The sequence below is a fragment of the Lethenteron reissneri genome, chromosome 2, assembly GCF_015708825.2.
Source record: "Lethenteron reissneri isolate LAM-NWPU_2019-01 chromosome 2, ASM1570882v1, whole genome shotgun sequence".
Lineage (NCBI taxonomy): Eukaryota > Metazoa > Chordata > Hyperoartia > Petromyzontiformes > Petromyzontidae > Lethenteron > Lethenteron reissneri.
In genome coordinates this window covers 3719986-3834692 of record NC_083780.1, presented here as the reverse complement: position 1 = coordinate 3834692, position 114707 = coordinate 3719986, and the positions used below count along the sequence as shown (strand labels likewise).

The following is a 114707-nucleotide window of genomic DNA, read 5'->3' as shown; positions in this document are numbered from 1 at the left end:
TCACCCTCCCCCTCCCCCCCCCCGCCCCTCACCCTCTCCCCCTCCACCTCCCCCCGCCCCCCCCCCTCCCCCCCCCCCTCACCTCTCCCCCCCCGCCCCTCACCCTCTCCCCCCTCCACCCCACCCCCCCCCGCCCCTCACCTCCCCCCCCCCGCCCCTCACCTCCCCCCCCCCCGCCCCTCACCCTCTCCCCCCTCCACCTCTCCCCCCCCCGCCTCTCACCCCCTCCACCCCGCCCCTCACCCTTGAGGCCGTGCTTGAGGCAGTGCTCCATGATGACGAAGAACTGCTGCAGGGGCGCGTAGTCCGAGTCGAGGCTGCGGCCCAGGTTGAGCGCCGACTCGATGAGCCCCTTGATGCTCAGCTTAGCCATGTCCATGAGGCTCACGCGCTCCTGGCTCACGGCGTCGCGCGGCTCTGGGACGAGCAGCAGCAGCGGGGAGCCATCACCACCACCCGCGTCAACCCCGGCGCTCGCTCACCCGGTCGCCCGCTCGCTCGCCCGCTCGCCCGTTCACACGCACACGGGCGCGCTAGTCGCCCCTAAGTAACGACAGTCGCGCTGCATAACGAAAGTCACCCTGAGTAGTCGCCCTGCGTAGCGATAGCCGCACCTGCGGGTGAGCGAGCGTGAAGGTGCGCGGGGTGAGCAAGGGTGAGCGAGGGTGAGTGAGGGTGAGTGGGGGGTGGGTGAGCTAGAGTGGGGAGGGGGGCAGTGAGCGAGTGTGAACTAGGGTGAGTGGGGGGGGGTGAGCTAGGGTGAGCGAGTGTCAGTAAGAGTGAGCAAGGGTGGGCGAGTGTGAGTGAAGGTGAGTGGGGGGGGGGGGGTGAGCTGAGTGGTGGGGGGGGGGTGAGCTAGGGTGAGTGGGGGGTGAGCGAGGGTGAGTGAGGGTGAGCGGAGGAGGGGCCTCACCGTCACAGTAGCGGTATCGCGATCCCGAAGCATTCGGCTCCTCTGGGTCTGAGGGCACACACACACAGACACACACACAGACACACACACAGACACACACAGACACACACATACACACACACAGACACACACACAGACACACACACAGACACACACAGACACACACACAGACACACACAGACACACACACAGACACACACACAGACACACACACAGACACACACACAGACACACACACAGACACACACACAGACACACACAGACACACACACAGACACACACAGACACACACATACACAGACACACACACAGACAAAGGTCCCCCGTGTAGTCCACACAGACCGTTAGGGAAAGTGCTGTTACCGAGCAGCACCTATGAGGGCCGGCACAGCAGCTGCGATGGGGGGAGTAAGGCCAGCTCCACGCGTACCCAGCCGCCACTGTGCTGTCCCTCTAGTTCAGTCTGTGGGTCTCTGTGTGAGTCTGTGGGACTCTCTGGGTCTCTGTGTGAGTCTGTGGGTCTCTGTGTGAGTCTGTGGGTCTCTGTGTGAGTCTGTGGGTCTCTGTGTGAGTCTGTGGGTCTCTGTGTGAGTCTGTGGGTCTCTGTGTGAGTCTGTGGGTCTCTGTGCGAGTCTGTGGGTCTCTGTGCGAGTCTGTGGGTCTCTGTGCGAGTCTGTGGGTCTCTGTGCGAGTCTGTGGGTCTCTGTGCGAGTCTGTGGGTCTCTGTGCGAGTCTGTGGGTCTCTGTGCGAATCTGTGCGTCTCTGTGCGAGTCTGTGGGTCTCTGTGCGAGTCTGTGCGTCTCTGTGCGAGTCTTTGGGTCTCTGTGTGAGTCTGTGGGTCTCTGTGTGAGTCTGTGCGTCTGTGTGAGTCCATCAGGCATGCTTCGTCCACTAGGGGTGTTGGGGGCTGCCACACCAAGCAGCTGGAGATGAAAAAAAAAATTCTCATAAAAATAACTTTTCTATTAAATATTTGTCCTGTTAAAAAAAAGATTACTTCAACGTGAATTGCCTAATGAAGATAATATTTTAAGTTGTTCATATTAAAAACCGCCGCAACACAGTCTGATTTGTGCCTCTAGAAGGTCTAGGGACGGCTGTGAAGGACGTCCAAGTGAGAGATTTTCCTTCATTCGTTGTGATCAGCTTCTAGCATTTTAGCCACGACGTTTGAGAACCATTCAGGGCGGTGAGAAAGGCACCCACGGCTGTAATGAGACGGTGTCCCAACGCGAGGTGGCACGGTGTAAAAATAGCAGGTCACGGCCTACACACTCTGGGATTTTTGCAGTGTCAAAGGGTTTGTGTAGTGTGGACTTGAGGGTCATGGGGACAGCATTTGAGTGTCTTCTTGGTTCTTTCGGTAAAGTCATGTAGAAGGGAAATAATAAAATAATAAAAATAAAACATAATAAAATACAATTCTCACGACGTTTTGGCCACAACGCAAGCAGCCGTCCTCAGGTGAAGAACAGGTCTGTCGGAAAGACAGCGTCTGAATGAGCTACCACCAGGCTTGGCAGCGTATATTTAAGCTGGGTTGGAGGGGGGAGGGGCGCCTTGACAAAGGAATTTGCATATCAAGAGGGATTTAGCATTTGAGTGCTTTGTTGTTCTGTTTTGTATTGTTTATGAATGCCTAATGTTGGTAGATAAGACAGTGATATCACTTTCACGGGAAGGCCAATAGCATGACGAGGTTTGTCTTAATGACAACACTCACAACAGCCCCACCTAGTGGCAATGTTACGAGCTGCCACTGGAGTCTATGGGTCTCTGTGCGAGTCTGTAGGTCTCTGTGCGAGTCTGTGGTCTCTGTGCGAGTCTGTGGGTCTCTGTGTGAGTCTGTGGGTCTCTGTGCGAGTCTGTGGGTCTCTGTGCGAGTCTGTGGGTCTCTGTGCGCGTCTGTGGGTCTCTGTGCGAGTCAGTGGGTCACTGTGTGAGCCTGTGGGTCACTGTGTGAGTCTGTGGGTCTCTGTGCGAGCCTGTGGGTCACTGTGTGAGCCTGTGGGTCAGTGTGAGTCTGTGGGTCACTGTGTGAGTCTGTGGGTCTCTGTGCGAGTCTGTGGGTCTCTGTGCGAGCCTGTGGGTCTCTGTGTGAGTCTGTGGGTCTCTGTGTGAATCAGTGGGTCTCTGTGCGAGTCTGTGGGTCTCTGTGCGAGTCTGTGGGTCTCTGTGCGAGTCTGTGGGTCTCTGTGCGAGTCAGTGGGTCTCTATGCGAGCCTGTGGGTCTCTGTGCGAGTCTGTGGGTCACTGTGTGAGTCTGTAGGTCTCTGTGTGAAACTGTGGGTCTCTGTATGGGCCTGTGGGTCTCTGTGCGAGTCTGTAGGTCACTGTGCGAGTCTGTAGGTCAGTGTGAGTCTGTGGGTCTATGTGCGAGTCTGTAGGTCACTGTGTCAGTCTATGGGTATCTGTGTCAGTCTATGGGTCTATGTGCGAGTCTGTGGGTCTCTGTGTGAGTCTGTGGGTCTCTGTGTGAGTCTGTGGGTCTCTGTGTGAGTCTGTGGGTCTCTGTGTGAGCCTGTAGGCCTCTGTGCGAGTCTATGGGTCTCTGTGTGAGTCTATGGGTCTCTGTGTGAGCCTGTGGGTCTCTGTGTGAGCCTGTGGGTCTGTGTGAGCCTGTAGGCCTCTGTGCGAGTCTATGGGTCTCTGTGTGAGTCTATGGGTCTCTGTGTGAGCCTGTGTGTCTCTGTGTGAGTCTGTGGGTCTCTGTGTGAGTCTGTGGGTCTCTGTGTGAGTCTGTGGGTCTCTGTGTGAGTCTGTGGGTCTCTGCGGGAGTCTATAGGTCTCTGTATGAGTCTACGGGTCTCTGTGCGAGGGGTTTATGGGTCTCGTTCAGTAAGCCAATGCTGGTAGAATTGCCAGTCGACCTAGGGGAGGCCCAGGACCGGTTAAAATAATCGCTGCCACTGGTGGTAGTGGTGGTCGTGAGCAGGAATCGAACTCGGGTCTCTCGTTCGTAACGCAGTGCTAACCACTGCGCCACCGCTCCCCACACACACGCGTGGCAGAGCAGGGGAGAGCAGCGAGGACAGGAGGAGGAGAGAGAGGGGCACTGCAGGAGCGAGATGTTAACTCCCTCGCCTGGTATGCAGGAGGTCGTGGGTTCGATCACCGACCCTGACGCCTGCTGCTGTATTTATAGAGTTTGGGGTGTCTCCTTCCCTGTGGTGGTCACGTACCCTACCCGATACCCGGCTACCCGTACCCGGCCCGGGTATCGGGTAGGGTATGGGTATCGGCTACCCGATTGCGACCTCTGGGATGAAGCCATGTTGCAGGCGCGGGTGGGTTGATTCTAGGAACTTGAATTGTGAGAAGAGACAAGACGTTGGGAAATGAGTGACAATCACGGTTACTCACCAGTGACTCACGGCCTACCCGTACCCGTACCTGGCCGCACCAGGGTCGCAAACGGGTATCGGGTAGGGTACGGGTATCGGGTACCCGATTGCGACCTCTGAGCATAAACCATCACACAAGCTCCGGTCATCCTCACAACAACGGCTTTTGGCTTCTGCGGCATTCTGGAAAGCTCTTCCTTCCGATGTTCGGAAGCCACTGGGGCTGTGCACTTTTAAATCATCATCTACATGGACAAACGAATTTCTTTAGAACTGCGTTTCTGTGTTTGGTTTGTTGTCCTTCCCCCGCACCTGGGGTTAGCATCATGGTCGGCTATGTACGGCGCGAAAGAAGTTCAACGCAATTTATATAGCGCCTTGACCAACGCGCTTGACAGAGAATTACGAGTGGTACATGTGAATGTAGCCGAGCTGAATAAGATAGATGAAAGGAAGGATATACATTAACAAAAAATTGTTGTGGATTTAGTTTGGAGAGGAGATGGGGGGGGGGGGGGCTATAGTGGGGGGCAGGGGGGGGGGCGTTGGCGGGCAGCTGGGCAGGTGCCGGCCTCCCCGGAGCGACGGGGAGGGAGGGGGGCAGCGGCCGAGGTCGCTCCACTCCCCTCACCCACCTGGGCCGCCGGCAGTCCCCCCCGTCGCCCCGGTGATGGCCCCCCCAGCGCCGGTGCCCCCGGCCCCCGCGGCGGAGGGGGTCCTGGCGCCGTCGGGCGCCAGCGAGATGTCGTTGAGCTCGCGCAGGCAGAGCCACTCGCCATCCACCGACACGCGGAAGTTGCACAGGTAGATGGTCTCGCGCGCCGACGCGGCCATCTTGTCCTGCAGCGGCGTGGGCAGCTCGGAGCCGGGGGGCGGGGGAGACGCGCCGCTCGCCATCACGCCTGCCGCACCATCACCGCCATCAACATCATCATCATCAACATGAGCATCGCCATCACGCCTGCCGCACCATCACCGCCATCAACATCATCATCATCAACATGAGCATCGCCATCACGCCTGCCGCACCATCACCGCCATCAACATCATCATCATCAACATGAGCTCGCCATCACGCCTGCCGCACCATCACCGCCATCAACATCATCATCATCAACATGAGCATCGCCATCACGCCTGCCGCACCATCACCGCCGTCAACATCAACATCAACATGAGCATCGCCATCACGCCTGCCGCACCATCACCGCCGTCAACATCGTCATCAACATCAACATCGCCATCACGCCTGCCGCACCATCACCGCCGTCAACATCGTCATCAACATCAACATGAGCATCGCCATCACGCCTGCCGCACCATCACGGCCGTCAACATCGTCGCCATCATCATCAACATCAACATGAGCATCACCATCACGCCTGCTGCACCATCACCGCCGTCAACATCGTCATCAACATCAACATGAGCATCGCCATCACGCGTGCCTCACCCATCACCGCTGTCAACATCATCGCCATCATCAACATCAACATGAGCATCGCCATCACGCTCAGCTACATCTTCAACGCCATCGACATCATCAACATCTTCGCCATCGTCTTCATCATTGTCATCATCAAAATCATCGTCAACATCATCACCATCGTCATCTTCAACACCAGCTTCACCATCACCGTCATCGTCAACAACATCATCAACATCAACACCAGCCTCATCATCAACATCAGCTCCAACATCACCACTAGCTTCACCATCAACACCATCAATACCAGCTTTACCATCACTATCACCACCAGCTTTACCATCACCACCAGCTTCACCATCAACACCATCTTCACCATCAGCTTCACCATCACCACCAATTTCACCATCAACACCATCAATACCAGCTTCACCATCACCAACAACTTCACCATCACCACCAGCTTCACCATCAGCTTCACCATCACCACCAATTTCACCATCAACACCATCAACACCATCAATACCAGCTTCACCATCACCACCAGCTTCACCATCAACACCATCTTCACCATCAGCTTCACCATCACCACCAATTTCACCATCAACACCATCAATACCAGCTTCACCATCACCAACAACTTCACCATCACCACCAGCTTCACCATCAACACCATCGACACCATCTTCACCATCAACACCATCTTCACCATCAACATCATCTTCACCATCACCACCAGCTTCACCATCACCACCATCTTCACCATCAACACCATCTTCACCATCAACACCATCAACACCATCTTCACCATCAACACCATCTTCACCATCACCACCAGCTTCACCATCAACACCATCAACACCATCTTCACCATCAACAGCATCAATACCATCAATACCAGCTTCACCATCACCATCACCACCAGCTTCACCATCTTCACCATCTTCACCATCAACACCATCAACACCATCTTCACCATCAACACCAGCTTCACCATCACCATCACCACCAGCTTCACCATCACCACCAGCTTCACCATCACCACCATCACCACCATCACCACCATCAACACCATCAACACCATCTTTACCATCACCACCAGCTTCACCATCAACATCATCTTCACCATCAGCAGCATCAATACCATCAATACCAGCTTCACCTTCACCATCACCACCAGCTTCACCATCACCACCAGCTTCACCATCAACACCATCAATACCATCTTCACCATCACCACCAGCTTCACCATCAACACCATCAACACCATCTTCACCATCACCACCATCTTCACCATCAACACCATCAACACCATCTTCACCATCACCACCATCAACACCATCTTCACCATCAACACCAGCTCAGGGCTTGGGGTGGACGTGATGCGCCATCACGCCTGCTACCTCATCGCCACCACCATCAACACCGTGAACACCATCAACACCATCAACACTATCAACATCAGTAACACCATCAACACTATCAACATCAGTAACACCATCAACACCATTACATTCATCACCAGCAACATCATCGTCATCACCACCATCACCACCACCATCAACATCATCATAAGCACCAAAGACGAAGATCCCCCGTATAGCCTTCACAGACTGTTGGGGCAAGTGCTGTTAGCCCGCACGGCACACGAGGGGGTGGGAGGCCAGCACCACGCCCGGCCGCGTTTACATCCCCAGTGGCGATGTTTACACACCGCACCAGAAACTCATTTGAAGCTGAGTCGACCTAGGGGAGGCCCAGAAACCGGTTCACATAATCGTCACTGGTGTCAGTGGTGAGCAGGAATCGAACTCGGGTCGCCGGGTTCGTAAGGCAGTGCGCTGGCCACTACACTACAGCTCCCCATCACCACGCAGTGATGGTGAGGGAGGGAGTGAACGTGATGGTGATGGAGGGAGTGAACGAGATGATGAGACGGAGTGAAGCTGAAGTGATGGAATAAAGGTGATGGAGGGAGTGAATGAAGTGATGGCTGCGAGTGAAGAGGTGATGGAGGTATGGAGAGAAGGAGGCAGGGGAGGAGTGAAGAGGTGATGGAGGGAGGGGGGTGATTGAGGAAGAGAGTGAAGGAGGTGATGGGAGTGAGGGGATGGAAGGGAGTGATGGGGTTAGAAGGGGATGGGAGGGAGTGGAGTGATGGAGGTGAGGGAGGGAATTCGGCTGCGGATCCCAGTCTGGCCTTGATGATGATCGTGGTGATGATGATAATCGTGGTGGTGGTGGTGTTGATGATGCTCATGGTGGTGATGATCGTGGTGATGGTGATCGTGGTGATGATGATGATCGTGGTGTTGATGGTGATCGTGGTGATGATGATGATGATCGTGGTGTTGATGGTGATCGTGGTGGTGGTGGTGTTGATGATGATCGTGGTGATGATGATAATCGTGGTGGTGTTGATGATGCTCGTGGTGGTGATGATCGTGGTGATGGTGATCGTGGTGATGATGATGATCGTGGTGATGATGATGATCGTGGTGTTGATGGTGATCGTGGTGGTGGTGATAATCGTGGTGGTGGTGGTGGTGGTGATGATCGTGGTGTTGATGGTGATCGTGGTGGTGGTGATAATCGTGGTGATGATGATGATGATGATCGTGGTGGTGATGATGATCGTGGTGGTGATGATGATGATGATGATCGTGGTGTTGATGATGATCGTGGTGATGATGATGATCGTGGTGATGATGATGCTCGTGGTGATGATGATGATCGTGGTGATGATGATCGTGGTGATGATGATGATCGTGATGATGATCGTGGTGATGATGATCGTGGTGATGATGATGATCGTGATGATGATCGTGGTGATGATGATGATCGTGATGATGATCGTGGTGATGATGATCGTGGTGATGATGATGATCGTGATGGTGATGATCGTGATGATGATGATCGTGGTGATGATGATGATCGTGATGATGATCGTGGTGATAATGATGATCGTGATGGTGATGATCGTGATGATGATGATCGTGGTGATGATGATGCTCGTGGTGGTGATGATGATCGTGATGATGATCGTGGTGGTGATGATGATCGTGATGGTGATGATCGTGATGATGATGATCGTGGTGATGATGATGTTCGTGGGGGTGGTGATGATCGTGGTGATGATGATGATGGTGATCGTGGTGGTGGTGATGCTCGTGGTGGTGGTGATGATCGTGGTGATGATGATGATCGTGATGGTGATGATCGTGATGATGATGATCGTGGTGTTGATGATCGTGGTGATGATGATGGTGATCGTGGTGGTGGTGATGATCGTGGTGATGATGATGATCGTGGTGATGATGATGATCGTGGTGATGGTGATGATCGTGGTGATGGTGATGATCGTGGTGATGGTGATGCTCGTGGTGGTGATGGTGATGCTCGTGTCGTTGATGATGATCGTGGTGATGAGGAAGGTGGCGTTGATGATGATCGTGATGATGATAATGATGGTCGTGGTGTTGATGACGATAGTGGTGATGATGATCGTGGCATTGATGATGATCGTGGCATTGATGATAATGATTGTTGTGTTGTTGATGATGATCGTGGTGGTGATGATGATCCTGGTGATGATGATCGTGATGATGATCGTGGTGGTGATGGTGATCGTGGTGGTGATGGTGATCGTGGTGGTGATGATGGTGATCGTGGTGTTGATGATGGTGATCGTGGTGGTGATGATGGTGATCGTGGTGATGATGGTGATCGTGGTGGTGATGGTGATCGTGGTGGTGATGGTGGTCGTGGTGATGATGATGATCGTGGTGGTGATGGTGATCGTGGTGGTGATGGTGATCGTGGTGGTGATGGTGATCGTGGTGATGATGGTGATCGTGGTGATGATGGTGATCGTGGTGGTGATGGTGATCGTGGTGATGATGATGATCGTGGTGATGATGGTGATCGTGGTGGTGATGGTGATCGTGGTGATGATGATGATCGTGGTGATGATGATGATCGTGGTGGTGATGGTGATCGTGGTGGTGATGGTGATCGTGGTGATGATGATGGTGATCGTGGTGATGATGATGGTGATCGTGGTGATGATGATGATGATCGTGGTGATGATGGTGATCGTGGTGGTGGTGGTGATCGTGGTGTTGATGATGGTGATCGTGGTGTTGATGATGGTGATCGTGGTGGTGATGGTGATCGTGGTGATGATGATGATCGTGGTGATGATGGTGATCGTGGTGGTGATGGTGATCGTGGTGATGATGATGATCGTGGTGATGATGGTGATCGTGGTGGTGATGGTGATCGTGGTGGTGATGGTGATCGTGGTGGTGATGGTGATCGTGGTGGTGATGGTGATCGTGGTGATGATGATGGTGATCGTGGTGATGATGATGGTGATCGTGGTGATGATGATGGTGATCGTGGTGATGATGATGGTGATCGTGGTGATGATGATGATGATCGTGGTGATGATGGTGATCGTGGTGGTGATGGTGATCGTGGTGTTGATGATGGTGATCGTGGTGGTGATGGTGATCGTGGTGATGGTGATCGTGGAGTTGATGATGATCGTGGTGTTGATGATGATGATCGTGTTGGTGATGATCGTGGTGATGATGATGATGCTCGTGTCGGTGATGATGATCGTGGAGTTGATGATGATCATGGTGATGAGGTCGAACCTATCCCGAATGCAAACAAAACGATGTGACGACAGCGATGGCGCCGATTATGCTGATGCTGTAATGGTCAATTATTTGATGATACAGTAAATATGTATTGATGATGCGGATGACCGTGCTGGTGTTGACTCAGTTGATGCTGCTGCTGATGCAATTCTAGATGATGACGATGCTGCTGCTGCTGATTATACATGGTAATGCATATACGATGATTTTACATCACGATGATGATATTGGTGATTGTGCTCAAAAGGTGCTGCTAATGAATCAGCAATATTAACATCAGCAACAACACCCCCATCATCAGCAGCAGCAACATACACATCGTCATGATCAATCAACATTAGCACATCATCATCAGCAGCAGCAGCAATAACATACACATCGGTGGTGCTGATAACATTATTTACGTGTTGCCATTGCTGATAAGGCTGATGATAGTATTTATAATGACGCCACAGCTGCTGATGATGATAATGTATCTCCGGCTGTCATTTATTGATGCTACTGCTGTTAATTCTTCAGCTGATGACGCTGCTATTGCTGATGACGCTGTTAGAGGTAATGCTGTTTCTGATCATATTGCTGATGCTGCTACAGCTGCTGGCAATTATATTGCTGCTGCTGCTGCTGATGTTATTATAGGTAATGATACCGCTGATGCTAGTATCCTTTGTTATTGCTGCTGCTACTGCTGCCATTACCGATGATGATGGTGATGCTGCTGATGATGCTGCTGCTAATGATGCGGCCGATGATATTGTTGTTCGATGCTGCTGATGTTTATAATCCTTTTGTTTAAATGCTGCTATGCGTATGATGATGTTGCTGCTGCTGCTGTTAATGGTGGTGATATACGCCGCTATTAATGACGCTGTTATTGTAATGCGACGTTATGGTGTTGATGAGGAGGATGATGTTGCGACTGAGGATGTTGATGAGGATGATGTTGCTGATGTTGCTGATGATGTTGCTGATGATGATGTTGCTGATGTTGCTGATGATGATGTTGCTGATGATGGTGCTGAGGATGATGTTACTGATGATGATGTTGCTGATGTTGATGAGGATGATGTTGCTGATGATGATGTTGCTGATGATGATGTTGCTGATGATGGTGCTGAGGCTGATGTTACTGATAATGATGTTGCTGATGATAATGAGGATGATGTTGATGAGGATGATGCTGATGGTGATGTTGATGAGGATGATGTTGCTGATGATGATGTTGCTGAGGAAGATGCTGATGAGGATGATGTTGCTGATGGTGATGTTGCTGATGATGTTGCTGATGATGTTGCTGATGATGTTGCTGATGATGTTGCCGATGATGATGTTGCCGAGGATGATGTTGCTGATGATGATGATGTTGCTGATGATGATGATGTTGCTGATGTTGCTGCTGCTGCTGATGATGATGTTGCTGATGACGATGTTGCTGATGACGATGTTGCTGATGACGATGTTGCTGATGACGATGTTGCTGATGACGATGTTGCTGATGACGATGTTGCTGATGACGATGTTGCTGATGACGATGTTGCTGATGACGATGTTGCTGATGACGATGTTGCTGATGACGATGTTGCTGATGACGATGTTGCTGATGACGATGTTGCTGATGACGATGTTGCTGATGACGATGTTGCTGATGATAATGTTGCTGATGATAATGTTGCTGATGATAATGTTGCTGATGATAATGTTGCTGATGATAATGTTGCTGATGCCGATGTTGCTGATGACGATGTTGCTGATGATTATGTTGCTGATGACGATGTTGCTGATGACGATGTTGATGATGACGTTGCTGATGATGATGTTGCTGATGATGATGTTGCTGATGATGATGTTGCTGATGATGATGTTGCTGATGATGATGTTGCTGATGATGATGTTGCTGATGACGATGTTGCTGATGATGATGTTGCTTACTCTCGCTCGTATTCGGGCAGTCTCCGCTCCCAGCACGACCCACCGCCCCTCCTCAGTCGCCCGGAGATTATCAACCAATTTCACAACAACGACAACAACAACAATCTAATTGTTAGCGATGCGCACTCCTTCTGCAATACGAGTATTATTGTGATGATTATTTTTTGACGATGGTACGGTTTGTTTAAATCTCGACTGTTATAATAGCAACGAGTGCAATGCGATTGTTAATATTCTCTCTGGCTCTCTGTCTGGCTCTGTGTGTGTCTCTGTGTGTGTGTGGCCTCAGCTGTCTCTCTCCCTCCGCAGTGGGCGTGGCCCCAGCTTCCGGCCACGCCCTACCCCCCCGCCCAGGCTGCAACCCCCACCTCCCACCCCCCTGGACCCCCCCCCCCACCCCCTATTGTTCTCGAGTCTGATCACGTGACGCCACCACGTGCGCCACGCGGTCTATCCAAACTCGACGCCCAACAGTAAAGCAAATATTCTTAGGTTTTTTTCGGTAAAGTCACGTAGGTAAAAAATTAAATTAATCAAAGTAAAATAATAAAAATTAAATAATAAAAAATCACGACGTTTCGGAGGCAACACAAGCTTCCGTCTTCAGGTGGAACCGTCACAGCACGATAGCTGTATCAAGTGATTTTACCGAAAAAAACCTAAGAATATGAATCCTTGCAGTCACGAAAGCTTCAAATCTAGAAGTAAAGCAAATATCTATATTAGAGTTTTTTTTAGGGGTTAGATCACGTACATATATTAATGTGTCGTTAGAGCCGCCACCACCCGACACAGACAATTAGTAAGGTTTGTTACGTAAACAAAACATGCCAATTCGTTACTCTGCTGCAGGGTTTTGGTAGTACATGTTGTTTATGTCGTTTATTGTGAAAATTGGTTTCACCTGAGGACGGCTGCTTGCGTTGTGGCCGAAACGTCGTGAGAATTATTTTATTATGTTTTATTTTTTTTATTTTATTACTTCCCTTCTACGTGACTTTACCGAAATAACCAAGAAGATGAATTCCATCATAGTTCCTATGATCACTGTTTCATTGCTTTCATGGCTTTATTTTGGTGATTTCGAAAAGTTTTTTGGTTTGGCCATGTTTGTTGTAGTACGGAGTTAGACTGATGGCCTTAATCTAAGTTGTCTTGTGGTTGTTGTTGTTGTTGTTTGACTTGCTTCCCACTGGGATTTTTGCACACAGCGTTGGTGTACGGTGCTTTTTCTGCAATATTTTGCTGTCTTTTCTTGGATTTTCTGTTTGCACTTAGTCACATATTCACTTTAAGATGTTATCTTGTTCATGTTTTTGTTTTTTGTTTGTTGCGGTTGCACCAAATTCAAGAGCCGAATGGCTCACAGGGCTATACCTAATACATGAACTTGAACTTGAACTCGATCAGCACACTGGTGTGTTGGAGAATAAACCCACAACATTTACAATTCGAGTACGACGTTTCGCGAGTAACTACAACCAGCATCATCAGGGGACAGCTTGATGGTGCTAGGTGTAATTGGTCGTGAAAGCCTACGAGTAATTTTTTTTTATATATATTACACTTCTTTTATATTCTTGGTTCTTTCGGTAAAGTCATGTAGAAGGGAAATAAAAAAAATAAAGCAATAAAATTCTCACGATGTTTTATATTTTTATTATTTTATTGTTTCCCTTCTACGTGCCTTTACCGAAAGAACCAAGAGTATGAATCCTTGCAGTCACGAAAGCTTTAAATCGAAATAAAAATTACAATTATTTTGTTTGCTTACGGTGGGAAGATTCCACATTATCGTGACAGGGTCAGGTTCATCTTCACCCCAATCAGCCCTGGAGCCTGGCCGTGCACTGTGTCAGTACTTACATTTCGAAGGGTGAATTTATGATATAACATTCATTTATGTTCATGCAGAATTATTGATTTCTCATCACACAGTTGTTTTTTGTTGACTTAATTCCCGCACCTCCGATTGGCACGGTTGGCTACGTACGGTGCGAAAGAAGATCAACGTATGTGCGTACTTTTTAATGTTTTATTGTTTTTTGTCACTTTGGTAACCCAAAGTCACTTTTGCGAAAGAGACTCCTCTATCCTGGTATCTCCGAGCTCTCATCTGCAGGTCACACAAAATCAACTCGATAGTTTAGTTTGAACGTGCGATTTTATCGAGGGACTGTGTGTTGTCTTGGTTTGGTCTGCGACTGTTTATTTGCTGTTGTTTTACTGGCTTTTTCAAGCGTGAAAATTGATATACTAATGCAAATTTAACCTATTTTTTTTATAGTGGTAGGAACCACCTGGTTCCACCAGCCCACAGGGGATTATTGTGTCCGTCCGTCCGTCGTGAATTCAAAAATGGGAGGGGTGCGGCTGGGTGGAGAGGGGAGGGTGGGGAGGGGCTGGGTGGGGCTGGGTGGGGCTGGGTGGGGGGTGGGAGGAGTGGGGCTGGGTGGGGAGGGGCTGGTCACCCCGTGGTGCCCTTATAAAGCTCAACGTTTAACCTACTCACGCCGGCTTGTGCCCGCCCTCACAGTCGGCCATATTTGCGGAAAACACCACGCCGCCGTTGACCCTGCAGGCCATTGACCGAGCAACCCAACGTTACTACCAGCTCCCTCCGCAGGAGGGATGTGTTCACGTGCGATTTTATTGAGGGACTGTGTGTTGTCTTGGTGTGGTCTGGGACTGTTTTTTTTGCTGTTGCTTTACTGGCTTTTTCAAGCGTGGAAATTGATGTACTAATGCAAATTGAACCTATTTTTTTTTATTTAAGGGGCACCATGGTGGTGTGATGTTATATTCATCGGCTGGTATGCAGGAGGTCGTGGGTTCGATCCCAACACTGGAGTTTGCATGTTCTCCCTGTGGTCCCGTGGATTTATTTTCATCTGGGTCCTCTGATTCCCCCCCTAGATTTAGAAACGTGCGTTTGGATTACAAAATTGAGATGATTTGACTGCTATAAATGTGTACATACGCCATGTCGTTGAGCTATCATTTGTGGCCAGGTCACTTCTGAAAAAGCTCAAATACTCCGTGGCCTTTACCTGATTAAACAAAAGGGAAAATGTCAAAACTGGGTGGTTTTTAACTTTTGCCGACAAAACTGGATCCCAAATGTCAAAACTGGGTGGTCTTGGAAAACGACAGGCAAAACAGGGTGGTGCTTTTTGATATGACAAAACTGGGTGATGTTCAATGTGGACAAATGTCAAAACTGGGTGAAGAAGGTGTACGATTTAATGTATCATTTTGTACACGTTTAGGTCCTTGCGTTATTCATTCATATGTCGCCACAGATTTAGAGCGTTCCAAATGATGTTTCTCGTGGCTCATGTTCCATACCTTGCACCACAACTTCCCGTTTGCATACTGGCACAGTGTGCCAGCTCGCTACTACAGTAACACTTACTTGCCATATGTATACTGGCACAGTGTGCCAGTATACAAATACCAAGTGTTTGGATGAAAGGGGTGCTGGCACACTGTGCTAGTATACAATTATCAAGTGTATTTGACAAATGTCAAAACTGGGTGCACCCTGAGTGTCCAAAACTCAAGTTTTTGGCCACCCAGGGTGCACCCAGTTTTGACATTTGGGATCCAGTTTTGTCGGCAAAAGTTAAAAACCACCCAGTTTTGACATTTTCCCTTAAACAAAATAGTAAGATTTTATTTGTTTACATTTCCGATACTTGTATCGTTTGTTCTCACATTTTGACCCACCCCTACTGGAGATTTGTGAAAAATGAGCTTCATAGCTCATCGGATTCCTGCTGCTGTCGAAATAAAGATTCTGATTTTGAACGAGAACTCTTGAAGGGACTCATCACATAGTCAAATAGTACCGTGGCCTGAAAAGGAACATAACGTGTAATAGGTAACGTTTCGGGAAATCATAAGGTATAGATCTTCAGCTGCAGTTCACTGAATATTCTTATTTAAACACAGTTGCCGAGCACGGGTCCCATAGGCCTGATACGCCAAGGGCCAGCAACAAACAGCACGATCGGAGTGGTAATAGATAACGAGTGTAGCAACGTTTCTGTAATTGAGCGAGGTTATTAACTTGGTTTTACAGAGACGGTGGTGGGAGGAGAGAATTCTGAAGTGGAGCAGTACGAGAGGCGTAGAAAGCGAGGTGAGTGGATGGGTGAGTGTGTGCGTGTGTTGTTGTGACCTGCAATGTGGCGAGTGGGTGGGTGACTGGGTGGATGAGTGGGTGTGTGCGTGTGTTGTTGTGACCTGCAGTGTGGCGAGTGTGTGCGTGTGTCGTTGTGACCTGCAGTGTGGCGAGTGAGTGTGTGAGTTGTTGTGACTTGCAGTGTGGTGAGTCGGTGGGTGAGTGGGTGAGAGCGTGTGTTGTTGTGACCTGCAATGTGGTGAGTCGGTGGGTGAGTGGGTGGGTGAGTGTGTGTTGTTGTGACCTGCAGTGTGACGAATGGGTGGGTTAGTGGGTGTGTGTCTTGTTGTGACCTACAGTGTGGTGAGTGGGCGAGTGGATGGGTGAGTGTGTGCGTGTGTTGTGACCTGCAGTGCGGTGGTTGAACAGCGTTGTGGATGAGACGAAAGAGTCAGTGTCTGGTAGACTCAATCCTCAACACGCTAGTAGCGACACGAGTGATTAGGAGGTGAGTGTCGCAAGCCTGCCAGGAATTTCACAATCATGATGATCTGAAACGCGTAAAACATACATGATGGCCAGGTCATCACGTGGCCTCAGCCACCAATCAATGATGAATCAAACTCACAACAACAGTCCAGCCTGCCTCTGACGATGACGCGGGGGAAGACGCATGTTGAACGTATAACTGGCTTTTTATTTGGAACTTTCATGTACTGTCTTCGTTATTTAATACATATTAAATAAAACAAAACAATGAGCAACGATGTTTAGCAGAATGCGGACGACACGATTATCGTGGTTCTTGCATCTTATGTTGCACGCGGCACAATACATCGTCGCATATCCGACTGCGGTACGGGCGGATTTGTGAACGTCCATTGGAGACGACCGTAACGCCAGCACAGTCAATAACACTGCACCGAGGTGCAGGGAGGTTAATTGGTCAGGGCGGTTAATTGGTCAGGGCGGTTACGCGACGGTCGTATGACTGAACATTCTAGATCCGAAGCTTTTGTGACTGCAAGGATTCATACCCTTGGTTTTTTTTCGGTAAAGTCACGTAGGTTAAAAAAACTCAATTAAATGCAACACAAACATCCTTCTTCAGGTGGGGACGACGTAGCGAAAGCACAAACGCTGAAGTGTGTCTCTCTCCACGCCCCGCGACTATATAATCCCTCGTCACAGCCATCTCTGAGACACACTTCAGCGTTTGTGCTTCCGCTACGTTGTGTTGCGCCCGAAACGTCGTGATTTAATTGAGTTTTCACTTTATTTTTTTTATTTTTACCTACGCGACTTTACCGGAAAAACCAAAGCATATGACTGAACATCTTTGGAACATTCTTTGTTGCACCGCGTGCGGATACTGCACTGGGCCGATTGGCCCGTGGGGCATTCAATCGGTCAGGGAGGACAAGCTACGGTCGGATATGCGACGTTGTGTGACTCCGGTAAAGCCCACGGAGGGGACACACACACACACAGATCCTCCCATGTAAAACAAGATACACACACGCGATACACACATGCACCGCGTGCACACACACGTGCCAGTCTCAATAAATACATTGCATATATATAAAACACGTGCGCTGGCACAGTAACGTGGAGTGTCGCGACGGAGTACGTGAGTACACGGACTCTGAGAGTACGCAGAGTACAATTGTTTGGCACCGTATTCAAAACACAACACAGAGATGACGACATCAACATGATGTGACGATGTTGACAATGTGACCATGGTGACGATGTAACCATGGTGACGATGTAACCATGGTGACGATGTAACCATGGTGACGACGATGATGTGACCAGAGAGACGATGTAAACGAGGTGACGATGATGTCGGAATGGCGATGATGTCATCACGGGGACAATGATGTAACCATGGCAACGATGCTAGGACTACAAAGACAATTATGTAACCAGGGTAGAGATGTTACCATAGCAATGATGATGATTGGACCACAGACGTTGATACGACCACAAAAACGATGACATAACCATGGCGATGACAATATTACCATAGTGATGATGATGATAATAAGACGACGAATACATTAGAGAGACCTCAAAGACAGCCGGACCATAGAAACAACAATGTAACCAAAATGACGATGATAAAAACACAGCAACAGCAGAGACGCCTTGGTCACCATGGTAACGATATGGTCACCATGGTAACGATATGGTCACCATGGTGATGACATGGTCGTCAAGATGATAATTATTAGAGCGGCGACGCCTTCATGATGACCAGATAACCATGGTAATGATACGGTTGTCACGGTGGCGGCAATTAGCCCATGGCAACGGCAGCAATCCCCTTCATAGAGACGCATCCACCATGGTGACGACACGGTCACCACGACGACAATAATTTGACGATAGCAACAGCAGCGACGCCTTGGTGACGACACGTTCACCATGACGATCACCACAGTGATGGTGCGGTCGCCATGGAAGCAGCAGCGATGTTCCAGACCAGCTCGGCCGCCTTGGCTCGAGTCTCTGCTTTCCCAGAATGACCCTGGGTAGTGTCACCCTGAGGTCAGCACCACAGAGGTCCAGAGAGTTCCAAAGGGGCCCAAAGATCCACGAGTCGACACGACGATGAAACAGGGAACACCGGGGGTGGAACCAGGGCGGGCAGCCTCGGCCACCGCAATCCGGTGGTGATGGCAGCAGCAGCAGCAGTAGCAGTAGCAGCAGCAGCAGCAGTAGCGGCAGTAGCAGCAGCAGCAGTAGCAGCAGTAGCGGTAGCAGCAGCAGTAGCGGCGGTGTTGATAGTATTGAAGGCAGCAGTAGCAGCAGTGCTGGTACCGGTAGAAGCGGTAGTGTGTGATCGTGATGGTGGTGATAGTGGTGATGGTGGTGATGATGGTGGTGGTAGCGGTGATGGCAGCAGCAGTATTGATGGTAGCGGTGGTGGTAGCGGTGATGGTGGTGGAGAATGACGGTTATGATGATGATGACGATGAGTGGCAAGAGAGGCGATGTCAATAAACAAGAGCCTTCTGGGCTGCGAGCAGCGTGTTCCTCATCAGCATGGCCACCGTCATCGGCCCCACGCCGCCCGGGACGGGAGTGATGTGGCCTGCCACACGGCGCACACCTGCGGGCGGGGGGAGCACGGAGAGGCAGGGTCAAGTCCTGTGGTTGTGTGTCAGAGGTCGCAACCGGGTACTCGATACCCGTACCCTACCCGATACCCGGCTACCCGTACCTGGCTGGGTACGGGTATCCGTTTGCGACCCTGGTGCGGCCGGGTAGGCCGTGAGTCACTGGTGAGTAACCGTTTGTCACTCATTTCCCAACGTCTTGTCTCTTCTCACAATTAAAGTTCCTAGAATCAACCCACCCGCGCCTGCAACATGGCTTCATCCCAGAGGTCGCAATCGGGTACCCGATACCCATACCCTATCTGTACCCAGCCGGGTACGGGTAGGGTACGGGTACGGGTACCCGTTTGCGACCCTGATGTGGCCGGGTACGGGTACGGGTAAGGAATCAAAACCCGTTTGCGACCTCTGTTCTGTGTGTGCATGTGTACACGTGCGCGTGTAGGGAGCGGTAGTGCAGCGGTTAGCGCACTGCGCTACAAACCCGGCAACCCGAAATCGATTCCTGCTCATGGTCAACACCAGTGAAGATTATCTGAACTTGGTCCAGAGGCCTCCCCTAGATCGACTTGGCCTCAAATGAGTACCTGGTGCAGTCTGTAAACATCGCCACTGGGTTGACAAAGGCGGTCGGGCGTGGTGCTGGCCAACCGCCCCCCCATCTCGTGTGCCATGCCAGCATGCAAGGTGGGGGAGGGGGCTACCTGGTTACCTTTTCATCTAGGTCTACTTGGCATTAAAGAAATTCGCGACGCGGTGTGCATTGACCATCCGCACTGCAGGAGACAGTAAGCACCGTGCCGGCATTCTTAGGCACTGCTACTCGCTAACAGGACTTGCTCCGGCAGGCCGTGCAGCCTACACGGGGGAGCTTTGCCTGCATCTCGGCAGGCTCACCCTCAAAGTCGACGTCACCCACGAGCCGTGCCCGGCCCGTGCGCGGGTCCACCACGCGGTTGATGCCGACGTCGATGACGCAGGCACCGGGGCGCACCATGTCCGCCGTGAGCAGCCCCGGCACACCTGGGTGTGCGGCACACACACACGCACACACACGTTACTCATAACACACGCACATGGCACACACACATGTTACTCATAACACACGCACACACACACACACACGTTACTCATAACACACGCACATGGCACACACAAGTTCCTCATAATATACGAGCGTGTGGCGCACACACGCATGACGCACACACACACACGTCACTCATAACACGCATGCATGGTGCACACACATGGCACACACATACACGTTAATCATAACACAGATGCGCGGAACACACACACGTTACTCATAACACACGCACATGGCATACACACACATTCCTCATAATATACGAGCGTGTGGCACACACACGTCACTCATAACCCGCATGCACGTGGCATGCGCACACACACACTTTACTCATAACACACACGCATGGTGCACACACGACACACACACACGTTAATCATAACACTGACACGTGGCACACATATGCACACGTTGCTCACAACACATTTGCCACTCACACACATGTTACTCTTAACACACATTGCACACACACGTTACTCATAAGACGGTACACACACACGTGGTACACGCACACGTGGCACACATGGTACATGTGATACACAGGTGGCACAAACAGTGTACTAACACACGCACGCGATACACATACGGCACATGTTAGACATATTCCTGGAAATTGCCGGGGTATATACACCTTACACGCAATAAAACACACGTGCGTGCGTCCGCGCGTCCGCGCGTGCCTGTGGGTGCGCGTGCGTGTGCATGTGGGTGCGCGTACGTGGGTGCGTGTGCATGTGGGTGCGCGTGCGTGTGCATGTGTGCGCGTATCACCAGCAGCCATGATGACGATGTCGGCCATGAGCGTGAAGTCTTTGAGCTGCTCCTTGGGCGTGTAGCGGTGCGTGATGGTCACTGTCGCATCACCTGGGTCAGCAGGGGGAGGAGAGGGACAAGGGAGGGGGGGTGAGGAGAGGGTGAGGAGAGGATGTGGGTGACGGTGAGAAGGTGTGTAATCAGTGGGGGAGAGGGTGAGGGAGGGTGAGGAAGGGGGCAATGGGTGAACAGTGAGCGCTGTGGTGATGTCACCATAAATTAGTGGCGAATGGCGGCTGTTCTTGTTGTTGTACACACATGTGGGACTGCAGCGGTTAGCGCGCTGCGCTACGAACCCGGCGATCAGAGTTCGATTCCAGCTCACGGCCAACAACAACAGTGACGATGATTTGAACCGCTTCTGGGCCTCCGCTAGGTCGACTCAGCCTCAAATGAGTACCTTGTGTGATGTGTAAACATCACCACTGGCGAGACAAAGCCGGCCGGGCGTGGTGTTGTTCGCTCACCCCTTCGTGTGCCGCTCCCGCCTTCATAGGTGCTCGCTAACTGTATTTTCCCGAACAGCCTGTTAAAGGCTATAAGGGGAATCTTTGTGTTTGTATGTACGTGTTTGTATGTACGTGTGCACACGTGTATGTGTGCATACACGTGTGTACACGTGTGTATGTGTGTGTACAAGTGTGTACACGTGTGTATGTGTGTGTACACGTGTGTACACGTGTGTACACGTGTGTATGTGTGTGTACACGTGCACGCACCTCCGGCGCGCTCGTGCGAGCCATCCGTGTGCAGCAGCATGGCGATGGGCATCCCCACGTTCTTGCTCCTCCCAGCCACGACCACGCGCTTCCCAAACGTGGAGATCCCTGCACGTGGGCACAGAGAACTCAGCACCGCACGCGCAGCCAGCCACTCGCCCAGCCTCACACCTACCCAGCCACACACCTACCCAGCCAGTCACCCAGCCAGTCACCCAGCCAGCCGCCCAGCCACACACCCACCCAGCCACTTACCCAGCCACATACCCATCCACAAATCCAGCCACTCACCCACCCAGTTGTCCAGCCACACACCTACCCAGCCACACACCTACCCAACCACACACCTACCCAGCCACACACCTATCCAGCCACACACCTACCCAGCCACACACCTACCCAGCCACACACCTACCCAGCTACACACCTACCCAGACACACACCTACCCAGCCACACACCTACCCAGCCACACACCTACCCAGCCACACACCTACCCAGCCACACACCTACCCAGCCACACACCTACCCAGCCACACACCTACCCAGCCACACACCTACCCAGCCACACACCTACCCAGCCACACACCTACCCAACCACACACCTACCCAGCCACACACCTACCCAGCCACACACCTACCCAGCCAGTCACCTACCCAGCCACACACCTACCCAGCCACACACCTACCCAGCCACACACCTACCCAGCCACACACCTACCCAGCCACACACCTACCCAGCCACACACCTACCCAACCACACACCTACCCAGCCACACACCTACCCAACCACACACCTACCCAGCCACACACCTACCCAGCCACACACCTACCCAGCCACACACCTACCCAGCCACACACCTACCCAACCACACACCTACCCAGCCACACACCTACCCAACCACACACCTACCCAGCCACACACCTATCCAGCCACACACCTATCCAGCCACACACCTACCCAGCCACACACCTACCCAGCCACACACCTACCCAGCCAAACACCTACCCAGCCAGCCGCCCAGCCACACACCTACCCAGCCACACACCTACCCAGCCACACACCTACCCAGCCACACACCTACCCAGCCAGTCACCCAGCCACACACCTACCCAACCACACACCTACCCAGCCACACACCTACCCAGCCAGTCACCCAGCCAGTCACCAAACCAGCCGCCCAGCCACACACCTACCCAGCCACACACCTACCCAGCCACACACCTACCCAGCCACACACCTACCCAGCCACACACCTACCTAACCACACACCTACCCAGCCACACACCTACCCAACCACTTACCCAGCCACACACCTACCCAGCCGCACACCTACCCAGCCACACACCTACACAGCCACACACCTACCCAGCCACACACCTACCCAGCCAGCCGCCCAGCCACACACCTACCCAGCCACACACCTACCCAGCCAGCCGCCCAGCCACACACCTACCCAGCCACACACCTACCCAGCCACACACCTACCCAGCCACACACCTGCTCAGCAACTCACCCAGCCACCCACCCAGCTACCTGCCCAGCCACACACCCACCCAGCCACTTACCCAGCCACATACCCATCCACAAATCTAGCCACTCACCCACCCAGTTGTCCAGCCACACACCTACCCAGCCACACACCTACCCAACCACACACCTACCCAGCCACACACCTATCCAGCCACACACCTACCCAGCCACACACCTACCCAGCCACACACCTACCCAGCCACACACCTACCCAGCCACACACCTACCCAGCCACACACCTACCCAGCCACACACCTACCCAACCACACACCTACCCAGCCACACACCTACCCAGCCAGTCACCTACCCAGCCACACACCTACCCAGCCACACACCTACCCAGCCACACACCTACCCAGCCACACACCTACCCAGCCACACACCTACCCAGCCACACACCTACCCAGCCACACACCTACCCAACCACCACACACCTACCCAACCACACACCTACCCAGCCACACACCTACCCAGCCAGTCACCTACCCAGCCACACACCTACCCAGCCACACACCTACCCAGCCACACACCTACCCAGCCACACACCTACCCAGCCACACACCTACCCAACCACACACCTACCCAGCCACACACCTACCCAACCACACACCTACCCAGCCACACACCTACCCAGCCACACACCTACCCAGCCACACACCTACCCAGCCACACACCTACCCAGCCACACACCTACCCAACCACACACCTACCCAGCCACACACCTACCCAGCCACACACCTACCCAGCCAGTCACCTACCCAGCCACACACCTACCCAGCCACACACCTACCCAGCCACACACCTACCCAGCCACACACCTACCCAACCACACACCTACCCAGCCACACACCTACCCAACCACACACCTACCCAGCCACACACCTACCCAGCCACACACCTACCCAGCCACACACCTACCCAGCCACACACCTACCCAACCACACACCTACCCAGCCACACACCTACCCAACCACACACCTACCCAGCCACACACCTATCCAGCCACACACCTATCCAGCCACACACCTACCCAGCCACACACCTACCCAGCCACACACCTACCCAACCACACACCTACCCAGCCACACACCTACCCAGCCACACACCTACCCAACCACACACCTACCCAGCCACACACCTACCCAGCCACACACCTACCCAACCACACACCTACCCAACCACACACCTACCCAGCCACACACCTACCCAGCCACACACCTACCCAGCCACACACCTACCCAACCACACACCTACCCAGCCACACACCTACCCAACCACACACCTACCCAGCCACACACCTATCCAGCCACACACCTATCCAGCCACACACCTACCCAGCCACACACCTATCCAGCCACACACCTATCCAACCACACACCTACCCAGCCACACACCTACCCAGCCACACACCTACCCAGCCACACACCTACCCAGCCACACACCTACCCAACCACACACCTACCCAGCCACACACCTACCCAACCACACACCTACCCAGCCACACACCTACCCAGCCACACACCTACCCAGCCACACACCTACCCAGCCACACACCTACCCAACCACACACCTACCCAGCCACACACCTACCCAACCACACACCTACCCAGCCACACACCTATCCAGCCACACACCTATCCAGCCACACACCTACCCAGCCACACACCTACCCAGCCACACACCTACCCAGCCAAACACCTACCCAGCCAGCCGCCCAGCCACACACCTACCCAGCCACACACCTACCCAGCCACACACCTACCCAGCCACACACCTACCCAGCCACACACCTACCCAGCCAGTCACCCAGCCACACACCTACCCAACCACACACCTACCCAGCCACACACCTACCCAGCCAGTCACCCAGCCAGTCACCAAACCAGCCGCCCAGCCACACACCTACCCAGCCACACACCTACCCAGCCACACACCTACCCAGCCACACACCTACCTAACCACACACCTACCCAGCCACACACCTACCCAACCACTTACCCAGCCACACACCTACCCAGCCGCACACCTACCCAGCCACACACCTACCCAGCCACACACCTACCCAGCCACACACCTACCCAGCCAGCCGCCCAGCCACACACCTACCCAGCCACACACCTACCCAGCCAGCCGCCCAGCCACACACCTACCCAGCCACACACCTACCCAGCCACACACCTACCCAGCCACACACCTACCCAGCCACACACCTGCTCAGCAACTCACCCAGCCACCCACCCAGCTACCTGCCCAGCCACACACCTACCCAACCACACACCCAGTCACACACCAAACCACACACCCAGTCACACACCCAGTCATGCCGCCGCGAAAACGTGGTGGCTGTGGTTGTGGCTTGGTGGCGGTCATGTTGCGGGTGTTACCGGCTCTCTGCAGGATCTCCCACACCCCGGCCGGCGTGGCTGGAAGCATGGCACGCTGGTCCAGGCACAGCCGCCCCACGTTGAGCACATGGAACCCATCCACGTCCTTCTCCGGGCACACGGCGTCGCACACGGCCCGCTCGTCCACGTGGTCTGTGCACACCAGCACGCACGGCGTCACACCAACATGCGCCGCGTCACACCAACACGTCCCTGTTGCCGCGTGAATACGTGTGTGTGTATCCACATGTATCTGTATTTGGAAACCTCACTGGGTGTATCTATGCATCTATATCCTGGGTTTAACCAGGCTGGATTGTGTGAGGAGCTCACAAATCCTTGAAAAATCTGGGCAAAGTCCCATCGGTGAGCTCCTCCGGCAGGCAAGGCTGCTTTGGCTGGGTCATGTAGCCCGCATGCCCAGCCACCGCATGCCTAAACAGCTTTTGTTCGGCCGGATCGAGGGGGCTAAACGGGCGCGGCACGGGCTAGAGAAGAGATGGAGTGATGTGGTACAGGAGGACGTGGAGCTGAGTGGACTTGCCGATGACTGGTACCAGCGGTGTCAAGATCGGCCTCTGTGGAGGAGGCTCGTGAAGGACGCTACTGGGCAGTTGGAAGCAGTCGCCCTCCAACCACAACGGAGGGCGGAGGAGTGACGCTCACAACAACGAGCGGAGCGCCGGGTGGCTAAAGCATAGCAAGTTGGCACAGTGGGGGGCACAGGTGGTGCATCAGCCAGTCATCTCGGTGATCTCAGTCAGTCGACCCGTGGCACCTGCTGGGTCTGCACCGTGACCCCCTGCCAGCGGGCGTTCGACACTTCACGTGGCCTCAAGGTGCACATGGCCTGGCACAAGTGTCGTGGTGATGTCACCGCCACTTAGTGGCGAATGGTGGTTGTTGTTGTTGTATCTGTGTGTATGTGTGTACCCATGAAGGGAGTGGTGGTGCTGCGGTTAGCGCACTGCATCTCTGAACCCGGCGGCCCAACTTCGATTCCCGCTCATGACCAACATCGGTGACAATGATCTAAACCGGTTCTGGGTATGCCCCAGGATAACCCAGCCTTAATTGAGCACCCGGTGCTGTGAATGTTAAACAACAGCACTCGGGAGACAAAGGCGGCTGGATGTGGTACAGGCCACCCCACCCCCTAGTGGTGCCGTGCTGGATTTCAAAGATTGCTCGCTAACAGCAATTGCCCCCAAAGTCTGTTAAGGCTACATGGGAGCTCTTTGTGTGTATCCCATGCGTACACGTGAATGAGCGAGCGTGCGGGCGAGCGTGCGGGCGAGCGAGCGAGCGTGCGGACGACTCACCGGGCACGGGCAGCTGCACCAGCAGACCGTCGGTGCCAGGGTCGGCGTTGAGCCGGTGAATGAGCGCCAGCAGCTCCTCCTGGGAGACGGAGGCGGGGCGCGTCTCGGCGGTGCTCGTGATGCCCACGAGCTCGGCGGCGCGCGTCTTGTTGCGCACGTAGGTGCGGCTGGGCGCGTCGTCGCCCACCAGCACCACGGCGAGGTGCGGCGGACGGTGGCCCGCAGACACCCATGCCCGCACGCCGTCGCTCACCTCGGCGCGCACCCCCCGCGCCAGCTCCACGCCCGAGATCACCACGGCCTCGCACCTGCGGACCACGCCACTGTCGCGTTTACTCACGCGCACGGGCAAGGCGCCACGTCACTCGTGCGGCGTGCACACTACACAATCACCACACTGCCGCACCACGTCACTCACACACACCCACACCCACCGAACCACACTGCTGCACCATTTGACTCACAGACACACGCAACAAATTACACACACCGCACTATGCTAATCGCACACACACCCAGCACCGTACCACCCAGACCATCTTCGTATATAAGTTCAATCACTACTGAATCACGGCTGCAAGATGAGGGGCCATCCATTTAGTACGTAGGCAAAAATCTGTCAAAATTTGACCCTTACCCCCCTCCCTGTACACCCCCCCCTCCGCCTGCGTATGTACGTTTGACCCCCCCCCGCCCCGAATCCTATAGAATGGCCGATATTTAAATCATTAGACCTCCTTTTCCAGTACCAAAATATAAGAATAGAGTGTTTTCCCCTTTTTTCTGGTAACAAAACTGAAACCTTTTTACTAGGAATCATGTCTGCAAATTCTTTTGTCAAGGTGCACTTCCCCCCTTCCAACCCAGCTTAAATATACGCTCCAAGCGTGGTGGTGTTTCATTCAGACGCTGTCTCCCCGACAGACCTGGTCTTCACCTGAGGACGGCTGCTTGCGTTGTGGCCGAAACGTTGTGAGAATTATTTTATTATGTTTTATTTTTATTATTTTATTACTTCCCTTCTACGTGACTTTACCGAAAGAACCATGAAGATGAATCCCTGCAGTCACGAAACCTTTAAATCGAAATTTAACTTCATTTTGTTTTTGCCATTTCGGTAACCCAAGTCATCACCCTTGCAAATTGAACTCCTATTCCTGGTCTCTTGCGTTATCACCTTGTTACACAAAAACAACTTGGACTCCTCACATGGAGATACGTAGACTTGTGGAGTACCCACTGACTCATACAGAGACTCATAGACTCACACATAGACGTAGAGACCCATAGACTTACATAGAGACCCACAGACTCACACAGACACTCATAGACTCACACAGAGACCCATAGCAGGGGCGGTTTCTTCATTAGGGCGATTGGGCGACGCACCACCAATGTCATTCAACCAGAGTCACGCTAGCCGTCACTGCAGCCTCTGGATATAGTCCAATCAGCGTCATACTACGTTCTGTGGAGTACCGCCTCTTTTTGGGCGATTTCCCTCCAGCTGAGAATCGCCCCGAGTGGCCCCATAGACTTACATTCAGAGATGTTTTTTTTCGAACGGGGGCGCTGCAATGCATTCTCTATGGCTTCCGGGAGGGCTCGCCCTAACGTGCTTACGTCATCATACGTGCTTACGTCATCATACGTAAGCACGTTTCATCCAACAATATATGTTGCCACCTAGTGGAATCTTTAATAAAATAAACTTGAGTGGTTTGTTTTAATAGTGAGTATAGAAACAAACAAGATGTATTGTAAGAGTCACTTTATTTTTCATTAATATTAAAGAAGTGAAGTTGCCTTTACATGCTTAAGCTGTTAATTTATCTATTGCATGGGTGGACCTTATCCTTATCAATCATCCAGACATTTGCCCCCCCTGAGAGATTTTGCAGGAGCCGCCACTGACCCATAGACTCTCAGAGACCCATAGACTCACACAGAGACCCATAGACGTAGAGACCCATAGACTTACATAGAGACCCACAGACTCACACAGACACTCATAGACTCACACAGGGACCCATAAACTCTCAGAGACCCATAGACTCTCAGAGACCCTTACACATCCATAGAGCCCCAAGATGAATGATGTAGTTTACCATTCACCTTGGGGTCTCCGAGTGATGATCGCTTGGGATCAGTGACTGTGAGATATTCTTATAGTACACAAGCTTCACTACCCGGCTTCGCCCGGGACTTGGATTCACCACGTCCGGCCGCCTTTGTCTCCCCACTGGCGATGTTCACACACCACAGCAGTTACTCGTTTGAGGCTGAGTCGACCTAGGGGAGGTCCAGGAGCGGTTCAAATAATCGTCACCGGTGGTGGCCGTGAGCGGGAATCGAACTCGGGTCGCCGGGTTCGTAGCGCAGCACGCTAACCACGACACTACAATGCGTGACACTTCCACATGCGCGGGTCACATGTCAGATTTGATGTCACAGCTCACTTGCCGTGCAAAAAATATTTGCATTATTGAGCCCCCCAAACCCCCCCAAAAAATACTAAAGTGTATTTTTATAATGTTTGCATGGTGTACAGTCTGGAAAGTACCCACATGGTAAATTTCAAGTTTGTTGCATGTCGGGAAGTACGTTAAACATTTAGAACAGACACACACAATCACAACTTTGCCTTTTATATACATGGAGATGAGACGTGTCAATTATCGGGGGGGGGGGGGGGGGGAGACGGCGAAGGAAAAGCGACCAATGTACGAGGAAAAGGGCACCTAATCATGAAACCAGGCAAAGTCGCCCGCACACATAAACACCCAAGTATTTTATTCACACATCCCATCAGCCCCACAGCCTTCTGGGAGCGCACAATTCCAGCAGCGTGATTTCAACCCAAGCAAAACTCTAAACGCGCGTAGACATTCAGCAGCAGAGTTCCACACTCAAAACTCATACTCTTAGGTGTTTTGGGTAAAGTCACGTAGGTAAAAAATTGAAATTAATAAAAGTAAAATAAAACAAATTAAAAAATTCACGACACTTTTTTAATTTGTAATTTTTTTTATTTTACTTTTATTAATTTCAATTTTTTACCTACGTGACTTTACCGAAAAAACCTAAGAGTATGAATCCTTGCAGTCACGAAAACTTCAAATCTAGACTAAAAACTCACTTACGTCCCTCAATATCCTCCTCATGACCACCACCGCTACTGTTCCGTCTTCATATTCTCATCACTCATTAATCCCATTCATTCAATTCATTCATCATCATCATTTAATGTCATCAATGTTGCTTTCACTGAATTGACACATCACAGATTTGCTCATTGCTTCCTCTCATCTATTTTCATTCACCTCATCTCCCCCATCACATCCATATGTACCGTTGTTAATTCTTTGTAAATCGCCTTGGTTAAGGCGCTATATAAATTCCGTTAAGAGTCAGGCTCACTTGAACCAATGCTGGTGACCTGCCAGATGTTTAAAGACAAGATATGGGTTCTAGTTCCAAGTCTATAATGCACACTACAGAATAATAGAATCATTCTGTTCGCTGTGGAGAACACGCATTTATAGAGATGTGGCTTTTAAAATTACATACTCTCACTAAGGCCGTGGGGGCTGATGGGTTTTGTACAAAAAATAAATACTTGTGTATATTTTTGTTGCGTGTGGAAGGGATAGATTACGTTGAAGAGACGCATTGTAAGCTTATTTGGAACGTAGCGTGTCATCTTGTAAGTTCGTCTCGGCCTCTGTGGTCACCCCGCATGTGTTATGTAACGCGCCACGTGGCTGGGAGGGAAGCTGCCACTGCCCAACGCACCGCGGCTGTGAGAAGTCACCGCTCTCGGCCACCACGTGGCAGCCTACCAACACAATGCAGTCATAACACTGGTCAACAAAATGTTTTTTTCTGGCCTGGATTTTTGGGTGCTGATTCCAAATCTGATCTCAGATTTGCTCTATCACATCTCATTTTTATGCTATCGGCATACCCCATTTTCATTGATTTTACCCGAAATTAACTGTCACTTATGATTGCAAGTTGTTGCGAGTCAATGACTGCTTTAGTGTTAAAATATGGTGCTGTATTTTTAGGATAGTGTGTTTATAATATCATTTTATGTAGATATCCACATTTATTTAATATTTTTCTTCTGCAGTTTTTATTGAAAATGCAATATTTGATAGACAAAAACTGATGCCAGATTTGGAATCAGCACCCCAACATTACCTTAAAACCGTTGGAATACCTTATGCCAGAAAAATTGTGTTGACCAGTGTAATCGAACAACCATCGGTTAAAAGGCAGAGAGATAACTCCACGTGTATTTCGATTTAAAGCTTTCGTGACTGCAGGGATTCATCTTCTTGGTTCTTTTGGTAAAGTCACGTAGAAGGAAAATAATAAAATAACAAAAACAAAACATAATAAAATGAGGAAAATTTATAAAATTATTTAACGATGTTTTATTTTTATTATTTTCCTTCTACGTGACTTTACCGAAAGAACAAAGAAGATGAATCCACGTGTATTGTTGCTGTGCCATTGTGCTTCCGCTTGTGTGGGTACGCAGGTAAGCGTCATCGAGTCTCAAGACTATTTTCAGGAGGGTCCTGCCAAGTTTTTTTAATTTGCAGCAGCAGCGGCAGTGGAGGGGGCGATGATTGCTGCTGCTGAAACTGTGATCGCAATTGAGTGATTTGCAGATCATTTTGTTTCGGCATTGAGGATGAGCTTTTGGCCGATAGCAGTTCCACCGTGTGTGTGTTCAGCTATGGGAGGCGGACACCGCGAAATTCAGAGGAAACCCACGCAGAACAGGGGTAGAATACACGGCCTCCATACACACACACTGGGAGAATATACAACCTCCATTCACACTCGTACACACTGTGATAATATTCACACTCCATCCACACACTCACACACACTGTGATAATATTCACACTCCATCCACACACTCACACACACTGTGATAATATTCACACTCCATTCACACACTCACACACACTGTGATAGTACTCACACTCCATTCACACACTCACACACACTGTGATAGCATTCACACACTCACACACACTGTGATAGTATTCACACTCCATCCACACACTCACACACACTCCATTCACACTCCATCCACACACTCACACACACTGTGATAATAGACACACTCCATCCACACACTCACACACACTGTGATAGTACTCACACTCCATCCACACACTCACACACACTCCATCCACACACTCACACACACTGTGATAATATTCACACTCTATTCACACACTCACACACACTGTGATAATATTCACACTCCATCCATCCACACACTCACACACACTGTGATAGTACTCACACTCCATCCACACACTCACACACACTGTGATAATAGACACACTCTATTCACACACTCACACACACTGTGATAATATTCACACTCCATCCACACACTCACACACACTGTGATAGTATTCACACTCCATCCACACACTCACACACACTGTGATTGTATTCACACACTCCATACACACACTGTGATAATATTCACACTCTATTCACACACTCACACACACTGTGATAGTATTCACACTCCATCCACACTCACACACACTTGGATAGTATTCACACTCCATCCACACTCACACAGTGATTGTATTCACACACTCCATACACACACTGTGATAATTCACACTCCATCCACACACACACACACTGTGATAATATTCACACTCTATTCACACACTCACACACACTGTGATAATATTCACACTCTATTCACACACACACACACACACTGTGATAGTACTCACACTCCATCCACACACTCACACACACTGTGATAATAGACACACTCTATTCACATACTCACACACACTGTGATAATATTCACACTCCATTCACACACTCACACACACTGTGATAATATTCACTCTATTCACACACTCACACACACTGTGATAGTATTCACACTCCATCCACACACTCACACACACTGATAGTATTCACACTCCATCCACACACTCACACACACTGTGATAATATTCACACTCCATCCACACACTCACACACACTGTGATAGTACTCACACTCCATCCACACACTCACACACACTGTGATAATAGACACACTCTATTCACATACTCACACACACTGTGATAATATTCACACTCCATTCACACACTCACACACACTGTGATAATATTCACTCTATTCACACACTCACACACACTGTGATAGTATTCACACTCCATCCACACACTCACACACACTGTGATAATAGACACACTCTATTCACATACTCACACACACTGTGATAGTATTCACACTCCATCCACACACTCACACACACTGATAGTATTCACACTCCATCCACACACTCACACACACCGTGATAATATTCACACTCCATCCACACACTCACACACACTGTGATAGTACTCACACTCCATTCACACACTCGCACAACACTCGCTCTGCAGAACAAGGGGAGAATACCGTACACACAACCTCCAGTCAACCCGCTCGCTAATGAACTCACACGCGCTCTGCAGGACAGGGGGTTGAACGTAGAGAACAAGAAGACCCCACGCAGAAAGGCGCCCGCGTCGGGAATCGAACCCAGGGGGCTTCGCACTGCTGGGTGGCGGCACCGTGCCGGCTCTGCAGTGGTCGCCGCGATCACCGCGGGCGCGTGAAGCGACGGGGCGAGTTTGTGGGTGACCTGTGAGTGACCTGTGAGTGATTGAGTGACCTGTGAGTGACCTGGGAGTGAGTGACCTGTAAGTGACCTGTGACCTGAGTGACCTGTGAGTGACCTGTGACCTGAGTGACCTGTGAGTGACCTGTGACTTGTGAGTGAGTGACCTGAGTGAGTGACCTGTGAGTGACATGTGAGTGAGTGACCTGTGAGTGACCTGTGAGTGAGTGACCTGTGAGTGACCTGTGACCTTTGAGTGAGTGACCTGTGAGTGAGTGACCTGTGGGTGACCTGTGATTGACTTGTGACCTGTGAGTGACCTATGACCTGTGAGTGACCTGTGAGTGAAAGAGCAGCGGGGGTAGCATCAGCGCGGCGGTAACCTCCGCGGGTCGCACGAAACCTCCACAAACATCACGCAGAGTTCATGTCGCGGCCCCATTCATTCAGTCATCGACTCCGTCAACATGGTCACCCGCTTCACTCCTGACCTGTGAGTGACCTGTGATTGACCTGTGACCTGTGAGTGAACGAATGAATGGGCCACGTGGGTGCCGGGAGGCTTGAGGCAGGTGATGGAGCGGGGGGGGGGTGGATGGGTGAGCCGTGTCACGGTTCAACGACGGAGCACGTGGAGGATGAGTGATGGGTGAGGGGTGCGATTGCGTGAGACTGTCGGGGGGGTGGAGGTGGAGTAGTGAAGCGGGTGACCATGTTGACCGAGTCGATGACTGAATGATGAATGGGGCCGCGACATGAACTCTGCGTGATGTTTGTGGAGGTTTCGCGCGACCCGCGGAGGTCACCGCCGCGCCGCTGACGCTACCCCCGCGGCTCTTTCATCAGCCGCGCTCCGATCACAATCCCCACTGCACACAAGCGGTCGCTCTTGGGGGGGGGGGGGGGTGGGCACAACCCGATTGGCCGCGACGCACCACGTGCAACCGACACGACCAATCGGAACGCGCCTAAAAAAAACGAAAGTCGGCGCGGCATCCAACAGCCAATCAGAGCGCGGCCCACCATAGCCCGGCGCGCGCATCCGCTCTACGGAATACAATCCCATTCATCTCTATGGGGTCCGCCGGTCACCGGGCCAGGTTCTATCCGCTGCTCACCGCTTGGCGCTCGCGTGAAAGCTCGCGCCGTCGTCCCCGCAGCCGCCGCCGCCGCCTCCTTGTCCTCCTCGTCCTCCGCCGCGGGCGAGGACCCTCCTGAGCGCGCGGCGACAGAGAGACGAGCAGAACGCCATGTCCTCGTCACGGAGCAGCAAGCCGGCGACGATTCACGTGCCGGGGCCCCCACGTCGCTAGGGAAAATTCAGGTGTCGGGCCCCCCCCCCCGCCAAGGAATTCAGGTGCCGGGGCCCCGCGAGAGAAAATTCAGGTGCCAGGGACCCCGCTAGGGAATTCAGGTGCCGGGGCCCCCGCTAGAGAGAATTCAGGTACCGGGGCCCCGCTAAGGAGAATCCAGGTGCCGGGGCCCCCGCTAGTGGGAATTCAGGTGCCGGGGCCCCCGCTAAGGAGAATCCAGGTGCCGGGGCCCCCGCTAGCGGGAATTCAGGTGCCGGGGCCCCCGCTAGGGAATCCAGGTGCCGGGGCCCCCGCTAGGGAATCCAGGTGCCGGGGCCCCCGCTCGCGGGAATTCAGGTGCCGGGGCCCCCGCTAAGGAGAATCTAGGTGCCGGGGCCCCCGCTAGCGGGAATTCAGGTGCCGGGGCCCCCGCTAGGGAATCCAGGTGCCGGGGCTCCCGCTAGGGAGAATCCAGGCGCCGGGGCCCCCTCTAGAGAAAATCCAGGTGCCGGGGCCCCCGCTAAAAAATCCAGGTGCCGGGGCCGCCGCTAGGGAGAATTCAGGTGCCGGGGCCCTCGGTAGGGAATCTAGGTGTCGGGACTCCGTTAGGGAGAATCCAGGTGCCGGGGCCCCCGCTAGCGGGAATGCAGGTGCCGGGGCCCCCGCCATGGAATCCAGGTGCCGGGGCCCCCGCTAGAGAAAATTCAGGTGCCGGGGCCCCCGCTAAAAAATCCAGGTGCCGAGGCCCCCGCTAGGGATAATTCAGGTGCCGGGGCCCCCGGTAGGGAATCCAGGTGCCGGGACCCCGTTAGGGAGAATTCAGGTGCCGGGGCCCCCGCTTGGGAATCCAGGTGCCGGGGCCCCTGCAAGGGGAGGAATCCAGGTGCCGGGGCCCCTGCAAGGGGAGGAATCCAGGTGCCGGGGCCCCCGTTAGGGAGAATCCAGGTGCCGGGGCCCCGTTAGGGAGAATTCAGGTGCCGGGGCCTCCGCTAGGGAATCCAGGTGCCGGGGCCCCTGCAAGGGGAGGAATCCAGGTGCCGGGGCCCCCGTTAGGGAGAATCCAGGTGCTGGGGCCCCGTTAGGGAGAATTCAGGTGCCGGGGCCTCCGCTAGGGGGGGATCCAGGTGCCGGGGCCTCCCGCTCGGGTGGGGGGGGGGATTCAGGTGCCGGGACCCCCGTGCAACATTTACTCTTATAATGAGCCAATAATCGATACTCTTTGGTTCTTTCGGTAAAGTCACGTAGGTATAAGAATGTCTGTGTGTCCCGCGCGTGACGTCACTCCACGTCGGCCAGCCCTCCTCATAAATACTCATGAACAGGTGACGTCCTCCACATGGACCCCCCCCCCCTCATTAACAATCATGAGCGGGTGACGTCACTCCACATCGAACAGCCCCCCACATTAGTAATCATAAGCAGGTGACGTCCTCCAAAGTGACACACCAACATTAATATTAATTAGCGGGTGACGTCACTCCACATGGGGGGGCGCCTCCCCCCCTCAGCGTCAACTTACCCCCACGTCACGCGATCTTCGTAATGCTATTGGGGGTCGTCCATAAATGACGTCACGCGATTTTGGACAATTTTTTGACCCCCCCCCCCCCCTCGTCACACGGCGTCACAAAAAATCAGACCCCCCCCCCTCAAATATGACGTCACAAAGCTCTGCCCCCCCCCCCCCAAAACCATATTTCCATTTTGAAAATAAAACATGCTTCAAATCGCTTTAAACTATTGTCATTGTAGTGCGTATTTAATGTGGCGCTGCACCCTGATGTTGTTATAACAATTAGTGTTATAACAAATCCATATTTATTTAAAGTTGCGCATTTTGATGTGATGTCACATTTATCAACCCCCCCCCCCCCTCGTCACACATCGTCACAAATGTCTGACCCCCCCCCCTCCCTAGGTGCGTGACGTCATTTATGGACGGCCTCTTGAGACATCATGATGAACAGGGGATTAACACATTCCTGCGGAGGGAGCTGGTAGGAACGTTGGGTTGTTCGGTCAATGGCCAGGGTCAACGGCGGCGTGGTGTATTCCGCAAATATGGCCGACTGTAAGGGCGGGCACAAGCTGGCGTGAGTAGGTGAAACGTTGAGTTTTATAAGGGCACCACGGGGTGACCAGCCCCTCCCCACCCAGCCCCACCCAGCCCCTCCCTACCCTCCCCACCCAGCCCCTCCCCACCCTCCCCTCCCCACCCAGCCCCACCCTCCCCACCCAGCCCCTCCTCACCCTCCCCTCCCCACCCAGCCCTTCCCTCCCCACCCAGCCCCTCCCTGCACGACGGACGGACACAATAATCCCCTGTGGGCTGGTGTAACCAGGAGGTTCCTACCAGTATAAGCATATCATTGTCCAATCTCAATTGCTCTGCATTGTCATTGATCACGATACCGATATTAAACCATTCACTGTGACCGGCATGGGCCACATATATTAATTAATCCACGTTCCGGGGCCCGGCGTCGTTTATTTCACGCTCCGGGGCACCCCGGGGCCTATAAATTCTCGTTCCGGGGCCACGTCTGGCGCATCCACGTTCCGGGCCCACGTGACGACTCCGGGTGAGCGAGCGGCGGGCGATTGAGAGGGGTGTGTGGGGGGGGGCTCATCCAGCAGTGGAGTGCGCAAGGGAGGGGGGGCTCCCTCAGGGGGGGGCTCCCTCAGGGGGGAGGGGAGAGGGAGGCGATCCCTCCTCTCCCCCCTTTCAGTCAGGGCCGTGTGAAGGTCGCAGCAACCACGTGGGGGTTCGAGCCTCGTGGCCCCCCTCTGTGTGACCCCCTTGGAGAGGAAGGGGTCTTGTGGTGGGGGGGCTCTGTGTGACCCCCTTGGAGAGGGAGGGGTCTTGTGGTGGGGGGGCTCTGTGTGACCCCCTTGGAGAGGGAGGGGTCTTGTGGTGGGGGGGCTCTGTGTGACCCCCTTGGAGAGGGAGGGTCTTGTGGTGGGGGGGCTCTGTGTGACCCCCTTGGAGAGGGAGGGGTCTTGTGGTGGGGGGGCTCTGTGTGACCCCCATGGAGGGGGAGGGGTCTTGTGGAGGGGGGGCTCTGTGTGACCCCCTTGGAGGGGGAGGGGGTCTTGTGGAGGGGGGGCTCTGTGTGACCCCCTTGGAGGGGGATGGGGTCTTGTGGAGGGGGGGCTCTGTGTGACCCCCTTGGAGGGGGAGGGTCTTGTGGAGGGGGGGCTCTGTGTGACCCCCTTGGAGGGGGATGGGGTCTTGTGGAGGGGGGGGCTCTGTGTGACCCCCTTGGAGGGGGAGGGGTCTTGTGGAGGGGGGGCTCTGTGTGACCCCCTTGGAGGGGGAGGGGTCTTGTGGAGGGGGGGCTCTGTGTGACCCCCTTGGAGGGGGGGCTCTGTGTGACCCCCTTGGAGGGGGATGGGGTCTTGTGGAGGGGGGGCTCTGTGTGACCCCCTTGGAGGGGGAGGGTCTTGTGGAGGGGGGGCTCTGTGTGACCCCCTTGGAGGGGGGGCTCTGTGTGACCCCTTTGGAGGGGGATGGGGTCTTGTGGAGGGGGGGGGCTCTGTGTGACCCCCTTGGAGGGGGAGGGGTCTTGTGGAGGGGGGGCTCTGTGTGACCCCCTTGGAGGGGGAGGGGGTCTTGTGGAGGGGGGGCTCTGTGTGACCCCCTTGGAGGGGGATGGGGTCTGTGTGACCCCCTTGGAGGGGGATGGGGTCTTGTGGTGGGGGGGCTCTGTGTGACCCCCATGGAGCGGGAGGGTCTTGTGGAGGGGGGGCTCTGTGTGACCCCCTTGGAGGGGGAGGGGTCTTGTGGAGGGGGGGGCTCTGTGTGACCCCCTTGGAGGGGGAGGGGTCTTGTGGAGGGGGGGGGCTCTGTGTGACCCCCTTGGAGGGGGAGGGGTCTTGTGGAGGGGGGGGGCTCTGTGTGTCCCCCTTGGAGGGGGATGGGGTCTTGTGGAGGGGGGGCTCTGTGTGACCCCCTTGGAGGGGGATGGGGTCTTGTGGAGGGGGGGGCTCTGTGTGACCCCCTTGGAGGGGGAGGGGTCTTGTGGAGGGGGGGCTCTGTGTGACCCCCTTGGAGGGGGATGGGGTCTTGTGGAGGGGGGGCTCTGTGTGACCCCCTTGGAGGGGGATGGGGTCTTGTGGAGGGGGGGCTCTGTGTGACCCCCTTGGAGGGGGAGGGTCTTGTGGAAGGGGAGCCTCTATGTGACCCCCTTGGAGGGGGAGGGGGGAGGGGTCTTGTGGAGGGGGGGCTCTGTGTGACCCCCTTGGAGGGGGATGGGGTCTTGTGGAGGGGGGGCTCTGTGTGACCCCTTGGAGGGGAAGGGTCTTGTGGAGGGGGGGGGGGGCTCTGTGTGACCCCCTTGGAGGTGGAGGGGGGGCTCTGTGTGACCCCCTTGGAGGTGGAGGGGGGGCTCTGTGTGACCCCCATGGAGGGGGAGGGGGTCTTGTGGAAGGGGAGCCTCTGTGTGACCCCCTTGGAGGGGGAGGGGGGAGGGGTCTTGTGGAGGGGGGGCTCTGTGTGTCCCCCTTGGAGGGGGATGGGGTCTTGTGGAGGGGGGGCTCTGTGTGACCCCCTTGGAGGGGGAGGGTCTTGTGGAGGGGGGGCTCTGTGTGACCCCCTTGGAGGGGAAGGGTCTTGTGGAGGGGGGGCTCTGTGTGACCCCCTTGGAGGTGGAGGGGGGGCTCTGTGTGACCCCCTTGGAGGGGGGGCTCTGTGTGATCCCCTTGGAGGGGGATGGGGTCTTGTGGAGGGGGGGCTCTATGTGACCCCCTTGGAGGGTGAGGGGGGTGCCTGCCCCGTGATGCCTTGAGGCACGATGCTAATTCCGCTAAGAAGTGGTGAGATGTTGTCTGCCTCGCCTGGTGTGCAGGAGGTCGTGGGGGTCCATCTCTACCCATAAGCCTGCTGTGTGTTTCTGCGTGTTCACTCTGTTACTTTTTTTCCGGACTCCGCGTCCCCCCCCCCCCCCCCCCCCCCCCGTACATTTAGAAACATGCGTTTAAGAGTATTTGGCTGCTATACGTTTTCTTGTGACAAGCCACTTCGTTGGGCCATCAGTCGCTTCTAAATAAGTAGTATTAAAAAATAAACTTAAAAAAAAAACACTCTTTAATGAAATGTACCGTACTAGTAATGGAAGAACTCCACGACTCCAGGAAGTGGCCCCGAGGCTTGCCACAACGTAAGGGGACTGTGGTGATTTACAGCCAACATGAGTTGGCTGTGGACAAATAGACCCAAGCCAAAACATAAGATGTAAAAAATATTTTAATGATAGAATATAGTATTGTCATCAGTTTGGTATAAGTATACCAAGTTTACAGTCGATACCACATTGGGAAGTGGGTTAAAATGGAGTTACAAGATTTGAGGATACGACAACACAGACAGAGTGAGTTAATAGAAAGCGTGTAAAAAAATAATCAGGACCCTGCGGGGTGGGCTGGTAGGAACGAATAACCAAAGAATATAAACATAATGTATTATTACACTTGTTTAGCCAGGAAAGCCCACTGAGTCTAAAGGTTTTTGTAGGGTCCTGCCAAGTGTTTGCAGTAGGGGGCGATGTTGCTACACCAAATCGGACGATGCGAAGGGAGAGTTTGAGGCCTAGTTCTAGGCTTTAGGCCTAGCTGTAGGCTTTAGGGTGCTGTGAGTTATTTATTTAATTTCAAAGTTTTAATTAAAAGCTATCTCAGGGAATTATAAGGGAATGTTACACGTGTTTAGCCAGGAAAGCCTCATTAATTTAAATGTTTTAATTAAAAGCTATCTGAGGGAATTATAAGGGAATGTTACACTTGTTTAGCCAGGAAAGCGTCACCGAGTCTAAAGGTTTTTGTAGGGTCATGCCAAGTGTTTGCAGTAGGGGGCGATGTTGCTACACGGACGGACGGACGGACGATGTAATCTATTGTAGGCTGGTCCACTTCGTTCCTACCAGTAAAAGAGCTACATAGCTCCGTGGGCCTTATGTGGTGAAAACACATTCCTGCGGAGGGAGCTGGTAGGAACGTTGGGTTGCTCGGTCAATGGCCAGGGTCAACGGCGGCGTGGTGTATTCCGCAAATATGCCCGACTGTGAGGGCGGGCACAAGCCGGCGTGAGTAGGTTAAACTTTGAGTTTCATAAGGGCACCACGGGGTGACCAGCCCCTCCCCACCCAGACCCTCCCTCCCCACCCACCCAGCCCCTCCCTGCACGACGGACGGACACAATACTCCCCTATGGGCTGGTGTAACCAGGAGGTTCCTACCAGTATAAAATAAAGATATCTTTGCATGATCGTTAGGCTGTGACAATGATGAGGGAGGGAGTATTTGAGCACAAATTGGGCTTGTTTGCTGTGAATGTTTAGGGGTCTCTTTATCGCAGCATACACATCTGGGCAGCCTTACCCACCCACCATCCTTGACCTACCTACCCCCCATTAACCAGCGTGGTGAAGTATGATCAATCTCCACCCTTGCCAACCAACTCGCATGGTGTGTGTGGGGAGGCCTTAATCCAGCTAAAGGCTCGGGCTCTTGCAAGTGGCTGCTCACGCCACTAGAGGCCACTCTGGAGTGTATTTGGCCTACTCTTCCACTACGTATCACTAGAGGTGGGAGTAACCAACACTTTACCCCATCACCTGCGATCTGTCCGATCACGGACTTAACTGGTGGTGGTGGTGATTGTGCAACGCATTCCTTGCTGCCTGCTGCAGGATTAGACGGCGGCGGTGAGGTCAGGTCCACCGTTTGGACTGCCTGCGCCGGGAGATCTGTGACCTCTGCATTGCAAGGCCACTGCATCACTGTGGTAGCATCCGAGCGGCATTGATAATGATGCAGATTCCGCTTGATTGCTCCAGACAGCCCCGCCGGAACTCTTGACTCTCTTTCTTCAGTGAGGCGTCATGCCAAGTTTACGCAGTAGGGGGCGATGTTTGCTGCTGTTTGTGAACCCGTTTGAATAGATTTGCTGTCATCTTGGTTCTTTCGGTGAAGTCACGTAGAAGGGAAATAATAAAATAATAAAATTAAACATAATAAAATAATTCTCACGACGTTTCGACCACAACGCAAGCAGCCGTCCTCGGGTGAAGAACAAGTCAGACGCTGTCTTTCCGACAGACCTGTTCTTCACCTGAGGACGGCTGCTTGTGTTGTGGCCGAAACGTCGTGAGAATTATTTTATTGTTATATTTTTATTATTTCCCTTCTACGTGACTTTACCGAAAGAACCAAGCTGATGAATCCCTGCAGTCACGAAAGCTTTAAATCGAAATTTAGATTTTCTGTGTCGTTTGTTTCAAATGTGGATTCGTGTCGCCGGGGCACAGTGGTCTACTCTTGGGAATGATGTCGCGGGATCTTTAAAGTCCACTGCGAGTGAAGCGAGCGGCGTGTAGTATTACTGCGGTTAATACGACTGCAGTATTGACCAGGGTGGCATGCCAGGTTTGAACCGTTAGCCTCTGCAACCAACGCTCCAATGCTGGAGCACGTCACCACTCGCTCCACGTGGTGGCGTGGCTTTTTTTTTCTCTGGCTCCGGTTTTTCCCTAATTTAGAAACATGCGTTGGGATTATTAAAATGATTTTGCTGCTGTACATTTCCACATGGTGGGCCACTTTGTTGAGCTATCATTTGTGGCCATGTCTCTTCTGAAAGATAAGTTGATACCTCGGTGAGCTTTACCTGGTAAGATCAAAATACTTCAGTTTTTATTTGTACATTTTAAGTTTTCTTTGCCTTTCCTATACTTTTCACGCCCCTTCCGGACATCTGTGAAAAAAGAGCTTTATAGCTTATAGGATTCCTCCCATATAAATATTCTGATTGTGGAATATCAATGTTATTTTTGATTCCACTGCTGGATGAAGGCCTGTCCACTGCACACTTTGTCATTCGTTTACACCTTCTGCCGTCTTGTGCCAATATACGCAAGTAGTGCACATCTTTTTGGCACCAATCTCTTATGTCGTCATCAAGCCATTCTCTGTTAGGTCTTCCTCGCTTTTCAGTTTCTCCCATCTTTCTGAACAACACACTTTAAATGTTCCCGTTCATCCTACATGCGTGTCCAAATAGTGCCAGTTTCCTTCTCAATCACTACATTAGTTCGGCTTCTGTGTGCAATCGTTTTCTTACTTTTAAGTTGGTCGTTCTTTATCCTTCTATAGCAATACATTTTTAATGCCAATGTCTTATCTCGGTCTATTTCAATATCAAAGTCTAATACATATGGGACCCTACGTAACTATATGGGTCTCTGCACAAGCCTGGGGTGGAGGGGGGGTCTCCTTGAAGAGTCTGGGATCTCTGCGCGAGTCTGTGGGGGGGGAGGGAGTCTTTACCCGTGTCTGAATATGCCTCAATCTTAACACAATTCTTCTCCGTTTCCCCTCCCCGCCAGGTTTCCATGGCGTCACTATGCCGACCGTTGCTCTGCCGACCAGCGGCCTCCTCTTTGCTGGGCGCCATGGTGCGGCCCACGCTGGGGGCCACCGCGGCCCGCTGGGCCCACGGGGCCCCTCCGCCTCCCACCACGAACCCCGTGGTCTTCATGGACGTGTCGGCAGACTCGGGCCCGCTCGGCAGGATCACGTTTGAGGTGCGGGGGGTGGTGTGGATAAAGGGGGTAGACGGGGTGGGGGGGGGTAGTGGGGTTTGATTTTTTTTTCTGAATCCGTTGCTGAGCACAGGCCCACAGGTCCAAAATGCCAAGCGGCCAGCAACACACAGCACACCTGAAGGTGTGATAGATAAGTATTAACACGTTTCTTGTACGACAACTTGGGAAGAGAGGGAAATCGAGGGAATTCCTAAGTGGAGCAATGTGAGGGGAAGAAGCGGGTGGGTTGTGGGTGGGTATGGCTGGGCGGGGGGGGGGGGGTGACTTGCAGTGCGGTGGTTGGAAACGGTGTCGACGATATGAAACTGTCCGGTAGACGGTCCTCGGCATGGGTGGAGGGAATGAACATGTGACGCTCATGGCAATAGTAACGAGGGTAGCTGTAGCTATAGAAGAGTACTGGATCATGAGTCTGCCTCACTGCAGGATGAAAGCCTCCCCATCCTCTCCAAGAGTCGTGGACCTGTCTACTGTTAGTGGTCAATGTGACGATGTCTCGGACCTGCGTGCGTTCTCTGATCCATACATTCCTCTTTCTGTCTCTCAGTGTAATCATCACGGTCTGCTTCACTGCTGGATGTAGATCAACGCGATGATGTCTCTACCCTGCGTGTGTTTTCTCGTCTGGATGTAATTACCAGCGTGTGCACTCTTAGTACTGCTCTGACCGCCGTTACACTAATTAACGTAATTTTCTCGGCTCTGTTTCAGTTGAGGGCTGACGTGGTGCCCAAGACTGCAGGTGAGCGAGAGTGCGCGCGAGTACGAGTTTGCTAACAGCCTGTGTAAGCTATTCAGGGGATCGCTGTTTTTGTGTGTGTGAGAACGTGTGACTGTGTGTGTGGTTTGTGTGGAGCAGGAGTGTAGTGGTTAGTGCTGCACTACGAACCTGGCTACAACCCGAGTTCAATTCCCCCTCGCAGCAACCAACACCGGTGATGATTAATTATCTGAACCGGTCCTCTTCTAGGTTGACTCGGCCGTAAATTAGTACCTGGTGCAGTGTGTAAACATTGGTGGCCGGGTGTAGTGTTGACCACCTTTTGTGCCGTGCCGGCCATCATTGGTGCTGCTCACTAACAGCACTTGCCTCAAATGTCTGTACAGGCTATAGGGGGGAGCTTTGTGTGCGTGTATATGTATGTGTCTTTTGTCTCTGTGTGCGTGTTAGAGAATTTCCGTGCACTGTGTACGGGGGAGCATGGCTTCGGATACAAGGGCTCCATCTTCCACAGAATCATCCCCAAATTCATGTGCCAGGCACGGTGACACCACATTCGCACACATTCACACGTACACACAAGAACTCGTACACGTACACCAGTGTGCACAAAGACGCATGACGCTTCCACATGCGCCCATGCACCAGCATTAGCTGTGTCGCGCTGTGTGGAAGCCACCTGGTCTGTCGTCGCTCCATTAGAAACTCTGGGTCTTCTCGGCCATAGTCATGCCCTTGTTTCTCTACGCTTGTCAAACGTGGACCCCTCCTTAAAGAAGATCTGTACCAGTGAGGAGCATTCAGGCTGGCCTGCCGATGACCCATCCTGGGTATAACCAGGCCAGATTGTGTGGAGCTCAATTTCTTGAAAGCTTTGGACCCATTCCCATCAGTGAGCTCCTCCGGCAAGCAAGGCTGCGGTGGCTGGGTCAAGTCGCCCGTATGCCCAAGCAGCTTCTGTTTGGCGAGATGCCCAAACATGATCAAGGACCTCTGATTCCCCACACCCTCCGATAAGCACGGTTGGCAGCTGTTGTTCACGTGTGTGTGTGTGTGCTGTGCGTGTATTACATGTGTGTGCGTGTATGACATGTGTATGCGTGTGTGCGCGTAGGGGGGAGACTTCACTCGCAATGATGGCACGGGTGGAGTGTCCATCTATGGCAGGACGTTCCGTGACGAGAACTTCATTCTCAAGCACACAGGGCCCGGTAAGCGGCATGCGCTAACACGCCAACTTACACGCGTAAACACGGTAACACACACACCCTCTAATTCTAGATTTGAAGCTTTCGTGACTGCAAGGATTCATATTCTTAGGTTTTTTCGGTAAAGTCACGTAGGTAAAACATCAAAATTTAATAAAAATAAAATAAAGATCACGACGTTTCGGAGGCACACACCCTCGTATGCACCAATACACGCGCGCTACTAAACACATTGACACACTAATATACAGTGTGTGTGTGTACGTGTGGGCATGGGCGCGTGCGTGTGTCTAGAATGTTCTGTGTATTTAATTTTGTCTGCAAACTCCGAGTTCCATTCCCGCTCATGGCCAACATCAGTGGCAGTGACTACCTGAACATTCCAAGGTGTCCTCTAGGTCAACTAAGGCTTCAATGTGTGTCTGATGCAGTGTGCAAACATCAGCATCGGGGAGAAAAAGAGAAACGGCTGGATTTGGTGCTGGAGACCCACCCACTGATGTGCCGTGCTAGCGTCTATAGGCGCTCGCTAACTTGCTCCAGCAGCCTGTTAGAGGCTCTATGGCAGGGGTGGGGAACGTCTGGCCCGCGGGCCGTATAAGGCCCGTGAAATAATTTAATCTGGCCCTGCCAAGGCAACCGCATGACTCGAAATTCAATAAATCTGAGCTTTTTTCATAGCAACATAAATTTAATTTTGAATGGCTCGCGAATGATGTTATAAATATCCAAATGGCCCTTGGCAGAATAAATGTTCCCCACCCCTGCTCTATGGGGTGTCTTTGTCTTTGTGTCTATAACGCGCCGGGTGTGTGCGCGCGTGCAGGTATACTGTCAATGGCAAATGCTGGGAAAAACACAAATGGATCCCAGTTCTTTATCTGCACGGACCTTACAAACTGGTGAGAGAGTGCATATGTGTGTGTGTGTGATCGCGTGTGTGTAACTCGTGAAGCCAGAGTGAGACCTCTGTTGTCAGACCAGTTCTGTACTCTTTGGTTCTTTCGGTAAAGTCACCTGATGATGGATGCTTGTGTTGTGCCCAAAACGTCGTGATTTTTTAAATTTTATATCTACGTGACTTTACCGAAATAACCAAAGAGTATGGATTCCTGCAGTCACGAAAGCTTCAAATCAAGACCAGTTCTGGTTTGACAGCCGAGGTTTTTCATTGGCTGCCTAACACTGTTTAGAAGTTTGTTGCTCCACACGAAACTTTGGGTATGCTCGGCCACAGTCGTGCCCTCCTTTCACTATGCTTGCGAAATGTGGACCCCTCCAAATAGAACATCTGCACCAGTTAGAAACATTCAAGCTGGTTTGCCTATGATCCATCCTGGGTTTAACCAGGTTGGATTGTGTGAGGAGCTCACAAATTCTTGAAAGATCTGGACAGTTCCATCGGTAAGCTCCTCCGGCAAACAAGGCTGCGTTGGCTGGGTCATGTAGCCCGCATGCCCAGCCACTGCATGCCCAAAACAGCTTTTGTTCGGCTGGATAGAGGGGGCTAAATGGGCGTGGCACGGGCTGAAGGAGAGATGGACTGATGTGGGACAGGATAATGTGGAGCTGAATGGACCTGCCAAAGACTGGTATCAGTGGTGTCAAGATCAGCCTCTGGAGGAGGATCGTGAAGGACTTTGTGAAGTTGGAGGCAGTCGCCCTCCAGCAACAACGGAGGGCAAAGGAGGGATGCTCACAACAACGAGCAAAGTGCTGGGTGGATAAAATGAAAGTTTGCACAGTTAGGGGGGCACAGCTGGTGCATCTGCCGGTCATCTCAGTCTATCAACCCATGGGACTTGGGTCTGTCATTTGACCTGTCAGTGAGCCTTCGACACTTCACATGGCCTGGCACACAAACACCGTGGTGGTCACCACCATGGAGTGGAGGATGGCGGCGGCGGCTGTTGTTGTTGTGTAACTCGTTCGTCTAACAGCCCAGGGTGCGTGTGTGCGAGTGGTGAGCACACTGTGCTCCAAACCCAGTTACCCAACTTTGATTCCCGTTTGTGACCAATAACTTTAACGATTATCTGAACCGATCTTGGGCCCTCCTCTAGGTCGACTCGGCCTTCAATAAGTACCTGGTTGCGGCTTGTGTAAAAGAGCACTGGGGACACAAAGGCAGCCAGGCGTGGTGCTGGCCACCCGGCCACCCTCGTGTGCCGTCGTCACAGCCTTCAAATGTGCTACTCGCGAACAGCACTTTCTCCAAGTCTAAGAAGGCTACACAGGGGATCCTTTGTCTGTTGTGCCTGTGCCCAGGCTGGACGGGAAGCACGTGGTGTTTGGTCACGTGACGAGCGGCATGGACATCGTGAAGAAGATGGAGGAGCTGGGCTCGCGCAAGGGAGATGTCAAGGGTCGCGTGGAGATTACCGACTGCGGCGAGGTCAAATGATGGCGGCACCGACGACTTCGTACCCCCCCCCCTCCACGCTCTCCCCGTCTGTCTCCTCGCCTTGCTCACGCTCTCCACACTCTATAGAACTCTCGCAAGCGCTTGCCGCTTTATCCTTAGTCACAGCTCCGTCTCGAGCCTCTCGGCTGCTTCCAAGACGCAGGAGTGAGCGGCTCAGCCGTGGCTCTGATTGGCATCATGGAAACCCTGAACTTGGCTGGGACCATTGGGAGCTGGCTCAAGTTAAGTGCGCATGGCTTTGAGTCGGCTCCCTTGACCCCAAGCCAGAGCCAAGCCATGGCTAAGAATACGAGCCTCACTCTTCTCTCTATCACACGCTCAATGATGATTTTTGTAGGGGGGGGGGCGATGATAACTTCTCACGCCATTCTACATCTCGTTCAAGAGGTTGGCGATGAAAATATTTCTGCTCATCAAAGTGTTTACTTTAGTCCGACGCCGCGCAGACGGACATCCTCAAGCGCGACGACAGCTCTCCGCCTGCTGCCATCCGGAGACCGTGGCGCGACTGCCTGCCTGACGAGATTAAATTGGCGCGTCTGAAAGGCGCTGCCTCCGATTCGTTCGTAACGTCACTAGAACCTGCACTGAGGAAGACTAAACGTGGTGATTGGTTGTGTGTGTGGATAGCGGGGGGGGGAAGGATTGCGTGCCTCCTCGCATCAAGATTTAATGATGGAGAGCGTTTGGTGGCTCTGAATTCCATCGACTTAACACCGTGTCAGATTCCACGGGATGTTTTTGACTACTTTAAGACCTGCGACTTGAATTCGAAATGCGGGCTGGATTAACTCGCCCTGGGACTGTCAATAAACTTCACCTTCAATAAAATTTGCTACGCGACGTTCCGAGCCCTTGAGTCTTCACGAGTCGACGCTTCTCACGCCATCTTCCTCGCTGCTGCTGGCGTTTGTCAGTTTGTATTCATACTGGTAGGAACCTCCTGGTTACACCAGCCCACGGATTATTGTGTCTGTCCGTCGTGCATCCAAAAATGGGAGGGGTGGGGCTGGGTGGAGAGGGGAGGGTGGGGCTGGGTGGAGAGGAGAGGGTGGGGAGGGGCTGGGTGGAGAGGAGAGGGTGGGGAGGGGCTGGGTGGAGAGGAGAGGGTGGGGAGGGGAGTGTGGGGAGGGGCTGGGTGGGGAAGGTGGGGTGGGGCTGGGTGGGGAGGGGCTGGTCACCCCGTGGTGCCCTTATAAATCTCAACGTTTAACCTACTCACGCCGGCTTGTGCCCGCCCTCACAGTCGGCCATATTTGCGGAATACACCACGCCACCGTTGACCCTGGCCATTGACCGAGCAACCCAACGTTCCTACCAGCTCCCTCCGCAGGAATGTGTTAATCTCGGCTTCTAAACCTCTGGCCGTCACGCAGTGTCTGCTCGTTCTCGACGAGAGACCGACTCTGAGGTGCGAGAAGGAACCACAGACGAGCAGGAAGGCAGCGGTCGGGTCGTGAGCTGGCACCAAATTTCTTCCCAAGCTCTGTGGTCCACTTTATATGAAGGCGTTACTGGCCAATTAATGTTTTTATGTACGTGGGTGGAAACCCATGCGCGCGAGGAGGGGCAACGTTCATTCCCATGCAGGTAGAACAAATGGAGACTTCAACTTCCTCTCCCGCTTTCTGGCGAGCCAGGGTGTATGGCTCTTTGATTCCTATGGAAAGGGCGGAAAATGTGTGCAATCCACCAACCCTCGCTGTTTCTGCGGTGCTGGATAACATTCCTGCGGAGGGAGCTGGTAGGAACGTTGTGTTGCTCGGTCAATGGTTAGGGTCAACGGCGGCATGGTGTATTCTGCAAATATGCTCGACTGTGAGGGTGGGCACAAGCCGGCGTGAGTAGGTTAAACGTTGAGTTTTATAAAGGCACCACGGGGTGACCAGCACCCCGTGGTGCCCCTCACCCAGCCCCTCCCTGCACGACGGACACAATAATCCCCTGTGGGCTGGTGTAACCAGGAGGTTCCTACAAGTAACAGGCCACGTACATAGCCACCAATATCTGTTGATTGCGATTTGCGGGTGTATTATAACTGGGTCCATTGCTTCATTTAAGTTAATTTCAACACTGTAAACGGCTACTTTTTTAAAGAATGTTTTCCCGTCGAACTAGGACCCATATGTCACAGATTGGGTCTTTGCCTATACATTTCTGGCAGTTCAGAATTTGTTCGAACAAGCCTGATTCTGCGTGTAATGAACCAGGCTGAGACTATGGACTGTACACTTGAGAAGGCTGTTTAATCACAGGCACCTGCCTGGATTTGAACGCAAGTCTCTGTGGTGCCGGGCTCGGTGTCTGAGCCAGATATTAACAATCTGCGGTGACTCCTCGAGTCGGGACAGTCACCCAGATCCAGGATGTAAACGAACATAGGCGAACCTGTGGCTGACCCTTACGTCCATTCGGTAATCGGATAAAGCATTAATGTGGAAACGATGCGGTACGTGGATCCTCTGAAAAGGTAATATTTAATCCAGTGAGCTGATGTGTAAACTAGCAACGGCCGACAACAAAGTCGGGAAGCGAACGGCGCAGGCGAAACGGAGCGTGGGTCATTGGAGCTCAACTAATCTTAGGGCATTATGACCACATCAAATATTTAGACCGGTCTGATGAAACCGATTTGAGACTTGCACGACGTGGTGTACGTTGAGCATTACCCATTCCTAATACCGCACGGGCTTGTGGGTCTGATGGACGTCCCATGTATTGTGCTTATTGCAGGTGCTCCAGAACTGGCACCAACTCTTTGTAGGCTCTTCAAGCTGTCGTGTCGCACCCACACTGCCAACCAGTTGAATATTGACTCTGGTCCTACAAGTTCCAAGAACAGGCGATATTCCTCAGTCCCAGGTTTTGTTAGTTGTGCGTATGTATGTTAAACTTGTACAGGTAGGAACAGGTTCCACACTGCCCACCAGGAATTATTTGTCTGTCGTGCACGAATGCGCTGTCCAACCAAGTTCCTACCTGCCCACTCCGAAGGAACGTGTTGTTGCACCGTACGTAGCCAACCGTGCTCATCGGAGTTGCGGGGGAAGGTCAAAAATATAAATATAAAAATCAGTTTTGAAGAAACGAGTGCAATCTAGATTTAAAAGTATATAGCTCCAATGGCTCCCTAATATCGCAAGGAAGTGTTCCAGACGGCTGCAGAAGGGCACCTGCAAGTACACGATTACACACTTTGCGTGTTTATGAGTGTGACCTAATTTATTCGTTCAGCAACCGAAAGCCAATGCAGCTCAGCGAGCACCAGACGGACATTGTCGGATCTTCCAGTACCCGTCATGACACGTGCCAATGAATTTTGTCCACACTGTAGTTTGCTAATGTTTTTGCCAGACGTCCCGTAGAGTAGCAAGTAGTGAGCCACCGTGCGTAGGCTACGTCACGACTCCAATAGTGGGCGAATGTGTCGCAGAGCCCTGATATTAAAATCGCAGGACCTGACGAAATTCTGCACGTGGTGATCAAACCAAATATTCTGCGTCGAATATGGTGCCAAGGCTCTTTAGATCAGTAGAAAACTGAGTCCTGCAGTCTGCGACCGCCGTGCTTTCAGATGTGCTTTTGCGGCTGTCTGGCTGAGTGGCTATGAAACTATTTTTAGGCTACCACGCGCTTCCTCCCGCCATGGCTTGTCCCAACACCGTCATGAACGACCTGTGCATTGCCCTGCATGGCTGGCTACCGGCCTCCCAGACCTGTGGCCTTGGAGGTGCGCCCCCAGGCACCAATCAATCTTTATTTCATGTGCCAATATCACCCAATTGCAAACAGCAATAGGATTGAAAAAACAAAGCCGTCACGCCCTCCGCCGCTAACACCGACTGAGAGCAAAGTAAATTGCAACGGATAGCATAAGAAAGGAAGTAGTAAATAAAGTGAATGAAAAGTAACAAGTATAACCCGTAAAAACAAAGTTTTTCACTATAAATCCTTTATATGCGTGGCGGCTAGAGTTATCTCGTCCTCTGGCTTGAGATGGCTGCCACCTATGGGTCAGATGATTGCATGCCACCATTAAGCAATTGGTAGTTAAATATAATATTTTTGTCCTAAAAAGTGTAAAATTTCTGAAAAAAAATTCACGAACATTAATTGTCACGCACAACGAGTCTGTGTGCAAAATGTCAGCTCGATTGGATCACGGGAAGTGGGTTAAAAAACGACCGAAAGATTTACACGGTCTTAAGCAAGCAAGCGAACTTAATATAAAGGATTTCAAAAGAGTTTATTTTATTATGTAGGCGCTATGGGAAGGAACGTCCACATCGGTGTGTTTTGGTCTTACGATTTAAGTCACGAGCAAATATTTTAACAATTGGTTATTTAAGAGACTGTGCTGGATTAAGTTCAGAAATGTATTTTTAGGTAATCCTAGTTTACATATGGATTTAAATTTTATCGTAGTTATTTTATATTACCTGGTCTGACCGGCTCCAATGGCGTAACGTTCCTGTACGGGGTTCTTAAAGGGACTCTGCCGTGAGTGAGGCGGTTCTTAAAGGTGTGTCGGAGTGAAGGTAAGTACAGGTAAGTGTACAGGTTAGTGTACAGGTAAGTGTACAGGTAAGTGTACAGGTGAGTATATTGGTGAGTGAGTGTACAGGTGAGTATACTGGTCAGTAAATGTACAGGTAAGTGTACAGGCAAATGTGTGTACAAGTGAATGGGTGTACATGTGAGTGTACAGGTGAGTGAGTGTGCAGGTGAGTCTAACAACAACACAGCTGCGTGGATTTACCGAAGACTGGTGCCAGCAGTGTCAAGATCCGCCTCAAAGCTAAGTTCTTTAATACAATATTATACATTTGTTATAAATTAATACATTCCATCTCATGTTTCAGTTAAAGTGTGAATGTATGCGTGGGTTTGTGTAAATGTCTTCGTCGTTTAACTTATCCTTCACACAAAGTTTTTTTGTATATTTAAATAATTATTCGTTTTTAACGTTTTCCTTAATATACAGTCTTTTCAAATTTCTCAGTTTTCAACTCGTTTTTGTCATCCGTTTTTTGTTTGTTAGTTATTGAACGTACGCATTTTGTGTGTTTTTATTTATGTGTGTCTATCTTTTTTCTTGTGTGTTTGTGTGCATGTTCGTTGTATGTGCAATATAATTAAGAGTATTGTATACTGCAGTAGTGTATAGTTGGACGTTGTGGTGCAATTTAGTGTTAGTGTGGGTGTGGTGCAGTGTGTTGTAGTGCACTGTGTGATCTTTGCGCAGAGTCCCTTGGCATCACCGTCACCCCCTTGGCATGGTATTTGTCGACGCAGAGCGGTGCTCCGTGCCGCCTGTTCCAGGAAGCCGATTTCTACCAGCGGGTCACTCCGTAAAGCCCAGAACAGAGTTCCGCGCTGCGCGTCTCCGGCACTGCGTGCGAGCGCCTCCTCTTCCATCTTCGGGTGGGCCGACAACCCCAGCTGCTCGGCTGCCTCTGCTCTGGGAGTTCGCTCGATGAAGATCCCGTGCAGTGACTCCTGCTCAAGAGAGGTCCTCCCATGGCGGCAGGTGTTTGTGCTTCTACTCGGTTGTCTGCAAGCGGCGGAGTGGACCGCTGCTCACCTCCCACCCGCTAAATTCTGCTCCGTGTTTTACCCCATTGTCAAGCAACCCATCAAACTCACTGTCACCTCATCCATCACACACAACACACCCCGAAACATTCTCAAACAATGTGCGTTGTTGTCAGTGTGGTACTGCTGTTTGTGCATTACGGTAGTGTAGCGGTTAGCGCACTGCGCTATGAACCTCGCGACCCGGGCCCGGTTCCCGCTGACGGCCAACATCAGTGACGATAATCTGAACCGGTACCGGAGCCTTCCCTAGGTGTACTCGGCCTCAAATGAGTACCTGGTGCGGTGCGGAAAAACATCGCCACTCGGGAGACAAAGGTGGCCGGACGTGGTGTTGGCCACCCACCCCCTGGTGTGCCGTGCCGGCCTTTCTAGGTGCTCGCTAACAGCACTTGCCCCAACAGTCTGTTGAGGCTATAAGGGGGACCTTTGTTTGCATTACTGTGGGCATCGGCGTAGGCCATGACTTACGAATGGGACTTTAGGGCACCCATTTCTTCCGTTAGCTCCCAGGCGGCCTTTGGGCAAGTCCCAGCACCCACTTTGCCCCCCTGCCAGGGTCACGGCGAAGGTGTTGGCGTCACCAGCAGGGCGATGGTTGATGATTCTGGCAGATGAACCTTATAGGTCCAAGGCATTGCATCTGGTTGGCATGCGGAAGAACACCACCAATGGAGTCAACGGATGGCAGCGCAAAGGACAGTTAGTGCCTACTGCGGGACAACTCATGGATCGCTCAGTCGTTATACTCTGTGTGTACCACGAGACCAGAAGATATGAGACCAGAGAGAGGGCAGCTGGTGGCAGCAACAGCAGCTTCTCTTAACCACCGTGAAAGGCGTGGAGAGCAGAGATAGTCATGTGGCGATGGAGTGGACATGGTAGCGGCAGGCTTGAGGACCTGGGAACTGTTAACAAAAGCTCTGCACACAGGCAGCTCAGACTCCTTAAATGAATGACAACATAGTAGTAGTTTTTTACCCTTTCAACTGGTACAAAAACTGACACCTTTATACAAGGCATCATGTTTGCAATAACCACAACAGTTGAAAGGGTAAAAACCTACTACTATATTTTGCCACTGGTAAAGGAGGTCTCATAGTGTAAATTCTTACCCCGAGCTCTCAATATTCTGATAGTGCGCTGTCTTTGAGTTGTATGCCTATTGGCGTCATCTGGTCCAACACCAATGGAGACTAGGCTCTAAGAAAAGCTGTCTCGGGTGCGGACCAATCAACTTCAAGGACAGCGCATATCATTATCATCATCAGAGTTGTTTTCTTTTTGTTTGCATTTTGACTGCTTGTGTTGTGGTTATTGCAACCATGATGCCTTGTATAAAGGTGTCCGTTTTTGTACCAGTTGAAAGGGTAAAAACCTACTACTATATTTTGCCACTGGTAAAGGAGGTCTCAGTGTGAATGACAACAGTTTGAAGCAGCAGTCTGGGAATCCGGGCAGCCCTATTTGTGGAGAGCATGCCTGTCCTCAAGAGGGGAGCCCCAAGAAAATGTTGGGTAAAGAAAGCTCACTCATTTCAAAAGCTGGTTGGCAAGCCGCAGCCAACTAGCCTTCAAACGTGTGATAAGAAATGCAGACTAGTAAAGATGACGATTGCTACTTGGAATGTCCGGACACTACTTAACAGGGTTGCTTCTATGAACTAGCTCGTCATCGTATTGATATCACAGCCTTTCAAGAGGCAAGACTGGAGGGACAGGGACACATTAGGGAGAAGACGCATTTTTATTTGGAGTCAGAAGACACGTGGGGAAAGGAGAGATGTTGGTGTGGCTTTTGCCATAAAAGGCGACATAGCGGATAAACTCATCTCACTACCTAAAATTCACTCTGAGAGACTCGTGACTATCTGTTTCCCTCTAACTAAGGAGCGCTATTTAACACTGATAAGTGCACGCGTCACCAATGACACACTCAGATGAGCGCAAATAAGAGTTCTGCTCCATGCTAAATTGTGTCATGGACTCTGTATCCCACAATTGGACATGCTGCTTATACTTGTCGACTTTAATGCGCGAGTTGGCAGCAACTTCCAAAACCATTCTTGGCACAGTCGGTAAATGTGTAGTGCTCGAACCGACACGACAGCTTCTTGTCTTTCCTCTTTACTTTATTTCGCGTATTTCGATCAACACTCCTCCATCCAACATCGCTCAACGTTCCTCCCGCTAACACCGATCCACAGTTCTCCTCCGCACTCTCCACTCGCTCGCCGCGTTCCGCCGGCCTCGCTCGTTCCCCATCACTCCTCCTTCCGTCGACTCTCCTCTCCCCTCTCTCCGCCACATTTCGGCTGCTCTTTATCAGCTCCGCCGTCCCACTCTGTCGTAACTACATCAGCTTCTCTTCCCACACTCCAGCCGCCTCCTACTGGCTTCGTCGTCTCACTGCTACCCTACACTTCTCCACTGCTACCCTACGCTTCTCCACTGCTACCCTACACTTCTCCACTGCTACCCAATGCTTCTCCACGGCTACCCTATACTGTTACTAGCTCTGCTGCTCCGACTCTTCCATCCTCTGTCTCCTCCCAGGCGCGAACTCCCGTCTTCTCCAAAAAACCCTGTCTTTATCCCCGAACCAATTAATCCCCAATTAATCAAGGGCACCCCCACGACGCCACTCGCCCCCAGCCCCCGCTGGTACCTGGTATGTTTTTCCCGACAATGCGGCGCCACTTCGCGACAACAACACCCTCTCGGCCAATTAGCGCCCTGCGTCCTTAATTACTCCCTGCCACCTACCATCTTCAGACATCACGTCACCTCCTTTGGGACAACAACAACGACCAGCCAATCAGCGCCCCGTGTCCTTATTTGCTCCCACTGTACGCCGCGTGCGTGCACACCGACTTCAGCGTGTGACGCGTATCTCAGGCACTACAAATGTAACAGCAATGCAAATATTGAGCTGCTGTTTTACTTTTGCGGGCATCACGAACTGTCAATCACAAACATATTTCTACCAACTGGATAAGCACAATTTTACATGGATGTACCCCAGATCCAAGCATTGCCACATTTTTCCTACACCATAACCCGGACTTGAAAGACATACTGAACACTTGAGCTTTGCGTGGTCCTGAGTGTTCAACAGACCACTTTCTTATCAACACTCTCTGCAACTTGCATATAACCTTTCCCAGAAGGAAACAAGCCCCTTTTCTTCCTAAGTAGCTCGTCTCTCGAAATGCAAACCCAGCTGGAAATTGCTACAATAGTCGCCTTTGGCACAGAAACACAAACCGAATCAATAACACAGCCACCGTTAGCTGTGTTAGTAAATGGCGGCTTGCCATTTATTTCCACCTCCATGTGGCCACTGCGCTGTCTGAGCTCTCGCCGAGCTTCAAATTTCTTACGTAGACATGCTAATATCTATATAATATATAAAATACAATGGCCACCCCCCACAGCTCTGTAGTACCTCTCCCACATTGGCATTAGCTGCCCCGCCCATCTCTAAACCATTTGTAAACACCTCTTTGATTGGTGTACACCTACTGCAGGTTACGGAGACCTCTCCTACACTAACATTATCTGCCCCGCCCATCTCTAAACTATTATATACAGCCTACCTCGGCAGATTTCCCCCTCTTTCTTCACCTGAAGACGATTGCTTGTGTTGCGATTGAAATGTTGTGATATTGTTATTATTTTGATTATTTTTTCTATCTATGTGGCTTTACCGAAAGACCCAAATAATATATTACGTATCCTTCAGCACTTTGGCTAACTACCACCTCTTATATATCAGTTTGACTGTCAAGCGACAGATCTTAAATGTGCCCTCAGCTCTGTGTGAAGATAAAAGGTTGCTTGAAAGAACATCAGAAGCTCTGTGAAAACCAGAAAAGCCTGAGCACTGCCAACCCTAATGGGGACTGTGTGGAAAGATATCCAGATATTCAGCAATGATATGTGAATTTCTAATGAAAGGTTCACAATCTTTGAGAATATGCAATAAGAAATACAAGAAGAGGCATTACCTGTATACCGACCCTTGATATGTGCCGGTTTTCTTCTACTGGGGACACACGTAGGCCAGGAGCAGCTTGATCTCGTTGTGGATGATGACGGGCTCGGGGTGCAAGTTGTCCGGGAGACGGTGGGCCGCCGTCATTTCCCAGGCGTCCAAAATAACGACGGGCAACCCCGCCATGAGACGGCGCATGATCTGGTCGAGCTGACGGTTGAGCCAATCGGACTGGTCGGGCGAGTGGTAGCTGGTGTTGGCCGACTTGAAGACGACCAGCGTGCCGGGGGCTCGCCTCAGCAGGCGGACGACCGCGGCGCGAATGCCGCGCATGCGAGCGACGTAGAAAGACACGGGGAAGCCCGTGAAGTGAGCCCACAAGCTGATCCCCACCACCGTGTCCTTCCCGCCTGGGTTGTGGGACACAGACGTGGACACGAGGATGTGAGAATGCGGACATACACACAGCAAGGCAGACAGAAGGGATTTTCCCAAGTGCTTGTGTTCTTAGTGGAGTGGCTGTTGTTGCACTTTTAATTGAAGTGTGAGGTTGGCTGATGAGCCTAAAAAACTTCGTTTTCCAAATCTCTGGAATTTACAGCTGGTCGGACACTACGTTAAAATATCACTGCCTCGGTAGCACAGGTCACGGTGGTATTGCCCATCTCGTACGGTTAAGTAATGACAGCCGCTTTGCAGTTTGGGTTTTCAGCTCTGCTCGAGTTTATAGCACAACCACATGCAAATGTAAACGATATGACCTCAATACATTTTTACATTTAAAAGAACATGTTGCTGCGGGGTAATGTACTAATATATTCGCTCATTATAAACTGTTCAGCTTTTCTATTGGCCGTTGTAAGAGCCAGTACTCATTCGCACAGGAAGACAGACTCACACGGGTAGAACTTCTACAGTGACAACGGTGGAGGCATGATAGTTTACTGGCTGGATCTGCTCAGATGTGCGGTGGAAAAGGGGCATAAAATGCCACGTCTAGTTGTGGGAGAGTGAGGAGAGGGGCCTCCTGACCGGTGAGGCCGTCGATCTCGTTGGCCACGTAGTGGATGGCGGCCACGGGCCCGTGCGGCGTGAGGAAGGGGAGACCCTGCGTGCGGTACAGCAGGAACGTCTTGGTGGCCACGCTCGCCGACATGAGTGGGCCCAGCAGCGTAGGCGCGTTGATGTCGATGAACCTCATGTCTGAGAAGGGCAGGCGTGTCATAACATTTATTTTACACAGCGCCGTTCACAGAAAACATGTACAATTACAAACAATAGAACACCACACAGTATCACTACTTTCACAAGACAATACAATAATCAAAGGCCAGTGAATAAAAAGTAGTTTGAGATGATATGAAAAAATACCAAGGGTATGCGAGTCTATGATAGCCTGAGATAAATCATTCCACTGTCGTGGAGTGGAGGAAAAATGCTCTGTCACCCATGCAGAGAAGTTTTGTTTTAGGGACCACCAAAAAGCCACCAAAAGAGTAATGAATGAAGGTTCCGTGCGAGTGCATAACAGGAAAGCAGATCTCTTGGGTACGATGGAGCCAAACCAAACCGGGCCTTGTACATTAGAAACAGAATCTGATGGACACTCGAGGACACCACGCAGGGGCAGATATAAAATCACCTATCGATACAAACTGCTTTTTATTGGATAAGAAATATCTAAACCAGCTAATAACAGTGCCTGAAATATATCCATGGTTCGTCAGGCCATCTCAAAGAACGTCATGGTTAACAGTATCAAAAGTAAAATAGATAATCAACCAAATTCATCAGCCATGAATAAATCATGAAAAATCGTGTTGTACAGTGATCTGATGCCTCATTGGGGAGGTTAAGTGATCGCACTCATCTCTGGACGTTTGTTTCACTGAAAGACCACAATACTGTTTCTGGAAAAGGATATTAGAAAGGGGCCTATAACTACATGGCAGGTCAGGGTCCATATTCTGTGTTTCTAACAAAGGTTTGACCGTAGCAGTTTTTAAAGTGGATTCAATTCTAGAGCCTAAAGGGGCATTAATAATGTTAGTTACAAATTGTAATGAACAAATTACGAAGTAGAAGTATAAAAGGAGCAGTATCGAAGGAACACGTTGTGCATTTCATCATGGAGTAACCTGTACAACTTCTGTTCCTGAAACCCGGATAGATTTGGAATTAGCATTTGGCAAGGCTGCAGTTTGAAGATGAATGGAGTTCATACTGGTAGGAACCTCCTGGTTACACCAGCTCACAGAGGATTATTGTGTCCGTCCGTCGTGCAGGGAGGGGCTGGGTGGGGAGGGAGGGGCTGGGTGGGGAGGGGAGGGTGGGGAGGGGCTGGGTGGGGAGGGTGGGGCTGGGTGGGGAGGGGAGGGTGGGGAGGGGCTGGGTGGGGAGGGTGGAGAGGGGCTGGGTGGGGAGGGGCTGGGTGGGGAGGGGCTGGGTGGGGGATGGGAGGGGTGGGGCTGGGTGGGGAGGGGCTGGTCACCCCGTGGTGCCCTTATAAAACTCAACGTTTAACCTACTCACGCCGGCTTGTGCCCACCCTCACAGTCGGGCATATTTGCGGAATACACCATGCCGCCGTTGACCCTGGCCATTGACCGAGCAACCCAACGTTCCTACCAGCTCCCTCTGCAGGAATGTGTTGACTCATGTTATCCATAATCATTTAAAAAAAAAAATCAGGTGTGTCATTATAGTACTCCACTGATGTCATGGTGACTTCATTGCCATACTCTTTAATGCAACGTCAGTGTGGTAATAGTCATGTTTGACCATAACAAGCTTGTGGGCTAACACGGCAACCAGGAAGCCCAGTACTCTCGTCCAAGCTGCCTGGCTTCAGGTAAGGGTTTCGTGCTGGAATACCCATGTGTGTGGCACCTGATCAGTGCTATACCATTGGTGTCTGCTCATAATACGGCTTTGTTAGCGGTATTAGCCTAGCTGAAGCGAGGCTACGGGCATCCACAACGTGTAGGTAGTTGGTGTGTGTGTTAATTGCTGGGGCATTGCATGTCGCGTGTGTGACCGTTTAAATGCAGTATTTAATATTGGGAGGCCGAGACACATGCCATATGTGCGGACTGTATAACAGCAGTATTTAACATTTGGATATTGTTATGTGTGTCCAGGGTGGGTCCATGTGGAAGCCGCGTGAGAAAAGTAGGGAGGCTGGGTAGGTCTGTAAACCAAGCCAACGCAGACGAGTGTTCTTTTCCCTCGCTCGTACTAACTTAGAGTTGAGTGACAATGCCATTGCATTAGAAGAATGCAATAAAAATGCAACATCAGCGACTGATGGGATATGACGATCGCCAAGAGTGCGGGACTGCTACACTTGCCAGAAGTTTGTGACACCAGTAGCCTCCACAAAGGGGCTGCATGGGAAGAGAGATACAAGAAAACGTCATGGAGTATCAATAGCTTATAAGGAGGTTCCTGCTAGATTGAAATGTTTTGACAATTTCATGAATGAGCATTTGGCATTTGACCTCAGAGTGGACCCCTGTCTTGTCTCCCATTCATCTTTTCCGCTGGCCTTGTGCAAATGTCCCGCCCTGTCCCTCTCCTCCCGTGAATCGTGACGAGGAGGACAGGTGGGCTACATAGAAACAAAATAAGGTTCGGAGACGATGAGTAGATACTCTGCGTTGTGTTCTGTCTTTCAGAGAAGTGGGTCACTCCACAACAGCCGAGCACCAGGGGTTTGTGAAACGGTAAAGATTTATTTCAAAGTGTTCTTCCGAGGAACGTTTGGGTGCCTAAATAATGACCAGACACTCCCCCATCACTCTCCACGTCACACAATATCTCAGCTCAGTCACTCAGCACAGAGTCCATTCCAAATCTAAATTGGGGGCGTGCCCTGCTAGGCGTGGCCTGCTGTGCACGTGAGGCTTGGTGCCTTATCTCTGTTCATCATTGCCTTCATTTATAATATAAAAAAGCGCACAAGGCTCTCCAAATCAATTACAGCAACACGCAGCAGAGTGTACAATTATACGTGTGATTCATCACAGGTAAGCTCACACCAGCTAGATTTGCTTAGCCAAAAGCTGGATTTGCGTGCCATGTGACGCCAGAACATCAATGTTTTGGTTTGGCTCGTACCGAGAGGGCGCTGTACTGGCTGGGCTTGGGTGCGCCAGTGGAGAAGGGGTATTGAAGGCCACTGTTGATATAGATCATATAAAGCACTCTGAGCCAGTGGAGCAATAGATGGTGAGTTCCACCTACCTGGCACATGAGCGGTGAGGTGCAGGAACCACTGGCGAATGGTGGAGTCCCCGTACATGTAGAACCTCTTGTTGCTCAGGCAATTGGCCAGGTCTTGAGGGGCTGGGAAGGGCCGAGTCTTGCAGGACAGCGACACCCACTCATCGTTGAGGTAGAAGCCGCTTGGGGAGGGCACGAGGTGGCCCGGCACACATGGTCCAAGGACATTTTCTAGGACGGACACGCACGCAAAAGCAATATAAATCCTATCGTAGACAAACATATGACAAACTTACGAAAACTGCTACAATCTTATCATCATACTACCATTGACTTTAACATCCAGTCTGTTTTCTTTTTCAATATTTATGATCGAGTTAAACTCATAGTCCACAGGGGATTATTGTGTCCGTCCGTCGTGCAGGGAGGGGCTGGGTGGGGAGGGAGGGGCTGGGTGGGGAGGGGAGGGTGGGGAGGGGCTGGGTGGGGAGGGTGGGGCTGGGTGGGGAGGGGCTGGGTGGGGAGGGTGGGGAGGGGCTGGGTGGGGAGGGTGGGGCTGGGTGGGGAGGGGCTGGTCACCCCGTGGTGCCCTTATAAAACTCAACGTTTAACCTACTCACCCCGGCTTGTGCCTGCCCTCACAGTCGGGCATATTTGCAGAATAAACCACGCCGCCGTTGACCCTGACCATTGACCGAGCAACCCAACGTTCCTACCAGCTCCCTCCGCAGGAATGTGTTTGTTTCTACTCTGGCCTCTCTGAACAGGTGTGGCCACACACGTGCTCAGCGCTCAGCACTCACCGAGGTTTTGTGGTGATAGGGATGGCTGCACCTCGATCTGGCTTGGATCTCCGCTGATTGTCACCTTGGAGACTTCACTTCATCACGCAAGAACAATGCACACAAGAATGGGTGAGGAATGGACCACAGACGGGAAACCACACCAGCAGGTAACATGTAATAAAAAAAATTACTGTGAATGTAAGATTAGTCTTGTCTGTAAATGATGAAACCCATCACAGCATATTCAAACTAGTAAAAAACACTATGTTCCCAGGGTTGGGCTCATTAGCCATGCAAAGTCATTCTATTCTCCACTATTGTTCTGAAGTCACCCAACAGTAATCGTCATTTTGATTCTACAACCATCACGTGAAGGTGAGAATTGTTATGCAGGGGGGAGATGTCGGCTCTTACTTGCTGAAGAACCGGTCCTCCTGCTTTGTGAGAATGTTTCTGCGTCCTCTGTTCGAGTGAAATCGCAGGGTGTCACAGGGCAATGTCCTGGGCTTCTTGCAGAACCACATGTGTCCCGTAGCCGCGTCCCTGTACTCGCACATCCTGGACTTTATCATTAAGTGCGGCACCGCGTTGCACTCGGTGGCCTCGCCTCTCGCTCCTTCCTTCTCGAAGTAGCCAGTAAAGAAGATCTTGTTGGGCACCGAGTCACGCAGGCGGCTCATGATGTGCACGGCCTCGCTCGAGTGAACCAGCTTGATGTCCACGAGGGCCTCGCCGGACCACGGCAGCACGACGCTCGCCGTGTACGAGCCGTTGTCGTGGTCCAGCACCGAGCCGAATACCCCCGCCCGGATCTTGTCTGAGTAGACTTTAATGCGAAAGTAGTCTCCGCCGTGCCGCTTGTCCCTGCCGTGGTGGTCTCGAGCCTGCACGCCGAGGCGCAGCGTGTCACCCACCGTGAAGTTGCGTGTCCCACCCAGCAGCCGGTAGCTCGTGGCCGCGGGGCTGGTGGACGACTCAAAGTCGAAGGAGGACGTGGCAGGCAGGCTTGGCCACCAGAGGAGTTGTCGCAGGTCGTCCATCTCGGGGTCCTGTAGCTCCGTGGTGGAGCTTCTGGGGCTTGGTTCAGGCCTCGCATGGCGGGGTGGTTTATGTGAGGGAGTGAGAATGAGGGGCACCTGGGGAGGTGCAAAGAGGAAATGTAGACGTAGGATCACGAAGCCCAGAGGGGCAGGATGTCGGTGTCAACTTTTGCTTTGGGAATAGCGACACGTTTACGGAAACGTGCAATACACCGCATCCTAAAGACAATCAATAATTCACCTTCAGGACTTACGGTGACGTCATGACTAAGTGAGCAGCACTCAAACAGACATCATTGATGTCAACTCAGTATACTATTTTTCGATGATTTTCGTCTGTTGATTGATTTAATTCTGTTTACTCATGTTCCTAGGGGGAGAGCCCGGTTCGTGGCTTGTCTCCCCCTTACTTCACAAGTATAATGGCAAAACGAGTCGCAGGTAAGAAGTCTGAGGCCTCCTCTCTACTGTCTTTACAAATCAAGAAGAAACCTAGAACCCCTCCTGGAGGGACACAATGGGTGTTACAAAACGTACTTGACAAAATCTAGAAATTGTCCCAATATACTAGTGAAATTGGACAGCAAACGGAAGAGAACACCACTCTACTCCAGGTCCTCAATGAAAGTTAAGCGGGATCAATGAGAGGGTGGAAAGCAAGGCCGTAATTATAATATATATTGGGGGGGGAGGGGGACACATCCCCCCGAATATTCAAATATGCTGAAAATGCCCCCCCCCCAATATATTGATATAAAAAATATTTATAAATAAAAATTGTTATGCTACGACAGGCAACCACGCACCGCCGTCCGAAATAATCATTAGCAAATGTAATCATAATCATAACTACTGATTATAGTATTGTAATAAAGGACTCGGTCATGCGATGTTGGTCTCCGCTTGTCCTTTATTTTGGTTCTTGTCTCGCACCCCGCTGGTCCTCGTCCGGACCCGCGCACCCTCTGCTGTGCGCCCCGCGCACGCTCCGTGTGGCCCTCGCCCACACCGTGGCCGCTCCGCTTCCTCCGTGTGCCCCCCGTACACGCCGCCAGCCACACTGCTGCTGCGTGTGCCCCGCACACTCTGCTAGCCACTCACTAGCTACGTGTGCCCCACACACCCTGCTAGCCACACCGCTGCTCCGGCTACCCCACGCACACCGCTGGCCGACGGTGCGCGTAGGTCCCCGACCACGTGGTTCCCCCCTATTTTCACTCTCTTCCAACTCCCCGATCTCTTCCGGCTCTCTCCTTATATCCTCCCCATCCCGTGACCCTGACTCCTCCTTCCCGTACTGCTCCCGTCTCCACCCCGTCTCCCATTGGAGCCAAGGCGAGCAGTGGCTCCTCCCACACGCTCTGTCGACCAGGCTCCGCCCCCCCAATACTCCGGGCCGTGTGAGTGGCACGGAGGTCAGCAACCACCCTGTTCTTGCTCGCATTACAGTATTATGGTGTACTGCAGTTCTGCGTGTGGTGGTTTGTCCAAGTTGTGTTGCCGTACCCCAGCAGAAGCCGTTGCTCGACTGCTGTGGGTAGGTACAATCAATGCCAAACACTGTCCTGTCTCTCCATTTCATTGCTATATCACTGTTGAGAGGAAACACACTTTTTGGTGAAAACGGGCCGATTTGCGGTTGCTAATCAATCAACCATCACTAACGTTAGCTATCATAGCTAAGTAAGTTACTTGGAAAGTTAATTAGCCACACATTTACCCAGCGAGCAACAATGGCGCTCACGGGTGTGTTCAAATAACGTTAATGTCTCTATTACGTTACTAGGGGTTGTTCGGGGGTGCCTGCGACGCCCCTCACAACCATTTACGGCCTTTGGCCAGGAAAGTCACACACGAACGATGCATTCACGCAAGCACCCGATGCTCTGTTTTGAAGTTTTAAAATGAAACATCTTTGAATTGTATTATGTTTTGAATTAGATAATTTTACTTCTTCATTAAAAGCTTATATCATTTTACATCTGGAAGACTTAATTGAAAAGGACATTGTGTGAATTTTCTCTCGTCGTTAAGTAGATGTCCTTGCTGGATGGTTCGATTTGATGTGGACTTTCACCTGTTTGGGATTGCGGGATCGAGATAAGACAACATAGAGCTGGCCGTGCGAGAAGACCGCCGTCTGTAGATTGATTCCAACGTAATCGAACGTCTATCCCTGCACCTCCGTCGTTCATGCAGGGGGTGCGTAAGTTTGCAGTGCCCCCTGCATAAAAAGGATGGAAAGTGCAGTGTTCATCACAGATAGATAAAGTTGTGCGCTCATATAAGAGGACATTTGTCAGAAAGCCCACGTGAAGTCTGAGTAAAGTGTCAATCATTTATGTTGCGCTGCATGTGTAATATTTGTAGACAGTAGTAGAATTGATTTATTGCATATTTGTATAGTATAATGTACTTGCTTATGATAAATAGCATTATTAGTTTTAAATTTTGATTTAAAGCTTTCGTGACTGCAGGGATTCATATTCTTGGTTCTTTCGGTAAAGTCACGTAGAAGGGGAATAATAAAATAATCTATATATATAAAATCGCAAATCTGTCTGTCTGTCTGTGTGTGTGTGTCGCCGGACCATACGCAGTTTCATTGGACGAAATGTGAGGGATTTGCGAGACACGATTGGCCCGTTTGGTTTTCCACGGCGGTTGCCCCTGGCAACGGGTAGCGACGCATTCGCTGCGGGGTGGACGCCATTTTTAATTCCCGTTAAAAATATACGCACGCATTAACACGCGACTCTGAGGTAAATTCATCAAAGTTTCACGTCCTCTTCACTCCCCCCCCACCACAATGTCTGCAATTACTATTATAGGGTCGGTAGATTATAAAATTATAGCGATTAGACAGTATTATTGTAGCGCGGGGGGGGGGGGGGGGGTAGCGGCCCCGGTACCCAGCCTCAGCCGGGTGGGCAATCTAGGCGGGGCCGGAGGCTCTGCACGGTACTAGGCCTCGACACCCCACCACACTATAGGCCGTACATATTACTGCACAGCGGCCGAGGAGATCGTGGCTGGGGGGGGGGGGCAGGGGTAGCAGCCCATCTGTGTATATATGTAAGGTTATTAAATATTTTTTTCACCCGGGCAATGCCGGGTACTTCTGCTAGTCTATATATATAAAATCGCAAATCTGTCTGTCTGTCTGTGTGTGTGTCTGTCTGTCTGTGTGTCGCCGGACCATACGCAGTTTCATTGGATGAAATGTGAGGGATTTGCGAGACACGATTGGTCCATTTGGTTTTCCACGGCGGTTGCCCCTGGCAACGGGTAGCGACGCATTCGCTGCGGGGTGGACGCCATTTTTAATTCCCGTTAAAAATATGCGCACGCATTAACACGCGACTCTGAGGTAAATTCATCAAAGTTTCACGTCCTCTTCACTCCCCCCCCACCACAATGTGTGCAATTACTATTATAGGGTCGGTAGATTATAAAATTATAGCGATTAGACAGTATTATTGTAGCGCGGGGGGGGGGGGGTAGCGGCCCCGGTACCCAGCCTCAGCCGGGTGGGCAATCTAGACGAGGCCGGAGGCTCTGCACGGTACTAGGCCTCGACACCCCACCACACTATAGGCCGTACATATTACTGCACAGCGGCCGAGGAGATCGTGGCTGGGGGGGGGGGGGGGGGCAGGGGTAGCAGCCCATCTGTGTATATATGTAAGGTTATTAAGAAATATTTTTTTCACCCGGGCAACGCCGGGTACTTCTGCTAGTCTATATATATAAAATCGCAAATCTGTCTGTCTGTCTGTGTGTGTGTCTGTCTGTCTGTGTGTCGCCAGACCATACGCAGTTTCATTGGATGAAATGTGAGGGATTTGCGAGACACGATTGGTCCATTTGGTTTTCCACGGCGGTTGCCCCTGGCAACGGGTAGCGACGCATTCGCTGCGGGGTGGACGCCATTTTTAATTCCCGTAAAAAATATGCGCACGCATTAACACGCGACTCTGAGGTAAATTCATCAAAGTTTCACGTCCTCTTCACTCCCCCCCACCCCAATGTGTGCAATTACTATTATAGGGTCGGTAGATAATACAATTATAGCGATTAGACAGTATTATTGTAGCGCGGGGGGGGGGGGTAACGGCCCCGGTACCCAGCCTCAGCCAGGTGGGCAATTTAGGCGAGGCCGGAGGCTCTGCACGGTACTAGGCCTCGACACCCCACCACACTATAGGCCGTACATATTACTGCACAGCGGCCGAGGAGATCGTGGCTGGGGGGGGGGGGGGGGCAGGGGTAGCAGCCCATCTGTGTATATATGTAAGGTTATTAAGAAATATTTTTTTCACCCGGGCAACGCCGGGTACTTCTGCTAGTCTATATATATAAAATCGCAAATCTGTCTGTCTGTCTGTGTGTGTGTCTGTCTGTCTGTGTGTCGCCGGACCATACGCAGTTTCATTGGATGAAATGTGAGGGATTTGCGAGACACGATTGGTCCATTTGGTTTTCCACGGCGGTTGCCCCTGGCAACGGGTAGCGACGCATTCGCTGCGGGGTGGACGCCATTTTTAATTCCCGTAAAAAATATGCGCACGCATTAACACGCGACTCTGAGGTAAATTCATCAAAGTTTCACGTCCTCTTCACTCCCCCCACCCCAATGTGTGCAATTACTATTATAGGGTCGGTAGATAATACAATTATAGCGATTAGACAGTATTATTGTAGCGCGGGGGGGGGGGGGGGGGGGTAACGGCCCCGGTACCCAGCCTCAGCCAGGTGGGCAATTTAGGCGAGGCCGGAGGCTCTGCACGGTACTAGGCCTCGACACCCCACCACACTATAGGCCGTACATATTACTGCACAGCGGCCGAGGAGATTGTGGCTGGGGGGAGGGGGGGGGGCAGGGGTAGCAGCCCATCTGTGTATATATGTAAGGTTATTAAGAAATATATTTTTCACCCGGGCAACGCCGGGTACTTCTGCTAGTCTATATATATAAAATCGCAAATCTGTCTGTCTGTCTGTGTGTGTGTCTGTCTGTCTGTGTGTCGCCGGACCATACGCAGTTTCATTGGACGAAATGTGAGGGATTTGCGAGACACGATTGGTCCGTTTGGTTTTCCACGGCAGTTGCCCCTGGCAACGGGTAGCGACGCATTCGCTGCGGGGTGGACGCCATTTTTAATTCCCGTTAAAAATATGCGCACGCATTAACACGCGACTGAGGTAAATTCATCAAAGTTTCACGTCCTCTTCACTCCCCCCCACCCCAATGTGTGCAATTACTATTATAGGGTCGGTAGATAATAAAATTATAGCGATTACACAGTATTATTGTAGCGCGGGGGGGGGGGGGGGGGGTAACGGCCCCAGCACCCAGCCTCAGCCGGGTGGGCAATTTAGGCGAGGCCAGAGGCTCTGCACGGTACTAGGCCTCGACACCCCACCACACTATAGGCCGTACATATTACTGCACAGCGGCCGAGGAGATCGTGGCTGGGGGGGGGGGGGCAGGGGTAGCAGCCCATCTGTGTATATATGTAAGGTTATTAAGAAATATTTTTTTCACCCGGGCAACGCCGGGTACTTCTGCTAGTATAAATATAAAACAATTAAAACAATTTTTTATATTTATATTATTTCCCTTCTAGCATTATTAGTGTTTCTTGGATTAAAGTGCAAGCAGTTTTATTACAGTCAACTTTCATTCACAGTGAGTGTCCTCATGAGCAAGAGGAAGGGTGGCAGTGACATTCGTCAGCCTCAGAAAAAAAGAAAAGTAAGCATTTACACCATTGGAACCTCCTTTGCCTTTTGGCGTCATTTGGTCCAACACCATGTGAGACTAGGCTCTAAGAAAAGCTGTCTCTGGTGTGAACCAATCAATTTCAAGGACAGTGCATACAATATCAGAGTTGTTTTTTTTTGTTTGCGTTCCGACCGCAGGTATTGTGGTCAATGCAAACATGACTCCTTGTAAAAAAAGGTGTCAGTTTTGTTGCCAAATAAAAGGGTAAAAAAACAATTATCAAGAAAAGTAAGTTGAGAGCAGTGAGAAAATTAGTAGCAGTCAGATGATAGAAGTATACAGTAGTACAAGAGATGAGTCAATGTTTCTCGATATAATAATAATTGCCATTCAGATCAGAAATGGTTATTAATCCATCCCTGAAAAGCATGGCAAGGCAAGAGACACCACTTGTTTACTGATAATATTTTTTTCATGTAAAAAATGACGGTCTTGCCGATGCTCTATACCATTTACGAATGGCCCCCACCCACATCCCGAGGGCCTTTTAAAAGATACTCTATTCTCCTGTTACCTCTTTAATATGGAACCATAAGATAGATGTTTCGAATAGATTACCACTCCATTACCCTACCTAGGTGAGAATGCAGCCTGGCCCTTCCAGACTTCCTTAAGTTCCATGAAACAATCACTCTCCAGAACTTTAAGCACTGAATTAACCCATTATAGAAAGGGACAGAGAAAAAGTGGGAGAAAAGCTGCGTGAGCCTATGGTCACTGGCTGGGATCAACCTAAAGATAGACCTGGGGCATTAAACTATTTTGGACAGTTTCTAGCACATATTGGGAATATACAAAGACGGGAAAATCTCTTTCCCCACCTTTATACATTCATAGGATTCACGTCCTATTACCGCTGTTTTGTCGCCGGGTTTACTACCATCGCTAAACCTCTCCACGCCTTGACGGCAAAGGGTCATAAATTCCATTGGGGAGAGGAGGAGGCCACATTTGTTGCACTCCGGGATGGCTTGGTGAACGCCCCTCCCCTCCGCTGCCCCGACTTTACCTTGCCGTTCGTCCTTGATACAGACGCTAGTAACACCGGAATTGGAGCTGTTCGGTCCCAAGTTGTCAATGGCGTCGAGAGTGTTGTCGCATATGGAAGCAGAGTGCTGTCTCTGGCCTAACAACGGTATTGTGTCACACCCCGGGAACTGTTAGCTATTGTGGTTTTTGTGCAACAGTATCTCCCCTATTTGTATGGTAGACACTTTGAGGTGCGCTCTGACCATGCGTCGCTACAGTACGCCATCTGGCAAACTTTCACGCTGGTTGGAGGTCCTCCAGGACTACCCCTTCAAGGTTACCTATCGCAAAGGCTCCCGTCACACGAACGCTGACGCCCTGTCGCGATTACCAACGAGCGGCGGGTGCGCGTACTTTTCGGGCTCCGGGCGCTGTAAGCCGCCCAACGAGCCCTCGCCCCCTCCCCTTGTGGCATCGGCCGAGGTGACATCTGAGGTGACCCGAGGGTCCGGTGGCACGTGGCGCCATCATTGGGTTAGACCACGAAGAATGGGGGCACCTCCAGGTTGAGGATGCTTCCCTGCTTAAATTGTGACGCCGTGCCGGAGAGACTGATGGGGGCGAGGATCGACTGGGTGTCGCCTCTGTCATTCTCAGAGGCAGAATACTCATGCATTGGGATGGAGGGTTGCACCGTTACAACATTGTTGTGCCCACTGCCCTTCGGGGGTAAGGTCATTTGGGTAGTACACGCGCACCTGTTGCACCTGGGTGTGCATAAGACGCGGACCACATTTAAGTTGGACTTCTTCTGGCCCGACATGGCTGAGGATGTCGCTAATTAGTTGAAGGGGTATATGCAGTGCGCGCGGCGGAAGCCGCCGGCAAATCCCTGTTGTCCACCGTTGCAATCGATTCAGGTTTCCTGCGTAAATGAATTAGTTTATCTGGACATCAATGGTCCATTTCCCACTACCCCTCGTGGGAATAAGTACTTGCTGGTGGGAGTCGAGTATTTTTCATGATGGCCTGTGGCCTGGCTGCTTCCCAACCAATCAGTGGTGACGATCACCAAGGCATTCCTCAATGGCTACGTCATGGACAAGGGTGCTCCCAAACGTCTTCTGACCGATCAGGGCAAACATTTTTCTTCAAAATTGTTGCGAGAGGTGTGCGATTTTTCGGGAACAAAGAAAGTACGCACGTCACCGTACCATCCGCAGACGGATGACATGGTTGAGTGGCTGCACAGGACTCTGTTGAGCCATCAGGTCAGCGAGTCCCAACTCGACTGGGATTTACATATTGCCGGAGTCCTATCTACATATAGGATGGCCCCTCAAGCATCCACCAGCTACTCACCGTTTTTTTATGTACGGAAGAGAACACGACCCCCCAATTGATGTTCAGTTACAAGCCTTGCCCAACAAGGATAAATCTAAAATTTCTAACTCTGTGCGCTTCACCCTTCAAAAGCTTTCCGAAGCGTGGGAAGCTTCCAGGGTTAATTCCGATTCACGCCAATTGGCCAATAAGCGGCTGAGGGGTTTCCGTGCTTTTGCACATAAGTGGGTGCCTGGGGACAGAGCCTGGTTGCAGGGGTGGTCACGTGTCGGGGCGAGATCCTGATAGAGGGTTCGAGAAGGTGGTCGTGGCCAAGGGCGGAGCCAGCCACGACCAGTGAGGATATAAACCGGGTCCCCAGAGGGACCGGGGTTCAGCGTTGCTGTTGTTATCCTGAAGATCGACGTTCTATGTTCTACATCCGAGAAGAGTCACCAACACGTGGACCTGGACCTAAGCCGGGGTCCTGTCCGTTGTAGCTACTCCCAGTGTGATTAGTGTAGTTAGCCTGGTGGTCCACCACCATAAGTTGTTATCTGGTAAAGGGGCAGTTACCTTTTGTGTTGATATCAATAAATGTGTTGCCTCCAAAGAGTACGTCTGCGACTCAGTTGAATCCACTACACATGTAATGTTTTACATATGTGTCCTTTAAAAAAATTGCGCAATTTTTAAACGAGGAATTCACGTGGTTAAACCAGACCAATTTGCGATGTCATACCGTACTGGACACGCATGTCACGTACCGCAGAAAATACTTACACCACATGGAGAGAAATCCCCTCCACCATGTTGAGGGGATTTCCGTCCACGCGGTGGTGTGAAGCTGAACTCGAGAATGTGGAGGGGTTGGACGTGGTAGAGTTGCTTGTGTCCAATGGTTAGAACTGTCAAATGAGGATCTGACGCAGCTGGAACAATAACGTGCAACAATAACGAGCTGAGGAAGAGGCCGATGAAATGATACCACCACCACCACCACGAATATTAACTGGCATTCACTGCTACATACTTTTAGGTTTTTTCGGTAAAGTCACGTAGGTAAAACATAAAAAATAAAATAATAATAGAAATAAAAAATAAATCACGACGTTTCGGAGGCAACACAAGTCTCCGTCTTCAGGTGGGACCGTCACAGCTAAATTTACTGTATCAAGTGAGGAGAAATCCAAGAGACAAGCTCTTAAATACAAGTTAAGGGGGAGGGGGGAGGGGCTTATCTGAATGTGGTAGCCAGGGAATGGAACGGTGGGGGGGAACTAAAAAGGAACAATTGGTGCACCCCAGTCCGGGGTTGCAGCCGATGTTAGCTGACAAATCCAAAATACAAAATGGCAGTACTGTTAAACGCTGGGGGTGTCAACACTTGATACAGTACATCACATGAATGTTGTATACGTCGTAACATTTAATCACGCATTTTTTCCAGTAATGTCTCATCGGAACACAAACTCTGATTTTAACATAATTTATATAGAAAATTGGAGTTTGCTTCAAGTAATTTCGAGTTTAGTAGCATTTCCCCAAGATTGCATCCATTACGGATAGTGGGGCATTTCTGTATTTCAAGGCACGAGAACAAACACAATCATTAGCACGAATGAGTAAAAAAAACAACACGCGGGAGACAGTCATTAACACTGACAAGCAAGATGCTAATTAATGCATTAACACGAACAGCACCGCGGTGGACTTGGTTTGAAGTTCCATATTTATTCGATATTCGCAATAAATCACGTAGACTTCTCACACCGGTCTGGGTGAAACGTCACCCCTGAGTGCTGTAGGTGGCTCTGCGTGCACAACGCATGTGGATGCCGAGAGGGGGCCTATAATAAAAGAACGAGGAAGTGCAGGAAAGTAAAACAAACTAAGAAGAATAAAGGCGGAAGAATAAAGGACGCTGTGCTGGGTGAAAGCTATGATCGGATAAAGCAAGCCGAAAACAACTCAACGGATTCGATGTGCCTTATAGAGAAAGGTTAATACCGCACAGTAGAGGGGCGACATTTCGGCCAAAATAACTTCTCCGTTAACGCCCATCCATCAAGAGCCATCGCCCGATTTCTCGCCGATTATATAATTTGTATTTAAAGGCGCTGTTATTGAGGAATGTGTACAAATTGTTAAGATTAATTGTGCTTGTTGCACCACTGCCAACGCAACAGCAGCAGCAGGTAACTTGAGTAGACACGGAGCTGAGCAGCAAGAGGGGAAGGAGGACGGGTGGAGGAGCGGCGAGACAGTGAGTGACCAAGCTTTGTTTGTCGTCGGGGTTGTTTGACCATACTTCACCACACTGGGCAGTGCGGGTTGGTTTCGGGTGATGGGTGTGGGAGCGCCTAGGTCTGGTTCCCATATCCCCGATGATAGCCGTGGGTGGGAACTCAGGTGTCCGGGTTCGGAGCGCAATGCGCTATCCACTACCGATGCTAGAATTATCCACATTTTTTTCGTGTCAACTCAGAGGCACGTAGACTCACACAGGGATACGGAGACGCACACAGGGACACGTAGACTCACACAGGGACACGTAGACTCACACAGGGACACGTAGACTCACTCAATCAACATTACACGTTCAGAGTGTTTGGCTGCGATACATTTCCACGTGACGAGCCACTTCATTTGTGGACAAGTCGCTTCTGAAAAAGAGTTACATAGCTCAGTGACCCTTACCCGGTAAAATAAAAATCGTTTATAGTTTTACATCGCCCCGTACTGAGAAATCTTGGCAGAACCCTCTTAAAAAGAGTCTTGAGACTCGGGGCGATTTTCCTGGGTAAACGAGCGGAATAATGTGACGTAAGAATCGGTAATCGCAACAAATCGTGAACCACACAGGACTGGAGAGGGTTTAGGGGTGCAGAAAGGTGAGGTGGATGAAGAGGAGTAGGAGGAGTTCTCACGTTCATCACGAAGACGACGAGGGCGCTGAGAGCGAGGAGCGAGATGAGAAGCCACGACCTGAAGATCCGAGATGGAGGAAGACTCTTCGAGTCCATCTTCATCATTCAGCCCCGAGGAGGGAGACGCGGGGACTGCCCGTGCTTCGTCGTAACCTCAATCACTCGCCCCTCCTCCTCCTGCCCCTCGCCCTCCTCCTCCTCGCCCTCCTCCTCCCTCTGTCCCTACACCTGCTACTCCTCGTGCAGCTCCTCCTGCTGATCCTCAACTCTCTTCTCGCCCTGATTCGTTCGTCTCATTCGTACTGTGTTCCAAGGCCGTAATTATAATATATATTGGGACACACACACACACCCCCCCCCCCAATATTGAAATATTCTCAAAATGTCCCCCCCAATATATTGCTATAAAATAGATTTCTGTTTATATGATTGTGGTTATGGTTGTACTTTGTTAATCCCTAATCTCTGCCAATACATACAATGAAACAAGAAAAAAAACAGAGCAATGTAATACAATACACTATTAGACATTATTGTAAAAAATAAATAAAACGTCCATCCTATGTGTTAGTGAATATTGAAGATGTACATTTACGTTTTCTTGTGTGATTGTACACTTTTTTATGAGTTGTTCCACGTAAATACGTAAAAAAAAATGAAACCTCGGCATATGCTATTTTGTGTGAATCTCTTGTACTGTATTAATGATTCTTGCACGAAACTATGTCATAAAACACCTAACTTCTTGTGACTTTTGCACTGCATTTAACTCACCTTCAATTAGTTCGAAATAACTGCTCTGATGCTTTATTTTGTTCTGCTTTCGCTCGCTGGGGTTGTAATCAATTTGAATTTGATACAATGTCTGGAAAATCACGGAGAAATGTATATATTATAATAATTTAGAAGCAAAAATTTTACTTACCTTTTGTTTCAAGTGCTGAAGAAATAAATAAAGACACCAAATATATTTTGTTGCTGCGTAGAATTATTTATTTGATTTTCTTTCAATAAAGAAACGTCAAATTGAAAGCGAATTTGCTTATTTTTTTCATTTCCGCTCGACCTGCAGGAGTGTTAAAATCCACCTGCTCATTATTATTAATGAGGGGGGGGGGGCTGTTCTGCAGTGACGTCACGTACTGCTGCGTCTATTTATTTTTAACCGTCACTTTCTGTAAATAAACGTCTGCGTAGAGTTATTTATTTGAGTAACCTACAATAAAGAAACGTCAAATTTAAAACGAATTCGCGAAACAAAAATGTCTTTCCACTCGACCTTCCTCCGCGTGAGTGTAAAAATCCACCCGCTCATGAATATTTTATTAATAATGACAGGGGGGAGGGGGGGTGCGGCATGTGGAGTGACGTCACGCGCGTTACACATTTCTGGGCTATTATAGTAGTACAGTAGAACCTCGGAGATCGAACACACCAGAACTCGAATAAATCGGTGTTCGAACGATATTTCCGAACATTTTTTTGCCCCGGAAACCGAACGAAATTCGGAGGTCGAACTGGCAATCGCGACTTGAAAGAACCTGTACGGCTGAGACGCGTATGGCCAGCGTGCATGACGCTTGTCCAGACAAAGGTTTTACCATGTGAAAGGCTCAGTTAACGCGTAGGTCTCACCCAGTGCAGACCCGCAAAACATCGTTCCTTAACTTTTTCGTTAATTTCCTTTATTTTAGTGTTTTTGGTGTTTATCCATACACAATGTCTCCTAAGACGGTTAGTGGAAGTGAAGTTCAATGTTCATTTATTTCAATTGTTCCATATATTTATCCATTTATTCCATTAAATTATTGTGTTTCTCTAAGATTTTATGCATATAATTACTGTAAACTTCGTGTGAAAATGCTTTATAATGAGAGATTTCTTGTGTCTGGAACCAATTAATGTCATTTACATGAATTCTTATGGGGAAAATTAAATCGGTGTTCGAACAAATCAGTGTTCGAATGGCCTTCTGGAACGAATTAAGTTCGATCTCGCAGGTACCACTGTAATTCGCTATCACTTCGCGTAGACTTCTCAAACCGGTCTGGGTGAAACGTCACCGCTGAGTGCTGTGCGGTCGCTGGCTCTGCGTGCACAAAGCAGGTGGATGCCCAGAGGGGGACTATAATTAGGCCTCGGCAAGGTAAGGTAATTTACCCTTTTTACCGGGTAAAAGGGTAAAGGTGTAGAGGAGTAGAGGAGAGTAGTGGCGTCGTGTGCGCTGTCCAGAGCGATGACGTCACGGGACGTGGGGTCACGTGCGCGGGACAGTGCACATGACGTCACAGCTCCTGGAGGTTAAAAGGGGGACCCCGTGATGTAAGCGGGGTCGTAGCTGGAGTCAAGGGTCGAGAGAGGGTGAAACGGGGAGCCAGGGTCAAGAGGGTAGGGATAGGGGATATAGCACAGCGCCAGGGCTGGACGTGGCTTTGCTCCCCACGGCCAGCACAGAGGAGACAGCACAGGGCAGCCGGCTGTGTTGGGACCCAGTGTAAACTAGCCCGGGACCCCTAACCCCTGGGAAGTGGTTCACCCCTCCCGTGTGTTGTGTAGCCCTTTAATAAACGGCGGAAGCCCTTAACCTCACCTCCGTCTCTAAGTGAGTCATCGCAAGATACTCAACAAAGGTAAAGTGTAAAGGCGTCGACATGCCAAGGGGTAAGGTAAAGGGTAAGGTAAAGGTAGTGCGGAAGAATTACCCGGTAGGGTAAAGGTAGCGCGAAGTATTACCCGGTAAATATCCTGTTTACCGCTCGCTAAAAGCGCCGTGGCGCAGTCCGTGGCCTCCATTTAAAATTGGAATCATCGAGAGTATTCTATATGAATAAATCACTCTACCTAGCATTTACCTGTTATTAAAGGTAGGCTCGTTGTTTTTACCTTACCTTGCCGAGGCCTAGGTAGTTAGCTGGGTGGCCACGACCCTAAGCTGCATCTGGTGAAGGGGCAGTTACACCTTTGTGTTACGTGTTGATGTTACAAATAAATGTGTAGCCTCTAAAGAACGTCTGAGACTCAGTTGGACTAACTACACATTTGCTAATTGTTATTTCGGATGGCGGTGCGTGGTTGCCTGTCGTAGCATAGCAATTAATATTATTTACGAATATTTTTTATATCAATATATGGGGGGGGGGGGGGACATGTTGAGCATATTTGAATTTGGGGGGGGGTGTGTCCTGTTGGATATATTAAATTAATATTAAGAATAATTCGGCCAATATATATATTTTTATCAACCGCGGTGTAGCACGAGGCACAAACACAAATTGTAACAACCACCCTCACAACAGCGGCCTTTCACACTCCAGAACAAAGAACAGGAGGTGAGCCATACAAGGGTAATAAAAAAAAACACCGCGAGGGAAGGTGGGGGCCATCTGGAGCGAACCTTCCTTTGTTGGCGAGGAAGCCCATTATCACCCCAATAAAGTGAAACAGCACACACCCCGGACGAGGAGCGCCGAAAAAACCCGTTTTTTTCGTTAATAATTGTTTTTTGATGTTCCTTCTAACAACGGTAAAAGTTCAAAACGGGCGACAAAGATTAAGCGAACATTATCCATCCTCACACTCACTCCATTTAAAAACCAGGCTACAATCTACATCAGTGGATCATTACTCCTCATTTATTAATTAAATACTAATGTTATTTTTACCTTTAATAATTTTCTACACGACCTGACCGAAGCATCAAAGAAGAATTCTGGCAGTCAGGGTTGTTCTTAAGCCAAAACGAATTCCCTAATCCCGGGATATCAGATAATAATAATCATAACTCGAGAACAAACAGCACAAACCCAGGATACAGGCAGTGGAATGAAGGTTAGTAAAATCCTATGAATATACGTGGTAATAACAATGCTAAATCACAAATCTTGAATAAAAACAAACCAAATAATAATTACGAAGTATTAGACCAAGGGTCATCCAGAAGAATTAAAAGCGAAATAAGTCAGTCATACCTAACCAAGATGTAATGTACTCCATAGGAAATAAGCCTCCCAACCGTCATTGTCTTCCCGCAGCACGTGATAGTGTAGGGGTGTTAGAGAGAGGGCCCGTTATGCATGGCAGTCTATGGGAAACAAACACAGTGGGCGGGGCTACGTGTGTGCACAGGGAGATGCCCTCTGCGACGTCCGAGCCAGACACCCTGGGGGGGGCTGGTTCGGCGTTACGATCCCCCGGGGCCCCACCCCTCAAGGAGGGGTTGGGTATAAAAGGGGATGTTATAAGGGCTCGGGTCAGTTATGTTATAAGCTAACCAAGAAGACTGAAGACGTCTTAGATAGAGCCCTGGACTCCCCTCGTTCGATGTCCTTATCAGGGCCGGACAGGACAGAGCCAGTGGCGTGGTCCCGAGAGCCAGAGCCGGTGCTCTTGTAAGAGCTGGTCTGGGACTCCGGGTACCGGGCCCGACTTACCAGTGTCGGGCCAGACAGCCTCCCCTAGCCCATTAGTGGAGGACTAAGAGGCAGGCTAGGCTTAGCTAGGAAGTGTATCCTTAGCTAGTCGGGTGAGGGGGCCGATACCCCCTCCAGTGCTGTATGTCACATACGAGCTGTGTTAAATAAATATCCGTGTGCCTCAACCTCGGCGTCAAGTGTCTTCACCGGTACTTCAACTGGTGTCAGAAGTAAAACTCGAACATGGACACGCGGAAGACAGCGCGGGCCAAAGTACCGCAGGAGGAAGATACTGCCGAGATCGTCGAGCCCGAGACGGCTACACAAGCCAGAGTGCAGCCGGGGCCTGATGCCTCCTTACCGGGGCGTCTCAGTGAAGAAGGACCACAGCCAGACGCGTTGCGGCTGGCTCACGGGAGGCTGGCGGAGCTGCTATATGCCGCTGCCGCCACGCTGGAGACCATCACGCGGCTGGGGGCCGGTGATTCAACACGGGGCGAGGCGGGCCAACGACCAGGGCGCCTTCCCGCCATTTCGGAGCAGCCCGAGTTTGAAACTCCCGCCATCGACGCTGCAGCTGTTCGGGGCGTGGCCAGCCTACACATCCACTCCGGCATCGCCGTCGCTGAAGCCGCGACGTCATCACCACCGCGACAGGCGATCCCATCGGCCGCTCGCACCGACGCACAGCCGAGTGGAAGTGACATCTGCCCGCGGGAATCAACAACGACCGCTGCACTCCATCAGAGGCTGCCCCCGCTGAAAGAGTTCGTCGGCGCGGAGGGGGACTGGGCCGGGTTCCGCAGACGATTCCTCGCCCATCAAGAGATGGCGAGGTGGACAGACGAGGAGGCTCTCTGCGCGCTGCCGGCGCTCCTCGACGGCGACGCGCTCGCCGCCCTCACATCGGCACCAAAAGAGAGGCGGGCTACGTTACCGATGGCGCTGCAGCTGCTGGGAGGGGTCTACGGACCATCGGCGGAATGCAGACAGCAGTTCTACGACCGCAAGCGGGGTGAGAAGGAGTCGCCCCTGGCGTACCGAACGAGCCTCCTGGCGATGGCCAAGTCGGCCTTCCCCCGTATGGATGACGACGGCATCGACGCTATGGTGACGGAGAAAATACTCCTCCTGGCTGACGACCTTGACATCGCTGTGGTCGCGCAGGAGGATGCAGAGATGACGTCGCTCCAGGTGGCAAAGCTCCTCCACGCCAACCTCCTGTCGCTCCGACGGAGGAACTCTACGCCGTCGACCACCGACGGCAACAGGCGACGAGTGCACGGCCGGGCCAGGACGGGTCGGGCCGTTCTGACCATTCGTCACCTCCGACGCCGCTCCCGCGGTGTTTTAACTGCGGCGTCCGGGGCCACGTCGCCTCGGGGTGCCGCTCTCCTCGTCAGCGCGGGACGACACCTCACCGGGACGACGGGCCTCATCCCAAGCTCCACCATCATAAACCGGCGAGTCGCGGCACCCCACACGTTTGGCCCACACACACACCCGTCACGCACTCAAACACCGCAACGAGAGGGGGGCCGGTATCGCGCACCATCGCACCATCACGCACCACCCCGGGTACCCATATCGAACCCGGCCAGTGGTCCGTGCTGGCCGATCGTGTGGTAGCCGCATCGTCGGGGTCGTCGGCCGTTGTGGGGTACATCGACGGGGTTGAAGTGCGCATCCTGGTCGATACGGGAGCATCGGCGACTATTATTTCGGAATTGATTTATAATATTCTCCCTGTCCGGAGTCGTCCCTTGATGCCTGTTAACATACCATTCTATGCGGCTAACGGGGGCTCACTTGGCATCATCGGACAAATTCGTGCCCAAATTTGTATCGGGGAAATAAAATTGTCTGGGCCAATTTTTGTTTCCTCCTCGCTGGCGGTTCCGTGCCTGCTGGGGACGGACTTCCTGGCCAAAATGCCGATTGTGATATTGATCGACCAGGGTTGTATAGAGCTTCCGTCGGGCAGACGCATGGCGTTTTTGCCATCACCGGTTGCGACTCGGACGGCGTTCGCGACGGTGCCGGCGTTCGTGGAGAGAACGGTACGCGTCCCTCCGGGGGCGCAAATGTTGGTACCTTTGAAACTTCGGCGGCCCCTCGTTAAGGGTACTGCGGCCCAAGGGGTTCTGTTGGGGCCGTCTAGGGCCGGGGTTAGTGGACCTGACTTACTTCCGGCCCAGACCATAGTGAGAGGGGATGGTGAACCCTTCATCGCGGTCCTAAATGTGGGCTCGCAGACGGTGGTGGTCCCACAGGGGACCGTGCTTGCTCACGCAACGCCGGTGCCGTGTGAGGAACCCGCCGTAAATCACGTCAACACTGTCCCTGCGTCGCGACCGCATTCGGACAGCGATGAAGGGTGGCTCGAGGCGCTTTGTGCGGGATCGACGGACCTGTCAGATTCAGAGCGTCAACAACTTAAAACACTACTGCGGGAATTTTCCGACGTTTTTAGTCGGAATAAATACGATTTGGGTTGTACTCACCTGCTGCGTCACCATATTGACACGGGTGACAGCGCGCCAATTCGCCAAAATCCGTTTCGGTTGAGTCCCGCCGAAAAGGACCATGTCAAATCGGCTGTTGATGACATGTTGGCCGCCGACATCATTTCTCCTTCCACCAGCCCTTGGGGAGCGCCGATCGTCCTGGTTAAAAAGCAGGACGGTTCGTTGCGGTTTTGCGTTGACTTCCGGCGTCTTAACAAAATTTCGGTTGCCGACGCATACCCGCTCCCTCGGATGGATGAATCGCTGGACGCCTTGGCGGGAGCGCGATTCTTTTCCACACTCGATTTACTTTCGGGATTCTGGCAGCTTCCTCTGGACGATGATTCAAAGCCTAAAACTGCTTTCCGTACACCGCACGGCCTGTTTCAATTCAACCGGTTGCCGATGGGCTTACACTCAGCGCCGGCAACTTTCCAGCGTTTAATGGAATTGGTTTTGGCTGGGTTGCAATGGGAGTCGTGCCTCATTTATTTGGATGACGTTATCGTCTTTGGTAAAACTTTTGATGAACATCTCCAGAGGTTGCGGGCGGTTTTCCTAAAGATGCGGGCTGCTAATTTGAAATTCAAGCCCCAAAAATGCCATTTGTTGCGTGATTCGGTGCGTTATTTGGGGCACATCGTCGGACGCTCAGGTATTGCTACCGATCCCGCCAAAACGCAGTGTGTCAGCTCCTGGCCGACTCCCACCTCGGTGGGAGAGGTCAGGAGTTTCATTGGGTTCGCGTCGTATTATCGACGGTTTGTTGCTGATTTTGCGACAATTGCAAAACCCCTGCACGCTTTAACATCTAAAGGGGTTCGGTTCCACTGGGGTCAAGAGGAGGAGGCTGCGTTCCGCTCCCTTCGGGACGCCCTGGTAAAAGCCCCTCCCTTGATTTACCCTGATTTTTCGAAGCCCTTTTTGCTCGACACCGATGCGAGCAACACGGGTATTGGGGGGGTGCTTTCCCAGGTGGTTGATGGCGTTGAACGGGTGGTCGCGTACGGTAGTCGGGTGTTATCTCCTGCGGAGCAAAGATATTGTGTCACCCGTAGGGAACTGTTGGCAATTGTTTTTTTCATCCAACAGTATCGCCCATATCTGTACGGTCGGCATTTCACCGTCCGCACAGATCATGCGGCACTACAGTATGCCCTGCGAGTTCAACAACCATCGGGACAGTTGTCGCGATGGTTGGAGGTTCTCCAGGACTTTGATTTTGAAACCACCTACCGTAAGGGCGTTCGCCATACCAACGCGGACGCTCTGTCACGCATGCCAACCACCTCGGAATGTGCATGCCTCCTGGGGTCGGGACGTTGCAGACCTTCAGGGGACGCATCGGTTCCGATCCTGGCAGCCACCGACGACGACGAACCACTCCCTAATAATTCGATCGAACAACAGGGAAGAGATTCCCTGTTGGGGTTGCCCGTCACTGAATGGGGGCGCCTCCAAATGGAGGATACCTCCCTCCTCGGGTGGCGTCGTCGCGTCGGGGGTGCTGGGCGGGTGAAAGGTGATTCAGGTGCATGGGAAATGGTGCAGGGTCTGCTCATGCATTGGGACGGCAAATCCCAGCGACATCGGCTGGTTGTCCCTTCTGAGTTGCGAGGCAAGGTGGTGTGGGCCGCGCATGAGCGCCTGTTACACCTGGGGACCCAAAAGACCCTTGCACTGATACAACTTGATTTTTTTTGGCCTGGTATGACAAGGGATGTTGGGGATCTATTGGGTTCATGCCCGCGGTGTGCGCAACGGAAACCGCCGGCACGGGAGTCTAACCCGCCTTTACAATCGATCAAGGTGTCCAGAATAAATGAGCTTGTCGCGCTGGACATCTTGGGCCCATTTCCCGCCACCCCCAGGGGCAATAGGTATTTGTTGACAGGGGTCGAGTATTTTACGCGCTGGCCCATGGCCTGGCCCCTTGCCAACCAGTCGGCAGCAGCCATCGTGGAGGCCTTTGTTCAGGGATACGTCCTGGACAAAGGTGCTCCGGAGCGGCTGCTGACCGACCAGGGCAAAAATTTTTCCAGTAAATTGCTTAAACAGGTCTGTGACCTCTTGGGCACGAAGAAAATTCGTACCTCCCCGTATCACCCGCAGACTGACGGAATGGTCGAGCGCCTGCATCGCACCATTTCGTCAATGATGTCACAGCAGGTCTCAGATTCACAGACTGACTGGGACCTGCATATTCAAGGGGTCTTGGCAGCATATTGGATGGCACCCCATGCAGCTACGGGATTTTCCCCCTTTTACCTCATGTACGGTCGCGAACCCAACCCGCCTGTTCGCGCCCAGCTGCAGATCCCCGACCCGAAAGGAAAAACTAAATTGGCTGACCACGTCAAATTTAATCTGGCCAAATTAACAGAGGCACGGGATGCTGCTATGTTGAACTCAGACCTCCGTCAAAAGGCGAATGAGCGCTTCAGGCTGGGTCGGGCGCACGTGATAAAATGGAAGCCGGGGGACAAGGCATGGTTGCACTGTCCCCAAGTGCCTCTGGCTACCTCCCCTAAGCTGGCGCGGCCGTGGCGGGGCCCTGTGGAAGTGGTCGAGGTCTTGCGACCACAGTGCGTGCGCATTAAATGGGGGAAGCGGCGATGGTTCGTGCACCCCTCTCGGTTGAAACCCTTCGTTGCGGTACACAAACCCACTTCACACATGCGTGGCCAGACGTGTGGGGGGTCGACCGACTCACTGGGTCTGTCTCTGCCGTTCTCACCTAATGCCTTGCCGGCCGTGCCACCTCCAGGTGCATCAAGACTGACGGGCTCACGCCCGACCACCCCTTCTGGGGATACCAACGGTCACGCGGCATCGGAGGAGGTCTCACTCCGGGACGGACAATTGCAACCTGACGGTCCGCCACCCGGGGTTACCCCGTGTGAGGGGCCCGCTGCAAGGACGCGCGCAAAAATGCGCAGACTGTTATGAGGCCGGAAGATGTGTATATAGGTTGTGTTCATTGTGTGTTGTGTGGGTGGTGTGTTCCCTGCCCATTGAAATGTACATACGTTGTGTTCATTGTGTGTTGTGTGGGTGGTGTGTTCCCTGCCCATTGAAATGTACATACGTTGGGTTCACCTGGTGTTGTGTGTATGGTGGGTTCCCTGCAAATTGTATATAGGTTGTTTTTTTTACGGAATTCGTATTTATTCAAGGGGGGGGGTGCGTCGGGTTGTTTTCTCTTCTTGCTGTTGCATTTTGTTGTGTTCTTGTTATTGTTGAAAATTAGTGAGGCACACGCGCGGTTACGGTATAAATTCATTTTTATTGTCATTGTGTATGTTGGCAGCCGGGACGGCTGCGAGCTATGCGGGGGGGAGTGATGTAGGGGTGTTAGAGAGAGGGCCCGTTATGCATGGCAGTCTATGGGAAACAAACACAGTGGGCGGGGCTACGTGTGTGCACAGGGAGATGCCCTCTGCGACGTCCGAGCCAGACACCCTGGGGGGGGGCTGGTTCGGCGTTACGATCCCCCGGGGCCCCACCCCTCAAGGAGGGGTTGGGTATAAAAGGGGATGTTATAAGGGCTCGGGTCAGTTATGTTATAAGCTAACCAAGAAGACTGAAGACGTCTTAGATAAAGCCCTGGACTCCCCTCGTTCGATGTCCTTATCAGGGCCGGACAGGACAGAGCCAGTGGCGTGGTCCCGAGAGCCAGAGCCGGTGCTCTTGTAAGAGCTGGTCTGGGACTCCGGGTACCGGGCCCGACTTACCAGTGTCGGGCCAGACAGCCTCCCCTAGCCCATTAGTGGAGGACTAAGAGGCAGGCTAGGCTTAGCTAGGAAGTGTATCCTTAGCTAGTCGGGTGAGGGGGCCGATACCCCCTCCAGTGCTGTATGTCACATACGAGCTGTGTTAAATAAATATCCGTGTGCCTCAACCTCGGCGTCAAGTGTCTTCACCGGTACTTCAACAGCAAAGAATGTAATGCCCAGAGCGGGGGAAGTGGCTCTCACAGAGAGTTTTGTTGCAATTTGGGCAACTGTGTTCCACGTGTAATGCGAGCGTAAATGGGGTTTGCTGCTGGGCTCTGACCCAATCACACGGGCCGGGGTATTGGGGGGCGGAGCCAGTATGGGAAGGCCGGATCTGACGATCCGGAAGGGGAGGAGTCAGGATCACGTGGGAAACAGGATATAAGGGGGAGCCCGGAAGGAATCGGGGTCAGTTGTTGGAGTGAAGAAGTGGGACCACTTTGGCTGGCCGCCGCGCCATCAGCCACGTGGCTATTGGGGCTTCAGCACACCGTCGGCCAGCGGTGTGCGGAGCGGGGGAGCTGGAGAGACTGACGGAAGAGTGCGTGCGGGGCACGTCGCGAGGAGAGCGCGTGCGGGGCACGTCGCGAGGAGAGGGAGCTGGAGAGACTGACGGAAGAGCGCGTGCGGGGCACGTCGCGAGAAGAGCGCGTGCGAGGCAGAGAGAAGTGGCAAGACGCTGGTCCGCTGTCAGGACCAGCGGGGTGTGAGGAAGAGCGGAGGAGTTGACGAGGGAGCGCGTGCGGGGCGCGCGCGATTAGAGGAGCTGCAGAAGGAGCGCGTGCAGGGCACGCGCGAGGGGCATGCGGGGCGTGCATGAGGAGCGTGCGGGGCGCACGCGAGGAGACGCTGGTCCGCAGTCAGGACCAGCGGGGTGCGGAGAAAGAAACTAAATAAAAGACCAACGGAGACCAGCAGTGCCTGACGAAGCCTTTTATTACACACGGATGAAAAGATGGCTTGGGAATTGACAGATGGCTCAATAAAAACACACACACGGACACACATACCACTTCCCTTCCCCGACATCAAAGGAAATTCGGATCTTTTGTGAGAAGGGAGAGAAGAGGGGAGGGATTATATAGTTCTAAGTACGAACACTTTTCACAAATCGGCAGTCTTGCTCAGTCTTGCGGTGCCGTCGCGAGGGAGCAGGCACCGACCCCAACCATGGGTGTCATGTCTCGCAGAGAGAAGTGACGATGTGTGGTTAAGAGCTGGGGTCGGCATGAGCCGACAAGAGTATCGCTGAAAGTTTTATTCTTCATTTACCCTGATGTGTTGAGTCGCTCGCAAAGTCAAAGATTGCGACAAGTGGTATTGTACTAAGCTTCCACAGTTATTTAAGAGGTGTGCGAATACAATTCACACATTTTGAGAGTGAGTGCCAGCAACAGCGCCGTGTGCTCGACCACACACACCACCGACACAGAAGAAGCTTGCCAGCAGAAGAAGAATCCAGCAGAAGACGAAGACTCCGCTATCAACCAGGATGGTGAGGCTCGCTGAGTAGCGAGCCTCACCAGCGAACTCGGCGCTGACCGAAGAGGTATCGCTCCACGGAGCCGCTGCAGTGCGAGTGAAGCTGACGAGAGTTCCAGCCATCACTCTCGTGAAATAGCAGAAAGCGCCAAACATCGACCAAGGCAGCCTCACAGAGAACCAGCTCCATCAGACATTGGTGCCTGCCATCAACGAATGAGAGCATCATTTATCGCCAGAGAAGGCGCACAGCCGCGCCGCCAGTGCCACCGAGCACAGGTGCCAGCTTGCCAGCGCACGAGCGACCGAGCATCTCCAGGACAAGCATCGTGCCAACGCAGCTCATCTAGCAGCGGAGAGAGAGAGCTGGCAGCTAACAACAGACACGCCACGTGCGATAGGGAGCTCCAAAGCCGTTCGTATGATACGCCCACATTCACACGCCAACACTCACCGCCGGCGTCTGCGCGACGCAAAGAATTGACCCAGAGAATCAAAATCACACACGCACACGTATACATCCCCGGACTCAAATGAGAATTTACCAAGGAGACAATCCAACACACCCACACAATGGAACCAACCCTAGCCAATCATAAGAATACTAATAATAAAAGTGCATGAACCATCAGCTGACCGTGAAGCCATCGCGGCTCATCGAGTGATAAGAATACGTCGTTTATAAGCATATTAGAGTGTTACGTTTTTGTTTAGAATTAAAATTGCTTAACACAAGTGTATGAGTGTTTTCTTCCTGAGTTTATGCGTAACAATCTTATTTATAAGAACTGTATCCTGCGTTGAGATTTGAATTTGGAGACCTGACATAACACACTAAGATATAATCAGTAAATGTTTAAGCAAGAATAATTTCATTATCCCGATTGATAATACGACCCTGGACAACGAAGCTAAGTCTAAATATCATAACTGCCCACATTAGTGTGGTGGTCATGATTGACACACACGCGCCACAACCAGGGGGAGGGGTAGAAACCGGTCCAGACCGGTCGGGCCAACGGCGGTTGGAACCCCTCTGTGGGGAGGGGGCTGGCAGAAGCTATGATCCCCCAGAACCCCGCCCCTCAGGGAGAAAGTATATAAGGCGGGTCCCTGAGAGCGCGAGTCAGTCCGTCTCAAGCCGAAGCCAGAAGCCGCCTGAAGAAGAAGAAGACCCTGGACCCCAAGCCGCCGACGTCCATCTAAGGGCCGGGTCTCAGTGCGGTGCCAGTGATCGTGGGATTAGGACCCTGAGGTTTCCTCGGCCTGATGCCCTTGTGAGGGCCAGGTCCGGACAGGCCAGTGGTCAGGGACCCACCGGGCCAGCGGTGGGTCAGCCTCCCCTAGGTTTAGTTAGCCCGAGGGCTGCAGTAGGGAGAGTTGTAGGTACAATAGCCCGGAGGCTGTACCTCCCCAGGTTGTGGGTGGAAGGGGCCATTACTCCTTTGTGTTAGGGATTAGTGTAAACTGTTTGATAAAATAAAGCGTGTTGCCTCTATGAAGGCTCCATCTCCCTCCAAGAACACTGCATTAGCATAAGCGCATACATTCGCATACATTAATACGTCATCTCCATAATTAGCATAATTTATTTGTATAACAACATACATTAGCATGCATTTAAGACATTTACATATTTTTCAAATCTTCATTTAATTTTTATTTTTAAAAAAAATTCAAAACCCGACATATACAACAGTCCCCCCCTATATATATTATAATTACGGCCTTGTGCAGTGTGTAAACATGACCACTAGTGAGACAAAGGATGGCGTGGTGCTGGCCACCCACCCCTCGTGTGCCATACCGGCCATTAAAGGTGTCTGCTGACAGCACTTGACCCAACAGTCTGTTCAGGCTACATGAGGGATCTTTGTCTCTTGGGACGGGGTGCATGTTGGAGAGATTTGGAGAGAGTGAATAAGGGCTTTGAGTGGTGAGAGAGGAGGTGATTGTTTTAGATTCAAATGATAAGCTATACGGGGGACCTTCTTAATGTGTGGTACATGGGGTCCCGATATATGTTGAGGTGACAGACCGGAAAGTTTCTACCTATAACCATATCATGTATGACGGGGCATTTTCCACCATAAGAATAATTGGAAATGGGGGCGGGAGTAGGGACCGTAATGAGAGGAAACATTGCCTATGCGACGAAAATCGGGGCCATTTTCCCCATAAGAAACAATAGAATACGGTAGGGATAGAGATTGTAACTTAGGGAAACGTGTTTAATACCTCGGAACCGATATATGTACTGTACATGCACAGTTCTATACTGTACAACACGATGTACACATTTATAACCAATTATGCGTTCCAGGATGTTTAAACAGCATGTATACGTATCAAACACTTAATAAAAAATGTTTATGAGCATTTGTAAGAAGCCCTGTACACGTGTAGTGACATAGTGCTGACTGTTGGACAGCAGCATCAACTGCAGGTGGGCACTTAGTGCACACGCCGCTGAGCATATACGTGGGTGTGCCGGCAGGGCGGAGGAACTGGGGCAACGGTCATAATAGACCTCGTGTGGAAGCCCCTGGAACCCTCTAGAGCAGCGGTCCCCAAACTTTTTGGCACCAGGGACCAGTTTCATGGAAGACAATTTTTTTACAGACTGGGGGGGGGGGGGGGGGGGGGGGGGGGGCGAGTTCATCATTGGGTCTTTCCCTCTTTTCAAAGAAGCTCTCCAGCGACGTTTGTTTTTTACTCATTGTGGCTACTAGGGGTTAGAGCTTGTGTGCTTACCAAAACTGTTACTGAGACAAGTGCGCAGTGTGGGAAAGAGGCGCGGACGGAAGTGGTAAATAAAATAATGAGCGGGCCACGTGCGGACTCACCGCTCACCTCCTGCTGTGCGGCCTGGTTCCTTACAGGCCACGGACCGGTACCGGTCCGTGGCCCGGGGGATGGGGACCCCTGCTCTAGAGAGTTCAAGAAGGGAGGTGCGGCTAGGGCGGAGCCAAGCTGCGTCGAGGGGGCTGCCGGTTCTGGGAGTGGACTCATGTCTTATGGCGCGGCCGGACAATAGTTGGCTGTCCCAGTCGATGCCGTCGGTGCAACGCGGACAGGGTCGTGTCTGGGATGGGGTGCGCAGTAGCGGGGTCGTGCGTGAGAGAGAAGGAGGTGGCCCAAGTTGTGGTGTGAGCTCGGCAACAGCAACAAATAAAAAGGGCAGAGTGGTGCCTCCTGCGACCACCTCATCTCCGGCTGACTATGTGTGCAATGCACGCTACCCACACGCACAGACGACACTAGTGCAATAAACCCACTCCGGACGATATCGTATTCTCTTGTCTTGTCTTTATTCGTTTCTTTTCCCCGTTCACAGCTCTCTCTCACACTGGGTTCCTTTTCCTGTTCCTTTTCCCGTTACTCGCGTTACTCCCGTTACCCGAGCGTGGCGTTCGCTCGCTTCCCTTGCCCCCTCACACCGCTGGATAACGGCGTTCGGGAGACACAAAACATAGTCTCTCCTTCAAGCTCTTCACACTGACCCTGAACTGTCTCTCTTCACCCCTTATATCACCTGGCTCACGTGATGCCACGCAGCCAATCATGAGCCTCTCCCATGGAACCTTCTCGATGTTGCTATACAGCCCCAGGGCTACGCCATTGGCTCGACGTCCCATTGACTGCGGGCTGAGGCCGGCAGAGCCTATCACCATCGCCCAGTTACCCCCAGGTGCATCCTCATATTACACTAGTTTAAGGTTTTATCTTACATTGAGTGGATGAGTTGTGCTTAATTGGACAAGTTGTTGGGAGATGATTATGCAAATAACATTAAGCTCTCGCTATGCACAACGTGAGAGAACACAATGGGACTGAGGAGCAGAAAGGATGCTGGGGATACATGCGATGATGGTTGCGCATGTATAGTGTTCATCGCGGAGGCACACACTTGACTTGGAGGCAACACGTTAATTACACAGCCCCAACAGGGCCAACTACATCAACGTACACACGTTAACTAGACCCCAACAGTTAACTACATAACCGGGTCAGTCAGTAACATCCTGACTGACCCACGATGCCAAGCGGAGACCGAAGATCGGAAAGACGTAGCGCCGAGGGTTGATTCCAGAGAACAGCTCGGATCGGGGTTCGGGACTCGACCTTTATCGGCCGCGGCGTGGCCGGGCTTTGCCCTTGGCCACGCCCCCTTCCAGATCCTTCCTGAAGACTTGCCCCCTACATCACATGTCCCTCTCCTCTCCTTTTGGTCCCCCCTTGCCACCTCGTCCGGTTGCGTGCCCTCTCGGGGTCACCCAAGCTGTCATGTCCTCACTCGACCCCTCTCTCACTATCACCAGGAATTTGCCCCCTAGGGCCCACTTCCATTGCATACCCACTCTGGTGCCCGAGAGAGGCCCAAGACACACAGCTCAACTCTTGTGACAGTAGCGGGTGCTAAATGCCATAATAACTCCATTGATGTCACTACAAATGCGTGAAATACGAGTTGTGCGTTTCCTATACGAAGCTGAACTCGAGTAAAAAATTACGTAATGACGTATGTGCAGGGGAATTTTACGTTGAGTTCCTCAAAAATGTAAGAACGTATATCAGGGACCCGTTGTAAATATAACATTTCATATTTTATTCCTTTATTTTAAATAATACGGTAATTTGTATTTTTCATGTAAAAAAGTAGAGGCACGTCTCATTACGCAAGACGCGCCTGTACTTTCAATCAGACCCTGCTAATATATCACTCAAGACAAATGCACTGAAACTTAGTTTCCCCTGCTTCTGGTATTGCGAGTCGATCTTCTTCCCATGATGTGTGCCGGTTTTCTTCTATCTCAGGAAGCGGCAACCCTACTCAGGACAGACGTAGGCCAGGAGGAGCTTGATCTCGTTGTGGATGATGACAGGCTCAGGGTGCATGTTGTCCGGGAGACGGTGGGCCGCCGTCATTTCCCAGGCGTCCAAGATCACCACGGGCAACCCCGCCATGAGACGGCGCATGACGAGGTCCAGTTGAAGAGAGAGCCAATCTGACTGGAAGACCGAGTGGTAGCTGGTGTTGGCCGACTTGAAGACGACCAGCGTCCCGGGGGCTCGCTTCAGCAGGCGAATGACCGCGGCACGAATACCCCTGATGCGAGTGACGTAGAAAGACACGGGGAACCCCGTGAAGTGAGCCCACACGCTGATTCCGACCACCGTGTCTTTCCCACCTGGGTTGTGGGACACAGACACGGACATGGGGATGTCACAACACGGATACACACACAGCAACGCAGACAGAAAGGCATTTCCCAGGTGTTGGTGACCTGGCTGTTGTTGCACTGTTAATGAGCAGATAGAACCTTGTTTTCCAAAGCCATGGAGTTTGCTGCATATTGATCGCAGCGTCACAATGTTAGCGTCGGTTGCGGGTGTTTTTGCTCATCTAGCACGTTTAAGTAATAATAGCTGCTTTCCAGTTAAGTTTTTCAGACGTTCCTGAATCAATGGTACAAGCACATGCACATCTAGTGTGACAACATTTGATTAAGAAAAACCTGCAGTGAGGTAATATACAGGTGGTGCCCACTTTTACAACAAAATGTGTTCCTGGAAAACCCGTCGTATATCAGATCATTGTAAATCAAACCATATTTCCCTATCATCATCATCACGATCTATGGGCAGATAGCCTGGATATATCCACTGCACATTTCGTAATTTTTTTCCACTTCCCTCTCTTGTGCTAATATGCTCAAGTAGTGCACAGCTTTCTAGCACCAATCTTTAATGTCGTTGTTCAGCCATTCTCTGTTAGGTCTTCCTCTCTTTCCGGTTCCTTCCATTTTTCAGAACCAGACACTTTTAATTGTCCTGTTGTTGTCCATCCTCCATGTGTGTCCAAATAGTGCCAATTTCCTTCTCACGACTGCCTGGATTATATCTTTTTCAATGTGCAACCTTTCGCTTACTCCTATGTTGGGCACACTTTGGGTCCAGTTTAGGTGCGGTATGCTTCTATAGCAATACATATTGAATGCCAATAACTGAAGTCTGTTAGTCTTTTTCAATGTCCAAGTCTCGTAAGCAATACAATACTGTACTGAACAGGCATGTCATTAAGATATTAGTTTGTTCTTGTAGCTGATTTTTTTGCTTCTGTAGTGCCTGAAAGTACGCGCCACACGCTGAAGTCGGTGTACACGCGCACGGCGTACAGTGGGAGCAAACGAAATCGAGGTGTTGTTGTTGCTAGGCGTGAGGAGAGGGCCGGAGACGGGTAGGGAGTGAATAAGGACACGGAGCGCTGATTGGCTGGGAGTTGTTGTTATCGAGATGTGAGGACGGTAGCAGGTGACAGTGAGTAATTAAGGACGCATGGCGCTGATTGGCCGAGAGGTTGCTGTTGTCGCTAAGTAGCGCCGCATTGTCTGGGAAAACATGCCAGGTGCCAGCGGGGCTGGGGGCGAGTGGCGTCGCGAGGGGATGCCTCAGATTAATTGAAGATTAATTGGCTCGGGGATAAAGAGAGGGGTTTTGGAGCAGACGGGAGTTCGCGCCTGGGAGGAGACAAGAGGATGTTGGAGTCGAAGCAGCGGGGCTAATAGCAGTGAAGAAGAGTAGGGTAGCAGTGGAGAAGTGTAGGGTAGCAGTGGAGAAGTGTAGGGTAGCAGTGGAGCAGTGTAGGGTAGCAGTGGAGATGCCAGCAGAAGCGGCTGGAATGAGACGACGAAGCCAGTAGGAAGCGGCGAGAGTGTGGGAGGAGAAGCTGATAGAGTTACGACGGAGTGTGATGGCGGAGCCGATAAAGAGCGGCTGAACTGTGACAGGAAGAGTGGAGAGGAGAGTCTACGGAGAGACGCGGAACGAGTGAGGCCGGCGGAATGCGGCGAGCGAGCGGAGAGCGCGGAGGAGAAATGTTGATCGGTGTTAGCTGGAGGAATGTTGTTCGGTGTTAGCTGGAGGAATGTTGATCGGTGTTAGCTGGAGGAATGTTGATCGGTGTTAGCTGGAGGAATGTTGATCGGTATACGCGAAATAAAAGGAGAGAGAAAAGCAAGAAGCTGTCGTGTCAAGTCGAGCACTACACTTCTCCAGATGTTATTGAATCCTGCAATTACTCCTTTTGCCTTCGTGATCCTCACTCTTATGTCTTTCGTGTAGTCATTGCCCCATGTAATTAAACTTCCCAAGTATGCAGAATCCTTTACATTCACAATCTTGCTGCTTTCTGGTATTCTTTCTCAATGCCCCCCCCCTTCCGAACACCACTGTCTTTGTCTTTTCCACGTTAATCCTCAGTGCTGCATACTTTCCTGACTCATGCAGCATATGAACAATTTCCTGCAGCACTACGCATATTGTTTCCATCAGAGATCTATGTCATTTAAGAATCTCAGCTTAGTTATTCTTCCTCCTTGCACAGACATTTCTGTGCCATTGTCCCGAATGGCGTCCACCACTCATTGCAAGTATGTGATGACGTTGTTTGGTGATAGTGGATCTCCCTGTCTCATACCTATTGTTGTTGGGAACCATTCTCCTTTTTCCTGTTCAAACTTTATTCCTGACTTTGACCTTTCACCTATATTCTGCAGAATCTGTGTCAGTCATTTTCCAACTCTGTATGATCTTAATATTGCTCACGTTATATCTTGCTTCATCGAATAAAATGCTTTATGGAAATCTATGCCAGCCTATTATTTTTATTTGCTTACTCTGCTATGAACTTTAACATCAAAAAAATTCTGTACTGAGTTCCTATCTTTCATATACTCTGCCTGTTAATTCGTCAAATAGTCCTCAATAGTACTATCATTGCTACCTTCCCCATGTGGCTCACTAGTGCAATAGTTCTGTAATGTTTACAATCGGTGAGATCTCCTTTCTTGGGAATCGTCACAAATATGGATTTTGTCAACTCTTCTGGTATTTTCCCTTCTCTTCATACTTACTTGCATAGCTCATGGATTTATTTTATAAGTTCCTTCCCTCCAGCTTTCATAATTTCTACGCTTATACCATCCACTCCTGGATTTTAGTTGTTCTTCAGATGTTTTATTGCCTTTTCTACTTCTTTGTACAAGATTTGATCATTTTCATCATCCCTTGGTGGTGGGAATATCTTTTCTAGTTCATCCAGCAGCTCTTCATTTTTTTGATCTGTATTCCTATACAATTTGCTGCAGTGCTCAGTCCATCTCTTCTTTTTGTCTCTGCTTCGTCCATCAAGATCTTACCGTCCTTGCCTTTTATTGCTGTTTGCCTTGGCTGCCACTCCCTATTTGTGCTCTAGACCAGTTTGTACACCTCCCTGGTCTTGTATTCTCCTGCGTAGTATTCATTCCTGCTTATAATTTTTTGCTGTTGCCCTTACCTCCTTGCATTGCTCTTTGTACTTAGTTGCCATCTTATCCGATTAATCTATCTTTAGCCTTTGTTTCTTTTCCTGTGCTAGTTCGAAGGTTGTCTCAGTTATACATTTTTTCGGGTTTTGCTACGAAGAATATTATATTCTTAGGTGTTTTCGGTAAAGTCACGTAGGTAAAACATCAAAATTAATAAAAATAATAAAATAAAAATAAAGATCACGACGTTTCGGAGGCAACACAAGTCTCCGTCATCAGGTGGGACAGTCACAGCCAGATCAGCTGCATCAAGTGAGGCAATGATTCAAGATGTAATCCCTTAAAAGCGAGTTGAGGGGGGGAGGAGAGGGGGGGGCTCATCAGAATGTGGTAGCCAATGAATGGAAAGTATCGGGAGAGAAGGGCCAACAAAAAGGTGGGCGACGGCGTGGAAGCTATTGTGCGCAAGCACAATAGCTTCTTCATTGTTTAGCCAGCATTGGTATAAACATACGCATTTCTTTTCTTTTCTATCATGTGTATCAGACCTCCCCCCTCCCCCCTCTCTGCCCAATGCGTTGGCGTGGGCAGCAGTGTGTTGCTTGCGCACAATAGCTTCCACGCCGTCGCCCACCTTTTTGTTGGCCCTTCTCTCCCGATACTTTCCATTCATTGGCTACCACATTCTGATGAGCCCCCCCCTCTCCTCCCCCCCTCAACTCGCTTTTAAGGGATTACATCTTGAATCATTGCCTCACTTGATGCAGCTGATCTGGCTGTGACTGTCCCACCTGATGACGGAGACTTGTGTTGCCTCCGAAACGTCGTGATCTTTATTTTTATTTTATTATTTTTATTAATTTTGACGTTTTACCTACGTGACTTTACCGAAAACACCTAAGAATATGATTCCTTGCAGTCACGAAAGCTTCAAGTCTAGAACGAAGAATATTGTTGCTTCTACTGCTTGGTACGCTATCTTATTGAGTGCGAATGCCTTGCTGTCTATGCTAAGGTGTTCAGATGTGCACCCCTGATTCTACTCGATATTTACTATTCATGTCCTCCTTATCTCCGCATTCTGGAGTCCCTCTATGTTCCTCTTCTTCTCATTACGTTCTGGATATACATTTTAGTTTTAGTCGTAGGTTGCATAGTACCAAGCTGTGGTCCAATTTCACATCAATCATTACCAGATCTATATGTCGATCATTACCAGATCTATAATATTCGTATTTTTTCCATCCAGTGCCCTCCATGTCTATTTTCTGCACTGTTTTTGTCTGAATTTCCCTGACCAGATCACTTCACACCCATTTATCTCCCCCGTTCCTGTTCATCTTATTTAGTTGTACACCTAAGACTGCCTGTACTTTTATTATTAATTTAGATTTTCGACTGACTACTGGAAGTGCCAGTCTGTATTCTCACAGGAACACAGACATGAACAAATTAAAAAACGGATAGACAAAACTCGCTTGGCTTGGATGTGCAAATGGAAAAAGAAAATACAACACTACATCTATTTGAAGGAGAGTATGGAGCCTGGGGTAGGGAAGCGAGGAGAGTGATAGGCATAGGTAAGAGGCTTCTTACCAGTTAGGCCGTCGATCTCGTTGGCCACGTAGTGGATGGCGGCCACGGGCCCGTGCTGTGTGAGGAAGGGGAGGCCCTGTGAGCGGAAGAGCAGGAACGTCTTGGCGGCCACGCTCACCGACATGAGCGGGCCCAGCACCGTGGGCGCGTTGATGTCGATGAACTGCATGTCTGAGAATGGCAAGCGAGTCATAGTGGTACTTTGCTGATGTTACGACGACATAATTCCCCTACTTATTAATGCAACATCAGTGTATGTTCTGGGCTGTGCAGGACAGCCCAGGTTGTATATTAATAGTAATTCTGAGTTTCTAAATTGTTGCTCTGTCTTTCTAGATCTTGTTTTGATGATTCCAAAAGTAGTCTCAAGGGAATACGTATTTTCTAATTGTTGAATTTGGTTGTGGGAATTGTTCTTAAACTCACCAGTGAGCTGAAACAACAATAATAGGCATGTTAGATGTTTATACACGTGACAATTTGTTTGGCTGTTTCATGTTGTGGAGGGTTCCTATTTCCACAGATTTGGTCAAATAATGACTCGAAGAGCTGTCTGTGTTTGATGCATTCCAAAGCACAGTTACCTACACACTCTTATACCAATCACCTGCAATGAGGCTTCATCACAAAGCCTGGGCTACAAGAGCTGGTCACTCGACCTACAATGATAGTAACTATAATAATGCCCGTTACCCATGAAACTAAGATTTTAACATTACAATCAAAGATGGCATTGGGTCAGAAGACAGAGGAATGGCATCAGCAACAGATTGTATGTGATGATGATAATGATCGTCAAAAGTGGAGGACTACCGCTGTCAGATGGTCCTGAACCCAGTCTGTACTGCCTCACAGCCAGTGTACTGCCTCACGGCAGGAGTGGGGGTGTGTGTATACAGGAATTTCCTGTTTGGAGGTTGAGTTTGGTCACGTGACCAGGAAGTTACGATTGGACATCCTCTCAACCACGCGGAGGGTATCAGCCATTACAGAGTACAAAATGGAGGCACAAATAACGTCTCCGTGAAGACAGGTGTATCTGTTCATTGTAGGACTTTAAAAAGCATTGTTTGTAAGTTCGTTTATGTTCTTATAGTACTGGGAATGCTGGTATAATGTTAGAATGACCGTTATAATGCTGTAAATGCCTTTATAATGCTGTTAAATTGTTACGTTAAATATGAGGCCTAGTTAACAACGAAGCCTGCCACTCACCTTGTGAATGTTACTTGTAATTGGATATGACAAGTCAGACTTGTACCCATGTAACCTTAAAGCGATATTGAGAGCAAGGATGACGAAATATCTCATCCAAAGTTTAGTGTTATGTGTGGTGCTGTAATTTAGGCTGCAGCATGGTGATTACACAATGTGCCCTTATTTAACACAGTAGCTTATTCTCTTGTATAGCTGTTCAGTACTAATGTGGGTGCCTGGTCCGTCTAGGATCTATTGTTGAGTTTCATGTTATCTAAGACAATGTTATGATGCTGTAGTGTTCATCCATTGTATTGATATTTAAAAGTATTAACAGATGCTGTGTTTGTGCTGTGTTTTTCCATCAGTTTTACCTCGTTCAATTCATTAAATACGTTTGGAGTCGGATGTTCACCCTGGCTCTGAAGGTTTATTGAATACGAGGTTATCTACTCGGATAGAGGTGCAACGCAGCGCACAGCGAAGCCGAGACACAGTGATCTTAGCAAAGTGGATGCACAGGAATTGAGAGACCCAGGAAAACAGCATAATATCTCCAGACATTCGTAGGAAATTCCTGCTAGATTGGGATATTTGACCAATTCCATGAATGACAATTTGGCATCTGACTTCAGAGTAAGTTCCTGCCATGTCTTCCATTAAAGCATTTCCCACTCTCCAACCGAGCCACAATGAGTCATACCGACGTGGCTCAATAAGGACCAAGTTGCTTTTCTACTGTAGAAGTCGAGCCGTGCCACTGGCGCACCACTGAATGAGCCCCACCCCTTGCCATACTTGGTCTCGAGCCAGAGTCAGATGTCTTGGGGGGTCAGCGTAGCGCGGCTTGGTTCTGGCTTATACCGTGAGGGCCTCGCTCTGACTCGACTTGGCTGTGGCAGTTGAAAGGGGGAATTGTAGACCAATGTTGCTCCCTACGCATGAGGCAAATTGAGCAGATAAAGCAATAGGATGATGAGGGGTTCATGCTGATGGTGAGGTTTTCATACCTGGAACGTGCGCAGTGAGGTGCTGAAACCATTGGCGGATAGTGGAGTCCCCGTACATGTAGAGTCTCTTTCCGCGCAGGCATGTGGCTAGGTCTTGAGGGGCCCGGAAGGGTCGCGCCCTGCAGGACAGCGACTCCCACTCATCGTTGAGGTAGAAGCCACTCAGAGAGGGCACCGGTGGCCTGGCATGCACGACCCAAGGCCGGCCGCTGAGAAGCACACATACACAAACACCCAATGTCATCACTTTTTTAAAATTTATAATTCTGAGAAATCTTACAAATCAAACTCACCGTGACACCCGTATTGACTTAAACTCAATTTCGATTTAAAGCCTCCGTGACTGCAGGGATTCATCTTCTTGGTTCTTTCGGTAAAATCACGTAGAAGGGAAATAATAAAATAATAAAAATAAAACATAATAAAATAATTCTCACGACGTTTCGGCCACAACGCAAGCAGCCGTCCTCAGGTGAAGAACAGGTCTGTCGGAAAGACAGTGTCTGAATGAACACCACCAGGCTTGGAAGCGTATATTTAAGCTGGGTTGGAGGGGGAAGAGCGCCTTGACAAAGGAAATAATTCTCACGAAACGTCGTGAGAATTATTTTATTATGTTTTATTTTTATTATTTTATTATTTCCCTTCTACGAGAAGACTTTAACTCAATATATATTTTTTATCACAACATTTATGATCGTATTACACTCATTGCCTGCCAGAGAATCTTGAAAATCTTTTCTGTACTCTGGCCCAACTAAGCAGGCCTGGCCACACTCTGGACATGCCCAGTTAAGGCTGCGTGGGACATGAAGTGCTCAACACTCACTGAAGTTGTGCAGTGATGACGACGACAACACCTTGATTTGACTTGGATCTCCGCTGATTCTCACCTTTGAGACTTCGCTGCATCACCCAGGAACAACGCACAAAAGAAATGGGTGGGGAATGGCCTAGGCAGATGGGATGCCACACCGGCAGGTAACGTGTAAGTTAAGACTCAGTCCATGCCTTTACAAATTGTGGAAATTGCTGTGTAGCTAGGATTGGTCTCGTCTGCCAAACTTCAAATAAAACACTTTCTGTTTGGCTGGAAGCAAACAGATTCAATAACATGAAAAGGTTTCCTCACAAACACAGGAAGGCACAACTCCCATCATGCCTTGTGAACGAATTATGGGATTACCACATTGCTTGTACAATGCACTCAGCCTTGTCCAGACCCCAGCTCAGGAGCTAAATGTGGCCATATTATTGCTTACATAACCAAAATGCAGTCGTAGAAAATGCAGTGCTGTCAGGATTGGGCTCGTCAGTCATGCAAACCAATTTACTGCTTTACTATTGATCTGAACTCATCATTTTGTTGCTACAACTATCAAGTAAAATGCATGGGGGAGTTTGTCAAACAGGAGAAGGGAGATGTCTGCTCTTACTTTCTGAAGAACTGCTCATCTTTCTTTGTGAGAATGTTTCTGAACCCTCTGTTCGAGTGAAATCGCAGGGAGTCGCAAGGCAGCGTCCTGGGCTTCTTGCAGAACCACATGTGTCCTGTCTCTGTGTCCCTGTACACGCACATCTTGGATTTCATCATTAAGCGCGGCACCGCGTTGCACTCGGTGGCCTCGCCTCTCGCTCCTTCCTTCTCAAAGTAGCCGGTAAAGAAGATCTTGTGGGGCACCGAGTCACGGAGGCGGCTGATGATGTGCACAGCCTCACTGGAGTGAACCAGCTTGACGTCCACGAGGGCCTCGCCTGGCCACGGCAGCACAACGCTCGCCGTGTACGAGCCGTTGTCGTGGTCCAGCACCGAGCCAAACGCGCCCGCCCGGAGCTTCTCTGAGTAGACTTTGATGCGAAAGTAGTCTCCGCCGTACCGCTTGTCCCTGCCGTGGTAGTCTCTGGCCTGCACGGCGAGGCGCAGCGTGTCACCCACCGTGAAGTTGCGTGTTCCGCCCAGCAGCCGGTAGCTCGTGGCCGCGGGGCTGGTGGACGACTCGAAGTTGAACGAGGACGTGGTGGGCGGGCTCGGCCACCGAAGGAGCTGCTGCAGGTCGTCCATCTCGGGGTCATGTGGCTCCGTGGTGGCACTTCTGGGGCCTGGTTCGGGCCTTGCATGGCGGGGAGGCTTTTGCAGGGGAGGGAGGCTCAGGGACACCTGGGAGGCAGTGCATGTACATCAAAGCATGACTAAATGAAGAATATGAGATAATTGAGTCAGTGAATGAGAGGAATTAGTAAATGTCTCGGCCTCGCTGTGCGCTTCGTTGCACCGCTATCCAAGTAGTTAACCTCGCATCTAATAAACCCTCAGAGCCAGGGTGAACATCTGCCTCCAAACGTCATTTATTGAATTGAACGAGGTAAAACTGACGGAAAAACACAGCACAAATACAGCGTATGTTAATATTTGGTAATATCAATAAAATGAATGAACTCTACATCATCATAACATTGCCTTAGATAACCTGAACTCCACAATAGATCCTGGATCGACCAGGCACCTAGATTAGTACTGAATAGCTATACAAGAGAATAAGCTGCTGTGTTAAATAAAGGCACATCGTGTAATCATCACACTGCCCCCAGATGTACAGTATTACACAAAACACTAAATTGTGGATGAGATATTTCGTCATCCTTGCTCTCAAGATCGCAATATAGTTACTTGGCTACAAGTTTGACTCGACTTATTCGATTGCAAGTAACATTCACAATAAGGCAAGTTTCAGGCTTCGTTGTTAACTAGGCCTCGTATTTATCATAACAATTTACCAGCATTATAAAGGCATTTACAGCATTATAATGGTCATTCTAACATTATAACAACATTCCCAGTATTATAAGAACATAACGAACTCACGACAATGCTTCTTAAAGTCCCACAATGGACAATAACAACTGGCTTCACTGGGACGCGATGTGTGCCGCCATCTTGAATTCTGTGTAATGGCGAAACCCTAGCCTCGTGGTTGAAAGGCTGTCAAATCGTAACTTATTGTTCACGTGACCAAACTCACCCTCAAAACAGGAAATTCCTGTGTACTCACCCCCACTCCCGCATGGAGCAAAACACCTGCCGTGAGGCAGAACAGTAATTGAATAAGGGAGGAATTAGCAAGTGAATGTAGCATGAATTAGAGAATTAGAAAATAATGCATACATGAAAGAATGAGTGACTGAGGGATAAATGAGTGAATTAAACGAATGACAGAAATGGATGAGTGATTGACTGAGAGATAAATAAGTGAATGCAGGAGGAATGAGTGAGTGAATGAGGGAATAATAAGTGAGCAAGTGCCAGTATAGTTAAGCGGCGTCTTATAGTTGTGTGGTATTGGGTTAAGTCGTGTAATTAAATGGTACATGGTAAGTCTTCGCTGAACGCATGTTCACACAACGAGTTTTGCTATAACGCGGTTCTTCCATGAGGAAACACTTTTTTCACAACGCGGAACAAACCGATTGTTATAACATAAGACGGTTTCTGAGCGATCGATGATGAACTACTTTGTTTACCTGCACGGCTGAGCCTCACAATATAGTACACGGAATGATAGTTACGCGGCGACGTACCCTCAGTTATTAATCCCGCCATCTCACTGTGTGTGCGTATGTCGCATCTTGCCAAACTTTATCGTTACATTATTCGTGGGGAATTTTTGTTACTTAACGCGTTTTTCGCTTAACGCGGCACTGTTCAGCAACGCATCTACCGCTTTAAACGAAGACTTACTCTACAACAGTGGTGTACAGTATACTGTTACGGTTTAGTGTAGTGATGTAGAGTATTCGTGTAGTGATGTGGTTGTAGTGGTTTGGTCTAGTGTGATGGAATCGTGTTACGTAGTGTGGTGAAATATTGTAGTTTACAGCAATGGTGTAGTTTGTATTGTAATGGTGCAATGATTCGGTTCAGTGGTGTCGTGGTGGTGTGGTGTAGTGTAGCGGTGTGGTATAGTAGTTCAAATTCTTTATTTGTCATGGGTGTATTGGTGTGATGAGTGTTTTGTTAGTTGGTCTGATAAGTGTGTGTGAATAAAGAAGCTGGCGAGTGCCACGTGAGTCGTGGGGTGATGTCTGCTGAGTTTCAGGAGAGGAGCGTGGTGTGAACAAAGTTGTGTCTGTTGATTACCAAGCGAGTGGTGAGGGGTCAGGTGTGTCTGCCGTGGTTCAGATGGATGACGGGTTAGTGGTGTCGTGGGAGCGCGTGAATGGTGAGGTGTCTGGTGAGTGGTGTCTAGTGAGGGTTACATGTTAGGTGAGTTGTTTGGGTGACTGGCAGTGATGTCAGGTGAGCATCTGGTGAGTGATAATTGATAATTGGTTTTTTACCCTTTTATCTGGCAACAAAACTGACACTTTTTTTTACAAACAGTCATGTTTGCATAGACCACAATACCTGCAGTCGGAATGAAAACAAAAAACATAACAGCTGTCTCGGGTGTGGACCAATCAACTTCAAGGACAGTGCATACATTATTAGAGTTATGTTTTTTTGTTTGCATTACAACTGCAGGTATTGTGGTCTATGCAAACATGACTCCTTGTAAAAAAAAGGTGTCAGTTTTGTTGCCAGATAAAAGGGTAAAAAAACAATTATCATATTTTTCTACTGGCAAATGAGGTTCCAATGGTGTCATCTGGTGAGTGTCAGGTGGTGAGTAGCGGTAGGTGTCTGGTGAGTGTTGAGAGTGGCCCAGATCCGTGGACTCACAACCAAAGCAAGGTTCTACCGCCTCACACCATGGCGATATATCGCAACAAACTCGATTAAACGCCAAACACGGCGATGACGCTGCGCGACGCCACGCAACAATCGCAACGAGCACGGAGGGCACAGAGTGCACGGTGAGGCGGAGCAGGAGACGTTCTCACGTTCATCACGAAGACGACGAGGGCGCTGAGAGCGAGGAGCGAGATGAGAAGCCACGACCTGAAGATCCGAGATGGAGGAAGACTCTTCGAGTCCATCTTCATCATTCAGCCCCGAGGAGGAGAGACGCGGGACTCTGCGTGCTCAGTCGTAACCTCAACCACTCGCCCCTCCTCCTCGCCCTCCTCCCTCTCACCCTCCGTCTCCCCTGCCCCTCCGTCGTCTCATTCGAACTTTGTCCAACCACACTACATCGTAGATCATCACAGGACTTGCGCACTAACTGATTTACCGACTCATCTATCCACTCGCCCGCCCGCTCACCGACTCACCGACCAATTCACCCACCCACCCACTCACCCATTCACCCACCCACTCACTCCCCTACCCACTCACTCACCTACCCACTCACCCACCCACTCAACACACTGCAAGTCACCTCACTTCTCTTGCCGCTTCTCCCCTCGCACGGCTCCGCTATGGAATTCACTCCTCCCACCATCGTCTCTTTCCCCAGTTCTTATAATAACCTTGCTCAATTCATGAAACGTGTCATCTCTTATCCATTAAACAAGCAGGCAATTTGACTCCGTTACACAGCTCTCCCTCCACATAAATGACGTATTTTCGCACATCCCATAAGCCACATGTCATTCTCTGGTAGTGTATAATTTAATCAGCATTGGTTCAACCAACACGAGCAAACTGTGGATGTGGCTTCAACGAACAGTGTCTCATCACCATTGCCGTCTCGCCTGATTAATAGTGACGTATGTTGCTGGCCGGGTTTGTCCTCAGCAACCGTGCTTTTAATAATAAATATATTTGCGCTGCCCACATTCCGAGCACGGCGCTTCCGTCTGTGCGTGCAGACATCTCGTCAGGGGTAATCCACATTAATCTCTCTCACCTCGACCCTGTGTGCGCGTCCTGTCTCCGTGACTTCTCCGTGACCCCACGTTTGCACGTGTACAGACACATCACCTCGCTTGTCCCGGTGACTCTCAAGAGGGTCTCGACTCATGTTCCAGTGTCTTCTTCGCTGCCTCCCCGTGACTCTGAGTTTCTCCCATTTGCGTCTCCCATTTGGGATTCATAGAGGGGGAGGCTGCGCTCCGGACCTGCCTGTGAACCTTTGACGCTTTACGGGGCTTCAAGGTGCACACAGCCTGATACAAGGATCCAGGCGCTGTCACCGCCACCCAGTGGTGAAAGGCCACTGTGGTTACTGTGTATATAAAGTTGACTATCGATTATCCGGGACGCGATAATCTGGTTTCCAACATTATTCGGCGGTCTGGATCGAATCCGGCGAAATCAGCAAAGCCGTTCAAGTCAGGCGATTGGCACCATGTGCATGACAAAAAAAAGTAACGATGCTTGATTTCAGTAGCAATATTTAATACAGTATATTATACAATACAACAATAAAAAAATGAAAATACTGCACGCATATACATTTTTCATGATTAACAACTACAGTAATGAAAACAGAAAATATAGAGTGCAATCCGGCGAAAAGTGCGTGTAAGTACACGATCACGTGAATGTGGCGATCATCCAATATGCATCGTTTAGACAAGAGCATAGTATTATTTGGGTCTTTGGGTAAGGTCACGTAGATAGGTTCAAATAAAATAACAAAATACCACGATGTGTGGGGGGGAGGCTGGGATCCCACACAGCCCCACCCCTTGAGGGCATGTTGGTATATAAGGCGGAGAGCGAGAGAGCTCGTGGCAGTCGTTGGGTACAGATCAAGATGAAGAGCCAGTGCAGACTGTAGGCCAGCTAGCTAGACCTGGAACTACCCTGACTCGCTGTTCTTGTAAGAGCCGAGCAGGGCAAGCCAGTGGCGACCTCAGAGCAGCGAGGTCTGATGTTCCTTGTAAGGGCCAGACTCGTGTGGCTGAGAGTCGGAACCTGCGCCGAAGCTGGGCCAGGTTAGCTAGCCTACATTTGGGGAAGGTCTGGGATAGAGGGAAGTAGGGAGTTAACGGGGAGCGTTAGCTGGGGAACACTTCCTCTAATAGACCAGGTGAAGAGGTCGATACCTCTTCGAGTGTTAGAGTCGTTACTCTGCTGTACTGAATTTAATTGTAATAAATACGTGTTGCCTCCATCAACTTCTCCTGCGTCACATACGCCCGTTACAACTGGAGTCAGAAGTGGTCCTGTCTGCACGAGATGGATACGAGGAAGACAGTTCGTGTCCACAACCCGGGCCAAAGTGACGACCATAAGGAGACGAGTCAGCAGGGTTCGGACGGGGAGTCGGAGGCGATGCTGACGCTACAACACCCATCGCGGCTGCCTGACATACCGCTACAGTTGGGGGGTGGGCTCCAGGACGCTCACTTCCCGCCATGCTTAGTTGCTGCTCGCCGCTGCCTCCATACTGGCGTAATTACCCAGTCCGGAGGAGGGGTAGCTGATGAACGCGGAAAAAATTTGGCACCAAACGGCGGCTCCCGCCAGCACCGCACCGCAAAGGTCGCAACCGGGTACCCGATACTCGTACTCTATCCAATACCCGTACCCGTACCCGGCCGGGTACGGGTACGGGTAGCCGTTTGCGACCCTGGTGTGGCCGGGTACGGGTACGGGTAGGCCGTGAGTCACTGGTGAGTAACTGTTTGTCACTCATTTCGGGTAGGGTACGGGTACGGGTAGGGAAAGGGTACCCTGGTACGGGTACCCATTTGCGACCCTGGTGCGGCCGGGTACGGGTACGGGTAAGGAATCAAAACCCGTTTGCGACCTCTGCCGCACCGCGACTTGGAAATTGGCGCCAAACGCAGGCTCCCACCATGGGCACCGCGATGCAGGTTGAATTTGGCGCCATTTTACCAACCAGTGCCCCGAGTGGTGGAGGCTAGGAGCACCACGTAGGAGAGGGTATCCAATCACCGCCTGCCACCTCATCTCTACGCGATAGACGTCGCCGCGACTAACCCGTGGCCTCTGCGGGAGGGGCCGCCATTTCACTGTACGGCGACGCTGAGCGGGAACATCGGGAGCTGGGAGCAGAGCAGACGTTCCAGCAGCGACTTCCCGTGTTGATGGCCTTTCAAGCAGAAGGAGGCGACTGGGGAGCTTTTCAACGGCGGTTCCTCGCTCACCAGGAGATGTCGGCAACTCCGAGGTCTGACCGCTCTACACTGCACGCAGCGCTTCAGCTGATGGCCAGGGTCTACGGACCGCCGTCTGCCAGTCGACACCACTTTTACAGTCGACGTAAGGGGGAGACGGAAACTCCTCTCGCCTACCGCACTGCACTTCTGGCTCTCACAGGTCCATGTAGTTGTGGAGCGTGTTGGTGCGCTTGGCCATGCCGTTGAAGTAGCTCTTCTTCTCATCGGGCGACAGCGTCTGGTAGAGCATCCACGATTCCTTGTGCTGCCCTTCAAGATGGTGGCGGTACTGATGCGGCAGGAACGGCTTCGTGAAGTACTTGATGTCGGTGCGGTTCTTGCGCTTGCGGCCCGAGTCGCCCGTCACCTCGACCACATCACGGCCTTGGTGAACACAGAACAAGCAACTACAGGACTGCGCGCCATTGGCCTCCGTCATGATGAGCTCCATCCCATACTGAAGGGTGTGTGAGGATTGGAACGGCGTCGCCACATTCTTCCCTCCCATGTTGCTGCAGCTGCAATGCTCGATATAACAATGCGGTACGTCTTGCCGCGGATTACGCAACTGCGCACTCCGCGCACTCACTAGTTTGTAGACGCAGCCAGGCTTAGTTTGTAGATATGTGGCGCTATTTATAGCGAATCTACAGTTTTAGGAGGCCTGATGTAAAGGCAACTTCACTTCTTTAATATTAATGAAAAATAAAGTGACTCTTACAATACATCTTGTTTGTTTCTATACTCACTATTATTACAATCCACTCAGTTTCTTTTATTAAAGATTCCACTAGGTGGCGACAAATAATATTGTTGACTGAAATGTGCTTACATATAATGACGAAAGCACGTTAGTGCGAGCCCTTCCCGGAAGCCATAGATAATGCATTGGAGCGCCCGCCGTTCGAAAAAAAACATCTTTGAATGTAAGTCTATGGGAACACTCTGGGCGATTCTCAGCCAGAGTGAAATCGCCCAAAAAGAGGCGGTACTCCACAGAACGTGACATGACGCTGATTGGACTATATCCAGAGGCACAGTAACGGCTAGCGTAACTCTGTGGTTGAATGACATTGGTGGTGCGTCACCCAATCGCCCTAATGAAGAAACCGCCCCTGCCCTCCATTCAAATGCTGACGCCTGCACTCCTCAGGGCGTTTCTCTGTGCTCCATCTCCATGCACCCCCATCGCGCGATCCTGCGACATGCTGCGCTGTTTTTCCTGCGCGATCCGGTCCTTCTCTTTGTCTCCGCTGTCTGTTATCTACTGTCCGATCACACTTCACTGCAGTCATGTTTTTACGTTCGATTGGTGCGTCAATTACGGGAGCAGTTCTTGCGTTCTCTACCACATTATTCGAATTGGTACTTGACGCATTTCGTTTTTCCTTATTATCTGTCTCTCTATTCCCTCCTGGCACAGTCGGCGGGGGAATCGGTCGGAAATGGGCAAACCGTGTTTGACCTCCCCTGTGCCGTCGCATCGGGTACTGATATGGTTCTGCTCTTGACCCCCACATCCTGCGATTTCCGTAAATATTAGGCCCCGTGCTCCTCCAATCTGTGTGCCACATTTTTTTTGGATTGTTACCTTGCCATCTGTGTGTGTAATTTTGACCTTGCGTGTGTCGGGGCATGGGGTGCAGATATGATTCTGCCCTTGACCTCCATATTCTGCGATTCTCATGAATGTTTGGCTTTGTGCCGCTCTCATTTGTGTGCCAACCTCTCTCCGAGTTATTTTGCCATCTGTGCGTGGGTGTTCGCTCCTCTCTGAATTGTGGCTTGGTGATTTGTATTTCTCTCTGAGAGGCTGGGTTCCTTATCCCTCTCCCTGTGTTCTGGATCCGAATTATGATTCTTAGCTCTGTATAATCATGTCATGTAGACTGTGTTCTCTATGCGGTGTAAGGAGGCTGTTTCTGGGTTCAAAACTATTCTCACAATTTCTGTAATCTCTGGGCTCAAGGATTCAAAAAAAATAATTTTGAACATATTGTCCCCTTCGTGATACCGATTCACATTGCCTGCATAAAACGCTTTTTTAAATTGTAGAAGGAAATCAAGTGGGTCCTGGTCCCTGCCCTGGGTCATCGATTTTACAGCATAAAACCCCTCAGTGCGTATCGAATAGTCTCCAAACTTCCGAATCACTGCCAGGCTCAGTTGTTTGAAATCATTCCTAACCTTGTATTGTAGCGACTTTACCCATGGTATAGATTGTCCATGTAAACTCCTTTTCAGCAGACTCGCTTTCTCATCCTGTCTCCTCAGACCTCTGATCATTGCCTCCTCTTCTACTGTTGCGATGTGGGTGTGTATATCCCTGTTTTTATTGTGTGGGTCAAAATCGGGAATTCTGACGAGAGCTTTGTCCATCAATTTCAGGGTTCTACTGTTGAAAGAGTATTCGGATAGTTGGTCATCGTCAGAGGAGTCATCATCAGACGAGCTGTCACTTTGATGTGTACTGTGTCGGGCGTGTTTTAGTGGCGTGCATTTTTTTGGTGAGCTGTCTGGTCTGTGTCGCTCGTGTTGCCAATTCCCTGCAGTTTTCGCCGCTGCCCTTAGTGGAGCATATTCTGGCAACTTTATTTTAAGATTTTGCCTCCTTCTAGCTTCGGGGTTGTCAGTCCCCCCTTTTTTATTTTCATCTGTATCTCTCCATCCCTTCTCTCGAATTTTTCCTCATTCCACAATCTCTGTCTGTATGCCTGTGTGAGAAGGCATGAGTCCTGTCCTGCTTTTATTGCAGTTTTTACATCGTGTTCGCCTTCGTCACATTTTATCCAGTCAATTAGTTTACCTCGACGTGTCTTAGTGTCATCGATACAGCTCCCTTCCCATATGTCTATCTGCCTTGTCTGTTCTGTAGCAGAACTGCCTGTTCGTTTTAATACGAGTTCCCAGTATTCCGCAATCCATTAAAAAAATTCCTCCTAATCCTAGCATCTCATGTGTGGCAGAGCTACTCTGACATTCCCTTTCAGAGTGCATATAACTCAAATTATATCACAGAACGTAGTCAGTTTGACTCGTGTTACTCTGGTATTTTTCACTTCAGAGTGCATATAAAACACAATTTTATCACAGGATGCAATCGGTTCGATATGATATTGTCTTATTCCCACTGTCTTTGTTACAACCTGCTATTCTGGAGTTTCGCCACAGAGTGCGGTTTTTTTTGTTTTACGCCCGTTTATAATCACAAGGCAATGTTGGATCACAATACTCTGGTTAACACGTAGTGATTCGTTCCCTTATCCATGCAAAACACTGTCTGCGAGAGATCCCGGCGAGCCACCCATTATGTTGTATATGTCGGATTATGAAATTTTGATAAAAATAATAAAAATTAACAATATTTTGAAAAATGCGTAATTCGCATAGATCATGCTAGATAATCGTATTAATTTATGCGAGTGCTTGCAATTATGTTAATGTGTGTATTTGTGATAATTAGGAATTGTATCAATCGGAATAAAACGATTATCTTTGATTAAACATTTATTGATCTTAGTGTGTTTATGTTAGCTTCCCACCATACACTCTGCTATCCTCTCCCCTGCTAGCCTGTTCTGTCTCTCCAAGGCTTCCCACTGCGAGCCTGTCAACGCAGGATACAGTTCTTATAAGTAAGAGTTTTGCATGGACTTGAAAAGAAACACTCAAACGCTTTTGTTAAGCAATTTTAATTCTAAACAAACATATGACAGTCTAATATGCAAAGGCGAAAGCATACGCCAATAGATTCATCGGCAAGATTATGCAACTAACGAATATAAATGACTAAAACACTTCTTATTCATGTAACTCGACGGCAGCAACTGCTTTGCACAATCAGTTGATATTGAACGCACCACCTTGAAATGGCAACCCTTTTCGAAACACAAAGATAACTTTTTGAAAGTCTTATTCGTGTGCGTGTTGTGTGTGCGTTGTCCCCTTGCAAAATTAATTAAAACATTTTTAGAGCCGGGAGTTGTGTCGTTAGCTTGCGGGGGGTGGGGGAGGGGTATACCACCAACACTTCAGAGAGGTTCCCTCTCGCTTAGGCGTGGCCGCAGCGAGCCCGTCCTGCTCCCTCGCTCGGGCGTGTCTCTGCTCTTTTGCTCTCTCTCTCCACTGCTAGATGAGTGGCGTCGGCACGACGCTCGCCGTCGTGGCGCGCGATGATTCCGTCGTCGGATAGCGAGCAGTTCCTCCGCAGCTGGATGACGAGTCGGCACGACGCTCGGTGACGCCCGGGTGGTGCTGCTCGTGCGCTCTCTCTCTCCGCTGCTAGATGATGAGTGGCGTCGGCACGACGCTCGCTGTCGTGGGGTGCGATGATTCCGTCGTCGGATAGCGCGCAGTTCCGCCACCGCTGGACGTCTTCTCTGTTCTCAGCGGGTGCTGGTCGATATGTGTGTGTATTAAACACACGGCGCATTCGATGGCGCTTTCCTCTTCCTCACGGGCGGCCTGTCAGGCTCTTTCCACTGCTCCGTTCTCTCTCCTTGCTTTCACCTTTGGCGTGCAGCTGACAGCTTCATACGGGCACTCGCTGATGCCTCTCCCTCGGCGTGTAGCTACCAGCCTCACGCGGGTACCCAGTGGCGCCTCTCCCGCCCTTCCTTCAGGGCTGCGCTGGTCCAGGCTTTTTCCACTGCTCTTGTAATCTCTCCGTGCCCTCTCCCTTGGCGTGCAGCTACCAGCTTCACGCGGGTACCCGGTGGCGCCTCTCCCGCCCTTCCTTCAGGGCTGCGCTGGTCCAGGTTCTCTCACGAGAATGATAACTGGAATTTCGCAAGCTTCACTCGCACTTAACCACACCTCGCCACCTCGTTCCATCTCTCCTCGAGGCACGACCCATGGTTGGTGTTGATGCCTCGGCAAGCCTCCGCCCTGGCTCCCTTGCGAGCCTCCCTCGCAACGCTGCGTCGCAAGCCGAGTCACAAGACTGTGCAAGACTCGAACCAGACTGCACTGCTTGATGTGCGTTAGTGTTTTTAAAACCCAAAAACGTGAACCCCTCCCCTCTGCGCATCTCTTGCGAGAGAAACAACAACCGAAAAACAGACGTCCCACAAATGTCAGGTCATAAACCCTTTTCGCGACCCTCTAACTCCCTTGCTCCCCCTGCGTGGGTCATCCCGAGGCCAGACCCCTCTCCGGATTTGATGGCTGACGTGTTTGTCGAACCGTTGGAAGACAAAGGTGGCTGGGGGAGGTCCTGACGTTTGCAGTTTTTAATGGAATTCCACGTTTTTCCAGATGCCCGGCGTGGAATGTGACGAGTAGTGGGTTGTTTTCATTATTTAATAAAAAAAAAATATATTTTTTGCCTAATTATTCTTAATATGAATTTTTGGAAAAAGGGGCATAAATACAACAGCAGCCCTTGTCCGATTCCCGCTCACGGCCAAAACCAATGACGATTATCTAAACCAATCCTGGGCCTCCCCTAGGTCGACTCAGCCTCAATGAGTACCTGCTGCCGTGTGTAAACATCGCCACTTGTTAGACAAAGGCGGCCATGAGTGGTGCTGGCCTCCCAGACCCTCGGCCTTCATAGGTGCTCGCTAACAGCACTTGCCCCAACAGTATGTTACTGGTTATATGGGGGTCTTTCTATCTATATATATTTAAAGGAGTCGAAACAGATTTTTTTTAATGAAAGGTAAATTTCAAATGAACTTGTTCTAAGCTTTTATCAAATACATCTGTAGGCAAATGCTGTCAGCCAGTGTTTTTGGTTTCAGCTGACTCTCATGCAGATGCATCGCGATGAACTTGCCTTAACCTTCACCCACACCGCAAGTCTTAAAAAAAACATGTTTGGACCTGATCTGTAATCGACTGGTTTTGTGGATCACCCGCATGTACTTGCACGTACCTGACCTGATGCAGTAAGCTATTTCAGTTCATTAAAAAACGACTGCACAAAAAGCCCCATTATATCACTTTTCTTCTGTACTTTGGCTAAATACCACCTCTCATATATCAGATTGACTGTCAAGCGACAATTCTTAAATGTACCCTCTGCTGTGTGTGAAGATGAAAGCCTGAACACTGCCAACCCTCATGGGGACTGTGTGGAAAGATATTCAGCAATTATACATGAAATTTCAATGCGAGGTTCACAATCTTTGAGAAGATGTTATAAGAAATACAAGAGGCTTTGAGAGATTGCTGTCTTTGTGAGTGTGTGAGAACATGTGCGATTGTGTGTGTGTTGCGTTCACGAGTGTGTGTGTGTGTGGAGCGGGAGTGTAGTAGTTAGCTCTGCACTACGAACCTGGCTACTACCCAAATTTGATTCCGCCTCGCAGCCACCAACACCGGTATTGATTATCTGAACCGATCCTGGTCCTCTCCTAGGTTGACTCGGCCTTAAATGAGTACCTGGTGCAGTGTGAAAACATTGGTGGCCGGGTGTAGTGTTGACCACCTCCTTGTGTGCCGTGCCGGCCATCATTGGTGCTGCTCACTAACAGCACTTGCCTCAAAAGTGTGTACAGGCTATAGGGGGAGCTTTGTGTGCATGTATATGGATGTGTCTTTTGTCTCTGTGTGTGCGCGTTAGAGTGTTGTGTACGGAGGAGCATGGCTTCGGATACAAGGGCTCCATATTCCCCCGAATCCACCCCAATTTCACGCTCCAGGCACGGTGACACCACGCACACACAATAACTTGCACACGTGCACCAGTAAGCACCAGTGTGCGCAGACACACGTATCCAAACGCACCCGCATCAGTTGCGTAATACTGTATGGAAGCCACCTGGTCTGTCACTCTACATGAAGCTCCGGGTCTTCTCGGCCACAGTCATGCCCTCGCTTCTCTACGCTTGCAAAACCTGGACCCCTCCAATGGAACATCTGTACCAGTGAGAAACATTCAGGCTGGCCTGCCCATGATCCATCCTGGGTTTAACCAGGCTGGATTGCGTGAGGATCTCACAATTCCTTAAAAGATTTGGACCCATTCCATCAGTGAGCTCCTCATGTAAGCAAGGCTGCGGTGGCTGGGTCAAGTAGCCCGCATGCCCTTAGCAGCATTTGTTTGGCTAGATAGCCAAATATGCCCAAGCACCTCCGATTCACTGCATCTCCGATAAGTACTGTTCACAGCTGTTGTTCACGTGTACGTGTGTGCGCTGTGCGTGTGTTACATGTGTAGTGAGTCACTTCGGAGACACTAGTGCAGTGGAATAACGCGCGCGGGGTTTGCAAGCTGTGTGCATGCATGTGCGAGTTACGGACTAAGTCACTAAGAGGTCGCATCGGGACAGACAGGTGCGACGACAGAGAGCAACGGAAGGGAGACGGCTAATTAAGGCGCATAGAGCAGTGATTGGCTGGTTGCACATGCAGGCGCAGAACAGGCGCCAGGCTGACAAGAGATTGGGACGATAGCGGCGGAGGTGGGGGGTCGCCAGCTTAATCAATGAGAAATTACTAAG

General features: G+C 50.8%; 5 protein-coding genes across 5 annotated transcripts in view; 1 reads left to right on the top strand and 4 right to left on the bottom strand.

Moving 5' to 3' along the window:
• The window catches only part of LOC133341496 (protein RUFY3-like), a 14024-nt gene extending 1450 nt beyond the window's left edge, over positions 1-12574 (bottom strand). The window contains exons 1-4 of the mRNA XM_061550184.1: positions 12281-12574; positions 4894-5160; positions 914-961; positions 237-417 (exon numbers count right to left, since the gene is read on the bottom strand). Of these exons, the coding sequence (XP_061406168.1) occupies positions 237-417; positions 914-961; positions 4894-5155 (491 nt within the window). The 5' untranslated portion in view covers positions 5156-5160; positions 12281-12574. The remainder of the gene's footprint in view (positions 1-236; positions 418-913; positions 962-4893; positions 5161-12280) is intronic.
• A 4526-nt stretch (positions 12575-17100) lies between these two features.
• Positions 17101-35361, bottom strand: LOC133342576 (bifunctional methylenetetrahydrofolate dehydrogenase/cyclohydrolase, mitochondrial-like). Its single transcript, XM_061551772.1, has 7 exons — positions 35183-35361; positions 27392-27699; positions 26070-26222; positions 22154-22261; positions 21393-21485; positions 20432-20557; positions 17101-19527 (listed from the first exon to the last, which is right to left on the bottom strand). The coding sequence occupies exons 1-7, from the start codon at positions 35314-35316 to the stop codon at positions 19412-19414; spliced, it is 1038 nt and encodes a 345-aa protein (XP_061407756.1). The 5' UTR covers positions 35317-35361; the 3' UTR covers positions 17101-19411.
• Positions 35362-37864: 2503 nt separating this feature from the next.
• On the top strand, positions 37865-49153 carry LOC133342814 (peptidyl-prolyl cis-trans isomerase A-like). The gene is made up of 7 exons (XM_061552117.1): positions 37865-37938; positions 43738-43935; positions 44668-44698; positions 45128-45216; positions 45792-45888; positions 46712-46787; positions 48154-49153. Exons 2-7 carry the CDS (start codon positions 43744-43746, stop codon positions 48287-48289), a joined length of 621 nt encoding a protein of 206 aa, XP_061408101.1. The 5' UTR covers positions 37865-37938; positions 43738-43743; the 3' UTR covers positions 48290-49153.
• Positions 49154-56046: 6893 nt separating this feature from the next.
• Positions 56047-75111, bottom strand: LOC133342230 (NXPE family member 3-like). The gene is made up of 6 exons (XM_061551243.1): positions 74961-75111; positions 63325-64046; positions 62929-63005; positions 62147-62356; positions 58934-59104; positions 56047-58311 (listed from the first exon to the last, which is right to left on the bottom strand). Exons 1-6 carry the CDS (start codon positions 75063-75065, stop codon positions 57950-57952), a joined length of 1647 nt encoding a protein of 548 aa, XP_061407227.1. The 5' UTR covers positions 75066-75111; the 3' UTR covers positions 56047-57949.
• Positions 75112-90429: 15318 nt separating this feature from the next.
• LOC133342240 (NXPE family member 3-like) lies at positions 90430-104296 on the bottom strand. Its single transcript, XM_061551269.1, is given in 7 exon segments — positions 90430-92329; positions 97043-97213; positions 99250-99426; positions 99429-99458; positions 100079-100155; positions 100686-101407; positions 104128-104296. Coding segments are annotated over 7 exon segments (1644 nt in total). The 5' UTR covers positions 104233-104296; the 3' UTR covers positions 90430-91967.
• Between the last annotated feature and the right edge of the window lie 10411 nt (positions 104297-114707).

Coding starts and splice junctions, on each gene's coding strand:
- LOC133342814 (XM_061552117.1), top strand. CDS start 43,744: ATGGCGTCACTATGCCGACCGTTGCTCTGCCGACCAGCGGCCTCCTCT. Junction 43,936..44,667: donor TCGGCAGGATCACGTTTGAG/GTGCGGGGGGTG, acceptor GCTCTGTTTCAG/TTGAGGGCTGACGTGGTGCC. Junction 44,699..45,127: donor CGTGGTGCCCAAGACTGCAG/GTGAGCGAGAGT, acceptor TGTGCGTGTTAG/AGAATTTCCGTGCACTGTGT.
- LOC133342576 (XM_061551772.1), bottom strand. CDS start 35,316: ATGGCGTTCTGCTCGTCTCTCTGTCGCCGCGCGCTCAGGAGGGTCCTC. Junction 27,700..35,182: donor TTTCACGCGAGCGCCAAGCG/GTGAGCAGCGGA, acceptor CGTGGTCCGCAG/GTGCGAGGCCGTGGTGATCT. Junction 21,486..22,153: donor CTCGCACGAGCGCGCCGGAG/GTGCGTGCACGT, acceptor CTGCTGACCCAG/GTGATGCGACAGTGACCATC.
- LOC133342230 (XM_061551243.1), bottom strand. CDS start 75,065: ATGATGAAGATGGACTCGAAGAGTCTTCCTCCATCTCGGATCTTCAGG. Junction 63,006..63,324: donor GAGGACCGGTTCTTCAGCAA/GTAAGAGCCGAC, acceptor TGCGTGATGAAG/TGAAGTCTCCAAGGTGACAA. Junction 59,105..62,146: donor CCTCACCGCTCATGTGCCAG/GTAGGTGGAACT, acceptor TGCCCTTCTCAG/ACATGAGGTTCATCGACATC.